The 117,500-nt window shown below is 45.1% G+C and overlaps 5 protein-coding genes and 2 non-coding genes across 8 annotated transcripts; 3 read left to right on the top strand and 4 right to left on the bottom strand.

Moving 5' to 3' along the window:
- Positions 1-5,188: 5,188 nt before the first annotated feature.
- Positions 5,189-5,262, bottom strand: trnav-uac. Its single transcript has one exon. It is a non-coding gene; the product is annotated as a tRNA-Val (tRNA).
- Positions 5,263-35,557: 30,295 nt separating this feature from the next.
- mid1ip1b (MID1 interacting protein 1b) lies at positions 35,558-37,288 on the bottom strand. Its single transcript, XM_041859458.2, has 2 exons — positions 37,126-37,288; positions 35,558-36,917 (listed from the first exon to the last, which is right to left on the bottom strand). The coding sequence occupies exon 2, from the start codon at positions 36,582-36,584 to the stop codon at positions 36,111-36,113; it is 474 nt and encodes a 157-aa protein (XP_041715392.1). The 5' UTR covers positions 36,585-36,917; positions 37,126-37,288; the 3' UTR covers positions 35,558-36,110.
- Positions 37,289-40,164: 2,876 nt separating this feature from the next.
- tspan7b (tetraspanin 7b) lies at positions 40,165-68,790 on the bottom strand. The gene is made up of 8 exons (XM_041859237.2): positions 68,573-68,790; positions 44,717-44,905; positions 44,307-44,381; positions 43,940-44,035; positions 43,526-43,681; positions 43,362-43,445; positions 41,953-42,034; positions 40,165-40,503 (listed from the first exon to the last, which is right to left on the bottom strand). The coding sequence occupies exons 1-7, from the start codon at positions 68,651-68,653 to the stop codon at positions 41,966-41,968; spliced, it is 750 nt and encodes a 249-aa protein (XP_041715171.1). The 5' UTR covers positions 68,654-68,790; the 3' UTR covers positions 40,165-40,503; positions 41,953-41,965.
- LOC121548113 lies at positions 52,017-52,069 on the top strand. Its single transcript, XR_005996603.2, has one exon. It is a non-coding gene; the product is annotated as a U7 small nuclear RNA (small nuclear RNA).
- A 1,103-nt stretch (positions 68,791-69,893) lies between the features above and the next one.
- On the top strand, positions 69,894-86,588 carry rpgrb (retinitis pigmentosa GTPase regulator b). The gene is made up of 16 exons (XM_045209734.1): positions 69,894-70,155; positions 71,121-71,246; positions 71,486-71,578; positions 71,986-72,048; positions 74,223-74,381; positions 76,199-76,348; positions 76,549-76,707; positions 77,113-77,268; positions 77,469-77,593; positions 77,816-78,014; positions 80,128-80,319; positions 82,139-82,251; positions 82,346-82,405; positions 82,762-84,595; positions 86,097-86,221; positions 86,352-86,588. Exons 1-16 carry the CDS (start codon positions 70,125-70,127, stop codon positions 86,586-86,588), a joined length of 3,822 nt encoding a protein of 1,273 aa, XP_045065669.1. The 5' UTR covers positions 69,894-70,124.
- A 651-nt stretch (positions 86,589-87,239) lies between these two features.
- Positions 87,240-89,386, top strand: LOC121547811 (dynein light chain Tctex-type 3-like). Its single transcript, XM_045209915.1, has 5 exons — positions 87,240-87,384; positions 87,721-87,762; positions 88,073-88,196; positions 88,372-88,449; positions 88,923-89,386. Exons 1-5 carry the CDS (start codon positions 87,361-87,363, stop codon positions 88,997-88,999), a joined length of 345 nt encoding a protein of 114 aa, XP_045065850.1. The 5' UTR covers positions 87,240-87,360; the 3' UTR covers positions 89,000-89,386.
- A 510-nt stretch (positions 89,387-89,896) lies between these two features.
- LOC121547810 (cytochrome b-245 heavy chain) lies at positions 89,897-97,477 on the bottom strand. 2 transcript variants are annotated; one of them, XM_045209914.1, is made up of 14 exons: positions 97,348-97,477; positions 97,159-97,251; positions 96,301-96,411; positions 96,112-96,196; positions 95,844-95,992; positions 94,319-94,500; positions 93,958-94,090; positions 93,776-93,868; positions 93,260-93,513; positions 92,697-92,859; positions 92,087-92,233; positions 91,599-91,723; positions 91,118-91,267; positions 89,897-90,813 (listed from the first exon to the last, which is right to left on the bottom strand). In XM_045209914.1, the coding sequence occupies exons 1-13, from the start codon at positions 97,390-97,392 to the stop codon at positions 91,150-91,152; spliced, it is 1,698 nt and encodes a 565-aa protein (XP_045065849.1). In that variant the 5' UTR covers positions 97,393-97,477; the 3' UTR covers positions 89,897-90,813; positions 91,118-91,149. The 2 variants fall into 2 exon arrangements, with proteins under 2 accessions (XP_045065849.1, XP_041715169.2); XM_041859235.2 differs by having other exon boundaries at positions 89,897-91,267.
- Positions 97,478-117,500: the final 20,023 nt, after the last annotated feature.

Here is a 117,500-nt window from a genome sequence, read left to right as displayed (position 1 = left end):
TGATTTGGTTGGGTCTAATTGTGTTGCTGTCCTGGGGCTCTGTGGGGTCTGTTTGTGTTTGTGAACAGAGCCCCAGGACCAGCTTCCTTAGGGGACTCTTCTCCAGGTTCATCTCTCTGTAGGTGATGGCTTTGTTATGGAAGGTTTGGGAATCGCTTCGTTTTAGGTGGTTGTAGAATTTAATAACTATTTTCTGGATTTCGATAATTAGCGGGTATCGGCCTAATTCTGCTCTGCTCGTTCACAGCTTTGTGGAAGTTACCTGTGGCGCTGATGTTTAGACCGAGATATGTATAGTTTTTTGTGTGCTCTAGGGCAATGGTGTCTAGATGGAATTTTGTATTTGTGGTCCTGGCAACTGGACCTTTTTTGGAACACCATTATTTTTGTCTTACTGAGATTTACTGTCAGGGCCCAGGTCTGACAGAATCTGTGCAGAAGATCTAGGTGCTGCTGTAGGCCCTCCTTGGTTGGGGGCAGAAGCACCAGATCATCAGTAAACACTAGACATTTGACTTCAGATTCTAGTAGGATGAGGCCGGGTGCTGCAGACTGTTCTAGTGCCCTCGCCAATTCGTTGAAATACAGCTCTGGAAAAAATTAAGAGACCACTGCAAAAATATACGTTTCTCTGGTTTTACTATTTATAGGTATGTGTTTGGGTGAAATTAACATTTTTGTTTTATTCTATAAACTACTGACAACATTTCTCCCAAATTCCAAATAAGAATATTGTCATTTAGAGCATTTATTTGCAGAAAATGAAAACTGGTCAAAATAACAAAAAAATATGCAGTGTTGTTAGACCTCGAATAATGCAAAGAAAATAAGTTACAGTTTTTCTCAATTGCTAAAACACTAAACCCTATTGTCTGAACCAAATGCTCAGTTGCCTGAACCCACTGATTGAATCAATCACTCTTTTGGCAAAACCATAAGCACTTTTCACCTGTTTAGACACAACTTGCCAACACATTTTCATTGTGATGCACCCGTGCTGCATAATGGTGAGCACAGGTGACAAAAGTCAAACACAATTAGAGCACAGGTATCACCACTTGAACACAACAACTCAAAATTGATCACACTTGTGGCTAATGATGTGAGGGAACATATACAGTAAGCCAGTTCAGAGAGCACTGGTTTGTGAGGCCCTACAATGGATAGAAATATGAGAGGAAGAGTTCGTGTGAGAGGAGGTCGAGGTGGTCAGCGAAGACAAAGAACAGTAATATCTGATGAAATCAGAGCTACTGTGATTGACCATGTTCTTGTCCATGGTATGAACATGAGGGAGGCTGGACAAAGGGTACAACCAAACATCAGTAGATTCACTGTGTCCACCATAATCCGAAGATTTAGAGAAGAGAACAGGTAATTACCTTTTTTTGACATTATAGTACAGTATGTAAATGTTGACAGCAATTACTGTATGACATACTATATACTGTACCACAGTATACTGTAAGTGAATATATGTTTCAGTACATCACTGTACCAATGTACTGTAGTATTGTAATGGAGGGTTGGTCTAACTGTTTGTAGGCCTAGTATTCCATGTATATTTTTTGTAACTCCATGTTCTCTTTTTGTAGAATTGAAAGACTGCCACATGGGGGTGGGAGGACAGGTATGTTCTCCCCACACCAAGAGACCCTAATTGTTGATATGGTCCGTGAGAACAATGCCATTAAACTGAGCGAAATTCAGCAGAAGATCATTGAGGACCATTTACATTTTGAGGGTATCAACAGTGTCAGCCTCTCTACTGTTGATCGTGTCCTCAAGCGCAACAGACTGCGCATGAAACAGCTATACAGAGTGCCCTTTGATCGCAACTCAGACAGAGTCAAAGAGCAAAGATTCCAGTATGTACAGGTTGGCATATATCCAGACACATTCAATGTTGATTACTCTAAGTAGTGATTTACTGTAGTGGCCTAAATCACTTTTTCCGTATCACTTACAAAACTATATCTATTTCTACAGAGGGTTTTTCAACTGGATGCAATGGAAAGACCCCATCAATACATCTACATGGATGAAGCTGGGTTTAATCTCACCAAAAGGAGAAGGAGAGGCCGTAATGTGATTGGCCATCGGGCCATTGTTGGTGTTCCTGGGCAGCGTGGTGGCAATGTCACATTATGTGCTGCCATCAGCAATCATGGGGTTGTCCACCATCATGCCAACCTGGGGCCCTACAACACTCACCAGCTCCTCATTTTCCTCAATCACATGCGAGATGCTTTGTTAGGGCAGCAGGATGAGCATCCCATCTATGTTGTTGTTTGGGACAATGTGAGTTTTCACAGAGCCCTCCAGGTTAGAGAGTGGTACAATATGAACCAAGGTTTTATCAATCTTTGCCTTCCACCGTACTCCCCTTTCCTAAACCCCATTGAGGAATTCTTCTCCTCATGGCGGTGGAAGGTATATGAACGCCAACCTTACACCAGGGTAAATCTCCTGCAAGCCATGGGACTTGCCTGTGGTGACATAGGTGTGGAGGCATGCCAAGCCTGGATACGGCATGCCAGGGTTTTTTTTCCCCCGTTGCCTGGCCAGACAAAATGTGGCCTGTGATGTGGATGAAGTCCTGTGGCCTGACCCAGTACGGAGACATGATGCTGTGGCTGAGTAATGCACTTATTTGTATATTTTTGTACTTTATTTTTACATGGGCTTACTGTACACAAGTGGCAAACGGATAAGATTTCTGTTTGTTTTTACAAGTGCTACATGTAAATGCACAAGATTTCTGTTTTGTCTTTTTGTACAAGTGCTAAATGCACAGTTTTTTTGTTTTGCAACATGCATTTAGCCTACAGTGAACAATAAACATTTATTTCTCCAGCTTCATGTCCTGAGCATTGTGTTTTCTATTTTTCTACGTAGTGTTTAGTGACTGTTCAGTAGTGTTTTTTATTTTGATTGACTCGGGGCACGATTTGAAAACATAGTTCAGTTTTGAGCACAGATTGAACTGTTTTGAGGTGAAAGTTTGGTTTTGCAAGAAGAGTCTGAGGTTTTGTGAATGTAGCTTGAAAATTGGGTTTTGTGTTCACAGTTAAGAGAAAATGAGAGCAGCTTTCAAGAAATGTGTCTTAGCAATCGAGAAAAACTGTAATGTTAATTTTTAAACAACACAATACTAATGTTTTAACTTAGGAAGAGTTCAGAAATTAATATTTGGTGGAATAACCCTGATTTTCAATCACAGCTTTAATGCATCTTGGCATGCTCTCCACCAGTCTTTCACATTGATGTTGGGTGACTTTATGCCACTCCTGGCGCAAAATTCAAGCAGCTCGCCTTTGTTTGATGGCTTGTGACCATCCATCTTCCTCTTGATCACATTCCAGAAGTTTTCAATGGGGTTCAGGTCTGGAGATTGGGCTGGCCATGACAGGATCTGGTGGTCCTCCATCCACACCTTGATTGACTTGGCTGTGTGGCATGGCGCATTGTCCTGCTGGAAAAACCAATCCTCAGAGTTGGGGAACAATGTCAGAGCAAAAGGAAGCAAGTTTTCTTCCAGGACAACCTTGTACGTGGCTTGATTCATGCATCCTTCACAAAGACAAATCTGCCCGATTCCAGCCTTGCTGAAGGACCCCCAGATCATCACTGATTCTCCACCAAATTTCACAGTGGGTGCGAGATACTGTGGCTTGTAGGCCTCTCCAGGTCTCAAATCAAATCAAATCAAATCAAATTGTATTGGTCACATGCGCCGAATACAACAGGTGCAGACATCACAGTGAAATGCTTACTTACAGCCCTTAACCAGCAGTGCATTTATTTTTAACAAAAAAGTAAAAATAAAACAACAACAAAAAAAGTGTTGAGAAAAAAAAGAGCAGAAGTAAAATAAAATAACAGTAGGGAGGCTATATATACAGGGGGGGTACCGTTGCAGAGTCAATGTGCGGGGGGCACCGGCTAGTTGAGGTAATATGTACATGTGGGTAGAGTTAAAGTGACTATGCATAAATAATTAACAGAGTAGCAGCAGCGTAAAAAGGATGGGGTGGGGGGCAGTGCCAAATAGTCCGGGAGCCATGATTAGCTGTTCAGGAGTCTTATGGCTTGGGGGTAGAAGCTGTTGAGAAGTCTTTTGGACCTAGACTTGGCACTCCGGTACCGCTTGCCGTGCGGTAGCAGAGAGAACAGTCTATGACTAGGGTGGCTGGAGTCTTTTACAATTTTGAGGGCCTTCCTCTGACACCGCCTGGTATAGAGGTCCTGGATGGCAGGAAGCTTGGCCCCAGTGATGTACTGGGCCGTACGCACTACCCTCTGTAGTGCCTTGCGGTCGGAGGCCAAGCAGTTGCCATACCAGGCGGTGATGCAACCAGTCAGGATGCTCTCGATGGTGCAGCTGTAGAATTTTTTGAGGATCTGAGGACCCATGCCAAATCTTTTCAGTCTCCTGAGGGGGAATAGGCTTTGTCGTGCCCTCTTCACGACTGTCTTGGTGTGTTTGGACCATGATAGTTCGTTGGTGATGTGGACACCAAGGAACTTGAAGCTCTCAACCTGTTCCACTACAGCCCCGTCGATGAGAATGGGGGCGTGCTCAGTCCTCTTTTTTTTCCTGTAGTCCACAATCATCTCCTTTGTCTTGGTCACGTTGAGGGAGAGGTTGTTGTCCTGGCACCACACGGCCAGGTCTCTGACCTCCTCCCTATAGGCTGTCTCATCGTTGTCGGTGATCAGGCCTACCACTGTTGTGTCGTCGGCAAACTTAATGATGGTGTTGGAGTCGTGCCTGGCCATGCAGTCATGGGTGAACAGAGAGTACAGGAGGGGACTGAGCACGCACCCCTGAGGGGCCCCCGTGTTGAGGATCAGTGTGGCAGATGTGTTGGGGGCAGATGTCCGTCTAACCATTAGACGACCAGGTGTTGGGCAAAGCTGAAAATTGGACTCATCAGAGAAGATGACCTTACTCCAGTCCAATCCTTATGGTCTTTTGCAAACCTCAGCCTGGCTCTTCTTTGCTTCTCATTGATTAAGGGCTTTTTTCTAGCTTTGCACGACTTCAGCCCTGCCCCTAGGAGCCTGTTTCGAGCCGTCCTCGCTGTGCACTTTACATTTACATTTTAGTCATTTAGCAGACGCTCTTATCCAGAGCGACTTACAGTTAGTGAGTGCATACATATATTTTTTTTCTTCTCATACTGGTCCCCTGTGGGAATCGAACCCACAACCCTGGCATTGTAAGCGCCATGCTCTACCAACTGAGCTACACGGGACTATACTTCACCCCAGCTGCCGTTTGCCATTCTTTTTGTAGGTCACTTGATGTCATCCTATGTTTGTTGAGTGACATTCGAATGAGTTGGCGGTCATCCCGGTCAGTAGAGGGTCGTTTTCGCCCTCTGCCGGTCTGTAGCTTTGTTGTCCCCAATGTCTGCTGCTTGACCTTGTTCTTATGAACCGCCGTCTTTGAAATTTTAAGGATGGAAGCAACCTGACGCTCACTGTATCCCTCTGTCAGTAAAGCCAGTATTGAACCCTTCTTTTCCTCACTCAAAACTTTCCTTTTCAACTCTTTTGGCATGGTCAATAGTTATTTTTTGATTAATATTACTTTTGAGGTACTATTAGCACTGTTTTTGCCATCCAGCTGGTCCTATTGCAAGAGGATAGTGATGGCCACAGCAGTGGTTTTTAAACTTTTCCTCGTTAAATAAGATTTGGTTCAGGTGATCACATAATCAGTACCTAATTCAGTAGAATGAGGTGTGCCTGTGTTGGAATTCAACATACACTGGAATGGAATGGCTGTCATACATGTAGAGATGCTGATTTAAGAAAAATTTGCAGTGGTCTCTTAATTTTTTCCAGAGCTGTATATGTTGAATAGGGTGGGGCTTAAGCTGCATCCCTGTCTCACCCCATGGCCCTGTGGAAAGAAATCTGTATGTTTTTTGCTAATTTTAACCTCACACTTGTTTTTTGTGTACATAGATTTTATAATGTTGTATGTTTTTCCCCCAACCTCACTTTCCATCAATTTGTATAGCAGACCCTCATGCCAAATTGAGTCAAAAGCTTTTTTGAAATCAACAAAGCATGAGAAGACTTTGCCTTTGATTTGGTTTGTTTGTTTGTCAATTAGGGTGTGCAGGGTGAAAACGTGGTCTGTCGTAAGGTAATTTGGTAAAAAGGTATTTGGACATTTGCTCAGTACATTGTTTTCACTGAGGAAATGTACGAGTCTGCTGTTAATGATAATGCAGAGGATTTTCCCAAGGTTGCTGTTGATGCATATCCCACAGTAGTTATTGGGGTGAAATTTGTATGAACTTTTGTGGATTGGGGTGATCAGTCCCTGGTTCCAAATATTGGGGAAGATGCCAGAGCTATGGATGACGTTTAGCAAATTTGAATTTGTGGTCTGTATATTTTATAATTTAATTCTCTATCTCTCTCTCTCAAACTGTTTTCATGTGAGGTAGCAGCCTATCTTTCTAGATCAGGCCTGAGCTCTTCAGAAATATGTTCAGTGAGTGTGGCAGCGGAGAGAGAGGAACTGGCTCCTTTTCAACAGGCCTGGACACATTTACACTGTCTTTAATGTGTTGACAAAGGAGAGGGAGTGAGGGAGGGAGGGAGGGAGGGAATAAAATAGAAGAGGGAGAGATGGATGGAGGAGGGTGGGGAATTGATAGTGGGTCTCGGTGCATTTAATGTGTTGACGGAAGGCGGAGTGGAGGGAGGGATGGAGGAAGGGAGGGGAATCGGAGGTGGGTCCGTGCACCGTGCGTGTATTTTTAAGGGGGGAAGCAGTAAGCAGTAAGCATGCACGGCGACCGCCACAAGCCTCAATAGAGTGAGTGGCGGAGCGGCGGTGGAATAAATGCCATCCAATTTGATCGGCGAGTGAGCGGGCCCATTAATGAGCAGGGCAATGATGAGCCCCGGGTACAAAGTACCTTAATTAGCATGATAATGATCTTTCATTTAGAGGATTCTCCACTCCACAGCTGAGCACAGGAGAGAGACGGAGAGAGAGAGGGACAGGGGGAGGTGGAGGGGGGGTGGAGGAAGAGAGAGAGAGAGAAATGGGCAGAGAGAAGGGAATGGTGGCGAGAGAGAGAGAGAGAGAGAGAGAGAGAGAGAGAGAGAGAGAGAGAGAGAGAGAGAGAGAGAGAGAGAGAGAGATCGAGAAAGAGTATGAGCTGGCTGGAGGCAAACACACATGGTCTACAGTAAGCGCTCTCGCTCACAATGTTTTCTGTCTCGATCACTCACAGCATGCCGTTTGCATTTGTGTGTAAGTGCGTGTGTGTGTAAGCGTGTGTGTGTGTGTAAGCGTGCGTGTGTGTTGTGTGTTTGTGTGACAGCAGGTTTATTCAGTGTGACAGCCAACCCAGGAGAGGTGTCTAATCAGAGTGCCGCTGCCGAACTCTGGCGCCAGGCGTCACGGCAACAACGGCGCCTGCCGACAGCGCTGCCAACACCAGCTTCACACTACGGGAGCGGATCGAGGCAGAGAGAATGTTTTCCACTCAACACAGCCACCCTAAACACCCCTGCCAAATCCTGCCCCTCCTGCTCTTCATGGTGAGCTCACCCTCATGGGCACCCCTGCCAAATTACGCCCCACTAGTTCTCATTGGTGATTAGGCATGGCAGGGGTCACTGCAAACTGGCATTGCTGGCACAACTGGTATAGCCACCCCTCCCACATTCTCTCTGTGTCTCTCTCTCTCTCTCTGTGGAGTTTCTCTTTGGCTGCCAACTTCCTAAAACCCTCGTTCTAATTTGGCCTCATCAGAAGTAATGAAGATTCATGGTCCTCCATGCCTAATCTCCAGCATCACAGTTATAGCAGACAGGAGACACCCCAGGTACAATAGGAGGGCATATGTTAACTGGTGGTGGAGGGTAGGGGTGCATCTCAAGAGACTGGCACATTTACTGTAACTCTCTACCAGTAGCTCACAGCCCACCTATCACTATCTCGCCAAACAATTCAAAAAGTACATGCATTGAATTTTCACGTGTTCCACTGCAAACTGTTATAAACAAGCTCCCAGCTACTATCTAATCAACACAACATTGACATTATCCCACCCCTGGTTAGTCAATATTGGTTTAAAAATCCAAACCTAACACAATATCTGCCAAATAATCTCCAGCAATATTGCCCCTGTCTCTCTGTGTGGTGCATGTATTTGTTTATCACTCCGTGTGAAGCCAGTTGATGTGATAACCGTCTTGCGGGTTGACAGAAATAATTTCCCCAAAACCTTCTCAATTAAATGTTTACTGCAGTAGGCTTACCTGGCAGAAAGAAGTATATCATGAGGAAGTATATCATGAGGAAGTATATCATTTGTATCTATTATTTGTTATTTGCAAACGTTGCTATGAAATGAGCAGCAGTAGTACAGAACCACCACTAGACCGGCAAATTAGAAGGCTCATTCCTCACTTACTAGATGCGCAATTAAAGGGCCAGATGCGCAATAACAGGGGAATTACACTCAAATAAAAAAACGTATTTTCTTCCAGACCTACATTTTTTCTTCTTCTGATGTGATTTAACCATTTAAATGGACTCAGAACATCCAATTTCGTTGTTTCTCTATGAACAATTGCAATTTTAAGAGTGAAAAATTTAACTGATAAATAAAGAAATAAAATCTCTCTCTCTCTCTCTCTCTCTCTCTATCTCTCTCTTTATATATATATATATATATATATATATATATATATATATATATATATATATTTCAATGGTTAAATCACATCAGAAGAAGATTTTTTTTTGTGTTTTTTTACATTGGATAAAAGTAGAGACTCAGAGCTAGAAAATTGTATATCATACACTACAGTTGAGGAACAATGGGAAAGTAATTCTGCTTTGAAAGTTGATAAACTTGTAACCTCACTTTTGAGAAAATGGCCTTTGAAAAAAACGAGCGTGCATAACTATTCACCCCCCCAGCAATCTTTATGTCATACCACAGATTCTCAATTGGATTGAGGCCTGGGCTTTGACTAGGCCATTCCAAGACATTTAAATGTTTCCCCTTAAACCACTTGAGTGTTGCTTTAGCAGTATGCTTAGGGTCATTGTCCTGCTGGAAGGTGATCCGTCCCAGTCTCAAATCTCTGAAAGACTGAAACAGGCTTCCCTCAAGAATCTCCCTGTATTTAGCGCCATCCATCATTCCTTCAATTCTGACCAGTTTCCCAGTCCCTGCCGATGAAAAACATGTGTGTTCAGGATGGTGTTCTCGGGGAGATGAGAGGTGTTGGGTTTGCCCCAGACATAGCGTTTTCCTTGATGGCCAAAAATATCAATTTTAGTCTCATCTGACCAGAGTACCTTCTTCCATATGTTTGGGGAGTCTCCCACATGCCTTTTGGCGAACACCAAACGTGTTTGTTTATTTTTTTCTTTAAGCAATGGCTTTTTTCTGGCCACTCTTCCGTAAAGCCCAGCTCTGTGGAGTGTACGGCTTAAAGTGGTCCTATGGACAGATACTCCAATCTCCGCTGTTGAGCTTTGCAGCTCCTTCAGGGTTATCTTTGGTCTCTTTGTTGCCTCTCTGATTAATGCCCTCCTTGCCTGGTCCGTGAGTTTTGGTGGGCGGCCCTCTCTTGGCAGGGTTGTTGTGGTGCCATATTCTTTCAATTTTTTAATAATGGATTTAATTGTACTCCGTGGGATGTTCAAAGTTTCTGATATTTTCTATAACCCAACCCTGATCTGTACTTCTCCACAACTTTGTCCCTGACCTGTTTGGAGAGCTCCTTGGTCTTCATGGTGCCGCTTGCTTGGTGGTGCCCTTTGCTTAGTGGTGTTGCAGACTCTGGGGCCTTTCAGAACAGGTGTATATATACTGAGATCATGTGACAGATCATGTGACACTTAGATTGCACACAGGTGGACTTTATTTAACTAATTATGTGACTTCTGAATGTAATTGGTTGCACCAGATCTTATTTAGGGGCTTCATAGCAAAGGGGGTGAATACATATGCACGTACCACTTTTCCGTTATTTATGTTTTAGAATAAGTAATTTTTTTCATTTCACTTCACCAATTTGGACTATTTTGTGTATGTCCATTACATGAAATCCAAATAAAAATCCATTTAAATTACAGCTTGTAATGCAACAAAATAGGAAAAACCATTGAATACTTTTGCAAGGCACTGTACCTACACATACTGACCAGCTCAAATAGACAGAAGCGTGCTACATGGCAGAACAATCCGAACTCATCTCTCGGCATGTCCAGCCCACTCTCAGCCAATAATGGCTAGCGGGAAGGTTGCTGTCTTTTTCTGTGGCTAAACCAACTAGGCTCATCATTTAACAATTGTATTCGTATTTACAGATGGCATACAAGTTTGTTATTAAGGCACATGAAAGTTCACATGTTCCAGAAGGCATTTCTGCCCAAAAACGCATTTTGATTAAAAAAAAAGTTTACGTTAAAATGGCTCTCCTGTGAAGTAGTGACGAGCGACATATGCCTAGTTTCCTGAAACTAGTCACATATAAAGAGTTTATAGGGCTCCCCTTAGAGTTCCCCTTAGAGTTGTTTATTGACCATTATTTTACCAGGTATATTGACAGAAAACATAGCACACTACTTTCTCTTGTACAGGAAGGACCCAGGGAAGAGTTGCAGGGGAGAGGAGAAGAGAGGAATGTTCCTATTTGAAAGCTAGAAAAAGTGAATAGCTCACGACATGTTTCATTTAAAAAAAGTAGCTTCCCTGTTCTAGATATACAGTCTCTCTCTGCAGATCTAAACAGCTTCCTGTGGCCCAGCGGTAGAGAGAGAGAGAGATGGAGGAAAGGAGAGGAGAGATGGAGGAAAGGAGAGGAGAGATGGAGGTAAGGAGAGGAGAGATGGAGGAAAGGAGAGGAGAGAAGGAGGAAAGGAGAGGAGAGAAGGAGGAAAGGAGAGGAGAGAAGGAGGAAAGGAGAGGAGAGATGGAGGAAAGGAGAGGAGAGATGGAGGAAAGGAGAGGAGAGAAGGAGGAAAGGAGAGGAGAGATGGAGGAAAGGAGAGGAGAGATGGAGGAAAGGAGAGGAGAGATGGAGGAAAGGAGAGAAGGAGGAAAGGAGAGGAGAGAAGGAGGAAATGAGAGGAGAGAAGGAGGAAAGGAAAGGAGAGATGGAGGAAAGGAGAGGAGAGATGGAGGAAAGGAGAGGAGAGATGGAGGAAAGGAGAGGAGAGATGGAGGAAAGGAGAGGAGAGGGAGGGGGGACAGACAGACAGACAGACAGACAGACAGACGGACAGGCAGACAGGCAGGCAGACAGACAGACAGACAGACAGACAGACAGACAGACAGACAGACAGACAGACAGACAGACAGACAGACAGACAGACAGACAGGCAGACGACAGGCAGGCAGGCAGGCAGGCAGGCAGGCAGGCAGACAGGCAGACAGGCAGGCAGGCAGCCAGAGCCCAGCTCCTCTCCTCTGGTAATTGCACGATATTATCTGCCAGGAAGAAAGATGACGCTCGGCCACAACTGAGAGCACTGGGGGGTGGAGGGGGGAGGAGGAGGGGGAAGTGGTGGCAGCAGCAATGAGAGAAGCCAGATCTACTCTATCCATCTGATCTACTCTATCCATCTCTCTAGCTTCCTCCCTCTATAACCAACACTCACCCACCCTCCACTTCTTCACATATTCTCTCTTCTCTCTCCCCCTCTTTCTCTCTCTCTCTTGCTCTCTCTTGCTCCAACCCTCTTTCTTGGCAGCCTCTCCGAGTGTTCTGATTATTCAGGCTCTCTGCATGAGAAATTGCACCATGAGAATCTGTGGATCGGTGGATGAGAGCAGCAGCAGGGGAAACGCAGAGCGTTGCCAAGCCAAACAAACTGTATTGACGGATCTCTCCGTTCTGCTGATCGACGGGCGGACGGGCTTGGGGGGGCCACGCTGCATTTATCACAGAACGGAGATGGACTGCCCTGGCTCTGGTTGTGTCTGTGTACATGTCAGCTTATCCACACTAGCTAGACATTATACGACTATTTGGCTATTTACACAGTGCCTGCCAACCTCCCAAGCCCCCCACCCACCCAGACTTTACCCACCAACAATGCTCCAACTTGGTGGGCTGACTCAAATATTTAATTTTGCCTCAACAAACCCAAGCCCCCGATTCTGCCCATGGCTCAGGTGTGAGGCTGCCAAAGCAAAGGATGCCTGCCCGTGAGCGATTGTAATTGTCTGTGTAGCGTGGAGATGTTTTCCTGTAAGGGGACAGGGAGGAATTGCTCCTCAGGCGCTGTCGTCTCTCTCTTGTCTGGTTGGCTGGTAGGTGTCACAGCTGTACAAGGACTGGGCTGTCTCCTGTATGGTGGAGTAGAGGTGGAGCGAGAGAGAGAGGGATGAGAGGAGGAATGGTGAGCGAGAGAGAAAAAGAGAGTTGAAGAGAGAGAGAGGGAACGAGTGTGAGTCAGAGAGAGAGAGAGTAAAAGACAGAGACTCCAGGGGGAGATATAAGAGATGTGTGTTTGTTTATGCAACGCTGTGGGAAAGAAGACCACTGAGAGCCCAGAGGAGGAGTGTTTGATGTTGAGGGAGGGAGGGAGGGAGGGAGGAAGAGGGAGGGAGGGAGGGAGGGAGGGAGGGAGGGAGGGAGGGAGGAATGGATGGATGGATGGATGGATGGATGGATGGATGATGGATGATATATATTGAAGGGAGGGAGGAGGGGGAGGGAGGGAGGGAGGGAGGGAGGGAGGGAGGGAGGGAGGGAGGGAGGGCCCCTTCAGGAAGGGATAAATAAATCTGCTGAAGAGCTTCAGGGTTCCACTATCCCTTTTTCTCACCCTCCCTCTGCTCACCCCATACCCCCTCCTTCCCCGTCTCTCTCCCTCCTTCCTTCTCTCTCTCCCCTCCTCCCAGACAGGTTAACAGCCAACCATATGGACCCCAGCTGCTCCCACAGTACATTCGCTAGGCATCCACAGCCCACACTCAAGGCAAGGTGAATGTTCCCTAAGGCAACACATTTAATGAGGCCTTGGCTCTGAGAATGACTGGAGACCGGAGTCTCCCCCTAAACCTTCCCGGTCTCTCTCTCTCTCTCTCTCTCTCTTTCTCCGTCTCACTCCCCCTTCTCTCTTTCTCTCCATCTCACCCTTTCTCTCTCTCTCCTTCTCTCTCTCTCTATCACCCCCTTCCCTTATGCAATGCCTTGTAAGACAGTAATGTTGTTCAGATCAAAGCAGAGAGATTCTGTTTGCAGAGCCCTCTTTTTGGAGCAGTCAGTTTCTGACGGGAAAGAATCCCGATGAAACAGGAGCGAGAGAAAGAAAGAGAGAGAAAGGAAGACAGAGAGAGAAAGAAAGGGAGAAGCGCATGCCCATCAGCAGGTGGTGTTAACACAGCTCTCTGAGTCAAAGTGTGTGTGTGTAAGTGTGTGTATTTGTGGCTTTTGCATGTTAATGCATGTGTGTGCCAGACAACTCCCCATCATAACCTGTAGAGGAAGAGAAAACATTGAGTTACAAACCTCAACCTCCAACACACACACACACACACACACACACACTGAAACACACACACACACAAACTGCATAAACCCAGTGAGTGTGCACATGCCCCTGTTAGCAAAAACCAGATGTGGCAAATGATCCGCTCACAGCCCCTCACACCACTGGCAGTCAAGGAGACCACGTCCCTCTAGGTTTTCTTCTCAGTAAATCACTACAGACACAAAGTGCAGATGGTCTCAGATGGCCTCTGCTTTGTCTCACAGAGCTAGGAGCTGAGGCTAAACACACCACACACACACACACACACACACACACACACACCCTCCCTCATTCCCCTTAGCTGAAGGACACATGAAATGACCACAGGCTTTGATCCCAGCACTGAACACACACACGCACACACACACACACACACACACACACACACATATACACACAAACACATATACACACAAACACACACACACACAGACTTGCGCAGCTAACCTTCCGGGGACATACAATTCAGTCCCATTCAAAATCCTATATTCCCTAACCCCTAAACCTAACCCTAACCCTAACACTAACCCGTACCCTTACCCTAACCCTAACCTTAACCCGTACCCTAACCTTAACCCTAACCCTAAACCTAACCCTAGCTCCTAACCCTAACCCTAACCCTAAAACTAACCCTATCTCCTAACCCTAACCGTAATTCTAACCCTAACACTAATAGAATTTGACCTTGTGGGGACTAACAACATGTGGGGACTTCTGGTAGTTAAACATGTCCGCAAACACACACACACACAAACACACACACACACACACACACACACACACACACACACACACACACACACACACACACACACACACACACACACAGAGAGAGAGAGGGAAGAAAGACTACGAATAGGATTTGACCCCATATGTCATGTCACCCAGTACCAGGGACAGGTTCTGTTCAGCTCAAACAACTGCCCCACAACCGAAGTTCAAAGTTCAATGTTCTCAAGAGGTAAATGTTTGCGGTGGTATAATCCCAAATGTTCTATGTACAAATATATTCGTAATCCTTAATCTTGGTGAAAAAAAGCAACCAGATTTGCTTGTGGCTTCCTCTTCTGGGGGTTTACTATGGTTAGAGTTGAACTAGGATGTGGACATGAAGCTAGGGTTAGGGTTGAACCAGGATGTGAAGCTAGGGTTAGGGTTGAACCAGGATGTGGACACGAAGGTAGGGTTAGGGTTGAACCAGGATGTGGACATGATTATAGGGTTAGGGTTGAACCAGGATGTGGACATGAAGGTAGGGTTAGGGTTGAACCAGGATGTGGACATGAAGGTAGGGTTAGGGTTGAACCAGGATGTGGACATGAAGGTAGGGTTAGGTTTGAACCAGGATGTGGACATGAAGGTAGGGTTAGGGTTGAACCAGGATGTGGACATGAAGATAGGGTTAGGGTTGAACCAGGATGTGGACATGAAGGTAGGGTTAGGTTTGAACCAGGATGTAGACATGAAGGTAGGGTTAGGGTTGAACCAGGATGTGGACATGAAGATAGGGTTAGGGTTGAACCAGGATGTGGACATGAAGGTAGGGTTAGGGTTGAACTAGGATGTAGACATGAAGGTAGGGTTAGGGTTGAACTAGAATGTAGACATGAAGGTAGGCTTAGGGTTGAACCAGGATGTGGACATGAAGCTAGGGTTAGGGTTGAACCAGGATGTGGACATGAAGGTAGGGTTAGGGTTGAACCAGGATGTGGACATGAAGGTAGGGTTAGGGTTGAACCAGGATGTGGACATGAAGGTAGGGTTAGGGTTGAACTAGGATGTAGACATGAAGGTAGGGTTAGGGTTGAACTAGGATGTAGACATGAAGGTAGGGTTAGGGTTGAACCAGGATGTGGACATGAAGGTAGGGTTAGGGTTGAACCAGGATGTGGACATGAAGGTAGGGTTAGGGTTGAACCAGGATGTGGACATGAAGGTAGGGTTAGGGTTGAACCAGGATGTGGACATGAAGGTAGGGTTAGGGTTGAACCAGGATGTGGACATGAAGGTAGGGTTAGGGTTGAACTAGGATGTAGACATGAAGGTAGGGTTAGGGTTGAACCAGGATGTGGACATGAAGGTAGGGTTAGGGTTGAACCAGAATGTGGACATGAAGGTAGGGTTAGGGTTGAACCAGGATGTGGACATGAAGGTAGGGTTAGGGTTGAACCAGGATGTGGACATGAAGGTAGGGTTAGGGTAAGTCATGTCTCCTATATGCCTAATATCCTATTCTCCGTGGACACGACACAGACCGAGGCAGAGAGATAACAGTGTTCGTGCGTCCGTGCCTTCCTTCCTGCCTGCACGCCTATGTGTCTGCGTGTGCGTCAGTGAGTGCGTTTCTGTGTGTGTGTTCTAAACTGCGGGCCTCTCAGCATGCATCAATACTTGGCCGAGAGGAAGTCGATATGGATGGGCTGACTGTTCTCTCTCCCTCCCTCTCTGAAGAGCATCGATCAGGTGTCTGTACAGACTAACCTCCAGGAACCTAAAGCCTGTCTACTCTACAGCATCAGCAAGAACAGTGTTGGGATGCTGTTGCCGTTCCTAGGATGTAGAATGGAGAGATAGTGAAGACAGAGGTAAAGGAGAGAGGGGGAGGAAGGCTAAGGATGTCTCATTTTTACTCCACTGCTCCACTTTCCTCTCATCATGGGTTTATTGATCCGTGAAAAGGAGAGAGAGAGAGAGGAGAGAGGAGAGAGGAGAGAGAGAGGAGGAGAGAGAGGAGGAGAGAGATGAGAGAGAGGAGAGAGATGAGAGAGAGGAGGAGAGAGATGAGAGAGAGCGAAAGGGTGACAGTAGAGGCATAAAAAAGGGATAGAGGAGAGGAGAGAAAGAAGAAAGGGGAGAGAGAGGATAATGGAAAGAGAGTAGAGGGGAAAGAGCAGAGGCAAGAGAGAAAGAGAAAAAATAGGAAAAGTAGGAACAGAGAAAAGATGAGTCTTAGTCAGTGAACTGGGATGGCCTCTGCCATTCTCTGCTGAGCCAGAGGGGATTTGCTGCTCGCCACACACACAGACACACACAGACACACACACACTCTACGCTGTGCCTCCTGCCATGCTGTACTGAAGCCCCCCTGCTGAGAGCACACTTAGCTGCCGGGCATCTGACACTCACCACGGAGACACACACACACACACACACACACACGGACAAGTGTGCACTCAGAGAAAGACACACACACAGTGCACCTATACACACACATAAGGCCAGATGAAGCTGCCAGGCATCCGCTCCGCCGCTCAACAGAGAGCCAGACACACACACACCTGTCTGATAGTGTCACGCTCCCTTGCTCTTGTGCCGCTGAAGATGACAGACGGAAGGAGAGAGAGACAGAGAGACAAAGAGAGAGAGCTATAGAGCGATAGGGAGGAAGGAGAGAGAGATAGAGAGACAAAGAGAGAGAGCTATAGAGCGATAGGGAGGAAGGAGAGAGAGACAAAGAGAGAGAGCTATAGAGCGATAGGGAGGAAGGAGAGAGAGACAGAGAGACAAAGAGAGAGAGCTATAGAGCGATAGGGAGGAAGGAGAGAGAGAGACAGAGAGACAAAGAGAGAGAGCTATAGAGCGATAGGGAGGAAGGAGAGAGAGACAGAGAGACAAAGAGAGAGAGCTATAGAGCGATAGGGAGGAAGGAGAGAGAGACAGAGAGACAAAGAGAGAGAGCTATAGAGCGATAGGGAGGAAGGAGAGAGAGACAGAGAGACAAAGAGAGAGAGCTATAGAGTGATAGGGAGGAAGGGAGGGAGAGGCTCCTGCGCTGAGGGGAGCGGAGTGGAGGATGGGAGTGTGTCTGTGTGTGAGTGAACAGCGGAGCTGAGAGATGAGATGAGAGGAGATGAGAGGAGAGCAGTACGGAGCTCAGAGGCACGGAGCTCAGAGCTACGGAGCTCAGAGCTACGGAGCTCAGCGTTACAGCAGCTCCCCCTGCCTGTAATGACTAGACCCTGCTGAACAGTGAAATTCTCACTCGCTTTCTCTCTGCTCCATTCTGCACCAGCTCTCTCTCTCTCACGCTCTCTCTCCCCCTGTTCTTGTCATGAATTCTAAAAATCAACAGTGCCCACATCACCACTAGTTTTCATCTATACAAGCATTGATTCAATTGAAACTTTACTTTGGGCTGCTTCAAGCCATTCACGACAGCAGACTAAGAATAACTACTGCCCCCCTTCAATGGTAGGAGAGTTTTAGCATGAAAAGACACACACAATGTACCGCCATCCCCTACAAAGAGCTTCTGTGGAGCCGAACAAGCATTGTAACCCATGGCAACCCAAAGAGGCTGTCCTGACTTAGCCCAAACAATAGAGGGAAGAGTATGTTTGTTTGAGGCGGTTGGTTATGTAAGAAGGAGGCGAGTGGCGATGATGTGTTTCCTGTTTGTGTGGTGCAGTGTGTTGTGGCACCGTGTGATGTGAGCATGTTGTGCCAGAAAGCTGGCGGTCTCATATGTCTCCAGGGGAAACCAGCTGTTTGCAGAGTGTGACGGCTACAGAGGAGAGAGGAGACCGCAAAACATGTCACAATACACACAGCAGCAGTCTAAACACACACACACACACACTTTAATCGCCTACCTAAGAACACACAGATACTCTCCCTCTATCTCTCCGTGTAAAAACCCTGTCAACCACTATGAATGCACCAGTGTACATGCACACACACCTCACTAAAAGGTTGGTTCATGAAATGGTTTTAAACCCTGTGTGGCATTGTCATTCATCTTCATCATGGCTGCTTAAGGAGCTCAGCCAGGCCTGTTTCACATGCAGACTGAATCATTCAGGGGCTTTTGATCAATGCCACGTAGAATTAGCAGTACTCTCAGTGATAGAGACGGAGGTCTGATGGTACAGACAGTGGATTCCCCTGTGCTTTGGCTACTTCATACATTCACACACACACACACACACACACACACACACACACACACACACACACACACACACACATATACACGAACACAAAGCAGACACATTGTAAGCATCCATCCGACCCAGCCCAAACAATGGATGAACCCAGAGCTCCCATCACCAGGTTCACTGTCCCCTCCACTCCTCTCCCCTCTCCTCTCCTCTCCTCCCCTCCTCTCCCTCCTCTCACCCCTGGCTCGGCCACACACTGTCCCTCTCTTCCTCTCTCTCTGTCACAGCTCTCTGTTCAGGCACAGTGTTGGATGCCTGCCAGGTCCTACAAAGACCCTCTGACAGACAGACACAGAAAACAGAGACAGAGACAGAAACGCACACACATACATACAGAGAGAGAGAGAGAGAGAGAGAGAGAGAGAGAGAGAGAGAGAGAGAGAGAGAGAGAGAGAGAGAGAGAGAGAGAGAGAGAGAGAGAGAGAGAGAGAGAGAGAGAGAGAGAGAGAGAGAGAGAGAGAGAGAGAGAGAGAGAGAGAGAGACTAATAGAGAGAAAGAGACACACTGACACACACACAGCGGGTGAGAGCTTGGCACTGTTCACACTGAGTGAGTGGGTGTCAAGCAGAGGCAGAGCAAATGTCAGCAACCAGCAAAACTCAGACAAACCTATCAGTGTTCAGGAGGACAAGTCCAGTCTGCTCCAATATAATGACCTAATTACCATATCTGCAGTAGTGGGAAGGGCCACCATAGAGATCCTGAATACATTTCAGATTGCTGAAATAATTATTTTATTTAACGGCAGCTTGTAAGTCCACTTAACCAATCTATGGGGCATTCTGTCTTGCCTTGGACAGTTTAAAACCGGCTGATCTTATAGGCTGAAATGTAACTACAAAACCCCACAGGTTGATTTTCTAGATCAGGTCCAGATCATCCCCCAGTACAAGACAGACAGCACCCTGAGCAGCGTTAGAATCAGGGGGTGTGAATCCTTTAATGGCACACAGCCAGGGCTTTCTTCGTGTTGGAGTTTGGAATAATGCTGCTCAGGGTGTAAAGTCACCCAGCTTAAAGCCACAGGGACCTCATCATTTACACACACACACACACGTATGCACACACACACGCACGCACGCACACACACACAAGCACACGCACACGCACGCACACACACACACACACACTCACACACACACACACACACACACACACACACACACACACACACAGCCATAGGGGATATAGACAACACAGAGTATCCACAGAGTTCAACTTTGCAGACGGACAGACTAACAGACGGACAGACTAACAGACGGACAGATGGACAGACTAACAGACCAACAGACAGACAGACAGACAGAGACGGACAGACCAACAGACAGACGGACAGACTAACAGACGGACAGACAGACGGACAGACTAACAGACAGACGGACAGACTAACAGACCAACAGACAGACAGACAGACAGACTAACAGACGGACAGACAAACAGACGGAAGGTCAGACTAACAGACAGACGGACAGACTAACAGACAGACAGACTAACAGACGGACAGACTGACGGACAGACAGACTAACAGACGGGCAGACAGATGGACAGGCGGACATACTAACAGACAGACAGACGGACAGACTAACCGACGGACAGACAGACTAACAGACAGATTAACAGACCACCAGACAGACGGACAGTTGGACGGACAAAACACACATATACTATAGTATGCAACCAGAGGAACAGCAGCTGTGTGTTTTTACATCCTGGCATCACTATAGAGAGGGCTGCTTTAAAAACAGAGTAGCAGTACTGTTGAGTTGTAGTGAAGACTGACTGGGACTGGAGACAGTGGCACTGCACAGTCTGTGTGTCTGAGTGTGTGAGTGTGTGTTATCCACATAGGGCTCGTCTCTCCACGTGCTCGCTCTTTTTCTGCTTTCAATTACCGCGGCGGCAGAGGGGGGAGGAGGGGGAGGAGGGGGGGCGAGCGGCGGACACAGTCGAGGAGGTGTGTAAACGGGAGCGGTGCGGTCTGCCTCTCGCTCAGTGCCTGCAAGCGCCAAGATAACAACCTGCCTAATCTGTCGCGCCGATGCCGAGCGGCGTCTGAACACACACACACAGGAGGGAGAGGAGAGATCAGCACACACGTACAAACCAACACCCAGACAGAGACTGAAACAAACACGTACATGGACACAGTCAGTCAGAAAGAGCGACACACACACACAGGTAACACAGCTCTCTGACATCCCTTGGCGTGCTGTCTGAAAGGCCAGTCCTACACAGTGAAAAGAGCAGGTCATAAGAGGACTTGGTACAGAACACAGGGAGAAGATGAAACAGATACACAATGGAAGTTAATGGAAATACCAACAAGACGGATGCTTCATACATACAATAGAAATGTTTTAATCGACTTGTGATTAAATGAAATTGGAGCAACTCCAAGTGAACATGTCACCCACTTACTAGTGGACATAAAGTATGCAACATTATAAACCACAACAACACCTTCACTTCACAAGTACCGGTAGTGAGACTGTTGTTGTACAGTAACCGGCAGTAAGCCACTGTTGTTGTACAGTAACCGGCAGTAAGCCACTGTTGTTGTACAGTAACCGGCAGTAAGCCACTGTTGTTGTACAGTAACCGGCAGTAAGCCACTGTTGTTGTACAGTAACCGGCAGTAAGCCACTGTTGTTGTACAGTAACCGGCAGTAAGCCACTGTTGTTGTACAGTAACCGGCAGTAAGCCACTGTTGTTGTACAGTAACCGGCAGTAAGCCACTGTTGTTGTCCAGTAACCGGCAGTAAGCCACTGTTGTTGTCCAGTAACCGGCAGTAAGCCACTGTTGTTGTCCAGTAACCGGCAGTAAGCCACTGTTGTTGTACAGTAACCGGCAGTAAGCCACTGTTGTTGTACAGTAACCGGCAGTAAGCCACTGTTGTTGTACAGTAACCGGCAGTAAGCCACTGTTGTTGTACAGTAACCGGCAGTAAGCCACTGTTGTTGTACAGTAACCGGCAGTAAGCCACTGTTGTTGTCCAGTAACCGGCAGTAAGCCACTGTTCTTGTACAATAACCGAAAGCACAAACTGTCTCAGTTCCTCCACAAACATTGTTTCCCCTTTTCACACAAATGGAAGCAAAAAGAAAATGGCCACTTGTAAAGTGAAGTGTACCTCAACGTCCTATTCCATCTCCTCCTGAGTGCTTTGAGAGAACCCTTGTCTGTATCCCAAATGGCACCCCATTCCATATTTAGTGCACTACTTTTGACCAGGGCTATCGTTTACTAAATAGGGGATAGGGTGCCATTTGGGTCGACGCCTTGTGATTCTGGCAGCAAAGCAGACTCCTTAACAACTTAATGAAGCCTGAGAGGCTGCTGACAACAGAGAGAGCCCAACACTGAGAGGAGAGGAGGGGAATCAAATAAACCAACTTATTCCTCTCTTTCTCTCTCTCAGTAACTTTTCTTCCAAGCACGAATAGTTTGACATCCTGACAGAAGATGAAGGGGTTGAGAAGGAGGGAGGAAGGGATCTCTCTATCGTTCTCTCTCTCTCTCTGTCCTATGATGGAGGGATGGTGAGAGGCGTGAGCAGAGGAATGAATTCACCCTGTGTCAAGGACAAACTCCAGATGTGTGGGAGTGTTCTCTCTCTCTCTCTCTCTCTCTCTCTCTCTCATTCTCATTCTCTCCATCATTCCCTCTGAGCGTGTGAGGATGTGGAGTGAGGGAGGGGAAGGAGGGAGTAGGAAGAGAAAGAGGTGGTTATCTATCACTGCTGAGGCTGGCTGTCAGGGAGCAGGCAGCACAGTCTGACAGCACACACCTCCTGGCCTGTCAGACTAAACAGGAGTCATGTTACAACACACGCCTCCTCTACTCACACTGACACCCAGTACACACCACCCAACACACACACCCCAACACACACACCCCAACACACACACCCCAACACACACCACCCAACACACACACCACTCAACACACACACCCCAACACACACCCCAACACACACACCACTCAACACACACACCCCAACACACACCCCAACACACACCCCCCAACACACACCACTCAACACACACCCAACACACACCCCAACACACACACCACACAACACACACACCCCAACACACACACCCCAACACACACCACCCCAACACACACCACCCAACACACACACCACTCAACACACACACCCCAACACACACACCCCAACACACACACCAACACACACCCCAACACACACACCACTCAACACACACACCCCAACACACACCACTCCAACACACACACCCCAACACACACACCCCAACACACACATCCCAACACACACCCCAACACACACACCCCAACACACACCCCAATACACACCACCCACACTGGAGGCCTGACACTGATAACACACAAGCTATGGGAGCACACAAAAATGTAGACACTTCCTGGGAGAGAACCTTGTGAGTTCAGTACTAGAGTTACAAAGGGAGGGTATATTACTGGAAACATTCTAAGTTTACCAGTAAACTACCAGAATTCTTGTCTTTCAAGGATTTAATGTTTTTTTTTCTATCACAAGACAACTAGTGGCCCTTTTGGGTACTTCAGATGATCATGTGTCTAATAATCTCTGGCCCTCTGTACGGCCTTATCAAATGTCAAATATATGAAATAATTAAATAAGATGATTTTCAAATAAAAAATGGAATGACAAAGCTGTAAAACATGATCCTAAATAAAAACCATCAAGTTAGTGAATACCATTGGTGTTTAATATGAAGGATTCAGCATGAAATATCCTTAGCATTTTTAGACACATTTTATTTTACTTTGTCAATATGTCTTTGTTGTAAATGTTTTGGTGTCAAACTGGAGGCAGTGGTGAAAAAAGTCAATAGTTAGACGAGTTGCAGAGGTAATTGAAAATAATGTCATTGTTGATTAGATGCTTTTTTAATTAATTAGGCTATTTTCTCTTGAACCATATGGTCTATCCACTAGAAACTCTTGGCCAATATGGACAGATATAAAAATGAATACTATATACAAATACATTTTTTAAAAGTTATTCAAGTATAAAATTACCAAAGTGATGATAGATTGCCATATATATTCTGTTAATTACCAAAATTACTGAAGATTCCATTAACTTCGGTAAATTACCGGTATCTTTGCAACCCTATCCAGTACACCAGTGGTTCCCAACTAGGTCCCCTGGGGGTACTTGGCCTATCCACTTGGGGGACTTGGCCTATCCACAGGGGGTATTTGGCCTATCCACAGGGGGTACTTGGCCTATCCACAGGGGGTACTTGGCCTATCCACAGGGGGTACTTGGCCTATCCACAGGGGGTACTTGGCCTATCCACAGGGGGTACTTGGCCTATCCACAGGGGGTACTTGGCCTATCCACAGGGGGTACTTGGCCTATCCACAGGGGGTACTTGGCCTATCCACAGGGGGTACTTGGCCTATCCACAGGGGGTACTTGGCCTATCCACAGGGGGTACTTGAGAAGACTCATGAGACCATAGGCTTACTGGTAAAATGCACATGAGGGGGTACATCAAAGGGTACTCCGGGCAGAGCAAATTTCAGTTGGTGGTACAGTAACTGAAAAAGGTTGGGAACCACTGCACTACACTATAATCAGATTAGTATGATTGCTTGTGTAAAGAATATATGGCATGATGCAAAATCCATGATGTCTGTCTTGGGCCCATTTTACTGAAGCATGAGTAAACAAAACCCAAGAATAAGGTAAAAGGTTGAGGTAATAGATAAAGTAACTTTCTTCTAAAAGAGTTGCTTAGTACATCTAATAATCTAACTTCATTAATGACCTGACCATAGATACGACTTCTAGGCAGAGAGAACATGTTTACAAGTTGATCATGTCCAAAACATTGACCAAGTCCCTCACAGCCATGCAGACGCCCAGAGTGCACCTCGTGGTAGATCAGCTGCAGGACATTGTGATATGTCTTGGCTTCTGTATAGTTTGTGTCAGCAACCTGACCTTTTTCCCACCGGTGAGGTGAGAGTGGTCTGAGCTGGTTAGCTAGTGTACACAGAGACGGGAGCTGCATCAATACAGACAATCCTCAGCATTGTGTATAAAGGGGCCCGAGGGTAACGGCCCCCATACCAGAGGCCCCGTAGGTTTGACCGTGAGCTCTCTCTATTTCTATCTTATATCTAACCAGAGAGATGAGAGTGGTGTGGTATAACGTTTTATTGTACTGTGCATGTAGTTTTAGTACACTGTACTATCCTGTAAACAACAGTTGATTTTACAGTTATTTGCTTTCACTGCAATAATGATAAACAGGTTCTCAAACATGAAGATTTTCACATTATGTTTGCCAGTACTGCTGAACTATACGGTAACTTAACTCCTAAAAGTAAATCATGAATCATCACCATGCAGTTTCAGCTGGTGAGCTGATAACCCATAAGGGTAAGATGTGAATAGCATGTTGGACTGACCAGTAGCAGCAAGACAGTGTGTGATATTTCCCAGCTCTCTACATTACGTGATGGGGATGGTTCTGTCTAAAGTTTTTTCTTCTTCTGCGTCTCAGTGACAGGAGTGATGTATCACACAGTCAGTAGGTGGCATTTAGCAAGCCAATAAAACGATAAATATCAACAGCGTCAAGGTGGGTACACCACACACTGTACACTCTTGAGCCACGCTCTCTTGTCGTGGTCTGGCATGTTTTGTTTACATGGAATCTATTCATAGGCCTGGGTTATTTTGTGTTGGCTGAAACCCCATACCACTCCATATCAGTCCTTTGAACTGAGCACTGTCTAAAGCAAACACACTGCGTAGCAGCTATATTAAGCAAACGACAGACCTGGGATGATTAACTATGAAAAAGTCCCCACCTTCCCCACTTCCTGTTTCCAACAACTGACGTTAGCTCTATGACTGGTATTGATGAGTGGGGGAGTGGGAGGGTTATGGAATGAGAGGGAGTCAAAGGTTACACTGCTGTCCAATAACAGAGCTTGGAGCTCCAGTGCCATGTGGATTCATGGGGATTCCCAGCTCCCAGGCCTAATCCATTCTCTAATAGAATCATTTCCTCAGAGTGGTGACGGCGGGCACGGGTTGTTGTTGATTATGTTCAGTTAGGGTGGGCCACATGTTACTGTGTGTGCTCAATAGACTGGGGCGGTCACACACATAACTGCAGGCACGAGTGCGCACACACACACACACACACACACACACACACACAGTGCAGGAATGTTTGGCCTTGTGCGTTTGTGTGTGTGTGTGGATGTGTGTGGTAAGAGAGAGAGTGAGAGATGGAAAGAGAAAGAGAGAAAGTCTTTCATGTCAAAGTGTGCTATTTATTTTCTGTCGTCTATAGTGTGGTGAAGCTTTGAGTCAGAGTATAGCAGTAGCGCCGGCAGTAGATCTTTGATAGCGGTCCCATTGAAATGTTCTCAGCTCAACAGAATAGCTGTCTACTTGATTTATGAAGCCATCTAACTGCTTACATGCACACACACGCACGCACGCACACACACACACACACACACACACACACACACACACACACACACACACACACACACACACACACACACACACACACGAGGCAGTCCAAAAACACCTTTGTCTTTGCGTAACAGGTTGGCATGGCGTTTTGGTGCAGTTACAGCCGATTAGCGCTAGCTAACGCTAAATAGCAACAACAACAAAAAATAAATATATTATTATTTTGAAATCAATTCTTGATATAATATTGTCCAAAATAATATTGCAATATGTAACTGTATAGATTTTTTCCCCCATCATTAGTCAGTTGTGGTTATGGTAATAAAACATGACTTCACACTACCCTGTTTTGGAAAACAACCACGCTGATGTCAGGAGAGGACAGACAGAAATAGAAGGTCCCCCCTTTCCCACTCTCTCTATCAGGAGGGAGTGAAGTGTGGGTCATGGAGAATGTGAATATTTTCAGCCCCATTTCCTAAGAATCCGAGGAGGGTTGTCTTGTCTGTTCCCTAAGCGAACAGAGAGGTTCTAGTACCTCTCTCCCCCATATGTGACCATACATTCTTGTTTTTAGAGCGAGAGACAGAGAAGGCATATACACAGCACACAGGCCACTGTGTTATCCTGCATCTGAGGATCGTATGGGATCGATACTCTGGCCAAAGGAAATCTCATTCCAGACCTGTATTCCTTTATTCATTTATCAGCCAACTCCCTTTGTCCTGTGTTGTCCTTGAATCTATTACTCTCTCTCTCTCTCTCTCTCTCTCTCTCTCTCTCTCTCTCTCTCTCTCTCTCTCTCTCTCTCTCTCTCTCTCTCTCTCTCTCTCTCTCTCTCTCTCTCTCTCTCTCTCTCTCTCTCTCTCTCTCTCTCTCTCTCTCTCTCTCTCTCTCTCTCTCTCTCTCTCTCTCTCTCTCTCTCTCTCTCTCTCTCTCTCTCTCTCTCTCTCTCTCTCTGTCTCTGTCTCTCAATTCAATTCAATTTCAATTTCAATTTAAGGGCTTTATTGGCATGGGAAACGTGTGTTAACATTGCCAAAGCAAGTGAAGTAGATAGTAAACAAAAGTGAAATAAACAATAAATATTAACAGTAAACATTACACTCAGAAGTTTCAAAAGAATAAATATATACAATATATTCCTCCTAATATTGTACAATCAGTGTGTCTCTTCATTGGCCTGGGTTATTGTTTGCATTCAAGACCAGGCCGTTTTTATTGCTCTCAGTTTGTCTGTTAGAGTAGCCACTCGTTTTTAGTCATGTGTGGTATTAAAAAAGATTCTGCTGATGTCTTCTATCATGTAAATGACGTAGAATTGCATGAAATGCGTTTATAAAAGGCAAAATATTTTTACAGACCCTGCTAAAAAAAAATCTCCTATGTGCAAATCCTGCTCATCTGTATGCCACTACACAAATGCGATTATAGATGCTTTATTAAAAAGGGGATTTTTAAATTGTATTTTTAACCCACACCCTCCTCCCAGCACCCCAACTCAAGACAAAAGCATGCAGGTCACGGTAGCAGTAGCTGATATTGCTCAGAGGGTTATGTAGAGGTGAGGGTAAGTGACAGACATGAGCATACTGCCATGCTACCCATTGTGCCAAACACCCCCACCATGCACTAGCCTTCAGATTATTGTGCAACACTGCTGGACACATTGTGTTGCACACTGACTGACCCAATGCAAGATAGGACAAACACACAGGGTAGGCAAATAACTAGCTATATATTGACATGGCCCTTGAGCCAACCCAGGACAAACACACAGGGTAGGCAAATAACTAGCATATATATTAGATTGACATGGCCCTACGAAGGCCAACCAAGACAGATGTGTTATTTGAGCAAAGGCAACTGTCCCAGGAACAAGGCATGACAAAAACAACTTTATAAATCATGTCACAATGACATGGCGTCCTCATCAGCACAAACACCAGTGGAGGCTGGTGGGAGGAGCTATAGGAGGAATGGCTCATTGTAATGGCTGGAATGGAATTAATGGAACGGTATCAAACATATGGAAACCACGTTTGACTCTGTTTCATTTATTCCATTCCAGCCATTACATTGAGCCCGTCCTCTTATAGCTCCTCCCACCAGCCTCCACTGACAAACACCTAGTGTGTTACCAGAACAGTTCCCTCATCAGTTCTCTAAACAATAGGACAATGTCTCCACATGTTTGTATAAAAGCTTCAGCATAACTTTGTCTAAGGAGCAAATATGTTCTCAATAACATAGAAATGAACCATCTGAAACCAACAACTTTGTAGTAGCTTTTCCCCTCCTCTCTCTCTTCTCCATCTCTCTTTTTCTGTGTCCATCTCACTTTCTCTCTTTCATGCTCTCTCTACCAGTCTTTGTCTCCCTCCCCTATCCTTCCTTCCTTTCTCTCTCTCTCTCTGAATGTATCTCTCCCTTTATCCAACAGTAGGTGTGGTGGTTACTTAGCAACCCTCCCAGCAAACTGCCAGAGGACAAAGCGAGGGAGGAGAGGTGGAGGAGAGGTGGAGCAGGGACAATCCCTCTCTCTCCCTCCCTCCCCTGGGAGAGGTACTCAGACTTAACCCTTTGTGCTCCTCTCACACCGGCTAGCTCAGATAGAACCTCGCTTTTATGCTCAGTCCCCTCTCAAGGGAAATAACTTCAGAGGGGATACGCTTAAAGGGATGGAGAAAATATCTCTCTCCCTCTCTCCCCCCTGGTCTGCTCCCCCTCTCTCCCTCTCTCTCCCCTGGTCTGCTCTCTCTCTCTCTCTCTCTCTCTCGGTCTGCTCTCCCTCTCCCCCTCTCTCTTTGTCTCTCTCTCAGTCTGCTCTCCCTCTCCCCCTCTCTCTCTGTCTCTCTCTCGGTCTGCTCTCCCTCTCCCCCTCTCCCTCTCTCTCCCTGGTCTGCTCTCCCTCTCCCTCTCTCTCCCTGGTCTGCTCTCCCTCTCCCCCTCTCTCCCTGGTCTGCTCTCCCTCTCCCTCTCTCTCCCTGGTCTGCTCTCCCTCTCCCCCTCTCTCCCTGGTCTGCTCTCCCTCTCCCTCTCTCTCCCTGGTCTGCTCTCCCTCTCCCCCTCTCTCCCTGGTCTGCTCTCCCTCTCCCTCTCTCTCCCTGGTCTGCTCTCCCTCTCCCCCTCTCTCCCTGGTCTGCTCTCCCTCTCCCTCTCTCTCCCTGGTCTGCTCTCCCTCTCCCCCTCTCCCTCTCTCTCCCTGGTCTGCTCTCCCTCTCCCCCTCTCTCCCTGGTCTGCTCTCCCTCTCCCCCTCTCTCCCTGGTCTGCTCTCCCTCTCCCCCTCTCTCTCTGCTGTCAGTCACTCAGACACAGTAGAGTGGTTGGGGCAGAGAGCAGAGAGCTTGTCAGGCGTCAGACAGCGATGGAGCGAGAGAGGCCGATCCACAGACAGCTAACCTACCCTACATGGCCTCCTCTGCCTTGAGCCTACACACACACAGACACACACACACACACACACACACAAACACACACACACACACATCACAGCTGAATCTTAATGAATGTTGAAATCATCCAATAAGGAGCCATACACTTAGAGGTACTGTATGTCCAATAAGAATCAGTTGGGGTCAAGCGGTCAAAAGGCTTGACCCACCATGAATTGCACTCTAAATGACATTGTAACATCTTTAGGTCCATGTATTGATTTTTGGCACAGATCGTCAGCCATTGATAAATGTCACTTCTGACCATGTGGTCAAGTGGAATATAAAACCAATGCCCTCCAGGCTTGGGGTCAGTTCTATTTAGATGCTGTCCATTACTGGGAATAATTAAATTCCAATTCAAGAGATAAAAAGTGTAACTTATTTCCCAACCTAGAATTTTGTAGTTGATAAATTGAATTTAAATTCACTACCCAACCCTGGTGCCAACTCTGAAAGACTGGTATAACAATATACGTTTTACATTTACATTTTAGTGATTTAGCAGACACTCTTATCCAGAGCGACTTACAGTTAGTGAGTGCATACATGGCATTGCAAGCGCCATGCTCTACCAACTGAGCTACACGGGGCCCACACACACGCACACACACACACATCTACAGTCATTATATTTTCCATTGAACAACACCAATTAAACCACCCTGCCTCTCTTTCTCTCTCTCTCACTCGCTCCCTTTCTCTCTCTCTCTCTCTCTCTCTCTCTCTCTCTCTCTCTCTCTCTGTCTCTCCCCTGGTCTGCTCTCTCTCTCTCTCAATTCAATTCAATTTAAGAGCTTTATTGGCATGGGAAACATATCTTACATTGCCAAAGCAAGTGAAGTAGAAAATAAACTAAAGTGAAATAAACAATACAAATTAACAGTAAACTTTACACTCACAAAAGTTCCAAAATAATAAAGACATTTCAAATGACATACTATGTGCAAATAGTTAAAGTACAAAAGGGGAAATAAATAAATATAAATATGAGTTGTATTTACAATGGTGTTTGTTCTTCACTGGTTGCCCTTTTCTTGTGGCAACAGGTCACAAATCTTGCTGCTGTGATGGCACACTGTGGTATTTCACCCAATAGGAGTTTATCAAAATTGGTTTTGTTTTCTAATTCTTTGTGGATCTGTGTAATCTGAGGGAAATATGTGTCTCTAATATGGTCATATATTTGGCAGGAGGTTAGCTCAGCTTCCACCTCTCTCTCTCTGTCAAGATGTTATACAAGCCATCATTCCAGTCACACCTTCCTCACAGTAAAACATGTTGTTCAGTTTGTTCCTCTAGCATGAATACACATGATAACCCCTGTAGGAGAGGTTATCTGGCTACAGCTTGCAGGAGTCTGGCTACAGCTTGGAAGTCTGGCTACAGCTTGTGTCACAGGAGGTTGGTGGCACCTTAATTGGGGAGGATGGGCTCGTGGAAATGGCTGGAGCGGAATTAGTGGAATAGTATCAAATACATCAAACACGTGGTTTCCATGGTTTCCAGGTGTTTGATGCCATTCCATTCGCTCCGTTCCAGACATTATTATGAGCCGTCCTCCCCTCAGCAGCCTCCACAGATGTGTGTTTGTAGTCACGGTGGCTCACAGTTCAATCCCCTACCTCTCTCGGTGTGAGTCATGTTCTCAAGCCTGCTCTGTGCACGTGTTTCCGTGCGCGTGAGCGCCTGCCGCGGGAAGGAAGGTCGGCGCTAATTGAATTAGCCACTTCTGTCCTGGCAATCGGCCTGGCTGGCTCACTGACTGGCTGATGAAGGACTGTAGATAATCATTACGCCGCACCTCAGAGAGAGAGAGAGAGAGAGAGAGAGAGAGAGAGAGAGAGAGAGAGAGAGAGAGAGAGAGAGAGAGAGAGAGAGAGAGAGAGAGAGAGAAGAGAGACAGAGAGAGAGAGAGAGAGAGAGAGAGAGAGAGAGAGAGAGAGAGAGAGAGAGAGAGAGAGAGGGAGAGAGAGAGAGAGAGAGAGAAAAGGGGGAAGAGAGAGCGGTGACGGGCTGGTGTGGTTCACAGGCAACACCCCGGGAGACAGGTTGTGGGATGAGAGGCAATGATGGGAGGGGTGGGAGGGATGGAGTGTGGGTCAGGGGCAAGAGGGAGGGGAGGGGGGGAGGGATGGAGTGTGGGTCAGGGGCACCCCTCCACACAGTGTTGTGGAGGCTCTGAGTCAGTTGGTCAGCTTTGATTTGACAGAAATGCAGTGCACAGTAGCAGTCATTTCTGTTCAGAGTTGAGAGCCAGTTGTTTGAATGCCAGGTCTGCAGTGGCAGGAACGGACTGCGTTAGCCTACATAGGAAGCAGTAAACTCACCGTTTCCGCTTTCGTTTCAGGACTAGGGTGGTCTGTTGTTACCCATGTCCCCAGACTGCCAGATACACACAGGGCCAGTGATTGCTCTCGTGTAGCACGGCGCCTCAAGGGCGGTAGAGTTATCGCTGCCATCGCTCATCTTCTGGAGCCAAGCAGACCAGCGCGGTGTCCCCTGGAGAGACAGGAGGCCCAATCACACTGTACTGCATAGACCTCTGGCCATCACTGCTCTGTTACCACACACACACACAGCTCTCCAATACCCTCAGCCTCTCAGGAAGAACACGGCTAATAGTCCTCTCATTATGGCGTCAATACAAATCAATACTGTCTGCACTGGGAAACATGAACATTCATAGACGTGATCGAGTTGCTGGCCGAGGTGTTTGTGTGATGTGACTGTGTGCATTTGTGTGTGTGTGTGTATGTGTGTGGGTGCGCACGTGTATGTGTGTGTGGGCCTCTCAAGAGAACATCCCCACACACCCAGTCTAGCCCCAGAGGTAAAGGGTTAATTAAAAGTTAATTAGGCAGAAAATAAAGGTCAGGGTCTTCATTTCCGCTGTGCCGAACACAATTTTCCAATTGGATAGAGACTTGCACTATCTGCGTCCAATGGGAGAGACACATTACCAATTATCAGGCTTGATGAACACCAATCGCGATCCACTCCCCCACTTCACCCTACTCCCTTCTTTTCATTTCCATATTCCTCTCGCTCTCTCTCCTTTCCTTCGCTCCCCACACAGCTCTCTTACTCGCCAGCTCTTTTGAAAATCATGCAAATTAGCCACATTCAAAGGGAAAATGCATCGTAACCATGAACAACTTTTGCATATTTCAGAGAGCAGGAAATCGTGCCTGAGAAGCAGAGCTAGGAGTGTGTGTGTCACAAGTCCAAGAAAGAGAGAGAGAGAGAGAGAGAGAGAGAGAGAGAGAGAGAGAGAGAGAGAGAGAGAAAGAGAGAGAGGGGAAAAGAGAGGGAGAGAGAGAGTGAAAGGGAGAGAGAGAGAGAGACAGAGATAGAGAGAGAGAGAAAGAGAAAAATATCAGCTTAATGACATATCTTACATCCACTGCTTACTGCTCCACTTTCCTTAATGAAGGCAGACACAGAAATATTGCTCATGTAGTGAAATGTGGGTTATACTCTCTCAGAAGTAGCCTATAAAGATTTCCAATTCAAGAGGAAGTTAGGAACGTGCCAAAAAGCAGTGTACTTAATTACAGACTGGCAGTCTATTAGTTCTATGATTGAGTTTAATCACACTCTTATTTGTCATGCCCAATTTAGCATCCTCCGTGTCAACGCAGGCATTTACAGATACAGTACAAGCCATGCTAGCTACAAATCATGAGCTTGATCAACTTCCCTTTACACAGTTTCATTATCGACTTCCATACTCATGCTCTTTTCTGCTCACGTGGGTGTTTAAACTACAGTGATGCATCTCACCACAATCCTAGAACTATATCCAAGGGACATTACGTCTTAAAGGTATAGTTCACCCACATTACTAATATGACACATTGGTTTTCTTACCCTGTAAGCAGTCTATGGACAAGGTATGACAGCAATACATGCTTTGGTTTTATTTCCTTGGCACTGCTTTTAAATGTTAACATTTTAGCATTTGTGGCATAAATCCCACTTGAGTCATGGTACTGATATTTGTATTTTTCACGCATGGAAACAGTGCCAGGGAAGCTAAACCAAAGCATGGATAGCTTTCTGCTGTCATGCCTTGTCCATAGACTGCATACAAGGAAAGGAAACCAATACGTCATTTTGCAATTTGGGTGAATTATACTTTTACATCCCTTCAGACGTTCGCTCACAAAGACAACGTCCGTTGATACAGTCTAGAACATTAGACAAACTGGCCAGAGGATGTAGCTCAATGCTTGCATTGTATCCATCATATACTGTAGCGCTGCTGTCCTGAACAGATCTTTCTGTATAGAAGCCAACTGTATGTATGTTTAAGACAAAGACCTTTATCTAAAGGCTTCTCAGTTGGTAAAGCATGGCAATTGCAACGTCAGGATAGTGGGTTCGATTCCCGGGACCACCTGTACTTAAAACGAATCCATGCATGACTGTAAGCCGCTTTGGATGAAAGCGTGTGCTAAATATATTATTATTCTATTAACAGTGAACATTTCATCCTTTCCATTGCTACTTAATACAGTTGGTCAATACTGTATTATCTGTGGTAACGTCTGAGACAGTCCAACAAACGGGTTGAACTGTGGTACACTGGGGTGATATTATGATCAAACAAGACGGGTGAACTGGGGTACACTGGGGTGTTATTATAATCAAACAAGACTGGGGTGAACTGGGGTACACTGGGGTGAATTTATGATCAAACAAGACTGGGGTGAACTGGGGTACACTGGGGTGATATTATGATCAAACAAGGCTGGGGTGAACTGGGGTGATATTATGATCAAACAAGACTGGGGTGAACTGGGGTACACTGGGGTGATATTATGATCAAACAAGGCTGGGGTGAACTGGGGTGATATTATGATCAAACAAGGCTGGGGTACACTGGGGTGATATTATGATCAAACAAGGCTGGGGTGAACTGGGGTGACAGTGTTGTATGTGGAATAATAACTGAAAAAGAATGTCAGGCATGTTGTGATTGACTACAATAGATGGCAAAGTACTGTCTAGATTCTATTTCTCCACAGCAAGAGTTGCTTTGCCAGCACAATGCCACCTCGTATAAGATTATCAGGTGTGACATCTCTCTCTTCCATGGTGAAGGTCACCTACTGTACCTGTCTCACTAGATATACAGAATGATCCAATCTGTGTTGTCAGAGAGGGTCAAGGGGTTTGGCCACTGTCAAGGCAACCTTTGATAAGGGAGAGTAAGTGGATAGGGTTGGAACACTTTTCCATCTCAAAGGAATTCATCTATTTCAGAGTTGCTGCTTCCACTGGAGTTGATAGAGGCAGATGATGCAAGGAACTCTAGGACTTATGAAACTGCTGGTTCGTGACTTTGGTTTAGAACACTAAAATAGGGTTTTGTTTGGAAAATATAGCATACCATAATTTAAAGCACAGGACACACAGCAATCCAAAGAAGGCCTAGTGAATCAAAATAATACCCTACTAAATTACAATACTAAAGGCCTACTGAATGTAATATAGCTGTATTAAGCCTAAACAGTGTATAATTCCAATTCATGTTCATATTTTTTACTATTGATGTGTATGGGGATGAGAGGGTGGTGAGATATCTGTGAGCTGGCTGTGAATGGGAGCGGGTCTGGTAGAGGGTCAAGTAAAAAAAGTTGTGTCACAGCCAGGTTCAAATCTGGCCACAGTGACTTTAATCTCATGTCCAGACATACAGTACTGCAATGGCCTAATAGTTGTCCCAGCACCACACCAGAACACAGGCCATCTGTTGTTGGCAACTCCTTAGATAAGCCCAACAAGGGAAGGGGTTCAAGGATGATCAAATATCTGAAGGATTGTATCTTGTATCTCAGAGGTCGGCTATCTAATAGTTTTATCCCGGATATATTGAATCCCACAACCGAGAACAATCTTGGAATCAACAGTACTGCATAAGAGGTATTTCTTGACAACTGGAAATGGACCCGTTTGAGTTACTGTGAATGTTTGATTACATTATGCCTGACCTTTATGTGACCTCAGATGACCTTATTGACCAATTCATATTCACCCATCAGTTCAGACTAATCACAAGCTTACAGTTTAATCACTCAAGTCACAAAACTATCATGCTGAAGTTGTGTACCTCTCAATAAACCAGTGACTGTATCAAATAAACTGATCACAACATAACAATAATCAGATGTTTAATTGCTGAACCATCATTTCAATCGAAAAAATAATATGGTGCTTAAATAAGACAGGTTTACAGTTGGTGTTAATCTCTTGGAATCTCTCAATTTCAAAAGAATTATCATTTGATTCCAGTTCATAGATTATCAAGCATATGATTTAGGTAATGGAATGGCAATGACTCATTGCAACCATAACATATTATATCACTAAGTTAGTAGGCCTTATGCAATGTTGCCACATCAAAAAAAGTTAAAGCTCAAAAACACTGGTTTTAAATTAATGTACATTGCATATCTCTTAAATAAAAATGTGTGGATATACCATCCATACAGCAAGCCATTAGTACACAGAACCTAGTGCAAACAATAATTCAAACAGTAGATGGAAAAATTTTAACAATGCATATGAAACACGTTTAGTAAGTTACATGTCTTTCTTCCCACTGTGGGAATAAATGCAAACGATATCACTAGGACAGCCCCCCCATTCCACTGTTCACCAATGACTTTTGATGTTATCGTCCGACACACTGTCAACTTTCTAGTAGTCAGAGTCCACAGCCCCTTATTCCAATCTCCTGATTGTACCTGTTCGTGAGGGTGTTTGCTTTCCGGGTAAGCTTGGACAGAACCGTGTGTAGCCCGGTCAAATGATAATGAAATTGTTTCTCCAAGTCATCATCATCGGATTCTATTCTGGATATGTCCAACGCGGTCACCCCCATTTTCTCTGTCCGCCTGTCGTCGGCTTGCAGGACCCCCCATTCGATGTCATTCCTGATCGATTTCAATAGCACATAGTAATTGTACATGTCCCCGTCCTGGAAATAGGTGGCTGACCCATTGCTGGCGGTCATAATCGGTGATATCGTTTTCACTTCTTCTTCCTCGTCTAGAGGCACGTCTCTTAGCAGACTAGGAACCATCACTGTCTGATCCATGTTGTTTACGGCACCAATAAATCGGTTCATGGCATTGAACAATGAATTCTTTTGATTGTACGAATCCGAAATGTGCATCATTTTTGCAAGAGACCTGTTCGCGTACAGACAAATCTAACGTTAGTTACCTCGCTTCACCGATGATAATGCACATTTACTCTTCTGTCACAGTCTGAAATCAACCTTAGCTTGCTAATGCTCTTTATCGGATTACAATGACAAATTTAGCTGCTGCATAAGCTTACTCAGTCCGAGGAAACATCCAGACTTCTCAAACGTCTTGCCTGCCTTGTGAGTACTGTACTGCCTAACGTTACTCACTAAATGACAAGCGGCTTTTTTTCCTAAGGGCGTTCCCGGATCTGTCTCAGTCGACTGTTTTCCCCCTCAGGCCAAAGTAACAGGATGAACGACCTGAAATAAGAGACACCATACGGTTAGTTACTTCAAGTAACGTTGTTTCAATAACATTAGTTGCATAGTTGGCCTACCAAAAATTAAGAAATCCTTACGCTAGCCAACAGACGCTTCCGTTATCTCAACTAACTGCATTGACAGCTAAGCTACCATAAGCTAGCTAGCCATATGGAGTATAAATTTAGCTCAAGCAGTACAAACTCACCGTAATGTTATTGTCCCTGGTATTTCCAGATAACCACTTCACTTGTTAAACTTCAGTGGAAGGCATAAAGTCTAAATAAGACAGCTTGTTGTGAGCAAAGCGACCGGTAGCTAGCTAGCTTGATATATCCTCAGCACCAGCAATAGGACCGTGAAAAGTAGGAGTGGCGTGCTTGCATCAGCCCACACGCCGTAACTCCCTTTTCAGCCAATCAGATTTTAGCCGCTTTCTCACCAACCCCACTGATTTGCTGCCAAATCAACTCCCCGGTAGAACACGTTTACTATCCTTCAAAAAAACTAAAACACGTTTTGTTTTTTACCTTCCTTCCCTCCTTCCTCTTTTGGAGAGATTATGAATAAAATAATAACATCATGTCACTTCAATACTGATGACTCAAATGTGTACGGTGAAAAACTTGCTTTCATAGTTTAGTAAAATCAGGGCTCGTGTCCATTTGAATTTGAGCGTCTCAAATGACATCCTTTCAAGGAAATAAGGAGGGGAGGAAGGAATCATGCATTTTGAGGGGTGGAATGAAACAGGACCATCTGAGGAAACTAGAGACGTGTTGAGGCAGGAGCGTATTTTAGGCTGGGGTTGCATCATTCCTGCCCACAAAAACACTTTTTAAGTAGTGGGTGTACTAGTGACAATTTTAACAAAGTATATACTATCAACAAAGTAGTTCGTTTTTGATGTTGTATCAACAAAGTATAGTTTCAGATGCTGTAACAGCTTCATGATCACGAATAAGGATTGTCCATTGTGTATACATTACATTGTAACAAACGACAAGGATTTCATTGGATGTTGTTCTTGTCATTAATTTAAAAAAAAATCAAAGTCAAGCCCATAAAGATCCTATTAAATTACTCGAATTAAATTATTCTAATTCCTAATTCTATAGTCAAGCCTGCCTCACGAACACCCTTTCTAGACGGGATAGCGGATACGTTTTTCATAGATGTGATAGTGACACCCTGTGGTAAAAAATAGAATTGCTATCTGTAAATGATATTGGATCTATCAGGGGCAGAATTAATTAATGATGATTAACTACCCACCTTATTATCAACAAAACAAAGACTCGGTTCTAGAAACAAAAGAGATAGAATAAATATCTTACAACAGAAGCTCACAACTGAAGCGATGTAATGACCATTTTATTAATAGATTCAAGATCACAATTGTTCACAATATCAACATACATTTGTTGGCATGCTACCTGATGATGCATTTTAAAACGTTTTTTTTATATATATACAAAGTCTTATTATTTCACCTGTCCAACTTTGGATTGAGATGTTAATTGATCATGTACATTGGTTTTATACTGATCCACCAAAAACACAGGGCAACTTCAGAATGAGGCAAAACCAAAAAAAAAAAAAAAGAATCCTAGTAATTACAGAGATAGAATGTTGGAACCACCAGCTTGCTGTATTCACATCACAGTTTAATTAAACCAGTAACAATGCCAGTGACCTCGGTGGTCTCCCCCACTCCATTCTACCCCCAGGCCCTCACTGAAGCTTAGTATTCCTACAGTCATTACCACCCAAGGGGCATCTGTCATATTACCGATTCTCCATTTAAGCAATACACAAAAGTAGCAAAGCTTAAAAAAGTGGCATTTCATTTGATTGTTTGTTCCAAGCCATAGCAATGACAGCCCGAATCGAGCTTGAACACCTACCACTGAGAATGACTGGGGAGATGCTGAAAGGCGTTATCATGGAGAAGTGGATGGTTGGATGGAACTATAGAGCTGTTACAGGAGGTCATTTATAGTGATGTTCAAGGGAAACACTTAGTTCTCATCTCCTTCTCTTCCTCTCTCTCTCTCTCTCACCTATTTTCCTCTCTCTCTCTCTCACCTCTTTTCCTCTCTCTCTCTCTCTCTCTCTCTCTCTCTCTCTCTCTCTCTCTCACCTCTTTTCCTCTCGCTCTCGCTCTCGCTCTCTCTCTTTCTCTCTCTCTCTCTCTCTCTCTCTCTCTCTCTCTCTCTCTCTCTCTCTCTCTCTCTCTCTCTCTCTCTCTCTCTCTCTCTCTCTCTCTCTCTCTCTCTCTCTCTCTCTCTCTCTCTCTCTCTCTCTCTCTCTCTCTCTCTCTCTCTCTCTCTCTCTCTCTCTGGGCACAGAAATCAATTCATTGTCTATTCCACGTTGATTTCAATGAAATGACGTGGAAACAATGTTGATTCAACCAGTGTGTGCCAAGTGGGCTCTCTCGCTCTCTCTGTCTACCAATCCCATATAGTGAGAAGCAAACAGCAGCAACAGAATACAGGAAGTAGAATAGTCTTCTCTCATCGTCAGAAAGCAGTGCTGAAACAGTGAAACTCTAGTTTGTGTAGTGATGTGCGTCAGTCAGGTGGGAGAGAGTTGGAACTGAATGTACTGGGGTGTGGCGGTGGAGAGAGAGAGAGAGATAACTGAATGTACTGGAGAACGGACAAGAATGGTAAAATAGAGCTGGATCTCAAGCAGAAGGTGACTGTGTAAAAATATTTTAACACCAAAACTGGGGTTTTAAACCAGACAAATGGCTGGGTGTCAGACTACTGTTATACAAACACACATGACTAGTTAAGACTTTTAAAATTAAATTAAATATTACAACAACAAAACAACATTATGACTAACTAACTAACTAAAAGGACAGAAGGCACAGGGGAGGGAGTGGCAGAGATCACCAAGTACAGGACTCAACTGAATACAGAGGATCTAAAAGCATCACAAATACACATCCACAGAGAGCAACTTGCACAAGGTCATTTAGAGCGATAGTCATTTGAAGCAGGATGTGGGTTTAATGTACTCCATGTAGCAGTAAAAAGCAGACGCGGTGTGTGTGTGTGTGTGTGTGTGTGTCAGTTGGAGAAACTCACAGTCGTTTATGAGTGGGCTCAAGTTTCTTTCAAAGACCTCATATTGGAAATGCTGATGGCATCTCTCAAATTATTTCCAGGAAATTTTGACTGGGAAAGACAGCCATCGAACGAGGAGCTATGATGCATCAAGACAATTTCTTAGGAATATTATCAACGTGTGTAAATGAAGATTGGGACTGTTTCAATTACGCATGGCATGCATGGGTCGGAACATATGGTTGAGGCAGGTGTTTGTGCTAATCTAGAACCATTCATTTTAGAAGAATTAAGGTCTTGAAAGGTAAACGTTTTTAATCATGGCACGACGCCACATTAAGGAATGTGTTCAAAGAGACGAAACAGAGAGAAACAGAGAGAAAAAGAGAGTGAGAAAGAAAGAAAATAAGAAAGAGTGGAAAAGTAAGAATGTAGTGTGCTAGTGTTTGGGTGTGTTCCTCCCCAGTTTCCAAGGTGACGTGTACTCTCTCCTCCTCCTGGTCTCCCTGGAAGGAAACAAGAAAAAAGATTCCTACAATCACAGAGAGACTCAACATGATTGTGTGTCTGTGTGTGTTTGTACGTGTGTGTCCACGCATGTGTGTCTACATTCCCTGAGTACACCACAACCATCTCTCTCTCTTCGCTCTCGTCGTATCATGTAAAATAACATCTCACCACCACCCCTAATCAGTGACAACGAGGGGAAGAAGCCCTGAGGCTTCTGAAGTGACGAAACAGCCAACCAGTGTCTGGTGGATAGGAGCCAGTAATGCCAACAGTTTCTGCAAGCTTCGAATTGACAATGATGCTCTGGTGAAGCTCGGCCATGCTAACCGCTAGCAGGCTAAACGCTATGATGCTAAACACTACGAGGCTAAGCCAGTGTGTCATAGAGGGGAGAAGTGGGGGATGCTAACTCTTTAAGGCATAATCACGCAACACAGCCCTGCCAACACGGTATAAATCAGAGTGTTTAATTGCGAGGCAAACAGCTTTATTTATAATCCACAGCAGCACAGTCGGGGACAGCCAATTAGAGGGGCCTGCTGGGAAGGTGTGAGCTAGCGATAACCACCTTTCATAGTGAGATCACGTTTGTGTGTGTGTGTTTGATTGCGACTTGCAGGGGGCTGTAGAGGTTCCAGCCATGGAGGTCTGTGACACACACCCTTATTATACTGGAGGCATTGCACTTAGTCACAGAGACAGATAGCACTACACAAGTGTGTGTGTGTGTGTGTGTGTGTGTGTGTGTGTATGTGTATGTACATGTGTGTGCATGTGCGTGTGTAGCACTCTGGTACCCTGCAAACCATGACCCATTTTGTATTCTACATGAGTCAAATGTAGTGGAGTCCATTGCCCGTGTTGTGAATGGCTGCTGTTCATACAAGGATTTGTACCTTGCTTGACATGACCGCCTTGTTGACCTGATAGCCAGCAAGGTGAGACAAGTATTCACCAACAGCACACATGCTTAAACATTATTGTGCAAGGGGAAGCTGGTTCGATATTGATGATGATGGGTTTTCCTGTGTGCCAGATATTGTTGTTGTGGGGGGAGGCCAAGGGGAGGTGCTCATTTTGGAAGTGGGCTGCTCATTTGACGGCGACATGGAGCAGGCCTTTGCTGATAAGCTGCTTAAATACCAGCCCCTCGTGGCACGCTTGGACAGCCTCGGGTGTAGGTGAAAGCTGGTGGCGCTGATATTTGGTACACAGGCTTGCAGTGCGTGGCCTCCAGATTGCGGGCCTGACAAAAACTAGGGCAAAGCAATTGTCTAGGTACTGCTCTGTTTCAGCTGTCGTGGGCAGCCTAGCTGTTTGGAGAAGGAGGTGCTTTCTGTACCCTGGAGTGCCTTGCATACAGGGACCTTTGAAATGTTAGGATTTTTTTTACATTTGATTAGTGGATTCAAATAAAGTATTTCATGTGTGTGTGTCAGACTCACCTGCACCTCACTGCTACACCATCTCATATTGGTTGGCAGTGATAAGCCGCGACAGACAGCAGGCCAACAGCATACCAATTGACTGGAGAGAGAGAGAGAGAGAGAGAGAGAGAGAGAAGAGAGAGAGAGAGAGAGAGAGGAGCGAGAGAATGGGAGAGGAGCAAGAGTGGGAGAGAGAGTGGGAGAAAGAGAGAGAGATAATGGGAGAGAGGAGAGAGAGAGAGAGAGAGAGAGAGAGAGAGAGAGAGTGGGAGAGAGAGAAAGAGTGGGAGAGAGAGAGAGAGAGAAAGAGAGAGTGAGAGAGAGAGAAAGAGAGAGATATTTATCACAGTCTTCCCTCCACCCTCCCCTCTTCTCTCTTCCCTCCACCCTCCCCCTCTTCCCTCCCCTCTTCCCTCCACCCTCCCCTCTTCCCTCCACCCTCCCCTCTTCCTCCACCCTCCCCTCTTCCCTCCACCCTCCCCCTCTACCCTCCCCCTCTTCCCTCCACCCTCCCCCTCTTCCCTCCACCCTCCCCCTCTTCCCTCCATCCCCATCGCCAGGGGATGGAGGGCCAAGGAGAGATGAGGGAAGGAGGGAGGGAGGGATCAGGGAAGGAGGAGAGGAGGAAGGGGGATAAGATGCATTAAAGAGGTGGCTGCTCCACTAAGAGGTGCCATTGATCTCTCTCTGCCACCCCTCCTTCTCCCCTCGCCGCTTCCCTCCATAACGTTTACGGCACAATTAATGGGCTCGGGACTGCAGAAGAGCAGGCCGTCGCAGGTCACAGCGTCCACGGAGACACACACACACACACTCTCACTCTCTCTACCTACCTCCCCCAGGCCCATTAAGGGTAATGGAGGGGGTTGCTGTGACGACGAGCGGCGCCGTGGGGCTAATCGAGCATGTCAGCCCGAGCAGGAGGTAACGACCACACTCACGCAGAGTAGAGAGAGAGAGAGATAGAGGAGAAATGAGGAGAGAGCGAGAGAGAGGAGAAATGGAGAGAGAGGAGGAATGGAGAGAGAGGGAGCTGGAGAAGTAAGGAGGTAGGGGAGAGAGAGAGAGAGAGAGGAGGAATGGAGAGAGAGGGAGCTGGAGAAGGAAGGAGGTAGGGGAGAGAGAGAGAGAGAGAGAGAGTGTGCATGTATGCGTATGAGGAAAAGCGAGAAGGATGGAGCATGTGTGTGTCTTGTACTCTGGTCTGCATAATAGTTCCCGAGGCGCGCCTGACTGGTGTGTGTGATGGAACAGGCTCTGAGTGGCGGACTAGCTGATTGGGTCTGAAGGAGCAGCGGTGAACATCGCCCCAGCCGTGTGTAATCATTAGTAACCTGCACTGGGCGCACGCTCACACACATACACACACACACACGCACACAGAAGGAGAGTGGGAGAACACAGCTGGTCCATAGTGTGTTACTTACTTGTGAGACAGCTATTCCAAACGTCACTCCAGCAATGATCCCCATGTTAGTCTCAATGAAGTCGGTCACCAGCTCATAACAGCCCTGTAGAAGACAAGACAAGTGAGTGTGTTTGTCAGTGTGTATGGTGTGTGTCTGTCTGTGTGTGTGTGTGTGTGTCTGACCTGCTGGTGGACCTTGCTGGGGGCTATGGTGGCATTGCGCAGGTCAGAAGAGTTACAGTCGGAGATGTTGGCACAGCAGCTGGGTGGGATGCCGTTGTTAGGAAACCAGATACTGGATAACCAGCTGGTGTAGTTCAACACACCACAGCATTTCAACTGGAGGGAGAGAGGGGCATGGAGAGAGAGGGAGAGAGAGAGAGAGAGAGAGAGAGAGAGAGAGAGAGAGAGAGAGAGAGAGAGAGAGAGAGAGAGAGAGAGAGAGAGAGAGAGAGAGAGAGAGAGAGAGAGAGAGAGAGAGAAAGAAAGAAAGAAAGAGAAATAGAGAGGGGGGTGGAGAGAGAGAGAGAGAGATATTTATCACAATCGGTTTTTAATCACAATCCTAATTTGGCTGTCAAAATGACCGTCACTCACACTGCGCTGCACATTGTCCACAGCCAGGCTCCTCTCGTCCTGGGAATTATAGTTCTTCACCGCCTCACTGAAGGTCCTCTGGAAGGTTCCCTTTATCTGGGAATACACAAACACACACACACACAAACACACACAGAGAAGGATTGTTTTTTTTATTAGTTCTTGTTGTGTTCATTGCCTCTCCTGTTGTGAAACAGATGGACACTCTGACTGATGAATTCTGCCCACTGGGCACACACTGGTTGAATCAACATTGTTTCCACGTCATTTCAACAGAATAGACGTTGAATTGACATCTGTGCCCAGTGGGTGGGTACTCATGATCCTGTGGGTGAGTGCCAGAGGCAGGTATGGCAGGGCCACCTACCTCATGACGAAAGACAAAGCCGGAGATGCCAGCCACGAGCTCTGCCAGGAAGACCAGGGACAGGAACATGGCATACTGCAGAGAGAGGGCACACAGGGCGCCACAAAACGGCCACTGAGTTACTGTGTATATTATGCAGGTTTTCTCACCTTTTGCTCACAATAAGCTCCTTGAAATACTGCAAGGAACGTTGAATGACAATAGGAAAGGAATACATTTTTAGAAGGAAAGAAATAAAGAAAGATACAAACCCACTGGGCACACACTGGTTGAATCAACGTTGTTTCCACATCATTTCAATTACTTTACGTTGAACCAACGTGGAATAGATGTTGAATTGACGTCTGTGCCCAGTGGGAAGAAACAGAAAAAATAGAGTTACTCAGTTGGCAACTTCTCCTAGCTCTCACCAGCTTGAGCATCCATGGGCTCCCGCGACACGTAGCGAAGCATCCAAACAGTCCGAACACGATGATGCATGTTCCGGTGCCGATGAGAACGTAAGGAGCGTTGGTGGAGCTGTCAGCGATGATAGATATGTACGCACCCAGCATGAACTTCCCCCATAGTCCTACAGCTAGGAGGATCGCGCCCGTGATCTGGACAGAGAGAGAGAGAGAGAGAGAGAGAGAGAGAGAGAGAGAGAGAGAGAGAGAGAGAGAGAGAGGAGAGAGCGAGAGAGGGGAGAGAGAGAGAGAGGGGGGGGGAGAGAAAGAGAGAAAGAGAGAGAGAGAGAGAGAGAGAGAGGAGAGAGCGAGAGAGGGGAGAGAGAGAGAGAGAGAGGGGGAGAGAAAGAGAGAAAGAGAGAGAGAGAGAGAGAGAGAGAGAGAGAGAGAGAGAGAGAGAGAGAAGGACAAAGACACCATTAGAGCCCTGTCACTAAAACGTCATCAAGGGGATCACTGGAGGTTTCAGACCCATAGAGATGATAGGTGGCATGACTGTAACACAACCATCACATCTTCATGACACCTTACATATGATATCAAATGTCAGTGGTCTGTTTAAGCAGTCGTCCATAAAACCAGTGAATTCATCTGTGTATTAAACCATTGATTGCAATGCAAGGACCACCCATACACAAAAATGTATGCACGCACGCATGACTGTAAGTCGCTTTGGATAAAAGCGTCTGCTAAATGGCATATTATTATTATTATAAATGATACACTGCTGAACTACTATGACGCTGTTAGTGGTATTGAAGATAGCTCTTTGCTGCCACCCAATGAAAGAAACTGAATCCTCACTGCATGGCTCATGAGACGGAAGAGAAAGTGAGACATTTCATAGGCTCCTTTTTTTCTGGTTCAAATGAACTGAGACTTACTAAGTAGACCAGACCCAGCTGCTATCAAAATACAGAAATCATCCCCGTATGCTGCATTTTGCATCATATGTTGCAAAATGCATCATACGGGATGATTTCTGTATTTTTATATTTACATATCTTGAAAACTTGATTGATAACAAGCAAAACATTTTGGAACTATGTCAACAATGGACTAATGAAACAAATACCAAAATATAGTTTTTGGGTGGAATTTTCCGTAAGTAAATGGGAACTGTGACAATTTGTTTTCAATGGTAAACAGCCTTTATGGGATATCTTGATTTTTCCACCATATTTGGCCCTACTCATGTAGGATGACTCGTTTCCGGACCATGTCAACTGACCAGGAAAAACTCATGAAGGGAAACACAATTTTCACGCCATTTTAAAAAACTTTTTCGTAGCAGGTTAGGATAACTTACGCCGCAGGTTAGGAGAATTAACATAGCAGGTTAGGATAATTAACGTAGCAGGTTAGGAGACTGAGGTTAAGGTTAGGAAATGGGTTAGGGTTAGGTTTAGCGAAAATGCTCTCCTAACCTGCTATAAAAATCACTTTGTGTCGAAGTGGCGTGAAAAGAGTGACAGAGTGAATGCAGGCCTTCCAAAAGCCCACCCCACACCAGCATGCATTAGTCGCTGTTGACTGAACGCTTCACTCTCTCTATGCTGGGGTTATGTAACCTCGCAAGAAAAGGAGAGTCAGACATTCCATTTTTGTACCACCATTTCGTCAATGCATCATACAAAACCATGTCCCCGTTCTTTCATGTTGTTGTTGTTGTTGTTGTGTGTGTTTCTACTAGTGCTTATTATGTGCACCCAATGACGTATACAAACCCTGGATTGCTGATGCTATGTATTGGCCATTGAGAGGCTTTGAAGCCATCTGTCGGCCATGTTGGCACTCCCCAGTAGGAGCAGTCCTCCATAGGAATACATGGAATGCTACAGTATTTAAATGAAATGTTTCAAGGACAAAATTACATGTATTTAAGTATTTTTGTTGTTGTAGTGGGGACAGTAACATTAGTCATCCCCAAAAATATATACTTTAAGGAAAATGTTTCCATATATTGTTTATTTTTTTATTCTTATGTTTAGCTCACATAATATAATATAAAAGTATGCATTAAGGTGTCTGTAATATAATAAACGTGGCAAAAACAAATGTAGACATTAATAAATGCATTTCTATAGCTTCCAAAATATGTTTTACAACGGTGAGGGAGTGCCAAGATGGAGGTGCGGTTGCTTCAACACAGCGCCCCCTATCAGTCATCTAGTGTATGTATAAATCATTGTGCGCACCACACTTTTCTGTGTATAGACCTCTAGTAGTGTCTTCCTGAACCAGCAGATGGTGCTGTGGTTATTGGTAAAGACTGGCATCATTGGAATAGAGCAGTGGCACGTCTACCTGTCCAGAGGAGAAAGATGCCATTCCCTTTGATGAGGAAAAAAATCCTCATAAATCATCACAAAAACTGTTCTGAACCGTGTGGGATTGTGGGTCTAGGAAGGTAGGCTACTACTGGTACTATCTAACCTCAAATCTCAACATCAATGTTGTAAATGATCTAATTATACACATCCACAAAGACATGACAGATATGAATACACAAAAACATGACAGATATGAATCTCCTCCCCCATGTCATTCAATTAAAGTGTGTTAATGTATTCACTTTGGGGATTTGGGGGGCTTGTTCAAAGCAGGGGTTCCACTCAAGGACTGGGGTTCTCCATTGGGTTCCTCTCTATATCTCTTCCTGATTATTAATATATGAATATTTCACTCATTAATTAACAGCATCTGTGGGGTAGGGAAGATCAGGAATCAGGATTACATCTAAAATGACAATAACTGGAGTTCCTTTCTTTGTCAAATCTGAAGTTAGCAGGGTTGGGTCAAGGTTTCCTTGATAATTAAGGCTGGCTATTCGTCCCTTACTAGCATAGCAATGACATCACTGAAGTAACTATCACCCCCGCCCCCGCCCCCAACCATAACTAAATATGTTTATCTTATCTTACCTTATAGCTTCTCTGGTAGAAGCTCACTCCTTCCTTACATTTTAGTCATTTAGCAGACGCTCTTATCCAGAGCGACTTACAGTTAGTGAATACATTTTTTTTTTATACTGGCCCCCCGTAGGAATCGAACCCACAACCCTGGCATTGCAAACGCCATGCTCTATCAACTGAGCTACATCCCTGCCGGCCATTCCCTCCCCTACCCTGGACGACGCTGGGCCAATTGTGTGCCGCCCATGAGTCTCCCAGTCGCGGCCGGCTGCGACAGAGCCTGGATTCGAACCAGGATCTCTAGTGGCACAGTTAGCACTGCGATGCAGTGCCTTAGACCACTGCACCACTCAGGAGTGCCTTCTGGCTTACACAAGCCAGAAGGCATTGGCCCAGCTGCTGTGAGATGTGAACACAGTTTCATAAGACTCTCAGCCCACCGGTGCTCTGCCATAAATATCAGCCTGTTCAATATGTGTCTAACCCACACAGAACAGCAGCAGAGGAAGACTTTATCAGACAGATCTATATCAAAGATGGTGGATAAATGAAGATGTCCCACTCAGGCCATTTACCTAGACCGGCGTCTCATGGCAATGCTAATGACTGTGTGAAACAGATACCAGAGCTGCATGCTGCTGAGGCACAGAAATAACTGCTAACTGCATCACCACAGTTTGAGACCAGGAAGGAGTGCATGGTAGTAGTGGCACAGCTAAGAAATTCCTCTATCGTTGCTATGCCTCATGGTTAGCATGCCAACGAACACGGCAGAGAGGAAGCACATGGGAAAAGGATACCTAACTACTGATACAGGGTCAGATATTTTGTCATTCCCCTGATGGTTAAGGTTAGGATTGGGATTAGGGTGATCTGATCCTAGATCTGTGGTAAAGGGCAACTTCTACCTCAAGCAGTGGCACCCTGTTCCCTACATTGTGCACTTCCCATAGGGCTCTGGTCAAAAATAGTGCACTATATAGGGAATAGGGTGCCATTGGGACGCTACAAGCATCACCTCCCTGTAGCCACCATGCGTTGGGAAATGTTGTTGTGATTCTGAGCATGTCTGGCGCCGGCCGTGCGTCAGAGGCCCGCTGACACATACAGAGCAGCCTGTCTGCCTCCCTCCCTCCCTCCCGGCCTCCCTCTCGGCCTCCCTCTCGGCCTCCCTCCCTTCCTCCCTCCCTCCCTCCCTCCCTGCCTGCCTGCCTGCCTGCCTGCCTGCCTGCCTGCCTGCCTGCCTGCCTGCCTGCCTCCCTCCCTCCCTCCCTCCCCCCTCCCTCCGAGAGAGGGAGAGAGAGAGAGAGAGAGAGAGAGAGAGAGAGAGAGAGAGAGAGAGAGAGAGAGAGAGAGAGAGAGAGACAGAGAGAGAGAGAGAGAGAGAGAGAGAGAGAGAGAAAGGGAGGGACGAGAGAGTGTATGTAGTGAGACAGTAAGAGAGATAGAATAATTTAAGAGAGAGAGAGAGAGATGAGTCACTGTCCAACGTGTAGCACGACACCTAGACAGCGCTGTAGGACACATCTGAGAGATAGCACATGAATGAGTTCTGTCCCCATCTCATCCCTATCCTCTGTCCCTTCTCTAGTAATGTCTGGGAGCAGTTTCCTCTCCTCTACAGTGTTCATGTTTTATTTAACGCAACACTATCAATGATTCATGGAACCATCTGCTGTAGCGAGCGAGGGGCTTCCCTCCCCTACATGCTCCATCAGCAGGGGGTACCGTCCTAGGCAAGAGGGGTTTAGGGGAGAGGGTGTGTGTGTGTGTGTGTGTTTGTGTGTGTGTGTGTGTGTATGTGTGTGTGTGTGTGTGAGTGTATGTGTGTGTATGTGTGTTTGTGTGCGTGCGTGTGTGAGGGGACTGATGAAAAGAGCCACGGCTCAGATGAACTTCCTCACACAAACAGCAGTGCAGAGGCCCTGTGGGATGTGTTGTAGTCGGCGGCCATATTGGCCTCAGTTAACTCAGCTGGGCTTTGTGTTTATGTGTACTGAATGTTATCTCAGCTGTGACGTTACACCACAGTCATGAGACATGGTTATAGGGTTTCTGTTGTAGTAAAAATGAATTCAACATCTGAAACACAAATGCATACACAATCCTAGATGACCAAATCCCTTTACACTGTTATGTACTGTATGTCGATTTTGAGTGAACTAGGACTTTCAGAGTAGGAATAGGGAAGTCAGCCATTTTACCTATAAATACTGAAGTTGCCAGTCTGTTAAAGTGAACCACTTTTATCAGAGTCCGTCAGGGATGGCGCACAGGAGCTAGTTGCATTTCAACACCAGATTGGAGTCCTGACAGAGGTAATTCCTCTATGTAGAAATGAGAGGGCTGGGGCCGAGGCCTGACTAATGGTCAGACCATCTGCCCTGGCAGGTGCACTGGCGCTGATGCAAACATGAGACGACATCACACCTTTATGCCACTTTGAGCTGCAGGAAGAGCCTTTGAGATAGAGCTTTAGCTTCGGTAGAAATACAGTAAGGGGAACATGATGAAGAGAGACACACACGCAAGACATTTAGGTAGGAGACCCCTTGGATCATTATTATTCTGTATCTGAAAGCAAAGCAAGGCATGTGTGTTTGATTTGGTGTTGCATCACCAGGGATTGCTGCGCTGCTCTGCTCTGCTCTGCTCTGTTCTGTTCTGCTTTGTTCTGCTCTGTTCTGCGCTGCTCTGCTCTGCTATGTTCTGCTCTATCCTGTTCTACTCTGTTCTGCTTTGTTCGGTTCTGCTCTGTTCTGCTCTGCTCTGTTCTGCTTTGTTCGGTTCTGCTCTGTTCTGCTCTGTTTTGTTCTGCTCTGTTCTGCTCTGTTCAGTTCTGCTCTGTTCTGCTCTGTTCTTTTCTGTTCTGCTCTGTTCTGCACTGTTCTGCTCTGCTTTGTTCTGCTCTGCTCTGTTATGTTCTGCTCTGTTTGGCTCTGTTCCCTTAGATCCTGATGCTCCTGGAGCAGGGAAGCAGGGGGAGCCACGCCCCTATGTTCCCTATAGGATTCCAGCCACTCACAGCAGGACTACAGTCACACTCCATCCTCCCCTGGGAGCCAGCTAAACAACACTGAGCCACTTCCTGACAGATTAAACACAGCACATTAATGATGCCTGGAGAAAACCAACAACAACAACAGCACAGACACCTTTTTAACAAGCCGCTCATCTGGCTCACATTGTCTCCATCCAGCTTTTCCCTTTAAAAACAACACGGCTACAGTCAAACCAGACAGACAATAGAAGCTTTGGGAGATACAGGGACTCAGTGTGTCCCCAGAACAGAACAGTCACTCGCTGGATGGCAGAGCAGGAGAATTGGGAGGAAGGATGATGTAGAAATGAAAAGAGCACTTTAGATTTCAAAGGGGAAGCGCTCCCCTCCTTCTCCCCTCAGCAGAGACATGATCAAAGGCACTGTTGTTCTATGTGCGCTCAAAGCCAGGCACTTATAGTCGAATCTCATTCAAATAAAATGTTTTTTGGGTTTATTTGTTTACTTTAGGATGGGGGGTTGAAGGGGGACTAGAATCAGCCCCCTGAGTGAAAACTAAACTCCAATCTGAATTCTGTTACAGTGATCTTGGCATCTGACTGTGTTTTATTGAAACTCCAATGTGGTGTTCAAGAAATGTCATGTTGCATAACTGACAGCCCACATGAAGAAATACTTAATGTAGAATTCTGTAGTAAACTGTAGTATACTGTAGAATACTATAGTTAATACTACAGTATTATCTGAAAAAAAACACAATGTCCGCTAAAACACTACAGTCCACAAAAACATGACAGTTTTTTAACTATAGTAACACTACAGTATTTAATTTGCATTTAACCTGCCCATTCCCCTCCCCCATATCCCAATTTGTGCCGGCCATAATTGAGAAACCTACAGTACCAGTCAAAAGTTTTGACACACCTATTCATTTAAGGGTTTTTCTTTATTTTTACTATTTTCTACATTGTAGAATAATAGTGAAGACATCAAAACTGTGAAATAACACATATGGAATCATGTAGTAACCAAAAAAGTGTTAAACAAATCAAAATATATTTTGTAGCCACCCTTTGCATTGATGACAGCTTTGCACACTTTTGGCACTTTTCTGGTTACTACATGATTCCATATGTGTTATTTCATAGTTTTGATGTCTTCACTATTCTTCTACAATGTAGAAAATAGTAAAAATAAAGAAAAACCCTGGAATGAGTAGGTGTGTCCAAACTTTTGACTGGCACTGTAAATACCAAGTACAGTATATTGAATATATTATGTTCTAGAAAAGAGAAAGGCTCTCAACTATCCGTTCAGACCCCAGTCCTATCTACCTACAGGTTATGGAAAATGAGCTCTTTTAGTATTTGTCCAGTAGGTTTCCTCAAGGAGAAAGCCCCCTTCTTCTATGTCAAAAATAATAAAACAAAAACACTATAGTAAATACCACAGTAATGTCCGCAAAAACACTATAGTAAATACTACATTAAGGTCCGCAAAAACACTACAGTAAATACTACAATAATGTCAGCAAAAACACTACAGTAAATACTACAGTAATGTCCGCAAAAACACTACAGTAAATACTACAGTAATGTCCGCAAAAAACACTTTAGTAAATACTATAGTAATATCCGCAAAAACACTACAGTAATGTCTGCGTGTGTGACAGCATGGATGGTAGTCCATCAGTATCACAATGATTGCTTTGTTGCGGGCCATTAAATTCACTTAGTCTGTGTAGTGAGTGATCAATAACGTTCACCTCTGAAATACAAACATTCTACTCCAAAGGGCTCTGATGTTTCTAGAATGAATCTGTTCTTCTAATGTAACCAACTGGAACTACAACAATGATAGAACTCCAAGTTGACTTTGTAATGCATATTGATGGGGGTCAATGACAGTATGTTCTACATCATTGGAGGTAACGAACACAGACAAAGAAGACAGTGACATGACAGGAAGTCTTGTGCTCATCAAGGTGGATAATGACATCCTAAAATGGTCCTTAAAGCGACAGCCATATTGTACATCCTTGGCTGAGCACACCACAGGCCTCCTTCTCTGCACTACTCTTCAAACCCAGAGGGATTGACTGTGCTTCCCAAGTGGAAAAGGAAGATGGGAATGATTGCCTTTATACTGTACATTAGGGTTGACTACTCTGAGCTATACAGTAGTAGCTGAAACAGCTAGCAGAGACCGAAGGTAAGGGTACCCCTCAACCATGTTTTATATGTAAATGTCTGTTCACTTTTGATTAATGAGAGGGAAGGAGAGGGAGAGAGAGACAAAGAGAGAGGGAGAGAGAATGTGAAAGAGAAGCAAACAGAGAAGACAGAAAGAGGGAAGAGAAAGAGGGGGATTCACATCATTCACTGGTGCTGGCAGGGTTTCTGAGTTGGACTGATCATTAGTTCATTAAAGGCTCAAAATGGTGCCAAGTAAAGTACGATGCTTGGAAATGTAAACTATAAGCTCAACGAGGCTCCCTTGCTCTCTCAGCAAAGCTGTGGGTCCATTCTACAGTGAAGGCACTAAACTAGACCAGGCAGCACACAGAACCAACGGGGGGGAGTTAATCTCCATGGCAATGGCAGTCTCAGCAGCCCGCCCGCCAGCCAGCCTACGTGGCCATGACCGTTACTATTGTGCTGTGTTGGTCTCACCCTAACCTGACATTGTTCCGGTTTTTACACCCAGGCCTTTTCTTCCTCACTGCGTTGTTATTGGATAGGTGTAATGACAGGCAGCCTGGCTGGCAGCAGCGTTGTTATTGGATAGGTGTAATGACAGGCAGCCTGGCAGGCAGCAGCGTTGTTTGGGTTTTGCACTGCCTGGCTCTCCAGTCCCACTGAGGGATTAGCAGCATCCATTTTCTCCTCTCCCTGTGCCCTGTGAGACTTCCTGGTATGGGATAGATAAGATTTACTTCATATTGTTTCCATATCTCCACTGGAGGCGTGGTGTCTGGAAATGAGCCTGTTTTTATTGACCCCGGAGTCCAGCGTGACGTTAGGCCTCGTGAGCTGCTAGCTAGCATAAACACGACACAAACGACACACAGCAGGTGACGAGCCAGCCAGCGAGGAGCCTGTCCCCTTCCACCTGCTGAGTCAGGTGGCTGTCAGTGTGACCTCATGACCCCCTAACAAATGACTCGCCCTGAGACAAGGGGGTCTATTTTATTGGCACACAATTCACAGTGGAGGTCCCTTAGCCCGTACCACAGTGGCCTTGTTGACATATGATCTCAGAAGCACATTCTGGGTTCTGCAGGCCTATGTGTTTGCAAACATACTGGACATTTTGGAGGGTCTCACTTTCAGGGACCGAAGTGAAACGTCTAGACGTATACTAGTAGCCTATGTGTATTCAGTTTATAAACAGCATACTGGACATTTCTGAGGTTCTCGCTTTCCGTGACCGGCAAAAACGTTGGAAAGACAGTAGGCCTATCTGGAGGAGGATATCGTCTTGTTTTAAAGTATTTTGAAGGGCACCATAGTGATTCATCTTATAGTCTTTATTGATTCATTTGTTGCAATTACTATTAGTCATACAGTATATTACATATGACATATCACAGTCACCTAATAGCTTTGCAGGAAAGCCCAACTCAATGTGTGAGCTGAGCACTACATGCATGTTAAAGATGTCAAGCACGGTAACACTCTCACGCCATCAGACAAGACAGGCAAACAGACATCAGTGCACTTAATATTGCCGCTGATCCAGCAGCTCACTGTCATTGGTCCAGGGGTCAACAATGACTCATGTTTAATGTCTTCCTGTCGGATATAGCCTTCCTACTAGACCAGGGAATAGCAAGACCCCTTATGAACACCACATCACTAATTGGGGGGTCAAGCAACCCCCAACCATAGCTAGCCTTGCCACTGGCCGGCCACTTGCCTAACCTCACACAGCTATGCACTAGCTAGGGCCTTCTGAGTTTTCCCTATAGGCTAGTTCTGTGAGTTGGTCAAGTATGAAGAAGAAAAAAAACAAATCTCTGAAATGGATCTAAACGCATGCAAATATACTGTATCTACTACAAAGAACACATCATGTGTTAAAAGATAAAGAGGCAAAACAAAGGATTAAGGCCAGGTGCAAGAGGTTTAAAGGTCTGCTTACAAAACAATACAGATTTGGATATATGGCTTTAAATCCTCAACAATGAAGGAATTACTCTACAACAACACTGCAGTGCATATTGTCAGTGGGTCTACAGCTGAATCTATGCAGGTGATGACTAGCCTACAATATAATGTTCATCGAGAGTGTTGATTTGTGACAAGCGAACTGTTAAACTACTGGACATTTCCCATAATGACAATCAGTACCGCTGTGAAAGAGTCAAATGACCTTAGCCGTTGAGAATGCATTTGTTGGGTGAGTGTCCAAATCACCACATGCTGAACCTAGCTGAGATTCTAACTGCTGCCTACTCACCCTACAGCGCTCACTCACACATAGGGAATTATGGAGAGCGATCAAAGTCAATCCAAAGCATTTAGCACCTCCTCCCTGGCTGCAGGCTAATTTTAGGCAACTTTCATTACCAGCAACATGTAAAGCCCTGACTAAGAGTCAGAGACACTGTTCGTTCAACGTCTATTGGTTCTAAATCTAACACACCACACAATGACTGGAATTTTCAGCCACCTTGGAATTCCTCAATCACAGCCTAATTGGTTGGATGGCCGGCACTTGATGACCTCTGTGGCTATTTGACCTTTGAACCTCACTCGGTTGGAAGTCTGAAGGGAAGTTCTTAATTAGATATTTTCTAGCTGCCTCAGTGATGGGCAGTTTGCCGGCTGCCTTGAGAGATCTATACGCACCGAGACCAGAAGTTCATCACTGGAAATCCCTTACCTTCTCCAGCCTCTTGTGTAATGTTAGGCCTTAGGTTATTTTATTAATCATCTCTTTTACAAGTAAGGTGAGGTCTTATTCGTTCAATTCCCCTGTAACCTTCACTCACCTTGTTTTTTACCCTTTAAAGGGGCAATCCGAGGTTGAAACAATAACAAAGTGCATTCCCCACCTCTGTTTCGGTAAAAAGCTGAGGGGTGGTGCTGGAGATATGTAAGCACTCTCAAATTCATAGACAGAGCTATGTATGCAAAAGTACTGATATCAAAAGTATAGTTTTAACCATGTTTTGAGGCTGTACAGTGTTTGTTTACATTTACTTTGTTTACAAGCATTGTAGTAAAACAAGGTTATATTGTGGGTTCTGATGGTGTACGACAGTTGAACGAACCTCATGAGGCTTTTCTAAGTTATATTCTTCAAGAATTGATGGGTACATATAATTAATTTATACGTTTAAAAAAATGGATGTACCAACTGCAGATTGTCCCATTTACGCTGTTTTCCCTTTCTGAGAAGAAAAGAAGTGAACTTTGGACCAGTGTAAACGATGACTGAGTCAATCTGGTCTCACAGTACAAGCTTGGACAGCGATCAAGCACAGTCCAGTGAGTAGCACAAACAGTGCCTTCAGAAAGTATTTGTTTCTGTATGATATGTTGGATTAAGGAATAAAGACAGACACCAATGTTCAGTTCAATAGCCTTGTTAAGCCTTGTACAAATCCCTACGCGTGGAGTCTGGGGAACAGTCCAACTAGTCGATTGCCTATCAACTAGACTCCGTAACATCATCCTTTTCAATAGAAAGTGCAAACATAACGGCATAACATTGCGTTCTTAACAGTCAAGTCATAACAATTGAAAAGCATGACATTTTCTTTTTACTTCAGCTGTCATCTTCCTTTTTTAAATTAACAGACAACAAGTTAAGTCTCTTGCTTACAGAGTAAGCCTGTCCGGTGGCTTGCACAGCCGACCCACCCGTGAGTAAGTATTGGCTCTGACAGGGGTAGGATTAGGGCCACGAGCTGGAGAGTTTGGTGGGGTAGAAGCTTCACCTTCAGTTGGCTCATGTCTCAATTCTGCACCCCTTACCCTTAGGCCTGGACTGTGATCCAGCTCATCTAAGTGAGTGTATGGCATGTTCTGGTTTGTCTGCTCTGCTACGCGCAGATCCACCCGATTGCGACGATAGAGGGAGCCACCAACATCCACCAGGTAAGAACGTGGTGCAACTCTCTGTAGGCATGTGCCCAGCCTCCAAAGTCCTGTGTGGTCTCCCGGCAGCGGTTTCATCCTTATAGTTTCACCCACCTCCAGCTCTGGTAGGTCTCGAGCAGTCCGGTCGTAGAAGCACTTAGCGAGCTGCTTTCTGTGACGCAGTTTGTCCGTGACGCCAACCATGACGCAGGGCTCAAGTAGCTTGTTAGCTACGGGGATAGTAGTCTTCAGACGTCTGGACAGAAGGCGTTGTGCTGGGCTGCTGTCCATGTTTTCGGTGGGTGTGTTCCTCCACTGTAAGATCGCTTTCCATGGGTCGTTGCTGTCGCGCAAGGCCCTGCTTAACAGGTTTTTTGCAATCTTGACAGCTGATTCTGCCTTGCCATTTGCTTTTGGGTGTCTTGGAGAGGAGGTCACGTGGTCAAACTCCCATTCTGAGGCGAAACGCTTGAACTGTGCAGTGAATTGTGGGCCATTGTCCGTGATTACCTTGTCAGGCTGACCTTGCCTTGCAAACTGCGCCTTGCAGCGCTTTATGACCGTCTCTGCGGACAAGTCAGGGAGCAGTTCAATTTCCCAAAAGTCAGAGTAATGATCAACGAGGAGAAGATAGTCCTTTTGTCTGTGGCTGAATAAGTCCATGCTGATGATTTGCCAGGCCCTTGTGGGCAGTTCGTGTGACATCATGGTTTCCTTTTGCTGTTCATGAGCGTACTCGTTGCATGTGGTACAGTTGCTGACAAAGTCTTTAATTTCTGCTTGCATGTTTGGCCAGTATAATGTTTCACGAGCCTGACGGTAGCATGCGTCACCTCCGACGTGACTGGAGTGTATGCGGGTAAGCATCTCTGGACGTAGTGATTTGGGAATAATGACCTTCTGACCTCTGAACAAGACGCCATTTTGCACACTGATCTCATCTCGAAAGGTCCAGTATTCTCTCACTGTGAAAGGTGTCTCCTCTTTCAGATATGGCCAACCTGCTAGAGCCATGGACTTCAGTGACTGTAGGTGTTCGTCCTTGTCAGTATGTTGCCTGATCTGGGCTAGGCGGTGATCTGTCACGTTTAAGTAGTCTGCCTGATTGATCTGTTGAACATCTTGTTGTTCCTGCTGTAGCGAGCAGATGGCCTGCCGCTGATAGGCAGTGCCTCTACCTGTACATTGTGCTGTTGCCCTGCTCAGTGTGTCGCTGATGTACATCTCAGGTCCTGGCTTGTAAATGACCTTCAGGCTGTAGTTTTGCAGAGTCAGGAGCATACTTTGAAGCCTCTTGGGCGCGTTGAGGAGAGGTTTACTGAATATGGCAATGAGTGGTTTGTGGTCAGTTTCAGCGGTGACCAGCTCTCGACCATATAAGTAGTGATGGAATCGCTGGCAGGAGAAGACGATGCTGAGGCACTCTTTCTCAATTTGTGCATAGTTTTGTTCGGTGGGGGTGAGCGCTCTCGAGGCAAACGCAACGGGCTGGCCTTCCTGCATAAGGCAGCATCCAAGTCCCCTTTGGCTAGAGTCGCTCTGGATTGTGACAGGCGTCGTGACGTCGTAGTAGCGCAACACTGGCATGGATGAAGCCAGAGATTTCATCTCCTGCACTGCGGCCTCGTGCTTGGGTAGCCAGTGCCATGGTGTGTCTTTGTCCAGCAACCGGCGCAGAGGCTCACAGACTGCTGATAGGTGTGGCATGAACTTTGCAAGATAGTTTGCAAAGCCGATGAGACGCTGTACTCCTTTTGCATCAGACGGGTTTGGCATGTCGAGGATCGCTTGGACCTTGTCTGGGTCCGGCTTCAGGCCTTTTGCCGAGAGAATGTGGCCATGGAAGTGGACGTCTTTCACCTTGAACTGCAGCTTCTTCAGGCCAAGACGAAGCTTAACTGATCGGCAGCGCTCCATCAGTGCCAGGAGCTTCACATCGTGGTCGCGTTCTGCTTCTTCATCTGTTTCACCACAGCCTACGATCAGGATATCATCGGCGATGGGTTCAATGCCCTTGAGCCCAGCCAGTAACTCGTGCTGCTTGCGTTGGTATACCTCAGGCGCCACTGAGACACCAAACGGGAGCTTGAGCCAGCGTTTCCGACCCCAGGGGGTCCAGAAGGTAGTCATGAAGCTGCTTTCTTCGTCCAGCTTGCATTGAAGGAATGCATCTCGGGCATCCACCAAGGTGAAAATCCTGGCCTTGGGAAGCTTATAGAGGACATCCTCTAGTGTCGGCATGATGTAGTGGGATCGTTTCAGTGCTTGGTTCAGATGCTTTGGGTCGATGCAGACCCTCAGCTTCTCTGGTTTTTTCACTATGACCATATTGCTGATCCAGTCAGTTGGTTCAGTCACAGATGTCATGTGGCCATCGGCCTCGTACTTGTCCAGCTGGGCCTTCACAGCCACTTTCATTGCAATGGGCACATTGCGAGGAGCACACTGGACTGGAGTAATGCTCTCATCCACTTCAAAGTGTACCTCCCCAGGCACTGATTCAACGGGCATGTTGAATACATCGTCATATCTGCTGAGTAGTTGTTCTTTGGACAGGGGTCCATGCTGGACATGATCCACAATGTGCAGGTCATTTGGTACAGTGAACTGCATCAGTCCCAGGCGTTCGCATGTAGAGCCTGAGAGGAGAGGATTTTGACTGGTTTTCACAATCTCGAACTCCAGCTTGTGTTTGCGTCCCCGAATAACACATTCGGTCTCAAAGGTGCCCATAGAGCTCATTAGTTCTCCTGAGTACAGCTTTAGTCTAGTATCGCTGGGAAATAGATGTGTGTCAGGTGCCAGATTGATTTTGTCTTTGTAGCTCATTACGTTGCATGTAGCGCCCGAATCCAGTTGACATTGTTGTTGCTTGTTGTGTAATCGTAGTGTCACAAACCATTTCTTCCCTCTTGAGTGTACAGCCCCAATGGATTCATGCATGTAAATGTCACTTTCACTGTTCAGCTCTGAACATTGAGTAACATCATCAACACAGTGAATCTTGCCCTCACTCACCCTTCTTTTGCTTTTGAGACACACTTTTGCAAAGTGATTATTAGTTCCACAAGCTCTGCATGGTTTTCCATAGGCCGGGCAGTGCTCTTTGCCACGTGTGTGTGTATTCCCACAGTATTTACATGCTACGGGGCTCTCTGTGTTCACCGTTCGTGGTGAATTACTCTGCCTCGATTGGTTTTGTCTGAATGTCTGCCTAGCAACAGCGTGAACAGTATCAACGTCGGAGCGTGGGGTTTCCGTTTCCATTGCTCTCATTCTCATGTCAGTGACTTCAGCAGTGCGGCACATTTCGATGGCAGTTACTAATGTTAAGCCTCTCTCTCTCAGTAGACGCCGGCGCGTATTCTCATTTGCAATTCCCAGTACTATTTTGTCACGAATCAGTTCATCTTTCAATCCCCGTATTCACAAGTGGCGGATTTCTCTCTCAAACGGGTTACAAAGTTGTGTACTGACTCACCCTCTTCCTGTTTGCAGCTTCCGAAAACGAACCGCTCGTAAATTACGTTTCTGGCGGGTTTGAAGTAATTCCCCAATGCATCCAATATAGCCTTTGCATCACACTGTTGTCGTGCCGTGAGGGTGAGATTGTGCCGGTAGATATGCCTGCATTCGCTGCCCATTAAACTCCTCAGAGTTGCCGCTTGTACCTCGTTGGGTTTCTCATGTAGACCGGTCGCCAGCGCATAGTCCTCGAATTCATCCCTGAAGTTGTCCCAATTAGTATTCCAGTCCCCTGTGAGAACCATGTGATTTGGTGGCGGAATGTTCGCTGCCATAGCAATGGAATAGGAGATTTCTTTGTCTTCAGTCATGGAGGTAGGTAGTGATGCTAGCTAGCCAGCTAACACGAGTTGATCAGTGTTGTGAGTAGGAAACGGCTTGTGTTCGCATATGGAACGTAACTGCGCCTATACTGTACTTAGCTACAAAAATAACAAACGTGTGTTTTCCGAGCCACTTCTGATACCATGTTTCTGTATGATATGTTGGATTAAGGAATAAAGACAGACACCAATGTTCAGTTCAATAGCCTTGTTAAGCCTTGTACAAATCCCTACGCGTGGAGTCTGGGGAACAGTCCAACTAGTCGATTGCCTATCAACTAGACTCCGTAACAGTATTCACACCTCTTGATGTTTCCCATGTTTTGTTGTGTTACAGCCTGAATTTAAAATTGATTCAATTTAGATTTTTTTGTCACTGGCCTACACACAATACCCCATAATGTCAAAGTGGAATTATGTTTTTGGAATTTTTTACAAATTAATTAAAAATGAAAAGCTGAAATATCTTGAGTCAAACAGTATTCAACCCCTTTGTTATGGCAAGCCTAAATAAGTTCAGGAGTAAAAATTTGCTTAACAAGTCACATAATTAGTTGCATGGACTCACTCTGTGTGCAATAATAGTGTTTAACATGATTTTTTAATGACTACCTTATCTCTGTACCCCACATATACAATTATCTGTAAGGTCCCTCAGTCGAGCAGTGAATTTCAAACACAGATTCTACCACAAAGACCAGAGACGTTTTCCAATGCCTCGCAAAGAAGGGCACCTACCATGAGGCCAATGGTAACTTTAAAACAGTTACAGAGTTGAATGGATGTGATCCAGAAGTAAGAGCAGAAGTAAAATAAAATAACAGTGGTGGCTCCATCATGTTATGGGTATGCTTGTAATGGTTGAGGACTGGGGAATTTTCAGGATCAAAAATAAATGGAATGGAGCTAAGCACAGGCAAAATCCTAGAGGAAAACCTGGTTCAGGCTGCTTTCCACCAGACACTGGGAGATTAATTCACCTTTCAGCAGGACAATAACCTAAAACACAAGGCCAAATCTACACTAGTTGCTTACCAAGAAGACAGTGAATTTTCCTGAGTGGCCGAGTTACAGTTTTGACTTAAATCTACTTGAAAATCTATGGCAAGACCTGAAAATGGTTGTCTAGCAATGATCAATAACCAATTTAACAGAGCTTGAAGAATTTTGAAAAGAATATTGGGCAAATGTTGCACAATCCAGGTGTGGAGAGCTCTTAGAGACTTACCCAGAAAGACTCATAGCTGTAATCGCTGCCAAAGGTGCTTCTACAAAGTATTGACTCAGGGGTGTGAATACTTATGTAAATGAGATATTTCTGTATTTCATTTTCAATAAATGTGCAAAAAAATATATATATATATGTTTTCACTTTGTCATTATTGGGTACTGTGTGTAGATGGGTGAGAATTTTAATTTATTTAATCAATTTTGAATTCAGGCTATAACACAACAAAATGTGGAATAAGTCAAGGGGTATGAATACTTTCTGAAGGCACTGTAACTCAGGGGTCTTCTCTACTAAAATGACCAGCTGTTGACAACACTTCTCTGTCGCTAAGCAACCAATGTAACTAGGCGGTGCTAGGCTGAGAAGGTATTTAGACCCAGGCAGCTCCTAGCAGACAGATTTAAACGCATTACCTGTTCGCTAACACAGTCGTGGCTAAGCCTTAGCTGGAGCTTCTACAGCCTAGCTTTGAGCCTGGAGACCAGAGGTTGCTTTGTCTTTCTCTTGAGGCCTTCAGTAATGGGATTCAGACAGAGGTGAGCTAGCTAGGCTACTGTCAGTCCGAGGAGGGAGTCCACCAGACGGTGTTGAGGGGGATATGTAATGAATACTGAGAAATAGATAAAGTTGCAGGATAACTTTCTTGTAGTGAATTTGAGGTTTAAAAAGGCTTCTGAAGTTTGTAATTTCCACTTTGAAATTTCAGACCTGATTTTCCCTTATGAAAAAAGTTATAAACCGCAACAAAAATGTCAATTAATTATAATCCACATAATAATTCACATTTCCTGTTGCTGCAGGATTATTTTCCTGCTGTAGCAAACTGGCTCAAATTAAGATCCCACATCTGTATGAGCAGCGCTAACAGAGGAGGAGACCACTGATATGGTTGCCTGGGAGATGTGTGCTGGGCTGGTGCAGTATAACTGTCTGTCTCTGTTAACCATCCGTCTAGGCTGGCTGAAGTGGTTGGGTCAATGGTTTTAATTCCTTGTCATTTCAACTTCTTTTGATGACATTTTAACCCATATTTTAACCCCGAATCAACGTTAGGTTTCAATAGTTTTTCTTTATTTGAAGTTGAATTCATGTATATGAGTCAAAATTGGATATTGATCTTATGTCTTTGCTCAGTTGGTAGCCTAACCATTTCCTATGATCATTTAGAAATAACTTTAGCTGAGCACAGCCATTTAAATGCTCTACAATAAGACGCACAATCACATGCTCAGATGAATAAGCCCCAACAAAAGCCTGCTACAGAGGCAACGCAAAACACAGAATACATTATGCTTCTTATTCCCATCTGGGCATTAATAATATGCATCCACAGCATGAATTAGGACAAGTCTTAGGGCGTCTGTCTGTACTTAGCCTACTGAACAAGCTGCTGTTCCTGCTACACAGAGATGCCTACTACCATGAGGCTATAGAATTGTCTATCAATGTTCTGCATCTATAGGCTTGTTTCAGCAACTATACGCACAGTATTCAAGCTACCTTCAAGCTACAGTTCATAGTACACGTATGTGGGCTCCCGAGTGGTGCAGCGGTCTAAGGCACTGCATCTCAGTGCTAGAGGCGTCACTACAGATCCTGGTTTGATTCCAGACTGTATCACAATTTGGCCGTGATTGGGAGTCCCATAGGACTGGAACCCTAAGAAAGAAGGGTTCCATAAGGGCTCTGCGGCTGTCCCCATAGGATAACCCTTTTGAGTTCCATGTAGAACCCTCTGTGGAAAGAGTTCTACATGGTACCAAAAGGAGTTCTTCCAAGGGTTCTCTTATGGGGACAGCCGAAGAACCCATTTTGGTTCTAGATAGCACCTTTTTTCTAAGAGTGTACAAGTTGATCCAAATCCAAACCAACCCATAAACAATAAGTCTGGCCAATGGTGACGGTGTACGTTTACAACTCAAACCTAACGACAACTAGGTCACTCTTCAGTCCCTGGAGAAATCTTATTGAGGAAATGACAGGCAGCCTGACACTAAATGAAGCCTTTAACAGCCTGACCCTACCAGCTACCACGCAAGAGAGCAGAGTTACACATTCATGTCAGGTTAATTAAACGGTTAAAAGGTGCTTCTGCAAAACAGCATTTCAAAATAAAAGTTATTTATTGTCTTGACACTGACAGTCTTGTACCCAAAACGATATTATTTCTCAAAAATAACAGAAGTAAATCTATCAATGCTAAGCCCTTGGTTTATCACATAGTGACAAATGGAGTGAGAAGTGCTGAATAATTACGACAATTTGTCAAATACTCTCACAGTAATCACACAAAGAACCTTTCTGGCACTGGTCCAGGCAACAGCAGTAAATAACAGACTGATAGTCAGGTTCTAGCTACACTCTTAGAAAAAAAGGTGCTATCTAGAACCAAAAAGGGTTCTTCGGCTGTCCCCATAGGAGAACCCTTGGAAGAACCCCTTTTGGTACCAGGTAGAACCCTTTTGGGTTCCACGTAGAACCCTTTCCACAGAGGGTTCTACATGGAACCCAAAATAGTTCTACCAGGAACCAAAATGGGTTCTACCTGGAACCAAAAAGGGTTCTCCTATGGGGACATTCGCAGAACCCTTTTGGAACCCTTTTCTCTAAGAGTGTAGCCATTGTTGGAGCTCTTGGCATAGAAGATAGAGACAAAAAGAGTAGGTACCCAGAGCAGAATGACAGCTGAGCTGGTCTCAAACAACCTCCCCCTGCCAAGCTCTCAAACAACCTCCCCCTGCCAAGCTCTCAAACAACCTCCCCCTGCCAAGCTCTCACAACAAGTAAGTCAGCAGAGCTGTGGCACTCTGTCTCATTCTGTCTCATCCTGTCTCTGTTTATCTGTCTCTCTCTGCAGTCCATCCTCGTACGTCTGTCTGTCTGCCTGGGGAGGAAAACAGCCTCTAATATGTTTAGTGAAGTAGTGAAGCAGGCCATATGGCTTTCTTTGTCTAAGTGGCCCCCTGGTCAACATCAATGGAGTCTGTTTGTTAGAGGAGGAACAGGTCTATTTCAATACAAATATAGCTACAGCAGGTGGCTGGCTGGCTGGGTGGGTCAGGGTGGGTGGGTCAGGATGGGTCAGGGTGGAGGGTTCAGGGTGGCTGGCTGGCTGGGTAGATGGGTCAGGGTGGGTGGGTCAGGTTTGGTTGTTTAAGCAATAAGGCACCTTGGGGGTGTGGTATATGGCCAATATACCCCGGCTAAGGGCTGTTCTTATGCACGACGCAACGTGGACTGCCTGGATACAGCCGTTAGCCGTGGTATATTGGCCATATACCACAAACCCCTGTGGTGCCTTATTGCTATTATAAACTGATAACCAATGTAATTAGAACAGTAAAAAAAAATGTTTTGTCATACCTGTGATATACGGTCTGATATACCATTACTTTCAGCCAATCAGCATTCAGGGCTCGAACCACCGGTTTATAATATTCAATAAGATACATACGTAGGTTGTTGCTGTCGCACTGTGCATAGGACCTATAGCTTCAAACATCCCTCCAAGCACAACCCAACTTCAAGAAGCTAATAAACACAGAGAATAACATGTAAAAAGCGATCAGAACTACAATTACTGATCCTATTGTGTCATGATGAACTAGACAATTTTATTTGTATCCGACTCCCTCCACATTCTTGTATTGTAACGTGGCATCCCAGAGTGAACACAATACCAGTCCACTACCAATAATCTAAGCAATTAATCTCAGAGGAGCGGGTCTTTCTGTTTAATCACAGTCTAAATGGTAATGCCCTGTAGTTGATGTACTCCTTAAAGACCTCCTCCAGTGATTTTTGCACTTTTTCTGTTGAATAGTGATAACCCAAGTATAAATACAGTAAAGTACACACACTAAAGGGTAAACACATATGTTTTGAGCAAAATGTGATGGGAAGTTGTGATGTCATCGGCCTCCCCCCTTGCTTGAGGAACAAACAAAAAAAGCATGTGGAGGACATTCGCAACTGTTACCAGCAACCCACAGCCCAACTGTTACCAGCAACCCACAGCCCAACTGTTACCAGCAGCCCACAGCCCAACTAATACCAGCAGCCCACAGCCCAACTGTTACTAGCAGCCCACAGCCCAACTGTTACCAGCAACCCACAGCCCAACTAATACCAGCAGCCCACAGCCCAACTGTTACCAGCAGCCCACAGCCCAACTGTTACCAGCAGCCCACAGCCCAACTGTTACCAGCAGCCCACAGCCCAACTGTTACCAGCAGCCCACAGCCCAACTGTTACCAGCAGCCCACAGCCCAACTGTTACCAGCAACCCACAGCCCAACTGTTACCAGCAACCCACAGCCAAACTGTTACCAACAGCCCACAGCCCAACTGTTACCAGCAGCCCACAGCCCAACTGTTACTAGCAGCCCACAGCCCAACTGTTACCAGCAACCCACAGCCAAACTGTTACCAGCAGCCCACAGCCCAACTATTACCAGCAGCCCACAGCCCAACTGTTACCAGCAGCCCACAGCCCAACTAATACCAGCAGCCCACAGCCCAACTGTTACTAGCAGCCCACAGCCCAACTGTTACCAGCAGCCCACAGCCCAACTAATACCAGCAGCCCACAGCCCAACTGTTACCAGCAGCCCACAGCCCAACTGTTACCAGCAGCCCACAGCCCAACTGTTACCAGCAGCCCACAGCCCAACTAATACCAGCAGCCCACAGCCCAACTGTTACCAGCAGCCATGGCATCAATCTAAAGTGGACTAGGTAGCCTACATCGATGACATGTCAGTTCAGGGATCAAATCCCCTCCCCCTAACCACCACCACCACCATCACCATCCTTTCATTCACTACAAAGGAGGTGACAAAAACCTCATCCCGAGCAATCATGATTGATCCTGTGACGACACATGTTGTTATCCTGTGAGAAAGATGAAACATGAACGCCTATTTCTGTATGTCCCCTTGCAGATATGGACTGCACAGAGGTTGGCAAGGTATTATTCAGACCCCCTTGGCCACGGATAGAGAAGGGGATGAGGGTCAGACACTGGCCCTGGTCAAAAGTAGTGCACTATATAGGGAATAGGGTGCCATTTGGGACGCAACCACAGAGAATGTGGTTCACAGACAGACATAATAGAGGGGATAGATGGATGGATGGATGGATGGATGGATGGATGGATGGATGGATGGATGGATGGATGGATGGATGGATGGATGAGATTATAGCTGGAAATATGTGTTTGCTGATGGGAGGTGTGGGTTCTGCCTAACTGCCTTACTGATGCTCCAACAAGAACAGAAGCACATTTAAGTAGATCCTCCCAGCTATGCCTTGTGTAAGGGACTCCAGCCCCACTAACCTATGGGACTGACTGAGCCACGCCTGCTCTCATCAGTCTGAAGCATATATTCCATATGGACCCATGTATGTAAATGCAGAGAGAGGCCATGCCCAGCCCTGTGCTAAAATAGCTGTAGCCTACTGGCCTGGGATAGGTTACAACCTGGGTAACTTACCCCTTGTCTGGAAAGAATTTCCTTCTTGAAAAGCAATAAGATCATTCATCCAATACAGTGCGACAATTATAGGCTATCTCAATAAATAAGAGGCATAACACCCAACAGGACTCTGTCTCTCTCACACACTTAATTCAACAAATTGGGGTGGTGCCGCAGGAGAGTTTGCGCGTGCTTTAATCTCCACAGTGTCCATCATGGTACTTTGAGAATCTGCCACCATTTGATGCAAGGATGTTGGGTATCACATTATTTGGATAGTCCATCTGTAGATGCTCTACAGACTATCTACAGGCTATCAGTAACATTTCATCTAACTATCTACTAACCCTAACCCTAGCCCTAACCCTAACCCTAACCCTAACCCTAACCCTAACCCTAATCCTAACCCTAACCCTAACCTTAACCCTCAGACTGATGAGAGTAGGGCTCCCGAGTGGCGCAGCGGTCTAAGGCACTGCATCTCAGTGCTTGAGGCGTCACTACAGACCCCCTGGTTCGATTCCAGGCTGTATCACAACCGGCCGTGATTGGGAGTCCCATAGGGCGGCGCACAATTGGCACAGCGTTGTCCGGGTTTGGCCGGTGTAGGCCGTCATTGTAAATAAGAATTTGTCTAGTTAAACAAAAATAAAAACCTTAACACTTACGTAACGATAGCCTTAACCCTTATTCAAAAATTAACCCAAACCGTTATTCTAAACATAACCGTAACCTTATGAAGCAGTTGCTTATCAACAGATTGTTTGTTGATAGTATGAAAAATCCGGACTATCCAAATAAAGTGTGACCAGATGTTGATTAAGTTACCTGTTGGCCTCTGCTTAACATTCTTACAATAGCATGCGAATGTCAGTATCCACTTACAAAATCACAGGAAAATGAATCTATGTAAAAACTGATGGCTTCGTCAGCATCAGCTAAAAAATAATTAATGACATTTCACATAGTAAACATTTGTTTCAATATTTATAGCCTACTTGATACAAATATATTTCCTAACTTACAGAAAAACAATTCTCAAACGTTACAATAATGCTAGCCTATAATAAAGATAACGGTCCACACAGCGCTCCCACCAATAAACATGCACTTGTTCCAAGGCAGCAGCCCGGTGCGCACGGCATAACATCCGTTTTTTTCAACGTAAACTATTCAATCATACCGTTTACAAACTAGATTATTACCTAAATATTACATTTAGGACGACAATAAACTATCGTTTTGTCATGTCTGCTTACCCAAAACACGAAGGAATAGACGACGAGGAGCGTTTTGAGGCAGGTTATCACTGGTTTGGTCTCCATTCTTCTTGATGCCATTCTATAGTAAAATGGGGCACTGGGTTTTCAGTGGGGCTGCGTTGCTGTGATTCTCCACTGGGCTTCGTTGGTTCAGTTGATCACCCGCAGTCTTTCACAGCGCAGTCGCTCTCTCCTCACTGGCTGTAAATGAATGAGCTGCAGGCCGTTCTACACGCCTCGGTCCTCTCCATGCGCCCTCTGGCGGTGTTCACGGGTTACTGTGAAAACCCTGATCAATGATTATTATGGGGTGTATATAACAGGTGTAACAAAGTAATTTCATCATTTTAAAAAAAAAGAGTTGCATTTGATGTGAAAGTACATGCAAAAACATTATAACACTAAATAAGACAAAGCCTATTTATTGCACTTAATAATAAAACAACTATTAGGGGTCCAACTATTGGAAAGAAATTAAGCCACAAATTAAAGTATTTTGCTTAATGTAAAAAAATGGTTGGCTGTGGAGGTCTTGCCATTTGGAGAGTGACTAAAGCTCATGTGATCATCTGACTAGGTGTGAAAAGAGTTCACAGACTGGTAACAGAATTTACAGGCTGGTGTTCCATGTGAGATGCTTGAGATAGCAATTTATTGTGAACCTGCAAGGGAAAGATCTTAGCAACCAAAGGGGGCGTAGGCTCCACAAACATAGTCTAATAGTTCAGTTAACCTTGTCCAGGCTAACTGTGAAGTCAGGAGGACTTCGAGAGTTAGGTGTTATAGCCAGACTAAGAGAAACCTAGCCACATAGTTAAAACCATCTTTGACCATGGGTGTATCATTAGTTGATTCAGTTGCTTGTCTGTTGCAAAACGTTTTGAACGAAACGGGGAGGGGCCTACCTGAATTTGTCCAATAAAAAGTATTGGTTTTACGTTTGGAGTAAACGGTATCCAACTAATGAATACACCCCTGGCAGTGACTGCACCAAAGATGCTGGTAACTAACTAACCCTCCTTCTATCTATCCGCACCTTATTCTGCCCAGGCGTTCCTGAAGCCTGCCAGATATTACAACGCCTGGACAGGTATTTTACATATCAGCTAACCACATCATAATGTTACAGCAATCTGTCAGTCGATGACACAATCGATGACGTTGCACGCAACCATTCGTTGAGCAAGGGAACGTAACGTGTGGTTGCGCTTTAGAAGTTGATCCCTGGGCTGGGTTTCAGTTAAAAAATATGCTTCCTCCCCTCTGCCCTGCTTCATTCCCCTTCAGATCTGAGACCACTGGATGAATGTAAGCAAAATGTAAACATTATTTCTACAATTTGCTTTCAACAGACGCCCCAGATGTGCGAGGGGGACTGAACAAATGGCACAGGGGAGGGAGCGACTCAAATTTGATATGAAACGCAGCCTTGGTTGCTACAGGTGAAATGTTGTTTACATCCGGGTTGTTTCGGACGAAAACAACACACAACAAGCGGAGAAGCAGCCAACTCTGTGTAGTGTAGTTGCTAAGCCGATTTGACACTACGATGGCAGGGGAGACAGAAGACGAGATACCTGGTAAGACAGCTAGCTATATAGCTAACGTTAGCTAGTTACATTATTCGCCCGTTTGCAAACGTTTCGGGATGAATATGAAATATATCGCTTGCTAACGGTAGCTAGTGTGCTAGCAAACGTAAACTAGCACGCTGCATAAGCAAAGTAGCCAGCCAAGATAGCACTAGTGAAAATGAGCTAACAAGCTGTCAACAAGTGACAGCCTCCATTTGCGCCGTTGTTTACGTGTGTCCTGAAGAATAATGTCACAGACAAAAGGGAAAAGTATCTTTGATAATGTGGTTAACAGGTAGCTAACTAGCTAAATTAGCTTCTGGTGCTGTATTATGGTTTTCACTAGATTGGATACAGTTTATGTCAGAGTAGACTTTTAGTAGCAGGTTAGGAGAATTGGGTTAAAGGCCCAGTGCAGTCAACGTGATTTCCCTGTTTTTTAAATATATATATTTCCACACCATGAGGTTGCAATTATACTGTGAAATTGTGGAAATTATGATGATGTCCTTTTAGTTCAAGAGCTGTTTGAAAATGTCCACCTGAAATTTCAGCCTGTTTTGGTGGGATGGAGTTTGGGGGTAAATTAGTTAATAGACCAATAAGGAAGAGAGTTCCAAATCTCTGCCAATAACAGCTAGTTTTCAGTTTTCCCCTCCCCACTCAGACCACGCCGAAAGTCCTAGTAAAATTATTGTTTGAGAAATTGCACTTTGCTAGTATTTGTTAACTATAACTGTTTATTTTTGACCATTTTATTTGAAAACAATCACAGTAAGGTACTTCATTGTTACCCAAAAATTATTTGATATTGAGATAAAAAAAAAGTCTGAATTGAACCTTTTGTAAGGTTGGGTTAGCTAAAATGCAACTTTTGACGTCAATTTGTATCCCATCTAGCCATCACTGTGTATTATTAGCCGGCTAGCTAGCTATTTGAGATGTGGTCGTTGTTGTTTGTGTTCTAACAGAAACGGGAGCAGTCTTCACCTTTGGAAAAAGCAAATTTGCAGATAACGTCCCCAGTAAATTTTGGCTGAAAAATGATGTACCACTGAACATCTCCTGTGGGGATGAGCACACAGCATTGATAACAGGTCAGTGACTGATGACGTTTTCAAATTGATAGTAGTGATCAGAGCCATATGACAATAGGCCTGCAATTCGGAAGAACATCTGAAATAAGATACATTTATTTTGCTAACACACTCGATCACACATTTCAAGTCCATTTTTAAGCAAATGAAATGCTGCTCACCTGCAGCTGCTATTATAATATTCATGTCCCTGTTCCTGTAGCTTCCTCAAGTGATGTTATTTATTTATTTTTCAACAGAGAATGGCAAGCTTTTCATGTTTGGCAGTAATAACTGGGGTCAGCTGGGTTTGGGATCAAAGACCATGGTGAACAAGCCCACTTGTGTGAAAGGTTGGTCTAAATTGCTCTCTCTTTTGTATGGTTCAAAAGCAGTGCTCTCTTGTATTGCTGGCATACACAGCTGCTTATCTCCCCTTGAATGTACTAGACAAGAGGGAGCAGGGAGGGTGGGAAACAGACAATATAGCCACTAAAATCAAATGTCCCAATGTCTGTGGCTTAAACTAAGTGTCGATGCTGTTGTTTAAAAAAAATGTGAACGGGTATACTAGTAGCAGGAGACAAAGACAGAGATTTGTCACTGCTGTAACCCCAATCTGGAGGGGTCTGTAATCTGTAATAATCTAATCTCCCGAGCAGGAGGGCAGCAGAGGAGAGAGAGAGCGAGGGATGGCCTGCTATTGTGGTTGACTGCAATCTGAAAACGACTGTCTTTCTCCTTCTTGTCTTTCTCTAAGCTTTGAAGTCTGAAAAGGTGCGGCTTGCAGCCTGCGGAAGAAATCACACTACAGTTTACACGTGTAAGTACACAGTTATGACCACAGGTACAGTATAAATGATGACGGGTACCAAAGTATGATCCAATTACTAGGTGAAAGTTGACTCTTTGTGTCTTGCAAGGTGTAGGCCTTTTACCAAGTTTGTGATCAATTCATTTTAAAGGTCCAATAGAGCTGTTTTTATCTCAATATCAAATCATTTCTGGGTAACAAATAAGTACCTTACTGTGATTGTTTTCAATTAAAATGGTGAAAAATAAGAATTAAAAAATAGCTTCTTAGCAAGAATTTTGCTAGGACTGTAGACTTTATTGGCAGAGAGGTTTGGAACTCTCTTTCTTATTGGTCTATTAATGAACTCATTTACCACCTGGTGATGTCACCAGGCAGGCCAAAACTCCATCCCACCACAACAGGCAGACATTTCAGGCGGTCTTTTCAAACAGCACTTACACTAAAAGGGCATTATCATAATTTTCACAATTTCATAGTATTATTCCAACCTCAGTGTGGAAATGTATACAGCTGTGTGTGTGTGTGTGTGTGTGTGTGTGTGTGTATACCCCTGAAATATAAAGAAAAACCCTTGAATGAGTAGGTGTGTTCTATACACACACACAGTACCAGTCAAAAGTTTGGACACACCTACTCATTCGAGGGTTTTTCTTTATATTTACTATTTTCAACATTGTAGAATAATAGCGAAGACATCAAAACTATGAAATAACACATATGGAATCATGTAGTAACCAAAAAAGTGTTAAACAATTTTATAATTGAGATTCTTCAAATAGCCACCCTTTGCCTTGATGACAGCTTTGCACACTCTTGGCATTCTCTCAACCAGCTTCACCTGGAATGCTTTTCCAACAGTCTTGAAGGAGTTCCCACATATGCTGAGCACTTGTTGGCTGCTTTTCCTTCACTCTGCCATCCGACTCATCCCAAACCATCTCAATTGGGTTGAGGTCGGGGGATTGTGGAGGCCAGGTCATCTGATGCAGAACTCGATCTCTCTCCTTCTTGGTAAAATAGCCCTTACACAGCCTGGAGTTGTGTTGGGTCATTGTCCTGTTGAAAAACTAATGAAAGTCCCACTAAGCCCAGACCAGATGGGATGGCATATCGCTGCAGAATGCTGTGGTAGCCATGCTGGTTAAGTGTGCCTTGAATTCTAAATAAATCACAGACAGTGTCACCAGCAAAGCACCCCCACACCATATCACCTCCTCCTCCATGCTTTACGGTGGGAACTACACATGCGGAGATCATCCGTTCACCCACACCGCGTCTCACAAAGACACGGCTGTTGGAACCAAAAATCTTCAATTTGGAGATAGTAGTGGTTTCTTTGCAGCAATTCGATCATGAAGGCCTGATTCACACAGTCCCCTCTGAACAGTCGATGTTGATGTGTCTGTGACTTGAACTCTGTGAAGCATTTATTTGGGCTGCAATTTCTGAGGCTGGTAACTCTAATGAACTTATCCTCTGCAGCAAAGGTAACTCTGGGTCTTCCATTCCTGTGGCGGTCATCATGAGAGCCAGTTTCATCATAGCGCTTGATGGTTTTTGCAACTGCACTTGAAGAAACTTTGTGTTAAGAAGGAAAGAAATTCCACAAATTAACAAGGCACACCTGTTAATTGAAATGAATTCCTGGTGACTACGTCATGAAGCTAGTTGAGAGAATGCCAAGAGTGTGCAAAGCTGTCATCAAGGCAAAGAGTGGCTATTTAAAGAATCTAAAATATATTTAGATTTGTTTAACACTTTTTTTGGTTACTACATGATTCCATATTTACATTTGACATTTTAGTCATTTAGCAGACGCTCTTATCGAGAGCGACTTACAGTTAGTGAGTGCATACATTTTTCATACTGGCCCCCCGTGGGAATCGAACCCACAACCCTGGCGTTGCAAACGCCATGCTACACGGGATATGTGTTATTTCATAGTTGAATAATAGTGAAGACATCAAAACTATGTAAAAAAACTGTAAAAATAAAGAAATAATGTGTAGGTGTGTCCAAACTTTTGACTTGTAGTGTGATATATATATAGATATAAAAAAAAATATATATATATAGAGAGAGAGAAATAAACGTTTTTGACTGCACTGGGCCTTTAACTTTTATATTGTAATCCTTGTTGTAGTAGAACTGAGAGTGATTAATGTGTGTCTTGTCCACAGCTCGGGGAAACGTGTACTCTACCGGTGGAAACAACGAAGGTCAGCTAGGTCTGGGAGACTGTGAGGAGAGGACAGCCTTCCAATTGGTGGACTTCTTTAGTTCACATGGACCAATCAAAATGCTTGCTGCCGGCTCCAACACCTCTGCTGCCCTCACAGGTAAGACTTTCCCATTGTACAGTGAGGGAAAAAAGTATTTGATCCCCTGCTGAGTTTGTACGTTTGCCCACTGACAAAGAAATGATCAGTCTATAATTTTAATGGTATTTATTTGAACCGTGAGAGACAGAATCACAACAAAAAAATCCAGAAAAACGTATGTCAAAAATGTTATAAATTGATTAGCATTTTAATGAGGGAAATAAGTATTTGACCCCCTCTCAATCAGAAAGATTTCTGTCTCCCAGGTGTCTTTTATACAGGTAACGAACTGAGATTAGGAGCACTCCCTTTAAGAATGTGCTCCTAATCTCAGCTTGTTACCTGTATAAAAGACACCTGTCCACAGAATCAATCAATCAGATTCCAAACTCTCCACCATGGCGAAGACCAAAGAGCTCTCCAAGGATGTCAGGGACAAAATTGTAGACCTACACAAGGCTGGAATGGGCTACAAGACAATCGGCAAGCAGCTTGGTGAGAAGGTGACAACCATTGGTGCGATTATTCGCACATGGAAGAAACACAAAATAACTGTCAATCTCCCTCGGCCTGGGGCTCCATGCACGTTCTCACCTCGTGGAGTTGCAATGATCATGAAAACGGTGAGGAATCAGCCCAGAACTACACAGGATTATCTTGTCAATGATCTCAAGGCAGCTGGGACCATAGTCACCAAGAAAACAATTGGTAACACACTACGCTGTGAAGGACTGAAATCCTGCAGCGCCCGCAAGGTCCCCCTGCTCAAGAAAGCACATATACAGGCAGGTCTGAAGTTTGCCAATGAACATCTGAATGATTCAGAGGAGAACTGGGTGAAAGTGTTGTGGTCAGATGAGACCAAAATCGAGCTCTTTGGCATCAACTCAACCCGCCGTGTTTGGAGGAGGAGGAATGCTGCCTATGACCCCAAGAACACCATCCCCACCGTCAAACATGGAGGTGGAAACATTATGCTTTGGGGGTGTTTTTCTGCTAAGGGGATAGGACAACTTCACCATATCAAAGGGACGATGGACGGGGCCATGTACCGTCAAATCTTGGTTGAGATCCTCCTTCCCTCAGCCAGGGCATTGAAAATGGATCGTGGATGGGTATTCCAGCATGACAATGACCCAAAACACACGGCCAAGGCAACAAAGGAGTGGCTCAAGAAGAAGCACATTAAGGTCCTGGAGTGGCCTAGCCAGTCTCCAGACCTTAATCCCATAGAAAATCTGTGGAGGGAGCTGAAGGTTCGAGTTGCCAAACGTCAGCTTCGAAACCTTAATGACTTGGAGAAGATCTGCAAAGAGGAGTGGGACAAAATCCCTCCTAAGATGTGTGCAAACCTGGTGGCCAACTACAAGAAATTTCTGACCTCTGTGATTTCCAACAAGGGTTTTGCCACCAAGTACTAAGTCATGTTTTGCAGAGGGGTCAAATACTTATTTCCCTCATTAAAATGTAAATCGATTTATAACATATTTTTGACATGCGTTTTTCTGGATTTTGTTGTTGTTATTCTGTCTCTCACTGTTCAAATAAACCTACCATTAAAATTATAGACTGATCATGTCTTTGTCAGTGGGCAAATGTACAAAATCAGCAGGGGATCAAATACTTTTTTTCCCTCACTGTAAGTCACAACCTCTGAGTTACAACTATGAGTGTGTTCTGGTTCATATTGATGACAAGTGATTTTAATTTTTTACTGATGACCATGGAATAAAACAACAGTTGCACTTCTTTACTATCGACTGTCTGTATTTCTGTTGCTCCTCCTCACCTGGTTTTTGCTGGAACTAATCACTGTGATGATGTCCTTGTTCTAGAGAGTGGGAAGCTGTTCATGTGGGGTGACAACACCGAGGGTCAGATCGGCCTGGGGAAGGAGAGCAGTGCCCTGACCCCCCAGGAGGTCACTGTGGGTCGGCCAGTGGCCTGGGTGTCCTGTGGGTACTACCACTCTGCCTTGGTCACTGGTGAGAGGACAATGACATAGCCTACTTCAGCACTGTCAACATGGCATGTCACATGATTCCACAACTTTGTGGGAATAGGGAGGTAACCCATCGTGTTTGAAGAGGTTTTCTTGGGTTGGTAGAATAATGTCTAGGTATAGATGTAAGAATAGGTAAATATGTTAATGCAATTAATCAACAGGGAATCTATTTTGTCACAGTTGACGGGGGCCTGTACACGTTTGGGGAGCGCGACAGCGGCAAACTGGGCCTGGCCACGGGTCAGCTGGATGGACACCGTGTGCCCCAGCTGGTGAAGGGCATCACAGACCGGGTGACCCAGGTGGCATGTGGAGGCGGGCACACCGTGGCTGTGACAGGTAGGCAGCTTGGTGTCAACCAGTGGACAGTTGACTCTCACAAGGCTGTGGCTTCCAGCATATCCCATGAACAAGTTTTGGTCCCACTTTGAAAGTGTCCTTAAAATGCACGTATTTATCCAAATAGTGAAGTTAGGTACTGTAAAGTATACATGCACATTGTTATAATTTAATGTTGTACCTGTTTGTGGTTGTGCACTACTTTGTTTTATATGCATAAAGAAACAGTCTGGGGTTTTTCTCTATGGCACAAAGCATCAGGAGATGGTGTGTTAACCATGTAGCGCTGTGTTTGATTTGACTCTATTTTGTTTATATATTTTTTATTTTATTTAACTAGGCAAGTCAGTTAAGAACAAATGTTTATTTACAATGACTGCCTACCCGTCTGTGATTTGGCTCTAGATGAGGACCTGTACACCTTTGGCCTGGGTCAGTTTGGTCAGCTGGGCCAGGGGACCTGTATCTTTGAGGCGAGGCTACCCAGAGCGGTGGATCACTTCAGGAAGGGACGAGTACGACAGGTGATGTGTGGGGAGAACCACACTGCTGTCATCACAGGTAAACAGGCCTAGCGGACCCAATTCCCCCCCCCCCCCGAAAACAGTTATAATTCAGAAAACGTTACAAAGACATTGTCAATGTGCTAACTTTTATACAACAGTGGTGCTAGCATTTTATAAATAACCTCTTTGCCATTTGCCATGATAACATTGCTTGCTTCTGTTAAGTTGATTGACATGTGGTTGTCATGGTTTCAGACAGTGGTCTTCTCTATACCTTTGGGGACGGGAGACATGGGAAGCTGGGTCTGGGAGAGGAGAACTTCACCAATCAATTCAAGCCCACTCTGTGTCCACGCTTCCTCAAGTACAATGTCCAAGCAGTATGTACCTCATGTTTTCAACTGATGGCTGAATTGTAACTTGAGAATTTCCCTTTGACATCATTGCATGGCTGATGTCACATTTAAAGTTCTGCACATTTATCTCAAGTTTAGATTTTTCCCTGAAAGCATAACAAAGTGAGGATAGTTGGACGTTTAGTCTTCTCGTATCCATTTGTCTAGTGCAGGATTGAGGTCAATTTCATTTTGTCCGTGTTCCAGGTGACATGTGGAGGTTGTCACATGCTGGTTCTAGCCAAGCCCAGAAACAAGAGCTGTCAGGAGGTGACTCTGGAGGAGGATGATGTCACAGAGGACTACCTGGAGAAGTCCTACACAGAGCTCCTAGGGGACACCCTCAACTCCACCCCTGCTACCCTGAACCGTAGCCTCTCTGCCCGGGTCAGGAGGAGAGAGAAGGGTGGGTACTGGGTACTGGCCTGGGGATCCACACATGTAAAGGTGGGAGTGTTGGGAGTCTCAACATCCAGTCCCTGAACCGCCACAGGTCCCTGGGATGTTGCTATTGAGTCAGTGCTTAAGTGTGTTAATGTAAGTGGCCTGGTTCTCTAAGGAGATCCCTAACTAGACATTCTACACCTTCTAGCACTGTCAACATGGGGCCTAATCATGGGCCTAACAAGTAGTGGATATAAGTAACAACATGGGGCCTAATCATGGGCCTAACAAGTAGTGGATATAAGTAACAACATGGGGCCTAATCATGGGCCTAACAAGTAGTGGATATAAGTAACAACATGGGGCCTAATCATGGGCCTAACAAGTAGTGGATATAAGTAACAACATGGGGCCTAATCATGGGCCTAACAAGTAGTGGATATAAGTAACAACATGGGGCCTAATCATGGGCCTAACAAGTAGTGGATATAAGTAACAACATGGGGCCTAATCATGGGCCTAACAAGGAGTGGATATACAGTACCAGCAAAAGTTTGGACACACCTACTCATTCCAGGGTCATTCTTTATTTGTACTATTTTCTACATTGTAGAATAATAGTGAAGACATCAAAACTATGAAATAACCAAAAAAGTGTTAAACAAATCAAAATATATTTTATATTTGAGATTCTTCAAATAGCCACCCTTTGCCTTGGTGACAGCTTTGCACACTCTTGGCATTCTCTCAACCAGCTTCATGAGGTAGTCACCTGGAATGCATTTCAATTAACAGGTGTGCCTTAAGTTAATTTGTGGAATTTATTTCCTTCTTAATGCGTTTGAGCCAATCAGTTGTGTTGTGACAAGGTAGGGGGGTATACAGAAGATAGCCCTATTTGGTAAAAGACCAAGTCCATATTATGGCAAGAACAGCTCAAATAAGCAAAGAGAAACGACAGTCCATCATTACTTTAAGAAATGAAGGTCAGTCAATACGAAACATTTCAAGAACTTTGAAAGTTTCTTCAAGTGCAGTCGCAAAAACCATCAAGCGCCATGATGAAACTGGCTCTAATGAGGACCGCCACAGGAAAGGAAGACCCAGAGTTACGTCTGCTGCAGAGGATAAGTTCATTAGACTTAACTGCACCTCAGATTGCAGCCCAAATAAATGCTTCACAGAGTTCAAGTTAACAGACACATCTCAACATCAACTGTTCAGAGGAGACTGCGTGAATCAGGCCTTCGTGGTCTGATTAACTTGAACTTCATTGCTGCAAAGAAACCACTACTAAAGGACACCAATAAGAAGAAGAGACTTGCTTGGGTCAAGAAACATGAGCAATGGACATTAGACCGGTGGAAATCCGTGCTTTGAGGCCAAATTTGAGATTTTTAGTTCCAACCGCCATGTTTTTGTGAGACGCGGAGTAGGTGAACGGATGATCTCCGCATGTGTGGTTCCCACCGTGAAGCATGGAGGAGGAGGTGTGAGGGTGCTTTGCTGGTGACATTGTCAGTGATTTATTTTGAATTTAAGGCACACTTAACCAGCATGGCTACCACAGCATTCTACCGCGAAATGCCATCCCATCTTGTTTGCGCTTATTGGGACAATAATTTGTTTTTCAACAGGACAATGACCCAACACACCTCCAGGCTGTGTAAGGGCTATTTGACCAAGGAGAGTGATGGAGTGCTGCATCAGATGACCTGGCCCCCACAATCACCCGACCTCAACCCATTTGTGATGGTTTGGGATGAGTTGGACAGCAGAGTGAAGGAAAAGCAGCCAACAAGTGCTCAGCATATGTGGGAACTCCTTCAAGACTGTTGGAAAAGCATTCCAGGTGAAGCTGGTTGAGAGAATGCTAAGAGTGTGCAAAACTGTCATCAAGGCAAAGGGTGGCTACTTTGAAGAATCTCAAATATAAAATATATTTTGATTTGTTTAACACTTTTTTGGTTACTACATGATTCCATATGGATTATTTCATAGTTTTGATGTCTTCACTATTATTCTACAATGTAGAAAATTGTAAAAATAAAGAAAAACCCTTGAATGAGTAGATGTGTCCAAACGTTTGCCTGGTACTGTAAGTAAGCTAACTAACCCTGTGTTCTGTGTTTCAGGAGCGTTCCCCGGAGCAGTTTGGGCTCATGTTCCGGACCCTGCCCCCCTGACGTCCGGCTACCTCAATACCTCCACACCCCTGCCTGTGTCCAGCCAGACCATCCCCTCCAGCCTGCCCTCCAAGGAGCTAACCAACAGAAAGGTGCACAACGGCGTTCACCAACACAGGAGCACTGGGTCTATCAAGAAGGGTATATACACTGAACTACATTGCATTACATTACATTGCAGGCATATCTGTTTTGAATGTTGAACTATTTAGAAAACACACATATTTGGGACTGAAGCGTTACATTTACAACAGCTAGCATGTTCCTTTTTTTATTTAGCACATCACACTGCAACTGTTCAACTGTTTCCTAACTTTCCTTGAGCCTATACAGTGGGGGAAAAAAGTATTTAGTCAGCCACCAATTGTGCAAGTTCTCCCACTTAAAAAGATGAGAGAGGCCTGTAATGTTCATCATAGGTAAACGTCAACTATGACAGACAAAATTAGATGTTTTTTTCCAGAAAATCACATTGTAGGATTTTTAATGAATTTATTTGCAAATTATGGTGGAAAATAAGTATTTGGTCAATAACAAAAGTTTCTCAATACTTTGTTATATACCCTTTGTTGGCAATGACACAGGTCAAACGTTTTCTGTAAGTCTTCACAAGGTTTTCACACACTGTTGCTGGTATTTTGGCCCATTCCTCCATGCAGATCGCCTCTAGAGCAGTGATGTTTTGGGGCTGTCGCTGGGCAACACAGACTTTCAACTCCCTCCAAAGATTTTCTATGGGGTTGAGATCTGGAGACTGGCTAGGCCACTCCAGGACCTTGAAATGCTTCTTACGAAGCCACTCCTTCGTTCCCCGGGCGGTGTGTTTGGGATCATTGTCATGCTGAAAGACCCAGCCACGTTTCATCTTCAATGCCCTTGCTGATGGAAGGAGGTTTTCACTCAAAATCTCACGATACATGGCCCCATTCATTCTTTCCTTTACACGGATCAGTCGTCCTGGTCCCTTTGCAGAAAAACAGCCCCAAAGCATGATGTTTCCACCCCCATGCTTCACAGTAGGTATGGTGTTCTTTGGATGCAACTCAGCATTCTTTGTCCTCCAAACACGACGAGTTGAGTTTTTACCAAAAAGTTCTATTTTGGTTTCATCTGACCATATGACATTCTCCCAATCCTCTTCTGGATCATCCAAATGCACTCTAGCAAACTTCAGACGGGCCTGGACATGTACTGGCTTAAGCAGGGGGACACGTCTTGCACTGCAGGATTTGAGTCCCTGGCGGCGTAGTGTGTTACTGATGGTAGGCTTTGTTACTTTGGTCCCAGCTCTCTGCAGGTCATTCACTAGGTCCCCCCGTGTGGTTCTGGGATTTTTGCTCACCGTTCTTGTGATCATTTTGACCCCACAGGGTGAGATCTTGCGTGGAGCCCCAGATCGAGGGAGATTATCAGTGGTCTTGTATGTCTTCCATTTCCTAATAATTGCTCCCACAGTTGATTTCTTCAAACCAAGCTGCTTACCTATTGCAGATTCAGTCTTCCCAGCCTGGTGCAGGTCTACAATTTTGTTTCTGGTTTCCTTTGACAGCTCTTTGGTCTTGGCCATAGTGGAGTTTGGAGTGTGACTGTTTGAGGTTGTGGACAGGTGTCTTTTATACTGATAACAAGTTCAGACAGGTGCCATTAATACAGGTAACGAGTGGAGGACAGAGGAGCCTCTTAAAGAAGAAGTTACAGGTCTGTGAGAGCCAGAAATCTTGCTTGTTTATAGGTGACCAAATACTTATTTTCCACCATAATTTGCAATTTCCTACAATGTGATTTTTTCTTCTCAATTTGTCTGTCATAGTTGACATGTACCTATGATGAAAATTACAGGCCTCTCTCATCTTTTTAAGTGGGAGAACTTGCACAATTGGTGGCTGACTAAATACTTTTTTCCCCCACTGTATATTCCTTTTAAGAAGTCAAGATTCTTGTGATATTTTGTTGATGGCAGAAAAGAGGTCAGAGGAGAAGGGAAGAGATGAGGTAGAAGGCAGCGCTGTGGAGAACATGATGGACAACGAGAGTGTTAAAGATCTGGGAGACACCACAGACTTCCTCAACATGGTGAGTCACCAACTCTGACCCAATTCTGTCCTGTACATTCTGTGGTGCATTCATACAAAAGTTCTGAACAAAAATCTCTTCTTCTTTGTGGCAGACTCATGTGATGAAAATGGACCCCAGTGACAAGATGTTGACGTTGTCCCCTGTGCAGAAGGTAAGACGCATACTCAGTATAACGGTCAACTAAGGATTTTTCTTAGTATGATCAAGCTGCTTCTGCATACCGACCAGCAGGCTCCTTGCAAAATTACTCACTATTATCAATATCAGTGTTCCTGAACAAGGGACGATCTGACTGAGGAACTTAGGGCGTACACTTTAATTTCTGTCACGCTAGGCATTCTACTTCCCTGTACCATTTACAGTGACTATCCACCATCTCTCTGTATGTTTCTTTCAGCATTGAGTTCCATTGAGTTCTTCACTCTGTTTTCTCTGTATGCATGTTTACTATTTTCCTCTAACACTTTCATATTTTTTTCATCCTCTGCTTTCTGGCGCTGGTGATAGAGGAAGGGTAAGCTTGTGAAAGGGTATGGTAAGGCTGGGGAACAGCCAGAACTCTGTACCCCTAGGAGGGTGGATCCCAGCCCGCGGCGGGCACTGCCCACAGAGCTGCTGAGGAGCTCCAGTGACAGGTCTCTGGTGGTAGAGAAGAGACCGCGCCACAGGGCTGCCCAGGGCAAAGGCAGTGGCAAGGAGAACCTCATTATGGCTCTGGAGGAGATAAAGCCTGCTGAGCCGAAGGCTGTCCCTGCCCAGCCCTCCAGCATAAGGGACATTAGCAAGGCCAAGTCCAAACCCTGTCCGTCTGCACAGAAAAGCCAACCGTTAGCAGTGGAGAGAAAAGTGAAGAAAGTGAGGGAGAGATTTGTTGTGGATTCTAAGGCAATCCAAATGAAGAGCGCAACCAAAGGTCAAAGTGCAGAGGTCAAAAATACTCTCTTAGAGGTCAACCCTATATCTACAAAGGTGAAAAGTCAACATGTAGCTGTTAAGAGGACACCAGCTAGAAAGAGTGTCACAAAATCACAAGGCCTTAAGTTAACTGATGCGCTGCCTGTGAAAAATACAACTAAACCAGACGTGGTGTCTGAAGTGCCACAAAAAACTAAGAATGAAAACACAGAACGAGAAAAGGGCAAACCCAAGACTGAACTGCCTGAACAGACACCGCAGTGCAGCTTACTGACCGGCATGGCCTCTCTGGTGTCAGGCGTGGGGCTAGTGGCAGCAGCCAGACAGTTGGGTTCTCCCTCAGACAGTGAGTCCGTCCGGAGTCCGAGCAGGGCCCAGAGGTTCAGCAGACAGAGTGCTGAGGACGCCCAGTCTTCCTGGAGCCAGTCGTCTAAATCCATGGCCTCTGAACCAGGAGGCAAGAGAACAGCAGTCAGCATCAACATCATCCCCGCTCCGGGGAGCTCTGATCAGGGGGCGGAGGAGGAGGAATGCAGGTCCTACTCTGGTCCCCCAGACAACGGAGGACAGGAGGAGAGGGGAGACGAGACAGGGAGCAACGACGATCAGACACCAGCCAAGCAGGAGGAAGAGAGTGAGGATGATGACACAGTGAAGGTGGAAGAGGAGGAGGAGGATGGAGGGATCTCTGAATTAGAGGAGGAGAGCGAGGGAGGAGATGAGCAATGTGAGACTGAAACAGATCGGGGAGAAGAGAGTGAGTTAGAGGATGCAGAGAAAGAGGAGAGTGGACTGGAGGAAGAGGAGGGTGACAGGATGAGTAGCCCGGTGGGAGGAGAGGGAGAGAGTGTGGGAGAGGAGGAAGAAGAGGGGGAGGGAGAGAGCAAGGCGAGTGAGGTAGAGGAGGAGGAAGAGGGTGGGGAAGTATCGCAGAGTGACACTGAGAGCAAGAGTAAGGAATCTGATTATGAAGAGGAGGAGGAAGAAAGTGAGGAAGAGGATGAGAGTGTAGGATCTGTAGAGGAATCTGCAGATGAGGAATATGAGACTGAGGCAGACAGTGGAACAAAAGCAGAGGAAGAGGATGAGAGCAGTACTGCAGAGGACGAGAAAGAAGAGGATAAGAGTGAGGAGGAGGAGGCTGAAGAAGAAGCCGGAGAGGAGGAGGAGAGTGAAGATGAGGAAGAAGCTGAGGAGGAGAGTGAAAATAAGGAAGAAGCTGAGGAGGAGAGTGAAGATGAGGAAGAAGCTGAGGAGGAGAGTGAAGATGAGGAAGAAGCTGGAAAGGAGGAGAAGAGTGAAGATGAGGAAGAAGGAGAGAAGGAGGAGAGTGAAGATGAGGAAGAAGCTGAGGAGGAGAGTGAAGATAAGGAAGAAGCTGAGGAGGAGAGTGAAGATGAGGAAGAAGCTAGAAAGGAGGAGGAGAGTGAAGATGAGGAAGAAAAAGAGGAGGAGGAGAGTGAAGATGAGGAAGAAGAAGAAGCTGGAGAGGAGGGTGAAGATGAGGCAGAGGAGGAGGAGGAAGAAGAGGAGGAGGTGGTTGACAAAAAGAAAGCAAAGAAAGACAGGGAGAGTCATCAGAATGTTGCAGCCAGAGGTAACGGGTCCAAACAGAGGTCAGGGAAAGGGGAAGAGTTCTGGGACAATGTTTTACCTCAGTACCTCAATCTCAAATGATAGCCCTATCTGTTCTGTTCTGTTCCAAACCAGTGCGGTCTGTCATCTTCTCTCAAGAACACTCTTCATTGAGCATTTTAATGCCTTTTTACAACCCATAGTGTTTTGTGTACTTTAGATTTTTCTATCTTTACTGTCTATCACTGTTTTTATTCATGTATATCAACTGCATGTCAACAGCATTGTCTGTCAAACTCCTACCTTTACCATGTTACAGGGCAGCTAAGAATTTATGCCTAAATGCTTTTTTGAACCCCCTTTTCAACTTTGTTCTTCTGTAAAGACAATTTACCAGTACTACTACTATTTTCCAGGCATGCTCTCCAACGATTTTGTACAACTTTTTTCTTTATCATGACTTATTATATATAATGAATATTACAGAATTGTTTTATTTATGTTTAAATAAATATTTGTTGTGCTAAAACTCTATCAAAATCAGTGTCAAGAACTAGTCCCATCACGTACGGTCCATATCATATCATTTGTGTTGAACACATTCTCTACACATGAATACATAGTGCTGTTTGCATTAAACTGTTCCAGTGGCAGGTGGGATCCATTTTCTTCCTTTAACCATGTCTGTAATCCCTTAGCTCCCTGTTGTGACTCCCCCATCCATATCCAATGTGAAGCAACCACCTCTAGTCTTCCTCTAGTCTCTTTTAGTGCTGACTTCCTCAACAGTGTGTGTGTGTGTGTGTGCCTGTGGAGTTTCTCCTCTGTGACTAAGTTGTATGTTACCTATTTTACTATCGCTTGTTTTAACCAGTCTGCTCCACTCATTCCCATCCCTTTTTGCAGGATTCACGAGCTGAAGAGGAGGAAGAACATGAAGAAGAAGATAGAGGAAGATGATGAGGAAGATGAGGAGGAGGAAGATGATGAGGAGAACAAAGCAGAGGAGATGGAGAAATCTCAGGACACGGAGGGACAATCGTTACAGGGTCAGAGCCAGTTCACAGCAGAACCCCTCCAGGTACGCTACCCTACAGATTACCCTAAACTACAGATTTAGGACCTGTATGTTTGTTAACTTCTAAGACAGAATTCCCTCTTCCTAGGGACCAGAGGGTGTGAAAGAAGAAACTCTCCCAGACGGTGTGCAGAAAGGTGAGCATAAAAGAGATGTTCTGAAATGTCTGACAAACAGGTGACCTTTGTCTTCATCTGTTTATGTGGTTAATGCTTTACTGTCTCTGTGCTGTGGGTGGATGGATTATCATGAAGTATCTGTCTGTTGTGTCCAGTTACAGAGGACTCAGGTCAGCCCAGTCCTTTGGCTCCGACAGAGGAGATCTCTGCATCCAGCACTCAGCCGCAGAATCGAACAACCGAGGAGAAATCCAAGCGCCAACCAGGGACCAACAGAAAGGTATAACAGAAAGCCATTGGAACAAAGAAGTAGAAGTTAAAGAACAGAAAAGCACTTCATAAAGATCTGTGAACGTCAGTGATTGAGTAGGTCAGATCTCACTGTGTTCTCTCCTCTCTACTGCCCTCAGCTGTCGCTGTTCAAACGCCTGTCCTCCTCCAAAGCCAAGCAGGCAGAGGAGAGTGTGGAAGCACCAGCAGAGGGCACCGGCGTGGGGGAGCTACCTGCCAGTGCCAAGGGTCCCTCTGCAGGACTGAAGAGCAGAGACCCATCAGAGACCAGCGCTAGTGGTGCCCAGCCCCCTCTGAGAGCCCCCTTGCACCCAGGTGGTAGAGGTGCACGCTCTACCACCTGCACCCTACTGTGACTCCACTCACTGGGGGTTGGAGGACTGGACTGGCAGCACCAACAACCAATGAAAACCCTTGTGCCTTGAAGAGGATGCACATTGACTGTACACCACAAACAACCATTCCACTTTGACCACTAGCTAACTTCTCACAAAGTGACCTATTTATTGACATTCAGTTCCCAAACTTCCCATATGTGAAATGCCTATTATAAATATGTATACTTGTATTTTCTGCATTTACCACACACAAAAATGTATTTAACCACAGTGTGTTTTTGATCGTGTTTTTATAACGTAGTCGTGTGTTATAAACTGTGAGGATGTAAATATACTATTTATTGCTGACTGAAATATCCCAAATGCACAATTGCACTTTAAATGTAACCTTATTGTGTGTTTTTCAGGGGAAAATGAGGAAGTTTGTGTGTGTTCTGATATTTTATTTTCATCCTCTCATAAACTGTTTGAACTTGGTTCTGGTGTGACAATCATCTCATGATTTGGATACTAGTAAAACAACTTTATGTAAAAGCTTTGATCATTTTCCACTTTATAATGCAACGAGAGATATCTGGAAAGTGCCATTCTCTTTTATCCAGTGTTATTTTTAGGCTCGCTCGCTCGCTAGGTGGCAGTGTTCACATAACCTCAGTTAATTTCTTGGGGCTGTGACCTGCTTCGCTCCACTCGTTAACCACCTGTGACAGCAAACAGGAAACCTCAAATATTTATCAAGTAGATTTTCACTGGAAAAGCAGCTATTTCTATCACTTTTAAGAAGGCGAGAATGGAGGAATTTTCTGGTGAAGAGGTACTGAATATGCTACCAACTATTTCGTTGCGATACTCTTGAGTATTAAATCGAAAATGTAGATAGCTAGCTGGCACAACAACGCGATCCAGCTAGATAGCTAGCTCCCTAGCTAGCCAAATAGCCATACAGTGGAAAAGACAACTTCCAAGCTATTGTTTAAACAACCTAGCCATAATCTCTGAGTTACAGCATTTACCTAACTACCTTGATATTACTGTGCATCTCAGTTTCAGTCCTAGAATTTTGACCATTCTAACTGCAGTGAAAGGTGTGGTGAGTTGAAGAGATGCTAATGCAAGTCTATCTGACTCATCACTGTTACATTGTTTCTAGGGCTCTTTCAGCTCAGAAGAGGCCAGTAACTCCGTGAAAGAGGTAATTACTATCTATTGAGTAAGCGTCAAGACGTTGAAATACGTTTGAATAACCAAATGGGAATATGGATGTTAAGATGGCTTTTAAAATACATAGTTTTAGCTAGCTAATACTTCGTGTAAATTGACAGTGAGGTATCATGTGAAACTATATCCAGCCTCGCGGTCTGTTTTTCCCGATTACTAAAGACACTCAGTCACATCCCCAGTATAGACGTGACTGAATACAGCACTGTTCACATCAGGTCCCATGCTCCCACATGCCTTCAGGGGCCAGCCTTCTCAGAACTGTGTGTGTGTCCATCTTGCAGTGCATTCAGAGTATCATTGGAGAAGAGAGCTACAGACAGGACACTGTGAACCAGTGGACAGCCAAGATTGTGGAGCAAGCCCTCACCCTGCTGGTCAAACAGACTAAGTCATACAAGTACATTGGTACGGCTGCCGTCATCTCCTATTGAACACACAGACTTGTTCATTTTATTGTAGATCCAGCATACAAACCTATTGTATGGTGCCAGTGGTGAAACCATATGTGACAAAACACAATTGCTTATTGACATTGTGTTAATGATTATGATTTGACCCCTGCCTGTACCTCTCTCTACAGTTAACTGTGCTGTCATGCAGAAGTGTGGTGCTGGTCTCCACACAGCTAATTCCTGCTACTGGGACACGGTTACTGATGGTAAGATAACATCGACCACTGCTCAGTTCAAAGCCTTTCCTAGCTACAGGTTGTTACACCAGGTAATGGGATTTAACCATAGATTTTTGGTATCCATTACTGGGAGTTACAGGTTAGGTACTGTTTGGTGTAGCACAGAAAATGTATGACCAACCTTAACTTGGCGATACTATCTTCGTTCTTGATTCGGCCAAACATGTATATTCTAAAATGTCTGTGTCCATTGGCAGGTGGTGCGTTTAATTTAGAAAATGCTCCGTTATAAAAATATTTTTTTTGCTCATTTAAGTAATCGACAATGTGTACACCGCCATCTTGTCTATTTCAAATCTTCTTTCATTGAACGAAACAGGTGAGTGTCATCATTGGGGTGGAACCACGTCTCTTCACTAAAGCAGCCCTCCCCAGCTGCCTAGGAAACACTGCTACTGCTTATCAAACTGATCCATGCACTGTCTGTTCCTTCCTTTCAGGGAGCTGCACAGTGAAATGGGAGAACCGCACTATGTACTGTGTGGTCAGTGTGTTTGCTGTGGCCTTAACCCCCTAGACCAGGACCAACCCTGATACTTCTGAGAGAGAGGGTGCAATGCTTCACCCATCTGGCAGGGGGAGGTATTCAGTAATCAGTAGCTCACTGTACATTCTATGCTGAATGGGACAAGCAGAGAGACGGCTATAGATGCGGTAAAGGGGTCAATGGAACTCGACCAAAACAATGGAAATGTCATGTAAACGCGTGTGGGAAAGATCCTGAATCTCCTAATTGCCCTTCAACAAAATAAGGTTATTGTGTATGTGTATTTCACAATGCATGTTCATGTCATCAAGTTTCAAGTTTTTAATGTCACATGCACAAGTACAGTGAAATACCTTTCTTGCAAACTCAAAACCCAACAATGCAATAATCAATAACAATGTAATAAATGACTTTGACCACCACCACCAACTTCTGTATGCTAGCTATGCTACCAGCTTATACGAATGGTAGTTATCATTTAGCAGTCACTTCTTCTAAACCTGAAAAGGGACTACTTCTAAATGTTTTGCAGGGAAAACAGCCAAATATATCCAAATCGGACTTTAGTAACCACATTGTGGGCCTGTTACAATACATCAATTATATGACGGATTTGATGAATATCCACTTTGTTCGATCAGATTTGTTGAATGTGCACAAATCCGGCGTCCTTCTATCCCCACGGTTTGCATTCCATTGACCTCTTTACCACATCTATTGAAATGCTCTGGATGGGCTGAAATGCTGTCTACCCTGAAGAGACTTTATTCATTGACTTTAAATGCATCAGTTGAAATCTTCGTATTATGAAAGCTTGGCTTCAAAGCTGCTACCTTACTTTACCAATGGTCCAACTATAATGTTGGGTTTACTTCTAATTATTTTGGTGTGTGCTTATATTTGTACGATTGTCCCACTTCCTTGATATAGGGTGAGGAAAATCCATGTTTATTATGGACATTATTTGACATCACAGTTAGAGATCAGATTAACTTGCTTTAGGAAATGCTATGTAAACAGATCACAGGATATTATATACAGACACAATTTCAAGTTGCAATCATTGAAAAAACATAAGTTTCCATAGAAATAATAATGTGCCTGGTGTGCAAGGTGCCATCGATAGACTCTAGGACCCATAACTGAATGTCATCAAAACGTTCAAATTAAACCATTTTATGCTGTCTGTGTGTGACTGTTCTATTGTTATATCAAGCAGCACGAATACAACACCATGCAGGTCCATAGGTATTTAACAACTCTAGCCAAGCATTATTACAGTACTTTATGCAGTCTAGTTACAAGACTTTTCCTCACCAGCGCTTTGGGTTTCTTTGACTCTCTGACCTCAGTAAAAAGAGAAGCTGAACTAACACACGTACACACACACATAGGACTGACATGTCTCAGTGGGCTCACCGTTCAATGAAATGTGTCACTCACTTGGCCAGCCTACCAAAACTCAGCTGCTATTGAGTCCAGCAGGAGAAGCTGCAGCTGGGATAACTTGAATATCACATCCCAAACAGCTTTTTGTTGTTGCTTATTTTCATTTTATACTAACTTTAGCTTTACCTACACAGTGAAGAAGGCTGCAAAGCCAAAACGTCTGGTAGGCTATCCCTGATGCAGTGAAAAGAAAATATATGTTTTTAAATGAAGTAAGCTTTATGCACACTATTTTGCTTATACAAACTTGCAAATACAACACCAGAAACAGGAAGAAGTGAAACTAGAGAGTTTTGAAACTAGAGTTTCCATGTTTGCATGTTGTATTGCAGAACAAGAGTAACGTTCTGGCCTCTGGTAAATGCGGGTAGGTTTGGTAATTTCTTCACAGATTTCTGCAAGAAACACATTGTGAAATGTCACTGAGGCGTGTTGTAGGTCAGGATCATTAGAACAGTGAAGTTCACTTCCATTTTTGGTGCTATGATTTGATCAACTGTTGTGTGAGATAAGGGCACTTCAGTATAATTTTTGTTCAATTCACCCAGAGAATCCATATTAAAAACCATTGATTGTTTATGTTGGGGAGAACAACACAACAGTTTAGGAATGTGAAATGGCTTACAATCCAGAGGATACTCTGGGTCTGAGTGATATTGAAAGTTAACTTTGATAACAAAGTAGGAATATTGCTATTGCCTTGTTGGTGCTCTTGGAGGGGTGTTGGGGTCTCAGAAGTTTTCCTTGTTGAAGATGAACTTGACACCAGCCTCAGAGTGAGACAGGCACTGCTTCCCCAAGACGTCAGCCAGCTGGGTGGGACCGCAAAGGAACACTCCTACTTTTTTCCTGGACACACACACACACACACATTCATTACGAATAGTCCACATGTTGTGAACTATACATGTAACACGTTTTACAATTTGAGTACATCTAACTGTGGTCCTCTGTAGCTCAGCTGGTAGAGCACGGCGCTTGTAACGCCAAGGTAGTGGGTTCGATCCCCGGGACCACCCATACACAAAAAATTTATGCACGCATGACTGTAAGTCGCTTTGGATAAAAGCGTCTGCTAAATGGCATATTATATTATTATATAACTCAAATATGTCTCTCTCTGGAATATGCAAATTCTGTTGGCTGTAATTTGGAATAGAAGAGGCTGAAAGGCACTCACTCTGGATGCTTTGTCCCAATCGTAGTGAACTCATTGTCCCAGTTAGGTTTCCCATACAGAGTCTTCTGCTTCAGCCCTGTGATAGGGTCATTCTCCGCCTCATGGTGGACTCTGAAGTGAGCAGCCTTTTGTAAAAACATAAATATATATTGTGGTTATGCATTGTCCCGCTCTCATCTACAGGCAATAGTTATTCTTTTAAAGAGAGAACGCAGCTTTTTTTAGTTTTCATTCTTATTTTGTACATATGACATAAAGGGTGGGGGGGGATAGGTGACCACATTCTGAAATTGCATTTTTGTCCCCCCAGTTTTATCATTGGAATGTGATACAAAACGAGGCAAAGGTGTGCTTTAGGACCATGCGGACATCTCCGAGCGGTCGGGTAGGCTGTTTGGAGTGTTTATCCGAAGGGATAAAAAAAATGATGTCCCCCCCCACTTCTAAAACCAAAGTTGCGCCCCTGCTGAAAAGTGTGGTGTGCTGACCTCGGTCTCTTTCCAGCGGGTCAGGTATATGTTGTAGCTGAGGAAGTCCACCATGCCTTTCTCTGTCATCTGGCCCTCCAGAGACTGCAGCAGGTCAGCAAACCACTCAAAGGCCTGGGTCTCAGGACACAGCCAATAGAAGTAGATCTGGCACGGAGGAGATGGAAGAAAGATTGTCCGTTTCACATATTGGACAAAACAAAGCTCTGAAGAAGGCCTTGAGGCCGCAACGTGAAGCTTAATAAAGAGCAGCAATACTAGCAAGAGCTGTGTGTGGGCTTCTTCTTTTTTCTCATCTTATTAAACTGTTACTATGCACCTGCAACGAAGATAGCTCATATGTGCGAGTGCCTTTTGAATTTTGAATCACATATTGGACATATAACAATGAGTTTAGAGCTGACTAAAGGAACGATGCAAACGTTGAAAATAAATTAACATTGCACTCATGGCAGTGAGATTTCTCTCACTTGATGAAATGAAATAGAAAAGTAAATCACGATGCAATGAAGAACATTTCAGCTGAAACATTGGTGGAATTAAATGGGGAAGTACCCTAACACTGCAATTTAGAAAGAGAAAAAACAGACAGACAGAGCCCATCTCTCACCTTCTTGGTGAAGACGTTCTGGTTCTCCTGCATGTGTTTGTACCACACTGACTTGAGGATGGAGGCGAACGGGGTGACCCCGATGCCAGCACCCACCAGCATGACCACCTCGTAGCCGAACACGTCCTCACTGGCCGTACCAAATGGGCCATCTATCGCCATTCTGCATACAGGGAGAGAGTTACAGTCATATAAACAGTTTAATAGTCTTCTAATTGCATTTCTATGGTAAAAACATTAAAGAATCTAATCTACTGGATACTTTCTGGTTGAACAATTACACAATGTTGCCATTAGACCTCTCTATTGAAATGTACCACATATTTCCTCTCTTATGCCACTTCCCCTCACTGTTATTTCACAGTAAAAAGGAAACACTACTACCCCATCCTCATATTCTAAATGACAGCCCACCAACTGTACACTATGATGTCAAGTAGGGACATTAAGTGCAGAAATGGCTGTTTAAAAACCTAATATTCAACATAATGGATATTTAACCGCAGGTTAGTTAAGGGGACGGGTTCGTAGAAAATGTTCGCTCTCTGCATTCAACCACGTACTTGGGCAGTTTCCATGCCTCCTGTGTCTCGTTCTTGTCCCCGCCACAGGCCTCGTACAGGCCCTGGGTCCAGTCACCCACGATACGGATGTGGACGCTGAAGTGGTCCTCCTCGGGGGCGGAGGTGAGTGTGAAGGGGTGCCACTCCAGCTGGGAGACACAGGGACACTGCATGAAGACGTACTGGCCGACCTCCATCTTGAAACCCTTCCTCTTCATCTGTAGCTCCAGGGTCTTGGACGGGTGCATCACCACCTGGAGAGAAGAGACAGATGGGAGACAAACAAGATGGAGGCTAAAAGAGACAGCTAACTGTTGGATGAGTAGACGTGAACTGCATAGTGCATGATGCTGGTTCTTAGCCAGGGCTGCCTTCTAACAACGACGACTGTCTCAATCACGGACTGTCTCAATCACACTGGCTTTGAATAGAAAATAAATGGCCCGTTAGAAAAATTTAAGAAATGAACAGAAATTGCCTGTTGGGAGTGTACAAGCTGGTGAACACAAGACTGACCTTGGTGATTACGACCTTCTGTTGGGAGCGGTAGAATCGGACCAGTCTCTCACACACATACAGGATCATAGGCCCCACCACCCACTTCCATGTCTGAAGAGGAAACCGATAGAGAAAATGTTCCTTACAAAAAAGAATCAGCACACTTAAGTCATGTAAAAAACCGAACTGTCATAGCTCACCATAGGAGGGTTCCCAGCAAACTCGGGCTTAGAGCAGAAGGTCCCGTTCTCTCCCCATGACTCAAACCGATCTGCACACTGCGATGGCTTGTGCTCCTGGAGACTTGTAGCGGTCTGCCCTCTGACAATTCGCCTGAGGCAAACCGTTTTAGAGAGATTTAGACATAAAAACGGTAGGGCTTAACCTGCAGGTATAATGCTTTTCTTACTTGTCATAAGCATGTATGAGCCTTTTTAATATCGTATTATGAGGCTAATCATATGTTATGTCTCTGTAGGAAATGTTCAACTGACTCAAAATGGGTGTTATGGAGAAACAATGAATGTGCACACACCATTGTGAGAGTTTTCACTGACTCACCCGAAGCCGTGGAAGACGAGTCCGATGAAGAAGATGATGAAGAGGTGGTGGGTGTACCAGAAGACCTCGAAGTATGACCTGCGGATGACCTCCATGGATGATGTAATGATAAGGATGAGGGCCAGGGTGATGACCACGCCCGTTAACCCCGCGATGGTGGTGAACATCACTATGGTTGGGTTCTGACCCAATCAGAGAAGGGGGATTTCAGATGTCAACATACACCATGATGATAAAACAACACTGAAGTAATGCAGTCATGTTGTTGCCTCAGAGGGAGTGTGGAGGCTGTGTTTGGAACTATCTGCTCAACCTATTTAGGGGAGTCGGTATTGTTCAGAAATGCTTCCCTCAGATTCAGCATAATGAACTTGCTTTAATATTACAAGGAGTGGGAAATTAGCTAACCATTTTATGATCTGTTTTTAGACACATATCTCTCTGTTCAGAGGAGGCAGCCAATGAGTAATGAAGGAGTCATAGTGTGTTATGGGCTGGGGGACATAGAAATACAGTATCATTCTATTCAGTCATTTTATTTCTATGCTGGGGGACATAGAAGTACAGTAGCATTCTATTCAGTCATTCTATTTCTATGCTGGGGGACATAGCATTCTATTCAGTCATTTTATTTCTATGCTGGGGGACATAGAAATACAGTAGCATTCGATTCAGTCATTCTATTTCTATGCTGGGGGATATAGAAATACAGTAGCGTTCTATTCAGTCATTTTATTTCTATGCTGGGGGACATAGAAATACAGTAGCATTCGATTCAGTCATTCTATTTCTATGCTGGGGGATATAGAAATACAGCAGCATTCTATTCAGTCATTATATTTCTATGCTGGGGGACATAGAAGTACAGTAGCATTCTATTCAGTCATTTTATTTCTATGCTGGGGGACATAGAAATACAGTAGCATTCGATTCAGTCATTCTATTTCTATGCTGGGGGATATAGAAATACAGTAGCATTCTATTCAGTCATTCTATTTCTATGCTGGGTGACATAGAAATACAGTAGCATTCTATTCAGTCATTCTATTTATATGCTGGGTGACATAGAAATACAGCAGCATTCTATTCAGTCATTCTATTTCTATGCTGGGGGATTCCTCTCTGTCATAATCTGCTATGATGTGTCAACATTCTGTCCTTGGTCAGAACTGACCTCTTGACATAGCTATATAATAAACAGGAATACTCTGTAACGCTTAATGGATTCATAAAGCCTTTTCTAACAGCTAAATAAGACATATTAATGTGTCCTAGACAGTTATACACACAATGAACAATGTGTCCTAGACAGTTATAAACACAATGAACAATGTGTCCTAGACAGTTATAAACACAATGAACAATGTGTCCTAGACAGTTATAAACACAATGAACAATGTGTCCTAGACAGCTATAAACACAATGAACAATGTGTCCTAGACAGTTATAAACACAATGAACAATGTGTCCTAGGCAGTTATAAACACAATGAACAATGAAAATGTGTAGCTAATAGAATACTGACGGTCTGGTCGGTCCTGATGGGGTTTAGGTAGGAGGCGTTGTCTCCGATGCCAATCTGTGACAACACAAAGGGCAAAGAGCTGCTGTTTCTGTCCAGCTGGGCTCCCATGAACCACTCAAAGTTAAACAGGTGGGCGACGATGTGGACCGCTAGGGAAGGACGCAGGCAAAGCAGAGATTACTATCTGTACAGAGACATCTGTTTGATGACAACGAATGAAGATAATCGAAGGCAAATGTAAACCAAACTAATTAAGTGAGTAGGGTACCTGTGTGAAATGCTATCATGTAAGCTACCAGCTTGTGAAAGGTGATGTTTCTGTCCAGTTGTCGAGCAGCTGTGCGACTGCAACACTGAATGTGTAAGAAATGTTTTTAAAAATGTGACCCAGCAATTATTTATAGATGATTATCCATACACATTTGGATAAAATAGGGTTGGGGTGTGTGTGTGTTACCTGGATGGAGCCGCGGAGGAAGGACAGAAGGTTCCGGCAGACTGGCAGCAGAATAAGCATACAGTTAAAGTTGAGGCAGGCTGCAGGAGCCCTGGCCCAGGAGAGGGCATGCTGGAGGAGAGAGAGAGTAGGGTTAGATAGAGAGGGGGAGAGTAGGGTTAGATAGAGAGGGGAAGAGAGAGTAGGGTTAGATAGAGAGGGGGAGAGAGAGAGTAGGGTTAGATAGAGGGGGGAGAGAGAGAGTAGGGTTAGATAGAGAGAAGGAGAGAGAGAAGAAGTGGGAATCATTAGTCAAACGTAACAATTTGTACAGTTTGAATCTATGTTTTTTTTACTTCTGGTTACTGGTTTCAATTGAAAGGGGCCCTCAGGGACTGAGAGGAGTGAGAGGGACGTAGAGCGCAGACCCAGTTTCACTTCTGGTCATTACTACTGTTAGTCTAGCCACCTGGGCTGCCTGTGAGGAACATGTAATCAGCCGTGCACCCAGCTGTAACCACAGAGTAAAGATAGCGCATCAAAGTGTGATTATTTTTTTGTTTCAATCTCTGTCACACAATAGAGGTTAGGTATAATATACACTACACATATTCAATATGATTGACCTAGTACTATATAATAAACATGTAGAATGTAAACAATTATTATAATAATTACGGTCCACATGCTGAATACAGTGTACGTAGTACAGCAGGCCTGTTGACAGACCACTCACTCAAGATCTGGTTCTGGGTTGCCAAGATTAATAATACAGTAAGAACACAGTATGCAATCTTAAACTGACCTCCATTTCTTAAATAATTTCTTAAATAGAAACTATCTTGAAAAAAATCGAATGACTTCGGTTCTCAAACTTACCCCAAGGAGGACCCGTGTATAGAACCATCTCTCAGTAAGGAAGTTCATGTAGAACTGGACAAACAGGTAAGCGTTGATTCCCAGCCAGACCAGCTAAAACAGACCCAATTCCCCTGGTTAGAACAGTAGGACATTACACCCCAAAACAGAAATGTAGCGTAATTGTAGAATTGAACTTGACAGACTTACAATGACAAAGACCGAAAGTCCCTCGTTGGCAGCAAAGTTGCCCATGGTGAAAGGATGATTGAGAGAGTGTGTGTGTGAGAGAGAGAAAGCGAGAAAGAGTGAAAATGGAAGGGGACAGTGATGTGCTGAGTTATATAGACTAGTGCACTAGAGACCAGGACATGTGGTTTCCACCACAACCCCTGTGAGTGAGGGTGCATCTCAATAGTCTAACGCTGCTTCCTCTTTTCTTCTCTACTTCCTCATCTGCACTGATCTGAATATAAAGCAAATGTGAAGCAATATGGTGATTACCTATAGTACCAGTCAAAAGTTTGGGCACACCTACTCATTCAAGGGTTTTTCTTTATTTTTACTATTTTCTACATTGTAGAATAATAGTGAAGACATCAAAACTATGAAATAACACATATGGAATCATGTAGTAACCAAAAAAGTGTTAAACAAATCAAAATATATTTTATATTTGAGATTCTTCAAATAGCCACCCTTTGCCTTGATGACAGCTTTGCACACTCTTGGCATTCTCTCAACCAGCTTCACCTGGAATGCTTTTCCAACATTCTTGAAGGAGTTCCCACATATGCTTAGCACTTGTTGGCTGCTTTTCCTTCACTCTGCCGTCCGACTCATTCCAAATCATCTCAATTGGGTTGAGGTCGGGGGATTGTGGAGGTCATCTGATGCAGCACTCCATCACTCTCCATCACTCTCCTTCTTGGTAAAATTGCCCTTACACAGCCTGAAGGTGTGTTGGGTCATTGTCCTGTTGAAAAACAAATGATAGTCCCACTAAGCCCAAACCAGATGGGATGGGGTAGCGCTGCAGAATTCTGTGGTAGCCATGCTGGTTAAGCGTCTGGACTTTGGTCTGGACTCCAAATTTGAGATTTTTGGTTCCAACAGCTGTGTCTTTGTGAGACGCGGTCTGGGTGAACGGATGATCTCCACATGTGAAGTTCCCACCGTAAAGAAGGAGGAGGTGTTATGGGGTGGGTGTGCTTTGCTGTTGACACTGTCTGTGATTTATTTCATAGTTTTGATGTCTTCACTATTATTCTACAATGTAAAAAATAGTAAAAATAAAGAAAACCCCTTGAATGAGTAGGTGTGTCCAAACGTTTGACTGGTAGTGTATATCAGGTATTTGTTCTATCCAACTCTATCCAACGACATATGTGCAGACCCACTGGGCACAGACGTCAATTCAACGTCTTTTCTACGTTGGTTCATTGAAATTCTGTGGAAACAGCGTTGATTCAACCAGCGTGTGCCCAGTGAGGATGAAGGAAAGGAGGAAAGGAGGAAAGGAAGCCACTTTAGACTATTGAGATGCACCCATACTGCGTGCTATTTCATTAGGGAAGTACATGTAGCAATATCTTTTGCCATCCCAAAATACTGCGCCATGACAGTCTTTTCATTTCTTTATATGAGCATCAATGGACTGCTTTCTCTTCCAAGAGGAAGTCATCTCTCCGTGGCGACACAGTGACTTTTATGCAGCAGAAGTGAAGGATTTCCACAGGAGAAGTGAAATCTCTGATCAAGTTGTATGTCGTTTTTCCCCTAAATTGTTTTACAAAAGGTTTAAATGTGTATATAATGTGTGTAAATATGTAAAATATGAATGACAAACTAAACATATATCAGATATTTCAATACAATGTGAAATGATGTCTAGTCATTATGCTAAACTAGTTTGATTGCATTGTTTTTCAGTCAGGCTAAGTGGAAATGTCATGAAATATTAAATATTCCAAAGAAGTAGGCCACATATTGTGAGAAGTTGATCTAGCTCAAGTAGACAACAACCCTGTGAGAGCCGCTTGTGACCACAAGAGGTCCCTATAGTACACCAGTTCTTCAATGGACTTATCTTGCTCTTACAAGTACATGTTCTTGATTCCTTTGGACAATATGTTAAAAGGAATGTTCAAAGTAGACCTAATACAATTCACAATTTCAAAGTGTGAATAACTGATGCCAAATTAGATCATTCAATGTCTGCGTACTTATCTCAGCAAAACCCCTGTAGAATCGTCCACTGCGTGTGTCATAGTAAGATACAGTATATTGACTAAAGATGATTCTACAGATTGATGAAAGGAAAATGGAGGACGGACAGAAAATCATTATTCTCCTATTCTCTTTGCCTTTGAAACCTCCATGTAGTTAGAGCCAGTCACACTGTGAGTCACATAACACGAATAGACTGTCATTAGACTCATTTACAGTAACTGTACTTCTATGAGTTGTTCTATAGAATTTGAATGAGTTCTATAGAATTTGAATGATTTCTATAGAATTTGAATACTAGTATGCCATAGAAATAGCATTCACTCCAGCTGTAGCTCAACATTATGAAGACTATGAGGTGAAAGCACTAGTAGTTGACTTTGTATGCATGTCCAGCAAAACAATACAGCGTCTGAATCAGCGGAGGCTTCTGAGGGGAGGACGGCTCATAATAATGGCTGGAATGGAGGTAAAACTAATCCTGCCTTGTAATTGCTTCACATGTTTTGCCATGGTTATGTGTGTTCTTGATGTGTAACAACACTACTGCTGTCTCTTAACTCTTAGTCTACGCACACGCACACGCACACACACACACACACACACACACACACACACACACAAACACACACTTCCTCTCCCTCTGTATCTCTCCCACCCCATCTAAACCATGATACTTTAGCATTATACTAAACTTCTGCAGCTGAACGCTATCTGTCTCATCCTGTATAGATGTCTCAGTTGTAGCCGGGATATGACGACGCTCCATCTGTCTGTGAGCCATATCATCTAGGCCTACAGCTGCTGTTGTGTCTGACACTTTCAGGTGAAGGTACTGAGTGAGGCTTCTCTTGCCTCTGCAGAAAGCGAACCCATCTGTAGCAACATGAGACTAATGGCTCTCTCTCTCCTCCATCTCCCTTGCAGTCAGTTTTACCTGACAACTTCCAAAAGCTAGAGATGAATCTTTGTGCACTTTTTCCTTGACCCCTGTGATGTGTGTGTGTGTGTGTGTGTGTGTGTGTGAACGTGTGTGTGTGTGCGTGTGTTTGTGTGTGTGTGTGTGTGTGTGTTTGTGTGTGTGTGTGTGTGTGTGTGTGTGTGAACGTGTGTGTGTGTGTGAACGTGTGTTTGTGAGAGAGATTGTGTGTGTGTGCGTGTGTGCGTGTGTGTGTGTGTGTGTGTGTGTGTGTGTGTGTGTGTGTGTGTGTGTGTGTGTGTGTGTGTGTGTGTGTGTGTGTGTGTGTGTGTGTGTGTGTGTGTGTGTGTGTGTGTATGTGTGTGTGTGTTTGTGAGAGAGATTGTGTGTGTGTGAGAGAGATTGTGTGTGTGTGCGTGTGTTTGTGTTTATGTCCATGTGTCACGAGTCCAAGTATCAGTTTATCAATAACCCACTTGTTGTGTAGCCTCTGGTACAGTATGTGCTGTCCTGCTATAAAAATGTCCTTACTTATAATGTTATCCCCAAAACCCAGTTACTGGATTTAATCAAATAGGGCTTGTACTCTCTGAGTTAAATTGGATTAAAGAGGGTACATAAATTAAGTTACATTTAAGTTTTCCAATCAATGCTAAATTACTTCTCTTCAGTCTACAACATGGTGGCATTCATTTAGCAAATTAACAGTAAGTGCTCAGGGCTCTGTCCTAATGGCTTCTGATTGGTTCCTGATTTGCACTCAGTGGAGGAAGTGGATTCTGATTGGTCATGAGTGGGGCCCTGCTGTAGTAAGCTGGCTGTTTTGATCAAGGTGATAAGGATATTGCAGAAGGCATGCTAATCAGCTGGTTTTCAATATGTAGCCGTGTTGGGGCCAGGCGTTGGCATAGTCGCACTGAATTCAATGAGTTATTTAACGTTTCCTAGCGCCGTCTGAAGATATGAGCCACAGAATATGGGAAGGGGCAGGGGGATATTTGTGAGAAGAAAGTACTGGAAATGTCTCATAATAATTTAGAGAAATAGAATCTCACACTATGCGATGTACACTAATGTGACTGATTTCTTTCCATTGGTATAAGCCTAAAGTGCTTTTTTATCCATGTGTTTTATTAGGTAACTTGGTCATGATGAGAGTTATAAGAAGTGATTAACAAGCACTTTCCATGTCATACTGAGATGGGTCATGGCTCTCCGGGGAAATTCCCGAAATTATTGCAGTGGTGTAAAGTACTTAAGTAAAAAATACTTTAAAGTACTAATTAAGTAGTTTTTTGGGGTATCTGTACTTTACTTTACTATTTATATTTTTGACAACTTTTACTTTTACTTCACTACAGTCCTAAAGAAAATATTGTACTTTTTACTTCATACATTTTTCCTGACAACCAAAGGTATTCGTTACATTTTGAATGCTTAGCAGGACAGGAAAATTGTCAAATTCACACACTTATCAAGAGAACACGTGGTCATCCCTACTGCCTCTGATCTGACGGACTCACTAAACACACATGCATCTTTTGTAAATAATGTCTGAGTGTTGGAGTGTGCCGCTGGCTATCCATACATTTTAAGAACAAGAAAATGGTGCCGTCTGGTTTGCTTAATATAAGGAATTTTAAATGATTTATACTTTTACTTTTGATACTTAAGTATCTTTTAGCAATTACATTATTTTTACATTATTTACATTACATTTACATTATTTATTTAAAACCAAATACTTTTAGACTTTTACTCAAGTAGTATTTTACTGGCAGACTTTCACTTTTACTTGAGTAACTTTCTATTAAGGTATCTTTACTTTTACTCAAGTATGACAATTGGGTACTTTTTCCACCACTGAATTATTGATAAATTCGAAGTTCTTAAAATAACTAGAGTACCAGTAAAAAGTTTGGTTTCTTTGCAGCAATTCGATCATGAAGGCCTAATTCACACAGTCCCCTCTGAACAGTTGATGTTGAGATGTGTCTGTGACTTGAACTCTGTGAAGCTTTTATTTGGGCTGCAATTTCTGAGGCTGGTAACTCTAATGAACTTATCCTCTGCAGCAGAGGTAGCTCTGGGTCTTCCATTCATGTGGCGGTCCTCACGAGAGCCAGTTTCATCATAGCGCTTGATGGTTTTTGCGACTGCACTTGAAGAAACTTTCAAAGTTCTTGAAATGTTCCTTATTGACTGACCTTCATGTCTTAAAGTAATGATGGACTGTTGTTTCTCTTTGCTTATTTGAGCTGTTCTTGCCAAAATATAGACATGGTCTTTTACCAAACAAGGCTCATGTCTGGGTCAAGCTCTAGTCCTGATAAAGCTGGTTTGTTCTGGTATGCAGTAGTGTTAGTGTAACCTACTGCACAAGCACAGCTAATCCAATGAAACCAATTCCAGTGGGGAGCTGGGGAAGGACACCCCCACCCTGGAGATACCCTTACTTACTGACCCAGTATCTGTATGATTACAGCTCTCAGCTTCATTAGTGGGCATATAGGAGTGTGCATCACAGATCCTACAACATCTACATTTTAGTCATTTAGTAGACACTTACAGGAGCAATTAGGATTGAGTCCCTTGCTCATGGGCACATCGACAGATGTTTCACCTCTTCGGCTCAGGGATTCAAACCAGCAACCTTTCGGTTACTGGCCCAACGCTCTTAACCGCTAGGCTACCTGCCGCCCCTACAACATTCCAGCGTGTGATGGACATCATCCTGGGGCCTCATGGGGCACAGTGTGAGGGCCTTCCCAGAGACACACACTATGTGTCCCAAATGGCATCCTGTTCCCTTTGGAGTTCACTTTGTTTGACCAGAGCCCTGGGATTTATTTGTGTGTCATACAGGATGTCAGCGTGCATGTAGACAGACGTAAAGCAGTCATACAGGATGTCAGCGTGCATGTAGACAGACGTAAAGCAGTCATACAGGATGTCAGCGTGCATGTAGACAGACGTAAAGCAGTCATACAGCATGTCAGCGTGCATGTAGACAGACGTAAAGCAGTCATACAGGATGTCAGCGTGCATGTAGACAGACGTAAAGCAGTCATACAGGATGTCAGCGTGCATGTAGACAGACGTAAAGCAGTCATACAGCATGTCAGCGTGCATGTAGACAGACGTAAAGCAGTCATACAGGATGTCAGCGTGCATGTAGACAGACGTAAAGCAGTCATACAGGATGTCAGCATGCATGTAGACATTTTCGAGCTCTACCCTTAGCCTTGGCGGTGACGTAGTGTCCCCATGAGTGACAGAACACTGAGCCAATCACGGCGCAACTAGAGAACAATACCAACACCTACGCTCCGTATTTTCTGCTGGCTGCCCCATCACCACAGAAAGCACTGAGCTTGGCTGAAACACCTGCATTTTGGAGCTGCCTTACTCAATAAAGCAAAAAAGAGACCATGTTTGTATGCGGCTTTATTAACTCAATCATTATTTTAATTTTTTTTACATTGTTTGCAAACTGATATGTGACACGTATTAATGCCAAAATAACATTGGTTTGCCAAAACAATGGTTTTATTTTATTATTTATTTTTTGCTTAAAATGTGGGACTCAAAACAGGTGGGTCTCTGTCATGAATGCTGTTTAAATCCCTGGCTGTGTCCCAAATGGCACCCTAATCTCCTTTATAGTGCACTACTTTAGACGAAGGCCCACAGGCCTCTAGTCAAAAGTATTACAGGGAATAGGGTGCCATTTCAGACACACTCCCTGTATGACCAAATACAGAGTAGAAACTACAGCCTCTGAAGTGATCAGGCGGTCATGCATGAATGTGTTGCAGCTCTAATCTATATTAATGCAATAGCTGACACGTTGTAAAAGGTCACCCTTGTTTTTAATTTACCTCAGTTTAACTCAATACCCAGTCGAAAAGATAAGGCTATTTTTGAGAGCTGACGTCAACCTGGTATGACATATTACATCCCAAGGGTGTTGAAATCAATCATGTGTACAGTAATCACCTGTTCATTCTGCATACAAGCTCTAATGATTGAAGGGGATCTTTATTCAACCTATGCTGTAACCTTGATCTCGCACACTAAAAGCTGACATATATATGTAATCAAAATTACTGGACCTAATGTTCCCCTAGTAAAGTTATACAGTTACAATTTCAGTAATATTTGGTGGTGAATTATTTGGCTCGTAATTTTTTTTTATGGAGGAAGAGCAATAAAGTTGACTTGACGCATAACTCTCTTTCCTCATTATGTTCACGTTTCTCATTACCATGAATATTAACTCTGGTCAGCTCCTAAGAATGTTCCTGCTACTGTATATTAGCTGACCGACAGAACCGGGCCTGTAAATACTTCATGTTCTGTCAGTAATGACTGTCTGATGTCTTTGATGCACTGGAATGTAATGGTCTCGTTGGCACATAAAAAATTCATGAACACGGGGGGAAATTCCTCTCTGCATGCATGATTCGAAGACATATTGAGTGTTTCTTCTCATATTGTCTCATGCAGTGCATTCGGAAAGTATTCAGACCCCTTGACCTTTTCCACATTTTGTTACATTACAGCCTTATTCTAAAATTGATTAAAATGTTTATTTTCCCCTCATCAATCTACACACAATACCACATAATGACAAAGCAAAAACAGGTTTTTAGACATTTTTGCAAGTTTATTAAAAATAAGAAACTTAAATATCACATTTACATAAGTATTCAGACCCTTTACTCAGTACTTTGTTGAAGCACCTTTGGCAGCGATTACAGCCTCGAGTCTTCTTGGGTATGACGCTACAAATTTGGCACACCTGTATTTGGGGAGTTTCTCCCATTCTTCTCTGCAGATCCTCTTATGCTCTGTCAGGTTGTATGGGGAGTGTCGCTGCACAGCTATTTTCAGGTCTCTCCAGAGATGTTCGATTGGGTTCAACCGAAGCCACTCCTGCGTTGTCTTGGCTGTGTGCTAAGGGTCGTTGTGCTGTTGGAAGGTGAACCTTCGCCCCAGTCTGAGGTCCTGAGCGCACTGGAGCAGGTTTTCATCAAGGATCTCTCCGTACTTTGCCCATTAATCTTTCCATCGATCCTGACTAGTCTCCCAGTCCCTGCCGCAGAAGAATATTGCCACAGCATGATGCTGCCACCACCGTGCTTCACCGTAGGGATGGTGCCAGGTTTCCTCCAGATGTGAAGCTTGGCATTCAGGTCAAAGAGTTCAAACTTGGTTTCATCAGTCCAGATAATCTTGTTTCTCATGGTCTGAGAGTCCTTTAGGTGCCTTTTGGCAAACTCCAAGTGGGCTGTCATGTGCCTTTTACTGAGGAGTGGCTTCCGTCTGGCCACTCTACCATAAAGGCCTGATTGGTGGAGTGCTGCAGAGATGGTTGTCCTTCTGGAAGGTTGTCCCATCTCCACAGTCTCAACTGTCAGAGTGACCATTGGGTCCTTGGTCACCTCCCTGACCAAGGCCCTTCTCCCCCGATTGCTCAGTTTGGCCGGGTGGCCATCTCTAGGAAGAGTCTTGGGGCTTCCAAACTTCTTCCATTTAAGAATGATGGAGGCCACTATGTTCTTGGGGACTTTAAATGCTGCAGACATTTTTGGTACCCTTCCCCAGATCTGTGCTTCGACACAATCCTGTCTCGGAGCTCTACGGACAATTCTTTCGACCTCATGGCTTGTTTTTTGCTCTGACATGCACTGTCAACTGTGGGACCTTATATAGACAGGTGTGTGCCTTTCCATTTCATGTCCAATCAATTGAATTTTACCACAGGTGGACTCAATTGAATTTTACCACAGGTGGACTCTAATGAAGTTGTAGAAACATCTCAAGGATGATTCATGGAAACAGGATGCACCTGAGCTCAATTTCGAGTCTCATAGCAAAGGGTCTGAATACTTCTCTCTCCCTCATTTACTCACTTTAAATGTTCTCTCTAATGTTCTCTCTTGTTAGGTCTCCTTCTCTTTAGATGACACACTGTGATGAGTGTGATTAGAAGGAGTCAGGCGCAGGAGGGTAAATCACAGAATACAGAGTTTATTCTGTCGTACAGAGTTGTGCTGGATAGCGACAACAAAATACAGGCACAGCGGAACAAGCTACCCCGGCAATACAAGGTACGGGTAGCTCCAACAAAATACAGGCACAGGGGAACAATCTACCCCGGCAATACAAGGAACAAGTAGCTCAACCGAGCTACACTCAACTCACATAAAACAATCACCCACAAGGACAAGGGGGCAGAGGGAACACTTATACACGGACTAATGAGGGGATATGAACCAGGTGTGTGTACTTGACAAGACAAGACAAATGGAATGATGATACAGTGAGGGAAAAAAGTATTTGATCCCCTAATGATTTTGTACGTTTGCCCACTGACAAAGACATGATCAGTCTATAATTTTAATGGTAGGTTTATTTGAACAGTGAGAGACAGAATAACAACAACAAAAATCCAAAAAAACGCATGTCAAAAATGTAAAAAAATTGATTTGCATTTTAAATGAGGGAAATAAGTATTTGACCCCCTCTCAATCAGAAAGATTTCTGGCTCCCAGATGTCTTTTATACAGGTAACAAACTGAGAATAGGAGCACACTCTTAAAGGGAGTGCTCCTAATCTCAGCTTGTTACCTGTATAAAAGACACCTGTCCACAGAAGCAATCAATCAATCAGATTCCAAACTCTCCACCATGGCCAAGACCAAAGAGCTCTCCAAGGATGTCAGGGACAAGATTGTAGACCTACACAAGGCTGGAATGGGCTACAAGACCATCACCAAGCAGCTTGGTGAGAAGGTGACAACAGTTGGTGCGACTATTCGCAAATGGAAGAAACACAAAATAACTGTCAATCTCCCTCGGCCTGGGGCTCCATGCAAGATCTCACCTCGTGGAGTTGCAATGATCATGAGAACGGTGAGGAATCAGCCCAGAACCACACGGGAGGATCTTGTCAATGATCTCAAGGCAGCTGGGACCATAGTCACCAAGAAAACAATTGGTAACACACTACGCCGTGAAGGACTGAAATCCTGCAGCGACCGCAAGGTCCCCCTGCTCAAGAAAGAACATATACAGGCCCGTCTGATGTTTGCCAATGAACATCTGAATGATTCAGAGGAGAACTGGGTGAAAGTGTTGTGGTCAGATGAGACCAAAATCGAGCTCTTTGGCATCAACTCAACTCGCCGTGTTGGAGGAGGAGGAATGCTGCCTATGAACCCAAGAACACCATTCCCACCATCAAACATGGAGGTGGAAACATTATGCTTTGGGGGTGTTTTTCTGCTAAGGGGACAGGACAACTTCACCGCATAAAAGGGACGATGGACGGCGCCATGTACCGTCAAATCTTGAGTGAGAACCTCCTTCCCTCAGCCAGGGCATTGAAAATGGGTCGTGGATGGGTATTCCAGCATGACAATGACCCAAAACACACGGCCAAGGCAACAAAGGAGTGGCTCAAAAAGAAGTACATTAAGGTCCTGGAGTGGCCTAGCCAGTCTCCAGACCTTAATCCCATAGAAAATCTGTGGAGGGAGCTGAAGGTTTGAGTTGCCAAACGTCAGCCTCGAAACCTTAATGACTTGGAGAAGATTTGCAAAGAGGTGTGGGACAAAATCCCTCCTGAGATGTGTGAAAACCTGGTGGCCAACTACAAGAAATGTCTGACCTCTGTGATTGCCAACAAGAGTTTTGCCACCAAGTACTAAGTCATGTTTTGCAGAGGGGTCAAATACTTATTTCCCTCATTAATATTGCAAATCAATTCATAACATTTTTGACATCCATTTTTCTGGATTTTTTTGTTGTTATTCTGTCTCTCACTGTTCAAATAAACCTACCATTAAAATTATAGACTGATCATATCTTTGTCAGTTGGCAAACATACAAAATCAGCAGGGGATCAAATACTTTTTTCCCTCACTGTATATGGAGCGGCAGTGGCTAGTAAGCCGGTGACGACAAACGCCGAAGCCTGCCAGAACAAGGAGGGGAGGCAGCCTCGGCGGAAGTCGTGACAGTACCCCCCCCTTGACGCGCAGCTCCATTAACGCGCCGACCCCGGCCTCAGGGACGGCCAGGAGGATGCGGAGCAGGCCGAGCCGGATGGCGACAGTGGAAATCCCGCAACAGGGAGGCATCGAGGATATCCCTCACCGGGACCCAGCACCGTTCCTCCTGACCGTACCCCTCCCACTCCACGAGGTACTGAAGGCTCCCCACCCGACACCTCGATTCCAGGATGGAACGGACAGAGTACGCCGGGGCCCCCTCGATGTCCAGAGGAGGTGGAGGGACCTCGCGCACCTCAGACTCCTGGAGCGGACCAGCCACCACCGGACTGAGGAGACACATGTGGTCCTCTGTAGCTCAGCTGGTAGAGCACGGCGCTTGTAACGCCAAGGTAGTGGGTTCGATCCCCGGGACCACCCATACACAAAAATGTATGCATGCATGACTGTAAGTCGCTTTGGATAAAAGCGTCTGCTAAATGGCATATTATTATTATTATTTAAACGAGGGGTTAATACGGTAATCAGGGGGAAATAATAACCTATAGGTGACCTCGTTGATTCTCCTCAGGACTTTGAACGGACCCGCAAACCGCGGGCTCAGCTTCCGGCAGGGCAGGCGGAGGGGCAGATTCCGGGTCGAGAGCCAGACCCGATCCCCCGGTACGAAGACCGGGGCCGCACTGCGGTGGCGGTCAGCGTTGGCCTTCTGACGATGCACGGCGCGTTGGAGGTGAACGTGGGCAGCAGCCCACGTCTCCTCCGTGCACCGAAACCAGTCATCCACCGCAGGAGCCTCGGTCTGGCTCTGGTGCCACGGTGCCAGAACCGGTTGGTAACCTAAAACACATTGGAATGGCGTTAGGTTAGCAGTGGAGTGGCAGAGAGAGTTCTGGGCATATTCTGCCCATGGCAAGAACACCGACCACTCCCAGACGTTCCATGAACGCCTTTCAGACCTTGGATGTGAACTGGGGACCTCGGTCAGACACCATATCCTCTGGTACCCTGTAGTGCCAGAAGACGTGTGTAAACAGGGCCTCCGCAGTTTGCAGAGCCGTGGGGAGACCAGGCAGTGGAAGGAGGCGGCAGGCCTTGGAAATGCGATCCACAACGACCAGAATGGTGGTGTTACCTTGGGAGAGGGGAAGATCAGTCAGGAAATCAACACTTAGGTGAGACCATGGTCGTTGTGTAACTGGTAAAGGTTGTAACTTACCCGCTGGGAGGTGCCTAGGTGCCTTACTCTGGGCGCACACTTAGCAGGAGGAGACATACACCCTCACGTCCTTAGCCAAGGTAAGCCACCAGTACTTTCCGGTCAGGCAGCGCACTGTACGACCGATACCTGGGTGACCAGAGGAGGGTTACGCGTGTGCCCAGTAGATCAGCCGATTACGGATAAGAGCAGGCACGTACCGCAGCCCAGCTGGACACTGAGGTGGAGATGGATCTGTGCGTAATGACTGCTCTATATCCGTGTCCATCGCCCATACTACCAGCACCACAATGCAGGAGGCCGGGAGTATGGGGGTGTTGTCTCTGGGCCTCTCTGTGTCATACAGCCGTGACAATGCGTCTGCCTTCACGTTCTTCGTACCCAGGATATATGACAGTGTAAAATCGAACCGGGTGAAGAATAGGGCCCACCTGGCCTGGTGAGGATTCAGCCTCCTCGCTGCCCAGATGTACTCCAGGTTACGGTGGTCCGTCCAGACGAGGAAAGGGTGTTTTGCCCCTTCGAGCTAATGCCTCCACACGGTCAAGGCTCGGACAACAGCCAACAGCTCCCGATCACCAACGTCGTAGTTCTGCTCCAGCGGGCTGAGCTTCTTAGAGAAGAAGGCACGGAGTGGAGTTTGGGTGGCGTGCCCGAGCGTTGAGACAGGACAGGGCCTATCCCTACCTTGGACGCATCCACCTCCACTACGAACGGTAGTGATGGATCGGGGTGGGCCAGTACCGGGGCTGAGGTGAACAGACCCCGCAGTTTGCTGAAGGCCAGGTCAGCCTCAGCAGACCAGCGGAGCTGGGTCAGCCCACCCTTCAACAGGGATGTAATGGGAGCTGCAACCTTGCCAAAGCCCCGGATAAACCTCCGATAGTAGTTGGCAAAGCCAAGGAAGCGCTGCACCTCCTTAACCGTGGTTGGAGTCGGCCAATTACGCACGGTTGAAATGCGATCTCCCTCCATCTCCACACCTGAGGTGGTAATGCGGTATCCGAGGAAGGAGACGGACTGCTGGAAAAACATACACTTCTCTGCCTTGGCATAAAGGTCATTTTCCAACAGTCGGGCCAGCACTTTGCGAACCAGGGACACATGCTTGGCGTGCGTAGCGGAATACACCAGGATGTCATCGATGTAGACCACTACAACGTGACCAAGCATGTCCCGAAACACCTCGTTCACAAAGGACTGGAAGACGGATGGAGCATTCATCAAACCGTAGGGCATCACCAGCATCTACCCGGAGGTTTATCGTGCAATCCGCCGCCCGATGAGGTGGTAACTTGGTAGCCTGCGTTTTTGAGAATGCGTGTGCCAAATTGAGGTATTCGGGGGGAATGCGCACGGTGGAGGTACTATCTGGACTTTCCACCGTGGTTGCACCAACGGAAACACCTAAACACCTACCCTGACACTCTCGCGACCACCCCATGAGAACCCTCTGCGGCCATCAGAAGGTGGGGTTGTGTAGTGCTAACCAAGGGATCCCTAATACCACAGGGAAAGCAGGGGACTCAATAATAAAAAAAGTGATCTGCTCACAATGAGTCTCCTGGGTAATCATGGTGACTGGTGCAGTAACTTCCTGAACAAACCCGGACCCTAATGGTCGACTATCAAGTGCTCTGATGGGGAGTGAATGGATAGGGGAACCAATGAAATGCCTAGACAGCGTGAGAATGCCCTGTCCATAAAGTTTCCAGCTGCGCCTGAATTGACTAGCGCCTTACACTGGGGAACTACCATGTGATCTAGAAAGTAGATGGGTAGGGTACAGTGCGCAGCAGAGGGCTCTGAACGAGTGTGGGTGTTCGATACCTGAGGTGATGCGAGAGTGCCCTGCCTGCCGCATCCAGACCCAAAAGAGCGTTGATGACCACGTGTGGTGTACTGTCCCTTCGTGCCACCCGAGTGACACTGTCGCTGTCGTCCTCTGCTCTCTCAGACGGCGGCTCCACCCAGCTCCATCAGCTCGGGATCCGAGTCAGCCGGGGTGGGAACGGGCAGACCCCTTCCAGGCTGCCAGCAGGTTGTCCAAACAGATGGCCATCTCCACCAGTTGCGTGAAGGACAACATGGTGTCCAGGCAGGCTAGCTCCCGTCGGACGTCCTCCCGCAGATGGCACCGGAAATGGTCGATCAGGGCCCACTCGTTCCACCCGGACCCCGCTGCAAGAGTCCGAAACTCCAAAGCGAAGTCCTGCGCGGTCCTCGTCCCCTGCCTCAGGTGGACTAGCCGCTCGCCCGCCTCTCGACCTTCGGGCGGGTGATCGAAGACAGCCCGAAAGAGGCGAGCAAGCTCCCTGTAGTTCTCCAATGCAGTTCCTCCTTCGTTCCAAACCGCGTTGGCCCTCTCCAGGGCTTTTCCCGAGAGGCAGGAAACGAGGGTGGACACCTTCTCCCGCTGATGCTGTAGAAATAGAGCTCCAATTGGAGGAGGAATCCTTGGCAGAGTGCCGCCGTCCCGTTGAACTCCCGTGGTCGGGATATCTGGATCCCTCCGGGTGCTGGGGTGTGGGTGGCTGGATCTGGTTGGCCAGCTGGGCTCGACAGATTGGGTCCTCTCCCCTCCAGGCGTTGGACTACCTGAAGAACCCGATCCTTCACTTCCCCCAAGCTGGCCAGCATCGTGGAATGCTCCTGGACCCGTGCCACGACTCCAGGCACGCGCTCCTCTCCCGCTGACTCCATAGCGGGTGGGTGATTCTGTGATGAGTGTGATTAGAAGGAGTCAGGCGCAGGAGGGTAAATCACTGAATACAGAGTTTATTCCGTCGTACAGAGTTGTGCTGGATAGCGACAACAAAATACAGGCACAGGGGAACAATCTACCCCGGCAATACAAGGTACGGGTAGCTCCAACAAAATACAGGCACAGGGGAATGATCTACCCCGGCAATAAAAGGTACGAGTAGCTCAACCGAGCTACACTCAACTCACATAAAACAATCACCCACAAGGACAAGGTGGCAGAGGGAACACTTATACACGGACTAATGAGGGGATATGAACCAGGTGTGTGTACTTGACAAGACAAGACAAATGGAATGATGATATATGGAGCGGCAGTGGCTAGTAAGCCGGTGACGACGAACGCTGAAGCCTGCCCGAACAAGGAGGGGAAGCAGCCTCGGTGGAAGTCGTGACACACACAAAAAGGCACACTTGATGACAGCTGCTTGGGGACATGATCTAGATCTCCAGGGATTGCTAGAAAGGCTTTGGACTGGAATACATTTCCCCGGCACACACCCAGAACCTGACTGGGAGGGACAGCCAGGGTTTAGTAATGGAGCTGAGTACTGTTAATGTAGGCTAAATAGTGTGGTGCATTGTCTAGCAGTGAATATCTAGAATTTATTGTGGTGATTTTATGGCCAGGGTTTTGATTGGCTCTGACAATCCTCAGGTAGTGTTCAGCGTTGCTGCACTATGCATTCAAATCACAGTTTTTCTCCTCAACAATGTTCGCCACAATGCATCGTCTGCTAATTCTAATGAACAAAGGCTCTTGGTTAATTCCTGCTTTTCTAGTGGTTGGTTGTAGTGGTTGTTGTCTTGCCTTGCTCTCTGATGATGGCACATGACGATGATGACACACAGGAGATGCTCTGGGGCTCAACGAATTACATGTAGACCATACCACGATGACCGTACCACGGTGACCATACCACGGAGACCATACCACGGTGACCATACCATGGAGACCATACCACAGAGACCATACCACGGAGACCATCCCACGGTGACCATACCACGGAGACCATACCAGAGTGACTATACCATGGTGACCATACCATGGTGACCATACCATGGTGACCATACCACGGTGACCATACCACGGTGACCAAACCACAGTGACCATACCAGAGTGACCATACCATAGTGACCAATGTCATGATGACCATACCACGTGACCATACCACGGTGACCATACCACGGTGACCATACCACAGTGACCATACCAGAGTGACCATATCACGTTGACCATACCACGGTGACCAAACCACGGTGACCATACCACAGTGACCATACCAGAGTGACCATACCATGATGACCATACCACGGTGACCATACCACGGTGACCAAACCACGGTGACCATACCATGGAGCTTTGACCGGTAACGAGGTAGACCACCCAACCAGGCCTCTGTGGGCAGTCTATTGGACAAACCAGTTTGACCTCCATCTCTGCTTATTACTTAAAACTAAAGTATCCTGGCTTGCTGGAGGCTGCCACAACCGGGGCCGGATTAAGAAATCATAGGCCCTGGGTTTTTTAATGCTTGATTGTTGTGATAGCCTCATGTTTTACCGGTAAGCCTACGGGGTACCACCACTATTTATTTAGCCAGGACTCCATACTGGACCGTACTTGCTTACTGTCACTTATGGTACACTTACACACATGTCCTATTTGGTGAACAGCTGTGATGTCTTTTTTCTTTTTCTAATAAATCAGTCACCCAACCAAGGCAGCAGGCTGGTGGAACCCACTTATACCCCTGCCTCCTCTCCTCCTCCCCCTATCTGATGATCAGCAGAGTGGCACTAGGCTCTCTACTCTAATGGGGGGTGGTCTCCTGCGGTTGGCGGTTGCAGTAAAATAAAAAATATATATATATATTTTAAGTCCCTGAGTGGTTAATATGGCCCTGACTACCATGGCCGCAATGTCCTGTTTTCAGGGGGTTTAAAACACTTCCCAAGGCCAGGGATTCAAAGTCAAAGTAGGGGGCCGTATTCAGTCTGCGCTGGAGTAGGAACTGGAGGAGAAAATGAAGCGTGGTGATCCATTTATACGTGGGAGTTCAAGAAAGCTAGCAGCTGTCAGAGTGAAGGAAATGGATCATGGACAATTACAGATCTGGTAGTACTGTAATTATGAGTATTGCATGGAAATCCATTAGCATATTAATAATATATACTGTAGTAGATGACTGTGGTGAAAAGTGCTGTTTCTATGCAGCCTGTCTTACAGAATAGTGAAATGTATTACTGCTAATGCTCTAGCTGCATTAAGGGTCAGGGCAATTCATTCCCACTATTCTTTTTTCAATTCTGTTGAAAAGTCACAAAATCTGGAGATACGTGCAATGGTCAACCTTTGAAGCTGTGCATTTTGCCCCTTGATTCTTCATCCCTTCAACAATACACACAATGTAAACACACACTCTTACCCCCCACTCTCATCTCTACCCCTATCACGCTTTGTGTCCAGTTAATATGCAGGAGATATAAGAGCTTAATGCTATGCTTTCCAGTCATGCTGGGAAACAGAGAAGAGGGGGCGAGCTTTGAGGAACAGAGGACTGGAGAGACAAGTCCTGTCAGAACTGAAACGATCTGAATGAAATGAAAAGACCTGAATCCCCAGAGCTTACTTTCATCTGGCCTCCTTCCTTCCTCTCTCCTCTCTCTACTCCCTCTCTCCTCTTTCACTCCATCCTCCCTCTCTCACTCTAGAACATCTTCCTGATGTGAGAGAATTTCATCCATTCTGACAGCCGCTACAGGGCAGAGAGAGGGGGAGAAAGAGAGAGGGGGGAGAGAGGATGAGACTGGGAGAGAGAGAGGGAGAGAGAGAGGAGAGAGTTGGAGAGAGAGAGAGAGAGAGAGAGAGAGAGAGAGAGAGAGAGAGAGAGAGAGAGAGAGAGAGAGAGGGAGAGAGATAGATAGAGAGAGGGAGAGAGAGAGAGAGAGAGAGAGAGAGGAGAGAGAGAGAGGAGAGAGAGAGAGAGAGAGAGAGAGAGAGAGAGAGAGAAGGAGAGAGAGGGGAGGGGAGAGAGTAATGGAGATGAGTACTTTCTGTACAACAACAAACCAGGGTTATTATGGCAGTCTATTTTTAGAGGGCTTTCAGTATGTTCCCAAAACATCGCCACAGGCCCTACATGGCCAATAGAATCATGTTGTCTATATTACAAGTGATCCAACATATGACCTCTTGGTTTGTAACTGTGATCTCTGTGTCCCTGAGCAAGTCCTTGCTGCTGCCCTTGGGGAGTGTGTGTGACCTTGGGCAGCAAAGACTCCATCCTTCTCACGCATTACGAGGGCGGGCACCATCTTAAAGAGAGAGATGGAGAGATGGAGGGAGTGAAGGCAACACATCAGGCATTTTATGAGAAAGAGAGAGTGAAAGAGGGAGGACAGAGAGTTTACTCCCTAATGAATAAGAATGCATTAGATCTATCCCCTCCTTGCTTTGCATCCGTAACCGAACCAATGTCAACCTCAGGTGTGAAAATTTCACACAGGTGAGTGAGTGAGATGAAGGACAGGAAACCTAGTGGCCCGCACACTACAGGATGTGTTCTCTATACTCATAGTGCGTTCCAAGCACAGGAGGCTGGTGAGGGGAGGACAGCTCATAATAGCGGCTGGAATGGAATTCATGGAATGGGATTAAAACACGTGTTTGATACCATTCCATTAATAACGTTCCAGCCATTACTATAAGCCCGTCCTCCTCAATTAAGGTGCCACCAGCCACCTGTGTTTCCAAGTATTTTCTAAACCAGTCCTATCATCATTTGACCATATTTTAATCTTTCCCTAATTACATTCTCCAATGTCATGTATCATATGAGTGTCTGTTGTGGACATATTGCTTAATAAGAGATTTGCATAGAAAAACAGCCGAAGCCATTATGAATATGGAAACTGTTTTGCAAGCATATACATGTAAGCTGGTGTCTGCTCCTCCCAATGTAATGTCAATGTCAATGGAGACAGTTGCATAATTCAGCAGACACATTAGGCACTGTACACCTTCTTAACTTTGCACTTCATGTCTAAAACACAGCATTTGTCTCTCCATCTAAGCTTCTATTTTGGGATGTACTGTCGGCGTTACTCTGTATCCTTACACCTTTGTTTACAGACCCTCTATTCCCTACCTATCCCCGTCCAGCAGTAAACACTAGCCACTGTGTAACCTTGGTGATTCTGTGTTGGGCACTTTAAGTAATCGCTCTAAATCCCTGCGGCGATTAAATTCCTTGTTGGAACAATTGGAGAGAGAATATGCTGCCTGTTTCTTAAATATTTTTTTAAAAATGTTGAGCCCTGGAATGATATTCATTAAAATGGTGCATGGTGTTAGGCCTAAAGCAGCAGCTCCCCTCTGGAGAATCATCAGTCACGAGGGCTCCCCAGGGCAGAAAGAGGAGTAGTCGTATATTAATCTTGTACATATTATGTTTTCACATGAAAGATTTGGATGAGAGTACTCCTATATCTGATTGGGTTTTTTTTAACATATAAAATACCCAACATATTTTGATGGGAGTACTCTTACAAAGAATCAAATTAAATCAAATCAAAGTTTATTTGTCACATGACAGACTACAACAGGTGTACACCATTCAGTAAAATGCTTACCTACTATACATAGTGAAAATAAATCCACTTGTTTATGTTGACCATGAAAGAGTACTAATCTCTCCTATGTATTAAATAATTGTAAATAATACATTCAATGTGAAAACTATTTTTTATTAAAGATCGCTGAACCTGCATTTCACCCCGTCCCCCACCCCTCTCTGTGGTGGAAGCCTTGTGTACAACCAAGCAGGTATGTACTGTAATATCTTACATATTGTTTTCACATGAAATATCCACCTGTTTTTGATGACCAGGAAAGGATGCTAATCTCTCAAAGTAATCCATCTATTTGTTTTACTCTGCACACTCCCCCACCTCTCCCTGCTTTGTCATGAAAGCCTCTTGTACAACCAGACAGTGTATGTCACCTACTGGAGGGACAGTATATCGTTAACCAAGCTGAAATGCTATTCGCAGCTTAAAATGGAAAAATATGATGTTTTGAAACATCATCAGGCCTAGAGGACAGGACAGTACATCCACTCCCTCATTAGCCTGCCTTGACTCTCGCTTGGCTGCACCCCCACCCTGCACAGGCCCACCAGAGAGCTGGATGTCTTGGATAGGCCCCATG

This window comes from Coregonus clupeaformis, chromosome 31, assembly GCF_020615455.1.
Source record: "Coregonus clupeaformis isolate EN_2021a chromosome 31, ASM2061545v1, whole genome shotgun sequence".
In the NCBI taxonomy this organism is placed as follows: domain Eukaryota; kingdom Metazoa; phylum Chordata; class Actinopteri; order Salmoniformes; family Salmonidae; genus Coregonus; species Coregonus clupeaformis.
The sequence above is the reverse complement of the archived record's forward strand: the minus strand, read 5'-3'. Positions and strand labels throughout refer to the sequence as shown.

Bases quoted from the DNA above. Each gene is read 5' to 3' on its own strand.
- tspan7b (XM_041859237.2), bottom strand. From the start codon at position 68,653: ATGGCATCAAGAAGAATGGAGACCAAACCAGTGATAACCTGCCTCAAA. The intron at 43,682-43,939 runs GTGAGTGACGGT...CTCTCCCTCCAG, and splicing joins TGGACAATGTGCAGCGCAGT to TTGAAATGCTGTGGTGTGTT. The intron at 42,035-43,361 runs GTAAGTAACACA...CTCTCTCTCCAG, and splicing joins TTGGAATAGCTGTCTCACAA to TCAATTGGTATGCTGTTGGC.
- LOC121547811 (XM_045209915.1), top strand. From the start codon at position 87,361: ATGGAGGAATTTTCTGGTGAAGAG. The intron at 88,197-88,371 runs GTACGGCTGCCG...CTCTCTCTACAG, and splicing joins TAAGTCATACAAGTACATTG to TTAACTGTGCTGTCATGCAG. The intron at 88,450-88,922 runs GTAAGATAACAT...CCTTCCTTTCAG, and splicing joins CTGGGACACGGTTACTGATG to GGAGCTGCACAGTGAAATGG.
- LOC121547810 (XM_041859235.2), bottom strand. From the start codon at position 97,392: ATGGGCAACTTTGCTGCCAACGAGGGACTTTCGGTCTTTGTCATT. The intron at 94,091-94,318 runs GTGAGTCAGTGA...GGTTTGCCTCAG, and splicing joins CTCGTCTTCCACGGCTTCGG to GCGAATTGTCAGAGGGCAGA. The intron at 93,869-93,957 runs GTGAGCTATGAC...TTTCCTCTTCAG, and splicing joins TTGCTGGGAACCCTCCTATG to ACATGGAAGTGGGTGGTGGG.
- rpgrb (XM_045209734.1), top strand. From the start codon at position 70,125: ATGGCAGGGGAGACAGAAGACGAGATACCTG. The intron at 72,049-74,222 runs GTAAGTACACAG...TCTTGTCCACAG, and splicing joins TCACACTACAGTTTACACGT to CTCGGGGAAACGTGTACTCT. The intron at 84,596-86,096 runs GTGAAGATGAGG...TGTTGTGTCCAG, and splicing joins AGCTAGAAAGGAGGAGGAGA to TTACAGAGGACTCAGGTCAG.
- mid1ip1b (XM_041859458.2), bottom strand. From the start codon at position 36,584: ATGATGCACATTTCGGATTCGTACAATCAAAAGAATTCATTGTTCAAT.